The sequence below is a fragment of the Pristis pectinata genome, chromosome 3 (genome assembly GCF_009764475.1).
Source record: "Pristis pectinata isolate sPriPec2 chromosome 3, sPriPec2.1.pri, whole genome shotgun sequence".
Classification (NCBI taxonomy): Eukaryota; Metazoa; Chordata; class Chondrichthyes; order Rhinopristiformes; family Pristidae; genus Pristis; species Pristis pectinata.
In genome coordinates, this window is record NC_067407.1 from 18,382,305 (window position 1) to 18,526,483 (window position 144,179).

The 144,179-nt window shown below is 40.6% G+C and overlaps 1 protein-coding gene across 4 annotated transcripts; it reads left to right on the plus strand.

Moving 5' to 3' along the window:
- Nucleotides 1-17,872: 17,872 nt before the first annotated feature.
- LOC127568229 (phospholipid phosphatase-related protein type 4-like) lies at nt 17,873-88,037 on the plus strand. Of its 4 annotated transcripts, XM_052011739.1 has the most exons (9): nt 17,873-17,935; nt 19,520-19,774; nt 19,886-20,055; nt 51,878-52,063; nt 61,076-61,205; nt 67,833-68,028; nt 77,823-77,880; nt 81,450-81,623; nt 84,842-88,037. In XM_052011739.1, the coding sequence occupies exons 3-9, from the start codon at nt 19,981-19,983 to the stop codon at nt 86,180-86,182; spliced, it is 2,160 nt and encodes a 719-aa protein (XP_051867699.1). In that variant the 5' UTR covers nt 17,873-17,935; nt 19,520-19,774; nt 19,886-19,980; the 3' UTR covers nt 86,183-88,037. The 4 variants fall into 4 exon arrangements, with proteins under 4 accessions (XP_051867699.1, XP_051867697.1, XP_051867700.1 ...); XM_052011737.1 differs by lacking the exon at nt 19,886-20,055; XM_052011740.1 differs by lacking the exon at nt 19,886-20,055 and having other exon boundaries at nt 67,923-68,028.
- The last annotated feature ends 56,142 nt before the right edge of the window (nt 88,038-144,179 follow it).

Genomic DNA, 144,179 nt, shown 5'->3' on the forward strand with positions numbered 1-144,179 from the left:
CCCATAATAAACCAGAAAACTGAGAACACACACCGCTGCAAGTTTTTCAGATTAACAAATTTAGATTATGACACCATATAACCCAAGTTAATTATCACATTTATATCACCAGTCACCTTTAATACATCTTTAATTGTTTTTAAACATAATATATTCAATAGAAGAATTCACATAGTACAGAATAACCAACATTGAACCAAACACGCAGCTTTTGGAAAAGTGTGAGATGAAACTGATTGCAGGTAACTAAAACATTACAAATTTGAGAAAGTTCCAAAGATCTTATGTCCAATACGCTAGTAAGATCATATTTATGGACAATCTTTGTATGATTATATTTACATGTATGACCAGAAATCTTTGGAGTTGAGAAGAATGAGGGGTGATCCTAAGGGGACATAACAGGGTAGATGCTGAGATGTTTCCACCTATGGGGAAATCTCAAAAGTAGGTACATAGTTACAAGATTTGGAGGCAGAAATTTAAAACCGAGATACGTTGGAACTTCTCCTTGCAGAGGGTGGTGAATCCCTGGAATTCTTTACCCCAGAGGGAAGTGGAGGCTAGATCACTGGGGTTATTTAAAGAAGGAGCAGATATATCTTTGAAAGTTCAGGGAATTGAGGGCTATGGGAAACACGCACAGAAGAGGATATATAGCCAGGGGCAGATCAACCAAGATCATATGAATAGTAGGGGAGTGTGAGGGGCTGAGTGGCTGACTCCTGTTCCTATTCTCTCATGTTCTAAATCACACTTTCCCATATAATAATAATAGTGACTGCCCATTATATGAATAACCTTGTGACAGTGCTGATGTCACTTTCTGAATAAGTTAGTGCTGTGTAGACCTATTTGTGAAAAACTTGGGAGACTCATAAGTCACAGTGGAACTCTGAAAAGAAAGCCACCTTTGCAAATGCATGTTCAATAAATGTGGAAAATACTCTGTAATAAATAAATTATACCTTCTCTTTTCAAGCCACCAACCAATATTACAAAGCTTCGCTTTATAGATAATGCATGGGGTAGATGCAGTACTGAGATGTGAGGATAATTAAACTGAACAAAATGGCAAGGAAATAATGCACACCTCTGGCTATTTATAGAAAGGAATATTATTTCAGTGACAAAAGACAATTTAAATAGTCTCATAAATTTCTTATATAAACCTCGGGAACATACTAGAAAAAATGCAGTAACGTGTGTGTGTTGGTTTAGTTAATAATCATGCAGATAGCAAATTATTTAAAGTCTCAAGAGTAGAACTCATGAATGCTGATTCACATGAGCTGTGGAATCTCTGGATTTTAGACTTACAAAAGCAGTTGAATAGTATTTCGTCCTTCCCTCTGAGGGACTTTGCTTTCTTAAGCTTCAGCAGGAAGGAGAAATTAAACCAGGGATGATCTGAAATCCCAGATATGCCCTGTGCTGTATTGAATCACCAAGTGGAGAAGCCTCAGGGTGCTCGGAGGTTGTAGTGAGGGGAAAAGACAAGCCCGACCTGGATCTGTTTTACTAACACAACACCATCTTGATCAGAGATGGTTTATTTCTGGAACCTGATCCTTTTCCTTTGGTTAGTTTACCAAGACCTGGGAGATTTTACCTGGACTTGCTACTTTAGTGCTCTGCCTTTGACCATAGACCTTTTATTTCCGGACTCTGCTTTTAGGCAGAAAAGTCACCACACTCTGGTTGCTCTGAATATTTGGAATTCAAAGGCAACAATCCAGATAGTCCACACCATCTTACATTTAAATACTACCCTTGTGATTGCAGCTGACTGCTCATTACAACTTCGTGTGGGCAAGAGTGCAGAGGTTATAGGGGCCTGTGCAGTAACAAGTGGGAGAAGAGCAGAAAATAAGAGTGCAGAGAGTTAGTGCTGGGTGCTGAGTGGGGAGATGGCTTTACAAGGAGGAGGAAGCTTATAAGGAACAGCATTACAACTGGGTGCAGAATAAATCCATGTTAGGGAAGACAATAGCAAAGTGGTTAAATTACTGGATTACCAATCCGGAGTCCTACATTAAAAATCTGGAGCCATGAATTTAAGTGTTACAAAAGTATTTGGGAATATGAATTTAAATTGTGCTAATTAAGTAAACTGGATTTTTTTTAATATCTTGAACCAATAAAGGTGCTAATGGTACTGCTGTATTATTGTAAATAATCCATCTGGTTCAATAATAACTCCTGGCGAAGGAAATTTACCACGTTTATTTGGTCTAAATGTGACTTCAAATACACAACAATGTGGTTGACTCTTAACTTCCTGCTGGTATGGTCTAGCAAGCCTCTCAGATGAAGCTACTATTACCTCAGATCAGAATCATATAGAGATAAATCATAGAGTCATAGAAGCAAGTAGCATTGAAACAAGCTTTTCAGCCCACTGATCCATGCTGATCATCAAACACCCATTCATATGAATCTCAAACTTACCCTATTTTTATTCTCCCAACATCCCCATCACTCTCCCTAAATTCTACCATTTACCTACATGCTAGAGGCAATTTAAAGTAGCAAATTAACCTACCAACCCACGTCTTTGGGATGTGGGAGGGAACCGGAGGATCTGAGGAAACTCATGTGGTCACTGGAAGGATGTGTAAAACTCCACACAGTCTGCACTGGAGGCTGTCTCTTACATTATGGGACTAACTTCAACTCAAGAACAGCAATGAGTCAAGAGGATGGTCCTTTTCAAGGACAATTAAGAAAAGGCAATAAATATTGACTATTCTCATGGTTCCTGTATTTGCAAATGAATAAAGTAAATAATTCAATATAACTTGCATCCAATAAATTTTCCATATGCAACTGTGGTAAGAATGTATGCCACTCAACTCAGATAAAATACTTCCATTCTTGCATCTCTTACACTAGCCTAAAATGAAAGCAATAATAACAAAATCAATGGCTCAGTAGTTTGTGCTCAATGATATGTGCCTGTGTGATACTATGTGTCTATATGATGCTATCTGAACTCTGGTCAGACCACACTTGGAGTATTGTGTTCAGTTCTGGTCGCCTCATTATAGAAAGGATGTGGAAGCTTTAGAGAGGGTGCAGAGGAGATTTACTAGGATGTTGCCTGGATTGGAGAACATGTCTTATGAGAATAGGTTGAGTGAGCTAGGGCTTTTCTCTTTGGAGAGGAGGAGGATGAGAGGTGACTGGATAGAGGTGTACAAGATGATAAGAGGCATAGATCCAGTGGACAGTCAGAGACTTTTTCCCAGGGCGACAATGGCATAACATGAGGGGACATAATTTTTAGGTGATTGGAGGAAGGTATAAGGGAGATGTCAGGGATAAGTTTTTTACACAGAGAGTGGTGTGTGCGTGGAATGCACTGCTGGCAGAGGTTGTGGGGCAGATACATTAGGGATATTTAAGTGACTCTTAGATAGACACATAAATTTAAATTTTAAATTTTAAATTAAATTAAATTTTATTTACAGCACGGTAACAGGCCCTTCCGGCCCAACGAGTCCGCGCCGCCCATTTTAAACCCATATTAACCTTCCCGTACGTCTTTAGAATGTGGGAGGAAACCCACGCAGACACGGGAGAACGTACAAACTCCTTACAGACAGCGACAGGAATCGAACCCCGATCGCTGGCGCTCTAATAGCGTCGTGCTAACTGCTACGTTATGTAGCATATATAACTATACTTCTATATAGAAAAATAGGGGGCTATGTGGGAGGGAAGGGTTAGGTAGATCTTAGAGCAGGATGGGTGGCACGGTAGTGTAGCGGTTAGCGCGATGCTATTACAGCGCCAGCGATCTGGTTTCGATTCCCGTCGCTGTCTGTAAGGAGCTTGTACGTTCTCCCGTGTCTGCGTGGGTTTCCACCAGGTGCTCCGGTTTCCTCCTACATGCTAAAGACATATGGGTAGGTTAATTTGGGGTTTAAAATGGGCAGCGGGGACTCGTTGGGCCGGAAGGGCCTGCTACCACGCTGTAAATAAAACTTTTAAAAAAATGTCAGCACAACATTGTGGGCCGAAGGGCCTGTACTGTGCTGTAGTGTTGTATGTTCTATGTTCTATCTGCCCATGATGCTGCTGCAAGCAAGTTTATTATTGCACCTGTGCATACATGTACTTGTGCATATGACAATAAACTCGACTTTGACTCAAGTTGCATAGGTAACAGGGTTAATGTGTTTTTAAGAAAATTTATACTGAAATTAGACTTTTGCATTAATTTCAGATCCAGACTGTAAAACTCATTTGTTGTAATTGGAATTTGTGATGCAGTAATGTGTAAGTGCTGAACAGAGGAGTTGGATCTGAGCACTTATTTGGTGCCCACAACCTTCCTGATTAATTCTGATGAGTCCTGAAGAAGTAGTCACATTAATATTTGGCCTTTTCATTCTCAGAATGTTGTCAGTTCAATGAATATTGCTGAGATGTGGATGAGGAGGGACAAAGGGGGCTAAAAAGGTGAAGGAATTTGAACCCAAGAGGGAGAATATTATATTTTAGGTATTGGAAACTCGGGGCTAACGTAAGCCAGAGTGCAGTGGTGACTGGGAGCTAACATAATGCAAAGTGCAGAGCTTTGGATGAGAAACAGAAGATGGGAGGCAGGCCGAATGAAGATTGGAATAGTGAAAGTTAAAGTGACAATGGCATGAATGAACATTTTGGCCGCTGAAGCAGGTGAGAGAGAGCATATGAAATGGGAGGGAAATTTCAAGATCTTAGTGATATTTAAGCCTGGACCACAGCTTGGATGGAATGGAATGACAAGTTTGTAAACAGTCTAGGTCAAACTAAAATGGTGGACGAAAATGGAGATTGGAAACAGTATATGGAGTTGTTGGGGCCAGACAATAAATCAGAATCAGAATCAGTTTTATTATCACTGACAAATAAGTCATGAAATCTGTTGCTTTGGAGCAGCAGTACAGTGCAAAGACATAAAATTACTACCAATTACAAAATAAGTCATGCAAAAAAAAAGGAAATAATGAAGTAGAGTTCATGGGTTCATGGACCATCAGAAGTATGATGGAAGAGGGGAAGAAGCTATTCCTAAGTCATTGAGTGTGGGTCTTCAGGCTCCTGCATCTTTTCCGTGATGGTAGTAATGAGAAGGGGGCATGTCCTGGATGGTGAATGACTTTAGTGATGGATGCTGCCTTCTTGAGGCACCACCTCTTGAAGATGTCCTTGATGGTGGGGAGAGTTGTGCCCATGATGGAGCTGGCTGAGTCTACAACCCTCTGCATCCCCATGTGATCCTGTGCATTGGAGCCTCCATAGCAAGCAGTGACGCACAGTCAATGTACAGTCAGAATGCTCTCCACTGTACATCTATAGAAATGTGCAAGAGCCTTTGGTGACATACCAAATCTCCTCAAATTCCTAACAAAGTAGAGCTGTTGGCGTGCCTTCTTCTTGATTGTATCAATGTGTTGGGTCCAGGATAGATCTTCTAAAATGTTGACGCCCAGGAACTTGAAGTTGCTCACCCTTTCCACCACTGACCCCTCAATGAGGACTGGTGTGTGTTATCCTGACTTCCTCTTCCTGAAGTCCACAATCAGTTCCTTAGTCTTGCTGACATTGAGTGCGAGGTTGTTGTTGCGACACCACTCAACCAGCTGATCTATCTCAGTCCTATGTGCCTACTCGTCGCATCTGAGGTGTCATCACCAGTGAGATAGGAAAGGTACCGGCATTAGGTTCCTCAATCTCCAACAGGAACAAATTGCGACTCAGCCAGTTGATGGACAGCAAGTGTGACAAAGGTGAAAGATAAAGTGGCAAAATAAACTTATATTATATACACTTACTGCTCGCCTTTGTTATTGAGGGACAGAACTTAGATGAGGAAGAGGGGAGGGGCAGGAATAGATCATCGTGGGGCTCACTAAGTAAGAGCATTGAGGGAGAAAAGAAGCCATTGCTGGAGAACATCCGGCAGTGATTCTACAGATATAAGCAGAACCAATTAAGAACAGTTTCATTGAGCTAGAGAGGTGATTGTGGAGAGGAGAGTGTGATTGACAACTCCAAAGGCAGCAGAGAGACTGAGGAAAATAAGGAACTAATACAGAGAATGCTGGCATTTTGTGGTGAAAGAGAAGGAATAGTACAGTTTATCATGCTGACAGCTGCACACAAACTTTTCGAAGTTTTTGACCAGCAGTTTATAGTTCCTTAAGATTACTTCCAGCATGGTGCTCTCCACAGGGGCTTTGGTAATCAGCAAAAGCAGGAGGGGAATTCTTCAACCTATTGGAATAAAGAATCCTCACAGACACACACAGTCTAAACCAACAAGTACAGACAAGGAATCAAAAATTTGATTAATTTATTGGAAAATTATATATAGAAAACAAAACATGGTGAAGAAAAAAAGGAACGGTCTTAATCCTAAGAAGGAGAGAGATACAAGGTACTAGAAAAGTTTTTAAAAATAGCTTTTAATAAAGACTCATAAAATTATATTTTGAGGGTCAGAGTTTGTTTTGTGGTAATTATGGTGAAGTTTGTTGTTCAAGCTTCATTTACACCTGAATGCACCAGACCTAGCTTTTCCTGGCATGTTATTACATAAGCAATAGATAAATAATGCATCATATCCTTACATGGATTTCATAGGTGTGGTACTGTTGTAAGGCGGCTTACTGAGGAACAGAGCAACTTCTGGATTTTGATGTGGGAAGCAAAACTTGATGTCCAATTTACTGTATCATAATAGTGATACTGTCAATCTAAATCACTCTCATTTATGACTGATTAGAGCTGTATCATTGTTGGATCATTGATGTAAAACACAGAGGGGAATTTAAAATATGAACTTGTGTTAAACATGGCTATAAATTAGATGCCACAGCCAAGAAAACTCACCAGCACCTCTACTTCCTCAGGAGGCTAAAGAAATTTGGTTTGTTCCCTTTGACTCTCACCAACTTTTACTGATGCACCATAGAAAGCATCCTATCTGGATGTATCACGGCTTGGTACGGCAACTGCTCTGTCCAGGACCACAAGAAACTGCAGATAGTTGTGGACACAGCCCAGTGCACCACGGACACCAGCCTCCCCTCCTTGGTCTCTGTCTTTACCTCTCGTTGTCTTGGTGTAGCAGCCAGCATAATCAAAGACCCCACCCACCAGGGACATTCTCCCTTCTCCCATTGGGTAGAAGATACAGGTACCTGAGGGCATGTACCACCAGACTTAAGGACAGCTTCTACCCCACCGTGATAAGACTATTGAATGGTTCCCTTATACAGAGATGGACTATGACCTCACGATCTACCTTGTTGTGACCTTGCACCTTATTGCACTGTGCTTTCTCTGTAGCTGTGACACTTCACTCTGTACTGTTACTGTTTTTACCTGTACTACATCAATGCACTTTGTACTAACTCAATGTAATTGCACTGTGTAATGAATTGACCTGTACGATCGGTTTGTAAGACAAGCTTTTCACTGTACCTCAGTACAAGTGACAATAATAAACCAATACCAAACCAATACCAATACTATAAATTTGTGAGATGACAATAGAATGGAATAAAATAAGAGCTGAAAATAGAATGGTAGGGAGAAAGAAAGAAGGCAGGAATTTTGAAGATAAGTAATACAGTTAAATTCTGTTAATTTGGCACACTGAGGACTTTGGTGATGCTGGACTAGCAGATTTTCTCGACTATTGGATGGTATACTCAAACACACTTTTAATTCACTTATTTTTAGATATAACACAGTAGAATAATAAAGTTTATAGGGAGTGCAGGAAACAAGATCCTGGAAAGTTTTAAGGGAGGCTGGGGAAGAGAACCAGGTGAGTTCCAAGGAAGTTCCAAGGGGTTCTGGTGTGATAAAGGGAGCACAGGAATTAGCCGAACCAATAGGATTTTCAAATAGTTGGATAGCAGATTATTGGAGGTTCACTATAATGGCAATTTAAATGAATGAAGACAGTACCAGAGGATCTGGATTATGTATGTCTTACATAAATTAGGCATACCGTTGCTGTTTTATTACTGTTCAAGAAATAATTTCGAATACCAATTTACAAATTAGACTGAACGTTCTGAAAACGCATCTGATTAAATTCCATTTATTTTTATTTACTTTCATCTTCTGTTGAAAGATCATTGCATTAATATGTTAAATTTGTTTCTCACTTCACAAATGCTGCCTGGCATACTGATCATTTCCACCATTCTCTGCTTCTATTTTCACATCAGTATGGTTCACCAACATCTGTGATCATTGACTAATAGGAAATGCCGTACTAATTAAATCCATCTAGACTTATCTATCGAACAATCATTCGATACAAAGTCAATCCTGCATTTTATGTAGCTTGTAACAACGTCAGTTTGCTTCAAAGGTAAAAATTGCAATGGACAATAAGCTTCATTGCATTACAGGTGGTCCAAGTCCATAGTATAGTTTATTACCTGTTCACACAAGGAATTTGTAACAATAGGGCCACATGCTGAGCTTAATATCACAACTAATCTAAGTTCTCAGTCTGGTCTCTGAAATACAATCCAAGGGGTAAAAAAAGAGCTTTGCGGAAGAAGTAGAAAAGTTGACCAGAGACTTCAAAAGCTGGAAAAAGAGTTTAATATGGACATAGAAAAATATATAAAGATGGAAAGGTCGAAATTACTCTGCTGGCATTAACAGAGAGATAGTCATTTTTGTTTGATGATCTTTAAATACTTTGAAAGCTTTATTCCAAGTAAATTAGTTAACATCTAACTTATAAAAGCAGCTATCTTACCACTGTAAAATATTTGTGCGCTCTTATTTTTGAAGGCACACCAGAAGTATTTTGTCTTCATGGAATTGGTTTCAGCATTGAGAATGAACTGGTCTTAGTGACTACCTCTGTGGGATAAATGAATGCCTTGTGACCCTTTGGCTCAGTCTATCTTCAGTACATATACCCCTAGAGGCAATGGATGAGGCCAAAAAGAATTCTACTCCAAATTTGAGCAGTCCTTGACTGAGTTCCAAGCTGCTTGTCCATAGCAATTCCAATATCAGAGATGTGAAAGACATCCTCTTTCAAGCCATCCTCAAAGCAATTCATCCTCAACCCCAAAGTATTGTCTAACAATCGGAAGAAGAAGGCTATTACTAACGGCTATTTCTAGCCCAGCCTTACCTCCATTCTTTGCTATGACATTTATCTGTATTCATTAAAGTTAGGAACTTATCATTTGTTGTATTGAATGTGTGTGTACAAACACACAGTATTGTGTGGATTTTATAGATATATAAAATAATCTGCAGTTACGAATAGATTAAAAATCTCCAACCATCCTATGAAGAACTCATCTGAATACATGCTCTGACCAAGTATTTGAGCAAAAGATAGATTTCCAATCAACACACATGAAAGAATATACGTATCTAACCAAAGCATACTTGAAGTAATATTCCCAATATACTGAAGGAGCATGGAACATTTTCTATTTTTTGTGCAACTTTTAAGTTTCCAATATCTGCAGGATAGTAAAAGGAAGTGAATTATTTAGAATCATTTAAGAATAAGTTAACGACCAAGATCAATCAAATGAAAAGTAGTGAGCTTGGCAACTGGAACAACGTTATCTGACAGCAGGAATCCTGCAAGAGAATGAAGCAATACTTGTAGCTAGATGAAACAATATGATCACATAATGGGAGCCATGTAGGTGTCTTAGTTACTGTAACATTATAACCACTTTTTTGATTAGTTGCATCTTTCAGAGAAACCTCACCCTTTGTTTCAGTACCTATGGGTCAGTATGTCTCCAATCTTCTTGAAAGTTGGCAATTCCTTTCAAACCTATTCTTTTACTTAACTGGTGGAACCAAACCAGCCTTTTGCACAGCTAAGCGCCACACCAGGAATAAGCGCATTATACCATTGGACTCTTCATGATGTCCAACAGGAAAGGTTATACCAGCTCAGATTACCCAGTAGAAAGAGACTGGGGAATCTTTATCTCATTTATTCATTCTTTGGGATGTGGACATCACCAGCAAGGCCAACATTTATTGCCTACCCTTACTCATCCTTGACAAGATGATGGTGGGCCACTTTCATGAATTACTACAGTTTATGTTGGAAAAGGAGTTTCAGGATTTAAGCTCAGTGGCCTTGAGGCAATGCAGTTTTATTTTGGGTCAGAATGGTGTGCAACTTGGACAGCAAACTGCAAGTACTGGCGTTCTCTTGTGCCTTGGTCTCTTGTTCTTCCTGGTGGTAGAGATCATGGGCTTGGGAGGTACTGTTGGAGCCACTGTGGTGTATTTTGTAGATGGTGCATATGGCAACCATGATGCATTATTCATAGCATGAATGCTTATGGTGGTGGATGGGGGTGAAAATCACTGGGTGATCTTGCATGGCATTGAGCTTTTTGACAGTTGTTGGAGCTACATCCATTCAGCTAAATGGGCTGTATTGCACCACACTCTTGACTTTTGGCTTGAGGATGATGGAAAGACTTTGGGATGTGAGAAGTGAGTTGCTCACCACAGAAGACTCAATCTCCAATCTGCTCTTGTAGCTCAGTATTTATAGAGTCATAGCTCATTATTTATAGAGGAGTCATAGCATCATACAATATGGAAACATATCCTTCAGTCCACTGACTCTATGTTGACCATCAAGCACTCATTTACAGTAATGCTATATTTTATACTCCCCACATTGCCATCAACTCTCTCCAGATTCCACCACTCACTCACACTCTAGGGACAATTTACAATTGTCAGTTAACCTACCTACCCATACGTCATTGGTATGTGAGAGGAAACCGCAGCACCCAGTGGAAACTCATGCAGTTACATGGAGAATGTGTAAACTCCATGCAGACTGCACCAGAGGTCAGGATTGAATCCAGTTGCTAGAGCTGGAGGCAGTGGCTCTAGTTGCTGCACCACTGCACTGCCCAAGGGGAGAAAATATGAGCCTGGTTCAGTTGAGTTTCTGGGCAATGATGCTGCCCAGGATGTTAATGGTATAGGAAAGGATGTTAGTCCATTAGTAGGAGAGTCTAGGATCTGAGGGCACAGCCTCAGAATAAAGCCATGTCCCTTTAAAACTGAGATGAGGAGGAATTTCTTCAGCTAGAAGGTGGGAAATCTGTGAAATTTGTTGCCACAGAGGGCTATGGAGGCCAAGTCATTGGGTGTATTTAAGGCTGAGATTGATGGATTCTTGATTGGTAAGAAGGTTAAGGATTATAGGGAGAAGACAGGAGAATGGGGTTAAAAAATATCAGCCTTGATTGAATGGCAGAGCAGACTCAATGGGCTGAATAGCTTAATTCTGCTCTTATGTCTTATGGTTTTACAGTCTTAATGACAGGAATGTCACTGAATATAAAGAGCAGGTAAGACTTCTTTTTCTTGGAGATGGTCATTGCCTGGCACTACTGTGGCACAAATGTTACTTGCCACTTAATAGTCAATGCCTAAATGTTGTCTAAATCTTGTTGAACACAGGCGTAGACAATATCATTTTCTGAGGAGTTGTGAATGGAATTGAACATTGTGTAATAGAACCATAAAACCATAGAACCATACAGCACAAAACAGGCCCTTCGGCCCACCATGTTGTGCCGTCTATCAAACCACCCTCACACTACCTAACCCCTTCCTCCCGCATATCCCCCCATCCCAAACTCCTCCATGTGCCTATCCAACAAGCTCTTGAACCTGTTCAATGTATCTGCCTCCACCACTACCCCAGGCAGTGCATTCCATGCACCAACAACTCTCTGGGTGAAAAACCTCCCCCTGACATCTTCCCTGAACCTCCCACCCATAACCTTAAAGCCATGACCTCTCGTCTTGAGCATTGGTGCTCTGGGAAGGAGGCGCTGACTGTCTACTCTATCTATTCCTCTCAGTATTTTATATACCTCTATCATGTCTCCTCTCATCCTCCTCCTTTCCAGTGAATAAAGCCCTAGCACCTTAAGCCTCTCCTCATATTCAATACTCTCCAATCCAGGCAGCATCCTGGTAAATCTCCTCTGCACCCTGTCCAACGCCTCCACATCCTTCCTATAATGAGGCGACCAGAGCTGAACACAGTACTCTAAGTGTGGCCTAACTAGAGTTTTGTAAAGCTGCATCATCACCTCGCGGCTCTTAAACTCAATCCCGCGACTTATGAAAGCCAACATCCCATTGGCCTTCTTAACTGCTCTTTCCACCTGTGAGGCAACTTTCAATGAACTGTGAATATGAACCCTCAGATCCCTCTGCTTCTCCACACTGCCAAGTACCTTGCCATTCACCCAGTACTCTGCCCTGGAGTTTGTCCTTCCAAAGTGTACCACCTCACACTTCTCCGGATTGAACTCCATCTGCCACTTGTCAGCCCAGCTCTGCATCCTATCAATATCCCTCTGTAAGCTCCGACAGCCCTCCACACTATCCACAACACCGCCTATCTTAGTGTTGTCCGCAAACTTACTAACCCAGCCCTCCACCCCCTCATCTAAGTCATCTATAAATATCACAAAAAGTAGATGTCCCAGAACCGATCCCTGGGGGACACCACTAGTCACTGCCTTCCAATCCAAGGGCACTCCTTCCACCACAACCCTCTGCTTTCTACACGCAAGCCAATTTCTAATCCACACAGCCAAGCTTCCTTGGATCCCTTGGCCTCTGACCTTCTGAAGAAGCCTACCATGAGGAACCTTATCAAACGCCTTATTAAAATCCATGTAAACCACATCCACCGCACTGCCCTCATTAATCTTCCTGGTCACCTCCTCAAAGAACTCTATCAGGCTTGTGAGGCAAGATCTTCCCTTCACAAAGCCATGCTGGCTGTCCCTAATCAGTCCATGATTCTCAAGGTGTTCATAAATCCTATCCCCTAGAATCCTTTCTAACAGCTTACCCACCACAGACATGAGACTTACCGATCTATAATTCCCTGGCCTATCCCTATTACCTTTTTTGAACAAGGGGACAACATTCGCAACCCTCCAATCCTCCGGCACCATCCCCGTGGACAATGAGGACTCAAAGATCCTTACTAGCGGTTCAACAATCTCCTCCCTAGCCTCTTGAAGCAGCCTGGGGAAAATCCTGTCAGGCCCCGGAGATTTATCTGTCTTAATATTATTTAACAACTTCAACACATCCTCTCTCTTGATATCTACAACCTCGAGAACATTACCCCTATCAGCACTCCCTTCCGCATCATCAAGACCCCTCTCCCTGGTGAATACCGAAGAGAAGTACTCATTGAGAACTTCTCCCACTTCCGCCGCCTCCACTCAAATTCTCCCACCTTTGTCCTTAATCAGACCTACCTTTACCCTAGCCATCCTCCTACCCTTCACGTACTTGAAAAAGGCCTTGGGATTTTCCTTAACCCTACTAACCAAAGCCTTTTCATGTCCCCTTCTAGCTCTCCTCAGCCCTTTCTTAAGTTCCTTCCTCACTACCCTATATTCCTCATGGGCCCTGTCTGAACCTTGCTGCTTATACCTCACGTATGCTACCTTCTTCTCCCTAACAAATCGTTCCACCTCTCTCGTCACCCACGGTTCCTTCACCCTGCCATTCCTTCTCTGCCTCACCGTGACATATTTATCCCTAACATCCTGCATAAGATTCCTGAACATCGACCACATCTCCATGGTACATTTTCCTTCAAAAAGGACATCCCAATTTACACTCCCAAGTTCTCTCCTTATAGCCTCGTAGTTCGCCCTTCCCCAATTGAAAAACCTCTTGTCCTCTCTGCACCTGTCCCTGTCCATGACAATTTTAAAGGTTATGGAGCAATGGTCACTGTCCCCCAAATGCTCACCCACCAATAGATCCTTCACCTGTCCCGGTTCATTTCCTAAAACTAGATCTAATATGGCATTCCCTCTAGTCGGCCTGTCAACATACTGCGTCAGGAATCCCTCCTGGACACATTTAACAAATTCCGTCCCATCTAAACCTTTGGCACTAAGCAGGTTCCAGTCTATATTTGGGAAGTTGAAGTCTCCCATTATAACAACCCTGTTATTTTTGCTTCTCTCCAAACACTGCCTGCCAATCTGCTCCTCTATATCTCTACCGCTACCGGGGGGCCTATAGAATACTCCTAGTAGAGTAACTGCTCCTTTCTTGTTCCTTAATTCCACCCATATGGACTCTAGAGATGATCCTTCTACAATCATCCCCACTTCTGACCTCACAATGAACGAAAGGTCTTTGATGAAGCATATGTAGATGGTTGGGCCAAGGAGGAACTCCTGCTGTGATATACTGGGCTGGGATGATTGACCTCCAACAATCACAACAATCTTCCTTTATGTGAGGAATGACACCAACCACTGCAGCATTTCCTATTGCTGTCTATTGACTTCAGTTCTGCCTCCTGAACCGATCCAGTGATTTATTCAAAATAATGGGAAGACATGACTGCAGAGAGAATTGTAAATACATGATCATTTCCTCTTTATTTTGGTTTAATTTGGTTTGATTTAAATAAAATTAATTGCTTTTAATTGTATTTTTCCAGCATTTTAATTTTCATTTTTACTAGTATTTTTATTTTAATGCAACCTGAGTATTTTCCAATGTTTGTCAGTACCAAAGACATTCATTAAAATTCAATTTAAAGATGAGCTTTGACAGCTAGCCAGTTTGAGGGTGGGGGTCTCAAAAGCTGTCAAGACAATCTGGATTCAGAGTGTTTAAGTGTGCTTGGAGAGGCTTGCATGGTTCACTGCTCAGCAAAAAAATTCACCCAGCCCCCCACTCCAGGGCCCCATGTGTATTTCCACAAAAGACTAGCCCATAGGCACTGGGCAGTTGGCTGTTGCCTATCCTGTCCTATGTCAAGAGCTTGAGTACAACTGCCAGTCAATACTTTAGCCTTGAAGCTCAAACCCACGAACAGCAGCTGAGTGTCTTGAAATGGATTACAGTAAATGCTTTGTAACTGCCTGCTTTTGATCAAGTCTTCATTGGTTATCTAATATCGGTCAAAAAAGTAATAAACAAGTGACATTTTAACAATGAAAATATCATGTAAGTACAGGTGTTCTGCTTTGCCCAACTTGTGAACGTTGTGTGAAGGGAAGTCAAAATAATTCTATGTACTTTCAGTTATCACATTTGGAATGAGCTGCCAGAAATAGTGGTTGAGGTGGACACATTAGTAACATTTGCAAGCCATCTGGATAAGTACATAGATAGGAAAGGTTTTGAGGGATATGGGCCAAATGATGGCGGATGGGACTAGCTCACTGGGCAACACAGTCAGCATGGATGAGTTGCGCCGAAGGGCCTGTTTCCATGCTGTATGACTCTATGACTCTATGACACTGCTGTGGCAAATTAATGTGCAATACTCATTAATATTTATTAAATCAAATGATGCCAACATCATGCAGAGACTCAAATTACTTGTATCATTTAGTGAGAATAGCTAAGTTATATGCTCAGGTGGTATGAAAATATTTCCAGTGCAAATTCCACCTTTTAGACAGCGGGGTATTGAGTTCAAGAGCTGCAAGGTAATGTTGCAGCTCTATAGAACTCTGGTCAGACCACATTTGGAGTATTGTGTTCAGTTCTGTTTGCCTCATTATAGGAAGGATGTGGAAGCTTTAGAGAGGGTGCAGAGGAGATTTACCAGGATGTTGCCTGGATTGGAGAGCATGTCTTATTAGGATAGGTTGAGTGAACAAGGGCTTTTCTCTTTGGAGCAAAGGAGGATGAGAGGTGACTTGATAGAGGTGTACAAGATGATAAGAGGCATAGATTGAGTGGACAGTCAGAGACTTTTTGCCAGGGTGAAAATAGCTAACAGGAGGGGGCATAATTTTAAGGTGACTGGAGGATGGTATAAGGGGGATGTCAGAGGTAAGTTTGTTACACAGAGAGAAGTGGGTGCATGGAACGCACTGCTGGCAGAGGTTGTGGGGGCAGATACATTAAGGATATTTAAGAGACTCTTAGATAGTCACATGAATGATAGAGAAATAGAGGGCTATGTGGGAGGAAAGGGTTAGATAGATCTTAAAGCAGGATAAAATGTCGGCGCAACATTGTGGGCCAAAGGGCCCGTACTGTGCTGTAATGTTCTATGTTCTAACTCATTTTTCCCGATAATATTATTGGCACTCGCCAAACTTCTGAAACAAAAAAAAATTCTCCAATAAAAATCAACAGAATGCCCGCCACAAAAGTTTCCAACCCAAAAGCCTTCCTCTTGCCTGGATGAGTGCAGTTCCAATCACATTGAAAAAGCATGACATCATCTGGAACCAAGCTGCCCGCTTAATTTCTGATTCACTAGCCTAATAATTTATCCCCTCCACTGCCATTGCACAATGGCTAAAGTGTACACCACCTATGAAATGCACTGCAATTACACCTTGAGGCTACAGGATCTCCCAAACCCATGACCTCCATCACCAGGAAGGACAAGGGCAGCAGATTTATAAAGCACCACCACCTGCAGGTCCCCTTCAAAGTGACACACCATCCTGACTTGGAAATATAACGCTTATCCTTCATTGTCACTGCGTCTAAATCCTGGAATTTCCCTACCCAACAACATTATAGGAATACCTTCTCCAGAAGGAACTGGAGTGATTCAAGAGGGTGGTTCACCGTCACCTTCTCAAGAGCCATCGGGAATGGGTAATAATTGGGGCATTGCCAACGACGGTCACCACTCCTTCAAAAATGAATAAAAAATGCGATACTTTAGAATTAACGATGTGGTCGGCAGCATTTAAATGAGAAACAGTAGAATGGAAAGGTCATGTTCCAAGTTCTGAATTTGCAGAATTTCGGATGTATCAAAAATAGATCGCGATAACAACAGATCGGATCATGTGCTCTGCAAGAGTTTTCTTGAAAAGAAAATATAGCAGGCAACTTTCCGTGAGAGAAAGTAGATTGCGACGTTAAAAGGAGATTCAGTGCTTGGGAGTTTCGATTAGGTTTTTTGGCAATGACGATAAGAACTAGAAATACGGAAGTAAATAAAGCGAGTGTGAAGTTAAGGGACATAAACACCAGCTGGTACAGTGGGTAGGGTAGTATCAGCAAGAACATGTAAAATGCTGCAACGCCTTATCACCGCTTCGCAGCGAAGTGCATCACCAGAAGGATTCATATGCAACATCACCTAAGAAACAACGCCGAGTTAATCTACCTCAGGTGTGTAGACGTTCACTTTCAGAGGGGAAAATCATGCTCTCGTTAAGGCGACGATTATATTTCTCATGAGAAAATATTAAATCTTTATGAACCTCATTAACCTTGACAGCCGAGAGAGAAGTAGACTGGGGCATAAGATTTCGTAGCACCTCAAGAAAGCCTTCTTGAAAGTCTTAACGATGCTCACCCAACAGAAACTACCCAAAGAGGCCAGAAATCGATAAAAAAATATTTTTTATTCGTTTATGATAATCTTTCCACTGCCGACTTCCCTTTCAGGAAGACTTTTCTAGAGCTTTATATTTTATATTATTATCTGTCACTATGATACCCAATGTCTCAAACAATTTGTAGCTATGAATAGTATAATGATCAAACCAGAGCAAACGTTATTCAGTCAGATATCAAATATGTCCGCTTAGTTTAGTTCTGGAAGGAATATTGTCAATGTGCAAGGTTAAGTCTCGCGGAAACAAACCTTTAATAATCTATCGGGTCCCGCCAGCCGGAACCAATCGCACAACCTGATATCTGAAGTGCTTCAAAAATAGTACGAGTTCTATTTGCAGACTTAGACACGTGAATAATGGGGGGCATGTGGTTTTCAAAGCCTGTGTATTGGGACTTTAAAAAGACAATCTCCCAATACCAACACGACTCATCGTAGTTGGGAGTCGAATCTAGGAAGATTTATAGATCACAGACGTAAGGAATGCCCTGCTTTGTTCTTGCACATGTAAGTCATTTTTATTAACGAATTCCTATAAAATTTGATGCACTTGTATTTTATGAAGTACTTTTGTTTTCGTTATGTTTATGGGGCAACACAGTTCGTTGTGCCCTTCCAGATAAGGGCGGATTAGTTTCAGTAAGTGTATTCCTACTGTGGGTGCATAGACAATTTGGATAAGGATCCATTAGATGTTCCAGTGAAAAAAGAATAGTCATTTAAGATTTCGATGGAAAAACCTTATTAAAGAATGGCCATGCACTCTTGACATAACGACCAGGAGACCTTATTCCTGGCTGTGACTATCTCTCATACCTTAGCAGCAGTAAATATGGCTTTGGCTTCCACGCATTGAACCTTCAGACAAGCGCATAGCATTGCTGATGTGAGGGATGTTTCAGTATTTGCCCAAACAAGCAATGGAAATGATTGAGTTTCGAGTTTAAGTAGTTCGTCTCGCCACCAATGGAATATGAAGAAGTGGCGACGCCATCCTACTCGCCAAGTATGGAGTTCTGTTCAATGGGTAGAATGGATGCATGCCAACATTAAATGCGTTAAACGCATTAACATCCCACGCCATTGTATAGGCAGCGAATGGTTGGGGTCTGGCGTGCACTGCCAGCGGTAGTAGAGGGAGCAAAGGGGAGGCGAATATGGTTTATGGAAAGAACTCGAGGGGCGAAGGGGAGAAGGCGGGGAAGCGGGACCAGCTGGATTGCTCTTCCAAACAGCTGGTACGAAGTCGACGGGCCGAACAGCCACTTTCTGTTGAAACGCGTTTCTATGATTTGCCCTTATCCGCTGAAATAATTGTTTAATCGAATTAAACGAATTCAACAACTCGTTTAATCGAAGCCCGAGAGTGTTAACACATGCGGTGGCAGTAAATGAACGATAAAATTACACCGGCAGTCCAGGAAACTTGATTTTGATTAGGACACGATCACACAAATGGTACTTTGGGAAAGATTTGATTTGAACATGTCTGGAGGATACAGCGAGAGCATTTACTACATCGGAGCGCGGGTGTAATTGGTATCTGGTAACACGTGGGAGCGAACTATTTGCGGGGCTGTGTTGCCCTCTTGCTAAACCCGAATAATGGTTTGTCTTTGCCTGACCGTATGATGAGTCAAGATGCCAGGGCTAGTGAAAATGTTCACACCTTGTTTGAGAACGCTGGCGTGAAGCGTCTCGGGATACTGTGACCGCAGTTTGGGGGATTTTTTTGGCATTGAGAAGGCGGTGATACAGCGCTGTCTCAGCCCTGGTCTCTGTGTGATGTGATGTTTCGTGCCTTTAAAATCTGTCACGGTGGTAATATGCCATTATTATGGAACCGTTTAGTGACGCGCCGGCGGTGTGTGTGCCAAACCCTGGGATTTAATATGCACGTTTAAATAACTGGAGCAGATTAACGCTGCAGGGGAGAAACACACACACGCATACACACACAAGCACACACACCAATAAGGCAGAAATGGGACAAACCAGAGAAACGTGGCGTTGTGCGGACAGGCTCCTTTGACTGTTGTGTGGCCACCTACAATTTATTGCATTGTGTTGTTTGCGCCTCTTTCCGCACAGCCTGAATATACGGGCACTTGGTTTACGGAGAAACAGCGAGGTTTGTCGAGACACGGGCGGCGCTGGGGACTGTAAGCGGCGAGCAGCCTGTCGAGATTGTGCAGCCGAGATCGGGAGGTCGGACCAATCCATTGCACTAATCGGCGACGGCGTGTGGCACAGGTCTGCAAACCGGACATGTCTTCTAAAGAAAGGCAGAAAGCCAGGCTGACCAAGGAGAGCGTTACCCTGTTGCCTTGCTTTTATTTCGTGGAGGTAAGTCGACGCTGGCTAGGCAGCCGCAGGTAAGAAACGTTGGACCTAACGGTTCATCGATGCCAAGATTGTGAACTTACAATTAGTGAAATTCCCAGCTTGTCATTTCAGGGATACGTGTCCTCGGCTCTCTTCGCCCCCCAAACCCCCTCCACCATTAGTAAAGCAAGAGACGACCATTGGTACTTAACATTAGACCATCGCGCATGGAACTCGCGTCCACAGTGACAGCGATTTCATCAAACAGGCATCGATCCAAAGTGGCTGAGCCTCCAGTGAAGGTAACATCTGGTGCAATATTTTCAGCGTTCCCTTTCCAGTTGTTAACATAAGTGATTTGATTAATGCATACACAATTGTAAGCATTTGCATGTGGGCGCAGGATTTGCCCACTGAATGACTTTATTTATCAAAGCTGCAATGGCGAGCTATTCCCCTTTATATAATTTACATAAATTGAAATAGCAGCATTTCTGGGTAGTTTTTATAATCATCCGCCGCGAGTGTCCTGCTGTTACACATAATAAAACAAGCTGCCTCTCGAAATCAGGCAGTGAAGAAGATATTGGAGACCAACCTGAAGCCTTGCAGGGTGTGAAGGGATGTCTGGGCAACTGCTCTAGAATGAGCAAATTGTTCTAATGTACAGAATCAGAATCAGGTTTATTATCAGTGACATATGTCGTGAAATTTATTCTTTTGTGGCAGCAGTACAGTGAAAGACATAAGGACATAGCAATTACTATAAGTTACATAAATAAATAAATAGTGCAAAAGAGGAATGACGAGGTTACTCATGGGTTCATGGAGTTAATGATGCAAACCATTCTTAGGTGTAACATTTAACATTTTGCAGTGAAACTGAGCTCTGTCATCATAAATTGCTGGATGTTTTGAAGCTTTATGCCATTATTTTTAGCAAAGGCAAAGAAAATGCTATCTTCCCATTTCCATGGTCTGACGTGGAATTGCTGGATTTACCCCAGTAACAGAACTGAATAAATAAATACAGGATTTGTGGCCCTGACATGCCATTCGACATTGGAGCACCCAGAAAAGGAAGCATTGATACTGTGAAATGTCACTCCCCCAGGTAGTAACTTGTTCCTAGATTTTTAAAGAAAATCTTAGAATGAAAATAAAAAAAAATGAAAATGCTAGAAATTGAGATAAAAACAGAAAATGCTGGAAATACTCAGGTGAGGCAACATTCGTGGAAAGAGAAAAAGAATTAATGTTTCAGGTCAAAGATTCTCCATCAAAAATCCAAACCTTTGACAAAAGGTCCTTGAATTGAAACATTAATTCTGTTTCCCTTCCCACAGATACCGCCTGACCTCTTGAGTGTTTCCAGCTTTTTCTGTATACATCTTCAAATGTTTTTCTCACCTTTCTCTCTCTTGTTCTCTCTCTTAATCCACTTCTTTTTTTCTCGTTATTTCTATTTCTATAGCTGATTTGCTTACATTCATGCAATTGCATCTGTCATTTGCTATGTTCTCTCTATATTCTTAAATTTCATTGGTTATGGAGAGGGATCATTGGACAGACATTGGACATAAAATGCTCATTGACCTTACAATTCACTTATCACAACACATTCCTAATAATTTGAGGTGCAAACATAATTCAACATTAATGGCAGGGAAATAGCAAGAATGTTATATTTTCTCTAAATGAATATCATGAGAGTTATTGGTCCAACAGTTTTGCAGCTATTCTTGTAAAATACTCAGTGAGTGCGCATTTGTATGCAAGGACTTTACAGGCTCTGACAAGAGTACTTACCGTAATTATCTCATTCCAGTTAGAAAAACATGTTTGTCTTTTATCATATGTTTAAAAAAAAGGATTAGAACCAAAATGTCTTCCCTCCTACATAACAATTGCATTGAAGATTAGTACCTGACACAGGTAGGGCAAAAATAATCTTCTTGTTTGTAGGGAAGAGGTGGACCAGACTATCAGTGCCGCTAGTGTATAAAGGTGCCAGCAATATTTGTTGAATATTGTACATTAATATTCATTCCACAGTAACAGGAAAGTACCTTGGTATAAAATTCCATATCCCCTTATTTCACTTACAGTTGTAAAGCATGGTGTAGGCCATTGTTTTTCCAAGAGAATTATTCTAGATTCTTCTAGTCATTTTATTTCCAGTCACACGCAATTTACTCTTAGAAGAGACTTTCATTGCCTGATTTCTGCTGGTGGAGTGCACCTTATGCTTTCCATAAATGCTAAATTTGGCATTGTATATTGGGTTTGATTATCTCTGAATGAACTCCAGTAACTCCCTCTGGGAGGTTTGAGTGCTTTATACATTTGATGGATTTGACATCTTCAGAAAATCTCTTGGATGTTCCACGGCCAGGCTAAAATCTACCTTGAATTTCTTGTACAGTTGGTAGAGCAAGATGGCTGCAATGATTTTATTTGTAGGTGATAGAAACAAAATCCCGTATGGCTCTCCTAATTTGAGTGATCACACTTAGGGTCTTAGCAGTGCACAATGTTGGTGTCTTTGAAAAAGCTTTGAACTCTTCACCATCTACAACAGTGGTATTGCATATGCCAAGTTGGTTTAAATAAATTTGACATTGGATGGTTGTCTGATTTGGTTACCGAGTACTTGGCATAGATGGCAACTCATTTGCCCATCATCTTAAGCTACCTGTAAGATGTTCAGCAGTGTAGGGGAGGGATTTTATGCCATCAGTGCACCCACATCATCAACAAATCGGACTCATCCACTGTGTCAGCAGGAGATTCTATCCATGGAGTTAGCAATCCCACTCTGCATTGATCTGATGCTGCAAACCTGCTTTTGCTAAATGATTAATGGGTGTCCTGGATCCGTCAACACCCCCACGCAGTTATAGTGTTTTGTAATCTCCAACATCCTTCCTGTTTACAAATTCTTACATTTATAACTGTGAAGAGAAGATTTTGCCCTTGTTCTCACACAAGAAAATGCACAGCTCTCTCCTCAATAAGACAATTACTGTTCCTATGAAGAGCTAAGAGGTTGAGGTAAATGCATTTCTGTCACAATGAACTCAGACCAATAGCTTCAGGGCAGGGATACTATCAAGCCCCTCAACAGGCAGATTTTCCAGTGTTCTGACTTCAGTTCAAATAACAAGGTAATTCTCTAGTCATAGTTCACACAACTAAATGCAATGGTTATATGGTGTTTTTTTTTCTCCTCAGCCCCTGTTGGAGCTACAGAATTAACATTTGCTTTCCATTCCCCTCTCCTTATTTCCTTGTAGCCCTGCAACTTATTCTCTCTCATCTGCCTTCGACATGGTCCCACATGGTAGGCTGATCTGGAAGGTTAGCTCCCATGGAATCCAGGGAGAACTAGTTAGGTAGATTCAAAATTGGCTCAGAGGTAGGAAGCAGAGGGTGGTGGTTGAAGGTTGTTTCTTGGAATAGAGGCCAGTGACCAGTGGTGTGCCACAGGGATCGGCGTTGGGACCCTTGTTATTCATTATTTATGTTAATGATTTGGATGCGAATGCACAAGTCTTGATCAGTAAGTTAGTGGATGACACAAAATTTGGAGGTGTTGTTAATAGTGAAGAAGGTTGTCATAGATTACAGGGGTATCTTGGTCAGTTAGGGGAGTGGGCCGATGAGTGGCAGATGGATTTCAATACAGATAAGTGTGAGGTGATGCATTTTGGAAAGTCAAACTAGCATAGGACTTAAACTATGTATGGTAGGGCACTAGGGAGTATAATGGAACAGAGGGACGTCAGAGTACAAGTGCATAGCTCATTGAAAGTGGCATCACAGGTAGACACGGTGGTGAAAAAGGCATTTAGCATGCTGGCCTTCATCATTCAGGGCATTGAGTATGGGAGTTGGGACATTACATTGCAGTTGTATAAGTCATTGGTGAGGCCGCACTTTGAGTACTATGTATAGTTTTGGTCACCCTGTTATAGGAAACATGAGCTTAAACTGGAAAGAGTGCAGAAAAAATTAACTGGGATGTTTCCAGGACTAGAAGGGCTGAGTTCTAGGGAGAGATTGGCCAGGGTAGGTCTTTATTCCTTGGAGGGTAGGAGAATGAGGGGTGGTCTTATAGAAGTTCATAAAATTGTGAGGAGCATAGATAAGGTGGATGGTAACAGTCTTTTCTCCGGAGTAGGGGAGTCCATAATTAGGGGACATAGATTTAGGGTAGGAGGGAATAGATTTAAAAAGGACTTGAGGGGCAACTTTTTTATGCAGAGGGTGGTGAATACATGGAATGAGCTGCCAGAGGAACTGGTTGAGGCAGGTACAATAGTATAATTTAAGAAGCACTTGGATAGGTACATGCAGGGGTGGGGTTAAAGGGATATGGGCTGAACACAGGAAATTGGGACGAGATGGGCAGGCACCTTGGTCGGCATAGACTCATTGGGCCGGAGGGCCTGGATCTGTGCTGTATTGCTCTATGACTCTGACTCTATGCCATCAACTCCCCTATGAATTTGTTTCTGCACTTACCTACAATAAGGGATAATTAAGTTAATAGGCCATCTTTGAGATGTTGGAGGAAACCAAACACCCACATAATCACAGGGAGAACATGAATACTCCACATCGACAGTATTCTAGATCAGGATCGAACCATGCCTTGTAGTTACAAGGCAGCAGTGCTAACTACTGTGCCACGATTGGTGCAAGCAAGTTGTGTGAAGAAACTTGAGTAAATCATCATTTGACGTTCATTTATGATTCAGGAACCACATTGAGAGCTGAAACTTAGCATGTGATAGCCTCCTGGAGGTAGTCTTTTTAATTCTATTACTATTTTTCATAGAATCATGGGCTTTTGTGTGCTTCTGATACATGGCCTCGAGGTTCTCAATACCATCGTGAATGTTCCTTCTCCAGTTTGAACAGTTGTGGATTAGAGGTTATTAATGGTTAATGGGGATGTTGCATTTCTTCAGAAGACATTCTTGAATCTTTTCCTCTGTCCCCCTGATAATCTCCTCTCACAAAAGAGCTCACAATAGATTTGGGAGTCTGGTGTCCAGTATACAAACAGCATGGCCTGCCAGATGTAGCTGCCTAAAAGTAACTAGGATCTTAATCCTGGGGATGTTGGTCTGGGAGAGGACATTGATATTGGTTCACTTACTCTTCTAGTGAAACAGCACTGATGTTATTTTTCTAGTGCCATGAGGTGCCTGTTGCAGGTAATCCAGGTCTCAGAAGAAAATAGGAGCACCGGGATCATTGCTACCCTGTAGACTATGAGTTTTGTGCCAAATCTGAGGTCTTCACCTTTAAATATACTTTTCCTCAATTGAATGGAAGCATATTGAAGACAATGATGAATATTATCATTGATGTCTGCCTTCACCAAGAAGTAGCTCATGAGGTATGGGAAGTAGTTCATGTTTTCAGGGTATTGCCATGAACCTTTATTGTTGGCAAGCAGGTTGGTACAGGATCTTAGTCTTGTGGATATGGAACAGTTTTCTATTAGTTCTGAAGATTGGCTCCACTCCCAGGGGAAGTTTGCTGGAAGTGAGCAGCAACATGGTGGTGAGAAAGAATAAGAAAAGTGTTGGGGCAAAGACATAGCTTTGTTTGACACTGAGATTGGTTGTGCTGTAGCCCCATTGTTAGTATCACAGGTTGCAGGCTGTCATTGGAGCAAATGTAAGATGAAGATGCACTTCTGTGGGTGGCTGAAGTTGTGCAGGATTTTCCACAATCCTGACTAATGGAATCAAAGGCTTTGGTATGTTCAGTGAAGGCCATGTGCAGTGGCTGGTGTCCCCTTTCCCTCAATGTCAACAAAACAAAAGAGCTGGTCATTGACTTCAGGAAAGGGGGCAGTGTACATGCACCTGTCTACATCAATGGTGCTGAGGTCGAGAGGGTTGAGAGCTTCAAGTTCCTGGGAGTGAACATCACCAACAGCCTGTACTGGACAAATCATGTAGATGCCATGGCCAAAAAAGCTCACCAGTGCCTTTACTTCCTCAGGAGGCTAAAGAAATTTGGTTTGTCCCCTTTGACTCTCACCAACTTTTATCGATACACCATAGAAAGCATCCTATCTGGATGTATCACGGCTTGGTACGGCAACTGCTCTGCCCAGGACCGCAAGAAGCTGCAGAGAGTTGTGGACACAGCCTAGGGCATCGTGGACACCAGCCTCCCCTCCTTGGATTCTGTCTTTACCTCTCATTGTCTTGGTGTAGCAGCCAGCATAATCAAAGACCTCACCCACCTGGGACATTCTCTCTTCTCTCCTCTTCCATTGGGTAGAAGATACAGGTACCTGAGGGCATGTACCACCAGACTTAAGGACAGCTTCTACCCCACTGTGATAAGACTATTGAACGGTTCCCTTATACAATGAGATGGACTATGACCTCACGATCTATCTTGTTGTGACCTTGCACCTTATTGCACTGCACTTTCTCTGCAGCTGTGACACTTTACTTAGTACTGTTATTGTTTTTACCTGTACTACTTCAATGCACTCTGTACTAACTCAATGTAACTGCACTGTGTAATAAATTGACTTATACGATCGGTTTGCAAGACAAGCTTTTCACTGCACCTCAGTACAAGTGACAATAATAAACCAATACCAATACCCTTCCATTTTCTTGGCGCTGTGTGCAGTGAAGCCAAAAATATGACACTATTTTGAAAACTGTGCATCATATCAATAGATATTAACATATAAATATGGTACTCATATACGTAGTGTAGTGGTTAGCATAACGCTATTACTGTGCCAGCAACCCGGGTCCAATTCTGAACTCTGTAAGGATTTTGTACATTCTCCCCATGTCTACATGGGTTTCCTCTGGGTGCTCTGGTTTCCTCCCACATTCCAAAGATGTATGGGTTAGGAAGTTGTGGACATGCTATGTTGGTGCTGGAAGCGTGGCGACACTTGCAGGCTGCGCCCAGAACACTCTACACAAAAGATGTATTTCACTGTGTGTTTTGATGTACATGTGACTACTAAAGATATCTTATCTTACTCCAGATAACTAACGTTTTGCAAAACTTTAGCCCAGTTTGAATATCATCATCAGTGTATAGGTATCCTAGAATTTCATATGAAGTTTGAAAGGAAAGATCTGTTTAAAAATTATAAACACCTTCTCATTTTCTGTCCTTTTATATTTCTTGTCCTACATTAACTGTAGTTATGCCTTTTATGGTTGTATCCTGGTACTATAGGAATAGGAGAAGGTCATTTGTTTCCCTTTTATGTGGGTCATGGGCATCACTAACAATACTTGCATTTTTTGCCTGATGAATTTCCCCTGAGAAATTGACAGTGAGCTCCCTTCTTCATCTGCTGCAGCCTGTATGTTCAGGGTACTCCCACAGTAATGTTCAGTAGGAAGTTCAAGGATTTTGACCCAGTGGCAACAAATGACCAACCATGTATTTCCCAGTCAGGTTGATGTATTACATGGAGGGGAGAGTGTTATACGGTTCTTTCAATCAACAATCTAGGGTTCAAATTTGTTCATGGTAAATGTAGACAATGCCACCAGGTACTGTCATCAGGTTTCTAGTTTCTGGTGACCTTCCACTACACCTGCTGCCCTTATTCTGCCAGGCAGTGCAAGTCACAGGTTAAGAAGTGGTGTCAAAGAAGCTTTACTGAACAGCTGCATTGATTTTTGCAGATGGTATATATTGTATTAATGTTGCACTATTGGAGGGAGTAAATGTTTAAGGTGGTGGATGGGATGTGAATTAAGCAGGCTGCTTTGTTCTGGCTGATGTTGACCTGGACCTGTGCTTGGAGCTACAATGATCCAGTCTAATGGGGGATATTCCAGCACAATACTGATTTGTGCTTTGTGGATGGTGGAAGGACTTTGAGGGTTCAGGAGGTGAGTCACTCCACCACTTAAACATCTTGGCACTGATTTGTTCTTATGGTAAGAATATATATGTATTCAGTTAATGGTAGCCATCAGGTTGTTGACGGGGGACAATCACCATGGGGTACAGCCACACAGGACTGTTTGACCTCTTAATCAGATCACAACGGACTTAAGCCCTAGAATCTTTCTGCTTTTGCTTCAATTCTCTTGATACCTTTCCTCAATAAAAATCTATTAACCTCAATTTTTTAAAAAATTTCAATTAAACCGGCAACCACAGGCTTTAGGGAAGGGAGTTCTAGATTTGCACCGCACTTCGAAAAAGTGCTGAAATGATTTTTTTGCCTGAGTAGCCCAGCTCTAATTTTATGTTTATTCCCTCTTGACCTCTCTTCACAGGAAATAATTTTTTCTGTATCTCTGCTATCAAAAGATTTCAAACACATCAGTATGGACAGACAGATGGACAGGCGGGGGAGGAGGGATATAGACCAAGTACAGGCAGATGCGATTAGTTTAAGTTGGCATCATGGTCTGCATGGACATTGCGGCTGAAGAGTCTGTTCCTGTGCTGTACCATTCTATGCTCTACATACATCAGTTCTGTAGACCTTCTGACAAATCTCAGGATATCAGGGGCAGGACTGGCTTAACTCTGTTGGCCATGAGCCCTGTGTGATCTACAAAAGATGCAGATTTACTTTGACTCTCACACTTGATCTCCCTTTCCTAACCAAAGGCCCTGAAGTAGTTATAGCCATAAACATTTGTGTCCATCTTTCATAGATATACTTGTCTGCAATTATCTAATAAATTTCTGCCTTTGCCACAGTAACAAAACAGCCGTTAACAAAATTAGTAGTAATATCCATGTGTTGCCGTAATGGCAATTCATCCCTCCTTGTTGCACTCAACCTTCTTGTAACATGTATGGTTGACCACAGCATCATCATCCAATACATCTCCCTCCTCATTTAGCTGGCTGGGAATACCCTCTGCAGGTTTCATTCTTACCTATCCAGTCATAGCTAGAGAGTCATCAGTATTGCCTTCTCCTAACTGCACTACTGTCCCCCAAGAATCTATCATTTTCACCTTGTTCTCGTCTGCATGTTGTCCCATCACATCATTTAAGAACACAGCTTCAGTTACCAAATTTATGCTGATGATAACTGTTTCTACCTCAGCATCACCTTTCTTGATTTGTCCACTGATTCTAGATTGCCATACTGCATGTCTGACATCCAGTCCTGGATGAAATCTTGCCCAGATAAATGTCCAGATAGCCGAAGCCATTGCTTGCTGTCTCCATCAGAAATTACATTTTCTAGCCACTGACTCCATCTCTCTTTCTGGCAAGTCCATTGAAACTGATCTGGACTTTTCAGAAAGGATGGGATATGACACCCCGAGATGTTACAAATCTAGATAGCATTAAACTATCTATTACCATCTCTGCCACATTTCCTTTCTCTACTTCTGCCTTAACTCATCTATTGCTGGAAACCATCATCCATGCCTTTGTTCCCTGGACTTCATTGACTATTCCAGTAAATTCTCCCATTCTATTCCAAGTAAACTTGATATCATTAAAAGGTTGCTAATATTACAGGCAATGAGTTTGAAGTCATAACCATTATCTGCTAAAAAAGAGCTTTTCTTCTCATTGGTTACCATTTTCATTTTTTAAAGTCTTACCAATTCTCGTTACGGTCCAGCCTGTGGAAGTCACCTTGTCCCTCTCATCAGAGGATATGTTTTCTCAGCCTTTCAAATGCATTCATTTTTATATGTACCTTTTCCGGTTCTTTTCCCACCATCTCCAGATGTATGTGTGTGTCAACTGTCTTTTTGCTCCAGTCCACTTTTACTGATGAATTCTAAATTGCAGTATTTAGCAGGGAATGTGCTCTTCTCTCTTTTACACTCTTGAAGGATAAATAACTTGTTGCAAGTCATAGTGGGCGAGCTATCAAAGCAACAGATTAATGTTGATTTAAGTTAAATTAGAGAATTATATATAATTTACAGCAATAAACTGGTCAACTGGTTCAAGTCAGTGTTTATACTCCACATGAGCTACATAAAACCCAATCAAGCATAGTCTTGTTACAATTGGTGATTAGTCTAGCCCCTGTTCATTTATGTATACATATAATGTATAGTTCTGCCGTGAAACATGGATAAAAAGAAATTACACTGTTGGCTTCTTGAAATTCTCCATTGTGGAATCATGCGTTGAACAGCAACAAGAGAATCATTGTGACATCAATTAAAGTTAAATGACTGGTACATTAAAAGAATTCAATATTCTTAAATAAATCCCATTCTTTTAATATTTTATGGATTTAGTTGGAGCATTTAAGGAACATGCTGAAAGTTCTTAAAATACTAAATTCACACCCTCAGATTAAAAATAATCAAGTGCATGATAGCAAATAACATCTTTAATCTTCAGAGGTAATGAGCATTAATACCAGCTGAAATTTTGTACATTGTATTGGGAGTTTTCAGAATGAAGAAATAACCCTGGAAAAAAGAGATATATTTATTGTTGTAAACAATGACAAACAATCATGCATGTGTTATTTAGTGATGATCAGTGACATGTATGAAGAACCATGCAAATAGGATTTGATAAAGGTATCTTAAAATAGTGCCAATAACTTTGATTGTGCTGCACCAGTTATATATCACATCAATATACTCTGAGCTCATAGCTAGATTTCACATACAAGCATATGGTGCCAGTTTTCTCCTTCCCACTTCCCACTTTATGAATGCTGTGGTGTGTTAATTGTTTCTTGAAATAATGAAACATATATGATGTAATAAAATTTTAACCATGGTAATATCCAAGTTGGAACCAAAAATATGGTAATATGTCAACATGATGTAGAGCAGCAAAAGCTGTTCAATGGTAGATGCCAAGCTAGGATTTCTCAAAATCAATCAGAATATTAATCTGTGGATTTACATGATCCTGGAGAAAACTACTATAACCCACATCAAGAAACTATAGTATGAAGGTGCTTCCGTCTGGGTTTGTAAAAAAAAAAGATAAAATTATTTATAGATGAACATTAAACAATTGCATTCTGTCAAGGCATTCTCTGGGGACAATTATAGTAACTTCAACTATCCTTGAAATATACCATGACCCAATTCAAAGAGGACACCAGGGATACCTATAAAGCAGTATTCCATTGGTATATGGAACATTCATTAACTTATAAATGGTAGGAGACAATTTTTCATTTAAAAGAAATTAATGTAGTTACCTATAATCTAAAAGTTAAATATTCTATCTCTACCACTAAAATGTACAAAAATTAGAGAGAATGAAACATTTGCTTAAAATGATTTTCACAATCATAATTCACTACAAGAGTTACAGTAATTCAGGCATGATTTGGCCAAATTAAGTAAAATGTTGCTAAGTAAAATGTTATATTGATTTGTTTTGCAGTTTTGTGTCTGTTCTTCTATCATTGCTGCACTGTAAGTTTGTCTGATCTTTCAAATTCAATGCTATTACTGATTATAGTTGGTGCACACGGGCTCCCTTGTCACTACAGATTTATTGATGGAGTCAGTCACAATGGGGATGATTTTCATATTGTGCCCTGTTGTATAAACGGTGGACAGAGTATATGCAGTGGTCACCAGTAATCAGCAGTGAACTTGAATGATTTTAGTCCTGGGATCTTGTTGTAATGTGGTTGTGAGTTGATAATGGAATGTCATCCAGTCAGAAGCTTAAAGATCTGGAGGCAAGAGCTCGAATCTTCGTGAAAGGTTTGTAGCAATATCAAGAATTATAAGAAGCAGATAGTTCAGCATGAAAATGACATTTGACTCTTAACTACATCATTTAGCTCTGACTTGTCGATCAGTGGTTTTCAACACATCTTTCATTTGACAACTACTAAAAAATTTTGGATGGAGAAGGGGATTGCTTTGGAAATGTCTAAACATGGGCTGCAGAGGCAGCTGTATGGAGGTAGTGGCAGAAGTGGGGAAGAGAAAGAGGCAACAGTCAGTTTGGGGGGGAAGGGTGGTGGGGAGTAGCCTGTGGTAACAACTGGGTGGAGGTAGGAAAGAGTTTGGTAGATTGAAGTTACTGGCAACAAGGACTGTGGGACGGGGATGAGGTGGTGGACACCATAGATATATGGTTTGCTGAGAACCACTGATGTATACATGCGTGACTCCTGCTGGTTGGTCAAACTGGAAATCAGTCCAGATGAGAATGATACAAGCGGTTGGCATGGCTACATGATTCTTGATTTGTAGGTGGACTAAAGCCCCAGTTTTTAAGAATTGTCTCCACTATCTCAAAACCTGTTACCCTGGCTGATCAATTTTATCATTGGATCAATTACAACAAGGCTTTCATGAGAGCTCTTTAAAAACATCAGATCAGATATTTTTATTAGTCACATGTATATCGGAACACACAGTGAAATGCATCTTTTGCATAGAGTATTCTGGGGGCAGCCCGCAAGTGTGGCCATGCTTCTGGCGCCGACATAACATGCCCACAACTTCCTAACCCGTACGTCTTTGGAATGTGGGAGGAAACCAGAGCACCCAAAAGAAACCCATGCAGACACGGGGAGAACGTACAAACTCCTTACAGACAGTGGCCAGAATTGAACCCGGGTCGCTGGCGCTGTGAAGCATTACACCAACTGCTACACTACTGTGCCTGTGATCCACGGTTATAATTAGACAGAGAGGTGTTCCATTATATAATACAGAAATATTTTTGCTGTTTCTAAATGAAATATATATTGTTCACTGCAATGAATGCATTCATTGATAAATTGTTCCATTTTCATTAATGCTGTCATTTAACTCCCATTAGGCACTTGCAGTCACGATAACTCAGGAAGGCTGTATAAATTAGGAACTGAGCATTGCAGAACACCTGCAGAAAAGATAAGGTGGGGGGGGGGGGAATGAATAAAACAGTGGTGAAGCATGTTGACATTGGAGGTAGCAACATATTGATGGAAAACGTAACTCAGCCAGCAGAAATGATGAAAAAAAAATCAATAATTGTTGGTAATCTTCAGACTGCCTCATAAAGGAAGGGCAATGCAGGAAGAAATATGCAAATAAATTAAAGAAGTGAGAAGAAAATAGAGTATTCATCCTTCAGGGGGGCCATAGCTCTGTGGTTAAGTTATTGACCTTCTGGTCAAAGGCTTGAATCATTGATTCAAAGGCATGAGTTCAAATCCCTGTGTAGCAGTTGGGGAATTCAACTTAAATTGGTTTGGAACTATACAGCATGTACAGTAATAAAGACCATGAAAAACCTGGATTTGTCATTAAAAATCCATCTGGTTGACTTCAGAAGAGGAACTTTGCCAGTTTGGCCTTTCTGTGACTGTTAATTCCTCTTTGAAATGGCTACTCATTTCAGGAGTTAATTAGGGATAGACAACAAATGTTGGACCTTACCAATTATTGTCATAGGTAAGGGCCAACATTTATTGTTTATCCCTAATTGATTCCTGAATGAATTTTTTTTAAAAATCCCAGAAGAAGATAGCAAACCGAATATTCCCTGTAATATGTAGGTGACTAGAGATCTAAAATTGTGGTTAAACTGGGTTTAACCTGACTGTGGATGTCCTGAGCCCAGCAAGTATTTGTGGTTGTTCACACTTGATCGTTACCATGAGGATAGCAGTTTTGTGCATGGTGTTCACATACTGGTGAGTCACCCTAACAATGATGGGCTTGGACATGCTGGCAGTACACAGCTCAACCTAAACTCAGATGCCAGAGTTCAATTTAAGTGCAAGCATCCTCTCGGATTGTGTAAGTTAGCCAGCCTCTATAGACAACTCTCTTAAAACAGTACGTAAACAGCCTGACAAAAGCCTTTAGATCTAATGATGAACCATTGTAGATAAGGGAAGTAAAAGCAGAGAAATCTTAAGGCAACATTGATCATAATATGACAATAATGGAGAAGGACTTCAATGTTATGAAGACCAAAATAACAGCTTGGGGGGAAATGGACGCAATACTGGGAGTGATGTAGCAACTTTTAAATAGTTATTCCATAGATTTAATTAAAAAAAATCCATTCTGCTGAAGCAAAACAATTTAAATGTTAATGAATACTGTGGATGAATAAAGTGGTGATGCAGGACAGAGGATAAGGGGGCTAAGGAAGAAGACACACATTGAGGATATGGACAACCAAACCAGAGGGAATACAAAGATAATTTTTTTTAAAAATTAAGAAAGCAAAGAGGAGCTATGAAATTTAGTCATGGGCCATGAGTTAACGTAACAAATTATTCTACAGCAATGTAAATTAAAACAACGAAAGTCAGACTAAGAAAATGGTCCCCAAGCAATAGACTGGGTAAAATCATACACAGAGATATTAAATAATTACTTTGGTTCAATATTTATCAGAGGCTTGGGATGAATAGACATGGCATCACATGAGATATATCCACATATAAACGAAAACAGAAGCAGTGAGACCCTTGATCTGAGGCAATTACTGAACATACTAGAAGAATCAAGGGAAAAGAATGGTTGATTGATGGTTGGCCCAGACTTGAGGGGATGAAGGGCCTGTTTCTGCACTATATCTCTCTATGAAAGAAAAGTATTTTTAAATGTGTTTAATTATGAATTAGCATAAATTGTAGTAGTAGAGGGCTGGCAGATAACTAACATAATACTTAGAAAGGGGGATGGAAGATGTTCAGTGAGCTGTAGATCAGTGAGAGAACTTGATTGCTTTATAGTGTATTCCCTGCTTGTTCATCTTGAAAATAGAAGTTACAGGGTTGGGAAATGCTGTTCTGATGCCTTGGTGAGTTATTAAGTGCACTTAGTAGATGTTACATTCTGGTGGAGCGAGTGGATCCTTAAAGTGGTGGATGGAGTGCCAGACAAGTGGACTGACCTACCTCGGATGCAGTCGAGATTCTTGATTGCTGTTAGAAGTGCTATCATGAATGTAAATGGAGAGTATTCCATCATTCTGCTGCCTCAAGCCTTACAGATGGTCAGGAAGGAAGTCACTCACTGCAGAGTACCTAGTCTATGGGTAAACCTTGCATTCAAATTATTGATATGGCTGGTCCAGTTATGTTTCTGGTCAGTGATGACAATCAAAATGTTGATGGTAGATGATGGGGGAGAAAGAAATTTCAGAATTCAAATACTCAATCACTTCAAGTAGCCAAATGGAGTAACACAACAGGTCTGTGTGTATCTTTAGAGGGATAGAACTAAAGAATGGAGAAGTTGTACTTAACTCATATTGAATGTATTTGGTTGGTTAGAATGTGCAAACTTGTCATCATTGGTTGGGGCATTGAGTATAAATGTCGGAAAGTCATGTGGCAGCTTAGGTCATATATGGAGTACTGTGTGAAGTTCTAGTCATCATATTACAGGAAGGATGCAGAGGCTTTGGAGAGGGTGCAGAAGTGGTTCACTAGGGTGCTGCCTGGATTAGAGAGTATTAGCTATAAGGAGTGGTTGGACAAATTCGAACTGTTTTCTCTGGAGAATTGGAGGCTGAGGGGCGACCTGATGGAAGTTTATGAAATTATGAGAGGCATAGATAGGGTAGATACTCTGAAATTTTATCCCCAGGGTGGAAATGTCAAATACTAGAGGGTATAGCTTTAAGGTGAGAGGGGGAAAGTTTAAAGGAGATGTGCATGGCCAGTATTTTTACATAGAGGGTGGTAGGTGCCTGGAACGCACTGCCAGGTGAGGCAGTGGAATCAGATACGATAGCAACATTTACAAGACATTTAGACCGGCACATGAACAGGCAGGAAATGGAGGGATACAGACCATGAGTAGGCAGATGTGCAGTTTATATTGCCATCATGGTCAGTATCATGGTCAGTATTGTGGGCTGAAGGGCCTGTGCTGTGCTGTTCGATGTTATATGTTTTTGTTCTAGTAACCATTACTATATTATGAAAAGGATATTGAAGCACAGGATAGGTTGTAAAAGTATAGCTTTACAGGAAAGATATTTTGGGTGGGCCACTTCTCTGAGGGATAGCCCACTTAAGATCTTTAAACTTCTGGGGGCTTAGATTGAGTAAACATAAAGATAGTGATTCCATCTATGGGGAAGAGCAAAGGTAGAAACCATCAACTTAAGGTAGTCTGCAAGAAATCAATAAAGGATAGTCAGCCAGAAAACACTTTATCTAGAGAATGGATGGAATGCGGAAATCCTTTCCTCAACAAGTAGTTGAAATGAATTGTGCAAATGCACTTACAGGGAAGCATGATGTTCTTAGGAACAAGAAGGAATTATAGGGTTATCCTGATCAAGTTACGTTACGAACTACAAGTGGAACATAGGGGTGTGCATATGTTGTGACCAGCAGAGGCATAGGGTGCATTGAAAAGGGGGAAAATTTAAATTTCTGCACACAATCATGTGGGGAATGAATAGTGGAATAGATTGGTTGGGCTAAGTGCCCTGTTTATGTGCAGTATATAATAGAAGAATATAGAAAATAGAAGCAGGAGTAAACAATATTGCCCCTCAAGCTTGTTCCATCATTCAGTTAGATAATGGTTGACCCCTTCCTTCAAATATGTTTTCTCAATTGACTCTCCTCTCCCCTGATTCTCTTAATGTGCAAAAATCTACCCATCTCAGCCTTGAGTGCACTCAATGACTGAGCACCCACAGCACTTTCAAGTTAAAAAAAATCTAAAAATGTACAGCCCCCTGCTAAAGAAATGTCTTCTCTTAGTTCCAACTGGCTGGCTCCTTGTCATGAGATTATACTCCAAGCTTTAGACTCGTTTATGTCAGGTAATTCCATGTAATAAAATCACTATGGTGCCCAATAAATAAATCCATAATGAATTTGATCTCCAATCTTGTTTCTACTGTTTTGTAACAATTCTCTAATAGGTACCAATAGTTCCTTCCCAGTCACTGTCTCAATGTTCCTACAAATCACTGGTAACTGTATGTTTTAGTTCCTAGGTCATCTCTACATGCAGCCTGACTGCACGTTCCTCAGTGTCCATCAGACCATGGCCTCCACACACCAGGATCCTTGAACAGTCAGAGGTTCATTAGATTACTTGTTAAAATAATCTAGCAATTTAATGGCATGATGCTTCATTTTCTGAAGGATGAAGAATATTTCATTGAATTGGCACACAGCTTTTAGTTTTATCGATGTGCTTGTTGTGTTTCTCAGTTCTCCCTTATCATTCTGGTTTTTGCTTTCTGGCCCGTTGCCTGGTGGGATTAGTTCATGTATGTGGAAACTCTGTTCCAGTGTGTTTTATAAGGATGTAGGAAGTAGATGTATGGGTAGGCCATTCAGCTCCCATGCCTGCTCTGCCATTCAATAAAATCAGAGCTGATCTTTTACTTCAGTATCACTTTCCTGCACCAAATGTTCGTTAATTCCCTTCAAATCCAAGAATCTATGCCTTTCTGTCTTAAATAAAGAATGGGTAAAGAAATGTCTTCTCATCTCAAACCTAACCCCTCAGCATGAGACTGTGACCACTGGCTTTAGAGCACCAACCAGAGGATACATCATCTCTGTATCTAGTGTGCCATCCCCAGAACAGTTATGCATGTTTCAATGTGATCACCTCTCATTCTCCTCACAGGACAATCCACCCATCTCGAAGGCACTCCACTGATCATAACCTCCCAACCTGAAAATGATCCCTCTTCGCCGTTCTGGCTGTATCCACCCACTCCCCACACATTTCACTCATTGGCTTTCTTCCCCTCACCCATCTTGTTTTGCTTTCATCTGCCTTTCACTCTCCTCTAATGGCTCCCATTATCACCTTCTTTACTATCAGTAGCCTTTGTTTTCCCATTTATCTCCTCTAGCAGCTGTCTCCACCCTTGCCCTCCCCTATCCCCTCCTGTCTCCACCTTCTCTTTGTCTACCTCCATCTGACATCCAACTTCCCAACTCCATCCCTCCCCTTTCCCTACCTGGCTCGATCTGCCCATCATCCAACATTTCCCCCCCCCCCCTTCCTCTTGTCAGTTCACCAGTCACCTGTGGCTTCTGTCTCACCACTCCTCCTCTCCATTTTATGTTGTCTCCCCTCTCTACTCTTGGTCCTGATGCAGAGTTTGGACCTGAAATATCGACAGCTTCTTTCCCCCCATGGATGCTGCTCGACCCACTGAGTCCCTCCAGCAGATTGTTTGTGGCTCCAGATTCCAGCATCTGCAGTCTCTTGTGTCTCTGAAAATGACCTGTCTATTCCTACTCTCTGCTTTCTGTCCATTAACCAATTCTCAACCCATGCCACTATATTACCCACAGCACCATGTGCTGTAGTTTTCTTTAATAATCTGTCATGTGACACTATCAATGACGTCTGAAAGCACAAATAGACCTCATCTGCTGAATAATGAGGTTACATTTGCTGTCTTCCGATTTGTGGGAACCATTCTAGAGTCTTTAGGAGTTGACAACCCAATGGATCTGCTGTCTCTATCTGCATCTTCTTCAAAACCTTGGGATTCAGATCACAGGGTACTGGGAATTTACCTACTTTCAATCCCATTAACTTTTTACCAATGCTAATCTCTTTCAGCTCCTTATTCACTCTTTACTTGATATTCTCCAATAGTTCTGGAAATTTCTTTTCATTCTTTAGTAAAGACAGACACAAAATATTTGTTTAATTTTTGAGGCACTTCCTTATTTCCCCAATGGAATTTCTCATCTCTCAGTCTGTAAGGGACTCACATTGACATTTGCTAATCTTTTCCTCTTTACATATTTACAGAAACTTTTATGGTTTGGTTTTATATTTCGTGCTAGATTACTCTCACCCTTTAATTTCCCCTTCCCTATCAGTATTTTGATTCTCCTTTGGCAAATTCTTTCTCAAATGTTCATCCAGTTTCCTTTTCTTAGAGGAAGTTTTGTGACTTTAGGGTTGGAAGGTTTTCAAGCCCCATTGAGGAGATTTGAGAAATTAATATCGACTGGCACCTTTGTGCAGTGCTGAGGTCAAAACTTAGCATTGGAATTGTGCTCCTTCAGAGAAGAAGTTAAACCAAATTGATTGGTTATGATGCTATTTCAAGAAGAGCTGGGGATTTAGAGTTGTAGAGTCATGAAATCATACAGCATCGAAACAGACCCTTTGGCCCAAGTCCACATCAACCATCAAGTACCCATTTGCACCAATCCTATATATTTTCCCCACATTCCTATCAACTCTGCCCAGATTCTACCACTTACCTGCACACCCATGGTAATTTACAATGGCAAATTAACCTGACACCCACAAATCTTCTGGGAATGGGAGGAAATCAAAGCACCCAGAGAACATGTACATGGTCACAGGGAGAATGTGCAATCTCCACTCAGACAGCGTTAGTGTCCTGCCCAATCCCTTAACCAATGCCAAAGGTGATGGATTAACCAGTCACTATCTCTTTGTTGCAGTTTGCAAATTAGTTGCCATGTTTACAGTGCCTTTGTTGGGTGCTCTGGGCTTCTACAGTCACTGCTTGGTTATCCATTTGTTCACCCTCTTATATTGGGTGTATTTAAAAAAAAAGAAATTATTGCTAGATCAAAGCCTCCTGGACCCAATGGGCAAGACCCTGCCTGGATATTGTAATGTAGTTGCATAGGTGAGCCATATCCCAGATTTGAGGTTAGTCACAGCTGTAAGGATTTTTCATTGCTTCTGAATGTCCCTGATCTCCAGAAGTAATGAGAAGCTAAGTAAAAATAGAAGAATCACAATAAAACCATGAGAAAACACTTTAAATCAATTAGAATTAATTATGGAATGTAACTTACCTTAGTCTTACTTTTCTGCCCTGTAGCCACAATTTCACCATTTAGTTGAATAGACTCATGTATCCACATATAGTGGCAGATTCGCTGGTATTAATCTGTCAGCAAGTTATGAACTGCTGCATTCAAACACACATGCAGCAAAATCCCAGATTTGCTGTAGAAACAGATGACTACTGGCAGTGTGTTGAAAAATTGCTAGAGAAAAGAAAAGCAAAATCTGGGGCATTATAACCAGGACTGGACTTCAAAAGTTTCTGATTGCCCTTAAGACAGTTCAGGATGATTAGGAATAATGAAATCCATATTGTTTACTCTCATATTTAAGGTCCCTTAACACAAAAAAAGGATATACCTGGCATAGAGGGAGTATAGAGAAGGTTCACCAGACTCATTCCTGGACTGATGGGGATATTGTATGAGCAGAGATTCGGCTAACTATTTCTATATTCACTTGAGTTTCCCTCGGCTGGAGGAGTCCAAAATAAGGGATCATAGTCTTGGGTTATGGGATAAGACATTTAGGACTAAGATAAGGAGAAATTTCTTCGCCTGGAGGGTCTTAAACCTGTCAATTTGCTTACCACAGAAGGCAGTGAAGATCAAGCCACTGACTTTACTTAAGAAGGAGAGTGTTAGATTTCAAGACACAAGGGGTAGGGGGGAAGAGAGAGAGAGAGAAAATAATAATGAGACATAAGATCAGCTGTGATCGTATTGATTGGCAGAGCAGACTCGAACGGCTTAACGGGCAACCCCTGTTCCCATTTTCCAATGTTTCTATGTTATGTTTGGTGAAGAGCATTAAGAAATCAGAGCAATCTCTTATGCTAGTGCAATAGGATCTTACATGCTGAAAGAAGTGGCAGTAAGTTGGTTTACTGCCTCATTCAAATACAATGCTCCCATATTACTGCACCAGAGAGATCATTTTGTGTCCAAACCTTTGGAGGGGGATTTGAACTCAAAAACTTCACAATCAGAGGCAGGAATATAATGAAATGAATGACAATTCACAGTTAAAAGAAACTTTTAAACAGAAGTTCTTTTTTTCCAACTTACAATATAAAAACATATGCCAGGGCAATGAAGAGAAGCCTGAATGATGCTAGTAAGTGCATCTTCATTTCTATCTTTCCATTACTTTGCAACAAATAATGGATGGTAAATTTTGGTCAATGGTCTATTTATATCCAGACCTAGAATTAAGAACAAAACTACAAATTTGAATTATTCAATTAGCTTTACAAAAATTTCATTTCCTAGTTTACTTACATAATTCCCATTGTGACCAGTTAATTAAATATTGTTAAGCCATATACTAATTCTGTCATAAGGGATTAAGAGCCTAATGTAAATACCATTACACATAAGAGTTTTCATAATCACTTATCAGAGCAATGTAATCTTGTCCAAATAGAATTAAGAAGCTCAGAAGCAGTTTTTATAACTATTATTTAGCTTGGTGATAGGAGGCAGAAGATAGCAGTGGATGGGTGTTTCTCTGACTGGAAATCTGTAACAAGTGGTCAGTGCTGGGACCATTGTTGATTGTAACAGATGTATAAATGACTTGGATGAGACTGTAGGGGTTCTGATTACTAAATTTGCAGATGACATGAAAATTGGTGGAGCCATAGATAACAAAGAAAGTTGTCTAGGGACACAGTGGACATACTGTAAATTGGCTGTAAAGTTGGGTGGAGTAATGGCAGATGGAAGTTAATCCAGACAAGTGTGAGGTAATGCATTTCAGGAGGTCAAATTCTGGTTGCACCAGTGGAATAAATGACAGGAACCTCAGGGGTTTTTATGTACAGAGGGACCTTGGGGGGCAAGTCGATAGCTCCCTGAAAGTGGCGACTCTTGTTAGAGAAAAGGGCCTTTGGTGTGCTAACCTTCATAGGCTGAGGCATTGAGCATAAGAGTTGGGATGTCATATTGTAAGTGTACATAACATTGGTTAGAACTGTGTACAGTTCCGGTCACCACACAACAGGAAAGATGTGGTGGCAGTAGAGAGAATGCAGAAGAAAGTGGTTGCCTGAACTGGAGGTCTGCAGTTATAAGGACAGATTGGATTGGCTGGGTTGATTCTTACTGGAATGCAGGAGACAGAGGGATGACATTAAGGAGGTTTATAAAATAATGAGGGGCATAGATTAGATGGATAGTCAGAATCCTTTTCCCAGGGCAGAGGAGTCCAGAACTAGAGAGCACAGGTTGAAGGTGAGAGGAGAGAAATTTAAAGAAGAGCTGACGGGTAGATTTTTCACAGCGAGAGTGTTGAATATTTGGAACAGGAGGAGGTCGTGGAGGCAGATACAAGTACAACATTTAAAAGACATTTGGACAGATACTTGGGTAGGAAAATAGTAGAGGGATACGGGTCTAATGCAGGCCAATGTGGATTAGTGTTGATAGGCATCACAGTCAGCATAGATGAGGTGAGCCGTTTCTGTGCTGTATATTTCTATGCTTCTATATAAAATTTATCAGGACCTAGATATCACTGAGTTGTCACAGAGGCTAAAAATGTTGTGAACTTTATTTCTCAACTGTAGAAAATTCTATGTTTTGCATTGTAAGAATTAATCTAAATTTAACAGGCAAAGCTTGAATGTTTATTTTAACCATGAACACACTCCAAACCAGAATGTAAGCTTAGTTTTGACATTTTTAAGGAATGTCTTGTCAGAGTTTTGCCTTCTGTTGCTGTCAATTTGAGCTTGCCAGCAATTGCTGTGAGATACTCTTATGCAATCAAAGTTTATAAAAATCTATCAGGGAAGAAGGAGTTTAATTGAGGGATATTAACAGAAGTATGTATTTTGCAGCCCTATAAGGTGCTTGTGTTAAATTGCACCATGGCAACTGTGGGCACTAGAAACAGCAGAAAGTCCTGGGCATGCATGGTTGCTAAGGGAACCTAAACAGTCAATCAGAATTCATTCGAGGTAGGCTAAAGGATTTCTCCTTCAGTTTGGCCATCTTCAGGATGAGCTATCAAGGGTGGAAAAGAGTGTATCTGATTTCTACCTCAGGTGATGAGCTCCTTTCCATTCTGAAATTATCTCTTCCATTGATGCATGGACCCATATGAAGCCTAGGGAGGAATGTCAAATGAACTAAACCCAGGAGGACTCATCAGATTTAGCAGAATAGTCATGGGGCAGGTACAAAGAAAATCAGAAAAGCTCCTTATTCTTGTTTGCTTATTTAATTCTTAATGTTTCCAAACCAATTCACTATTACAAACCTAACACTGCTCTCTCACAGTCACTGTTCTATTATCATGGTACTTCAATTGTAAATTGCTGAGTACATTAATTCTGTTAGAGTAAGCATATAAGTAAGAAAACATTTTTTGTATCAGTTTTAAAATATTTTTGTTGTTTATTAAAATGTGAAATTTAACATTTTAAGTTCTAAAAGGGTTTGAGCCACTTTTTTCCATTAATCAGCTTCTTCTGAAAATTAATAACCTTTTAGTTCTTGATTTGTTTCATTTTTGTTATATCATTTCCATCAACGTATGTTGAATATACAAATGGTGAAGTTTATTGAGTAATTTATATACTTCTCACGCAAAAGTGCCAGGCAATGGCCATCAACAACAAGAGAGGTTTAACCACCTACCTTTAACATTTAGTGACATTGTCGTTACTGAGTTTGCAAAGGTAGTTAGGCTGTAAAGTAAAATGTCGTACAACATAGAAACAGGCCTTTCAGCCTTCTGAGTCTGCATAGACCTTCAAGTATTTACATTAGTCCCATAATAACCCTATCTTATTCTCCCAATATTCCCATCAACCGAATGCTGGTCTCTTTCAAAAACTATTAAACAGTATATCATTTAAACATGAATAAAAATGAATAAACTAATATATGTTTGTGTTCAAGGTAATGAATGTAAATTACATGAATAGCAATGAAATAAAAGGATAGGGGGATTGAAAAGGAAAGTGGACTCGAGTTAGAGGATTGAACTCGATTCTGTAAAATGACATTGCAGGCTCAAGGGGATGAATAGGCTCCTTCTGCTCCTTATATAAAACTGGAAATTAGATAAGCTCCTGCAAACAAGCTGAGGCAATGCATTCAATGCTATTGACAAGCCGGCAATTTGAGAACAAGATGAGAAACAGAAAGGGACCATTCAGCTTCACATATTTGGTCCATTTTAGCCTGGTAGCAACCAAAGCACTGAACTGAGACATGCCAAAGTTGCTCCTAGCCCCTAGATGACCTGTAAATTCCTCCTCACAAACATTTGGGGGCTGGTGCCTATACTAGGGAAGATGTCCCATAAACTAGTCAAGCAACATCCTGACATATTTGTACTCATAGAATGGTACCTAATGAACAATATGCCAGGTTCTTCCATCAAAATCCTTGGGGGCTGCTTGTCTCACTGATGGGATGGACCGGCCTGAGGTGGTAGCACAATGGGATACAAGGGAGGACCAAAGATCTGAAATGAGAGTGACTACTCTTGACATCAAGGCAGCATTTAATTGCGTATTTGATCTATGGTGAAACTGAAGCCAATGGACATCAATGGGAAAGCAGTCAAGTTGTTGGAGTCATAAAGGAGATGGTTGTGGTTGATGGAAGTCAAACATCCCAGCCCCAGGGCTTCTCTGTTGGAACTCCTTAGGGCAGTGCCTTAAGCCCAAACATCTTTAGCTACTTCATCAACAACATTCCTTACATCATAAAGTCAGAACTGTGGATGTTGGCTGATGATTGCACAATGTTCAATTCCATTTGCAATTCCTTGGGAAACCACAAGCAGCAAAACTTAGGCAACATTCAGGAATGGGCCAATAAATGTGAAGTAACATTCACATGCAAAAGTGCCAGGCAATGGCCATCTCCAGCGAGAGACGTTTAACCACCTACCTTTAACATTCAGTCACATCGCCGTTACTGAGTCTGCCACCATCAATATCTGGTGGTCACCATGGACCAGAAACTCAAAAGGACCAGCTGCATAAAGGCAGGTCAGAGTCTGTGCATTCTTTAGTGACTAACTCACCTCCTGACTTGCCAAGGCCTTTCCATCATCTACAAGGCACAAGTCAGCAGTGTGATGGATGATCCACATCCTTCAAAATCTCCATTTTCCTTGATGAGTTCATCACAAACAACTTTCAAGAAGCTTGACACCATCAAGGACAAAGTAGCCTGCTTGAATGTTACCCTATCAACCAGTTTAAACATTCATTCTCTCCACCACTAGTCCACCAGTGGCTGCAGTGTGTGACATTTACAAAATGCACCGCAGTTCCTTACCCAGGCTATCCTGCCAACACCTCCCAAATCCAACTTCTACAACCATGAAGGGCATAGGCAGCAGGTACATGGGAAGACCACTACCTACAGATTCTTCTCCAAGTCACACATTATAATGACTTGGAAATATATTGCTGACCCTACTTTACCCCTGAGTCTAAAACCTGGAACTCCCTGCCCAACCGCATTGTGGGAGAACCTTCATTAGAAGGACAGCAGTAGTTTAAGAAGGCCACTCACCACCCCTTTCTCAAGGATGATTAGGGAAGGATAATAAATTCCAGTCTTGTCAGTGATGCCCAGATCCCAAAAATGAATTAAAAATTACTCTCCATTTTTAAAGAACCTTATCCTTGTTTTGAACTCCCCTCCAAGACACTGCAGAAGCTTTCCCCTGCAACTCCATCATTGCTCCTCCTCCTTTATCTCTAAACCCCCACACTATCTCTGAACCTCATCCATCCCTTGAAGCATTGTAGTGATCTGCCCTCTTCCACTTGTTCTATGCTGATTTTAATTACTCTACATCGCAGCTGTGCGTTGGAGTGACTCTCTCACCCTTCTCCATAAATATGGTTCTTAAAACCACCGCTTCTGTCTGCCTGACTGGGGTCTCTTTCTGTAGCTGAGTTTCAAATATTGTTAAAGTTCATTTGTTAGCATGCCTTGTGCAAATATAATACATTTGACTCCATCATCCTACACTGTCTTTTGTTGGAACAGCCTGTTGATTTGAATTGTTTTTTTCACTGAACAGACCTGCAATAATTTCTCATTGGGTGAACAGTCTTCGCAGAACACAAGTATTACTGATGTTGACAAATCCATTCCAATTTTATGATGTACCCTCACTTTTGAAGCTAAATCAATCACCTGCTTGGACCCACACAGCTAAATGCAATTACTCAGTAGGGAACTGCAAATCTATAAGTGAAAATGCCTTTTACCCTTACAGTGTAAGCATGGGTGGTCAGCACTGCATTCAATCTTTCTTGACAGTGTTATTGACTTTGTTTCCTCACTGCAGAAGTAAATATGCCTTTCAATTGGCTACTGTCCTCAATTTTGTCTTTATCATCTGCAGGCTATGGTTTGATTATCAGAGTAAATGATGCCCCTTTTGCTGGTGGCTGCAAGGCCACTGATGAAAATGAGAAAGAAAACTGGCACAGTTCTCTGATGGAATTATGCGTAGCTGTTGCGATAAGGAGCAAAGAACATGTTTAAAACGACTTGGTGATTCTCATCCTTTGATTGTCTCACTCCATCCATAATAACAGACTACCTTCTCAATTACGTGGAAAAAAAGAACATCGTCTCTACAATTCCCAAAATTCCCAGTGAGCTTTCACCTTAATTTCCTTCTGGATAACAGGACAACAACTTCAATGTTGAGCAATGAGGTTAAATTGCTCTGTATTGACTGATGGCTATTGAAGTTAACTGGTGATCAGATTGCGTTTTTTTTCTCTCACCCTCTGATATAATAAATAAACACAAAAAGCTAGAAATATTCAGGTTGGCATTTCAGGTTATCGACCTCCCATCAGAAGTGGAAAAAAATTAAAGATAGTGTATTTGTAAGGGGGTTGATGGGAGGAGGGAGAAGAGAGAATGTCCGGGATGGCTGGGGTCTTTGATTATGCTGGCTGCTTTGCCAGGGCAGCAGGAAGTATAGACAGAGTCCATGGAGGGGAGGCTGCTTTCTGTGATGTGCTGAGCTGCATCCACAACTCTCTGCAATTCCTAGCAGGCTTGGGCAGAGCAGTTGCCGTACTCAAGCTGTGATGCATCCAGATAGGATGCTTTCTGTGGTTCACCTATAGAAATTGGTGAGGGTTAATAGGGACGTGTTGAATTTCTTTAGCCTCCTGAGGAAGTGGAGGTGCTGATGCTCTTTCTGGGGAAGGGGAAGCATGGGCCCTCTCAGTGACCATCTATAAAATGCAAGATCACGCACAGATTTATCCCATAGTATTTAGGATATGTACATATATCCCTCTAAGAGTCAGTAAGTTCCTGAATACACCCCTGGTTAGAGGCGGAACAAGATTTAAGATGCAGAGACAGTGGTGGAAGAGGAAGAAAGGATAAAAGGGATGTTTTAATGCCTGTAGATTCCCTGAGCATTGAAATAATTGGCAGTAGGAGTTATGGACCATTGTTGCTTGAAAAACCTAAGGGAGAAGAAGAAATTTGTCAGTCTGTTCCTCACCAAGGGTTCATTGTCATCTGTCCAAAATACAAGGAATGAAACTCATAGCAAACCATTCTTTGAAAACTCTGCAGTTGCTTATAATACCTTGTCTGGGCATCGTCAATATGAGAAATATGTGACTCTGTTCCACTGAAGGAAATTAAAATGACCAGGTTGAAATTAGCTTCCCTGCTTATGGTGTTAATTAAATACTGAGGTGGTTATGATGTTGGCAAAGAAAAAATATTCAGTAAGGATGCAGTTGTTCCATTGTTCCATAAATGAGTTCAGTGTTGCTGCTGGTGAATGATGTGGAGCTTCCCTGACAACTACTGTTAGCTTGTTAGATTTGTTCTCATTGGAAAACTGCTGAAAAACTTTGAAACATTGCATCATTGCGTATTTCATTCTCCTTTGCTAGAATTCCAAATCTTCAAACCTTGGATGAGTCAATGAAACATTTTATCAAAAAAAGTCTCAAACTGACTAAAATAATTACTTCACATAGAATTTTCTAAACCAAACTACAAAGCATATTTTTTAATGTTAGATTGTTGATTGCTTTTGCTTCAGCTTCAAAGAATCAATGCACAAAGTTAGCCAATCAGCCCATCCTATCGATCCTGTACTAACTTCTCAGCTGCAACTATTCTGACTTTCTATGCACTCTATGCTTCCTTTTCAAATACTTAACCAGCTCTATTTTAAATGTGTCAGAGCCTCAACACATGTGCAGTAAAACATTTGACCTTCTATAATTCTCAGTGTGGAAAAAAATTCTTCGAATTTCTCCTTCAATAATCCATGGTCTATGTTCTCTGCTTTATTGAAAAAGCTCCCAATTTTTAAAATAATTTTAACTTGCCTTTCCTGGACTTATTCTAGAAAATCTCTGCTATATCTTTTCCATAGTATAACTATTCTGCTGACAATGGAATGGCCTGATGAGCATGATTATTGCTGGTAAACCAGAAAAATCAAAAGGACAAACTCCTACAATGGATCACTGAAGTTATTCGGAGTTTGACAAAGAAAAAGATGATGATACCAGTCTGCAGTTTCAAAAAGTTGCATTCTTGTTTTGATTTTAATGCTTCCTCCATATATCTGATAGTCACATTTATTTAGATGTATTATAGTGGGAACTTATTCAGATATATTATGTAACTAGTACATTACTTTTCAATAGACCAGGGTCCAAATAATATTCCGGTAGACATAATATTCATTGTGAAAGAGAAATCACATCCATGGTTCTGTCGAGACAAAAATGATCTCATTTACAATGCTCCTATATCGTTGGCAAAGGTATGTGCAAGGTTCAGGTACATTGCAGTGTGAATGTGGAGCCTGCATTATGATCAGAGAATGGATGTGTATTTTTCACTGGCAGAATAGGGTTTTATAAATGATTTCAATCAATACTTTTTTGTTTAGTGGTCTTAATCTAAAAGTACATTTTAAAAGACATTACACAAATCTATGTTGCAGAAAGGCTGAATGGCAGAGTCCTAAAGTCTAGCTGAGATTTCAAATGATAGCTTTGCCTCAATGCACTGAAAATGAGGTAGATGTGCTCAGCAGTTACATAGACAATAGTATGTCTATAAAGATATCCTAAAAGTATAAACAGTTATAAAAAACACAATCAAAACCAGGAACATATGAATTCAGATCAAAAGTAAGCCACTCAACCCCTCGAGCCAGCGTCACCATTCAGTAAGATCATGACTAATCAGATTGTAAACTCAATCTGCATTTTGGTCTACCCATGGCAACCTTTCACCCCATTGCTTATCAACAATTTATATACCTCTGCCTTAAAAATATCCAAAGACTTTGCTTCCATTGCCCTTTGAGGAAGAGAGTTCCAAAGATTTTGGAATTTTTAAACAGTGATCCCTAGTTTATCCCACAAGAGGAAACATCTTCTGCACGTCCACCCTGTCAAGACCCCTCAAGTTCTTAAATTTTCAATCAAATCCCCTCTCACTCTTCTAAACTCCAGTGGATGCTAGCCTAACCTGTCCAACCTTTCCTCATAAGACAACCTGCCAAAAATTAAAATTAAACCAATAATTTTAATTTTTGGCCTGTACTAGAAAGTATTAGTGGATAATTATGATGACACTTGGAAAAATCATTAGGGAATTCCGATATGGCTTTTAAAAGAGGATGCCCCATCTTGCCAACTTGATCAAACATTTTGAAGAAGTTATAAAGTTGGTGGCTGTCAGAACTCCAGATGAAGTTGATGGCTGTCAGAATTCCTGTTGACAGGCTGACTAGAGGAAATGCCATATTAGATCTAGTTTTAGGTAATGAACCGGGTCAGGTGACAGATCTATCGGTGGGTGAGCATTTGGGACAGCGACCACTGCTCCATAACCTTTAGAATTGTCATGGACAGGGATAGGAGCAAAGAGGACGGGAAGATATTCAATTGGGGAAAGGCAAATTATGAGGCTATAAGGAGAAAACTTGAGAGTGTAAATTGGGATGACATTTTTGAAGGGAAATGTACGATAGAGATGTGGTCGATGTTCAGGGATCTCTTGCAGGATGTTAAGGATGAATTTGTCCCGGTGAGGCAGAGAAGGAATGGCAGGGTGAAGGAACCATGGGTGACAAGAGAGGTGGAACAACTAGTTAGGAAGAAGAAGGCAGCATACATAAGGTGTAAGCAGCAAGGATCAGACAGGGCTTGTGAGGAATACAGAGTGGCAAGGAGGGAACTTAAGAAGGGGCTGAGGAGAGCGAGAAGAGGACATGAAAAGGCTTTGGTGGGTAGGGTTAAGGAGAATCCCAAGGCTTTTTACTCGTATGTGAAGAGCAGAAGGATTGCTATAGTAAAGGTAGGTCCAATTAAAGACAAAGGTGGGAAGATGTGCCTGGAAGCTGTGGAAGTGGGTGAGGTTCTCAATAAATATTTCTCTTCAGTATTCACCAAGGAGAGGGGTCTTGATGACGCTGAGGACAGTGTTGGTAAGGGTAATGTTCTAGAGTATGTAGATATCAAGAGAGAGGATGTGTTGGAGCTGTTAGAAAATATTAGGACAGATAAGTCCCCGGGGCCTGATGGAATATTCCCCAGGTTGCTTCGTGAGGCTAGGGAGGAGATTGCTGAACCATTGGCTGGGACCTTTGAGTCCTTGTTGTCCATGGGGATGGTACCGGAGGATTGGAGGGTGGCAAATGTTGTCCCCTTATTCAAAAAAGGTAGTAGGGATAGTCCAGGGAATTACAGACCAGTGAGCCTTACGTCTGTGGTGGGTAAGCTGCTAGAAAGGATTCTAAGAGACAGGATCTATAATCATTTAGAGAATCATGGACTCATTAGGGACAGCCAGCATGGATTTGTGAAGGGAAGATCTTGCCTCACTAGCCTGATAGGGTTCTTTGAGGAGGTGACCAGGAAGATTGATGAGAGTAGTGCAGTAGATGTGGTTTACATGGATTTTAGTAAGGCGTTTGACAAGGTTCCGCATGGTAGGCTTCTTCAGAAGGTCAGAGGCCAAGGGATCCAGGGAGGCTTGGCAGTATGGATTCAGAATTGGCTTGCCTATAGAAAGCAGAGGGTTGTGGTGGAGGGAGTGCATTCAGATTGGAGGGCTGTGACTAGTGGTGCCCCACAGGGATCGGTTCTGGGACCTCTACTTTTTGTGATATTTATTAATGACTTAGATGAGGGGGTGGAAGGGTGGGTTAGCAAGTTTGCAGATGACACAAATATTGGTAGTGTTGTGGATAGTGTGGAGGGCTGTCGAAGCTTACAGAGGCATATAGATAGGATGCAGAACTGGGCTGACAAGTGGCAGATGGAGTTCAATCCGGAGAAGTGTGAGGTGGTACACTTTGGAAGGACAAACTCCAAGGTGGAATACAAGGTAAATGGCAGGATTCTGGGCAGTGTAGGGGAGCAGAGGGATCTGGGGGTTCATACCCACAGATCACTGAAAGTTGCCACACAAGTGGATAGGGTAGTTAAGAAAGCTTATGGGATGTTAGCTTTCATAAATTGTGGGATCGAGTTTAAGAGCCACGAAGTAATGATGCAGCTTTACAAAACTCTGACTAGACCACACTTAGAGTACTGTGTCCAGTTCTGGCCGCCTCATTATAGGAAGGTTGTGGAGATGTTGGAGAGGGTGCAGAGGAGATTTACCAGGATGCTGCCTGGATTAGAGAGTATGGATTATGAGGAGAGACTAATGGAGCCAGGGGTTTACTCATTGGAGAGAAGGAGGATGAGGGGAAACATGATAGAGGTATACCAAATATTATGAGGAATAGATAGCGTGGACAGCCAGCACCTCTTTCCCAGGGCACCAATGCTCAATACAAGAGGGCATGACTTTAAGGTAATGGGCGGGAGGTTCAAGGGAGATGTCAGAAGGAGGTTTTTCACCCAGAGAGTTGGTTGGTGCATGGAATGCGCTGCCTGGGGTAGTGGTAGAGGCTGATACGTTGGTCAAGTTCAAGGGATTGTTAGATAAGCATATGGAGGAATTTAAGATAGAGGGATATGTGGGAGGAAGGGGTTAGGTACTTAGGAGTGGTTTGAAGGTTGGCACAACATGGTGGGCTGAAGGGCCTGTATTGTGCTATATTGTTCTATGGTTCTATGGTTCTATAATATACTGTGCAGAGCATCACATTCTATGTTCATCTTAAGTTATTAATATAAAATACAATTAGTACTTATATACTTTATGTAATGGCATTTTATGATATATTTATTAAATTCTTGATCCTTGATGAGTCCTGATGATGGCAAATAACTAAACCCAAATGTGAATTATTTAGCTTGTAATATTTCAATAGCTTCAGTTTTTTTCCAAAGTTGCTCGGTATATACTTGGTATCTTCTCTCATTTCCTTTCCTCAGCTGCCGATACTGGCCTCCTCAATTGTCAGTCTATATTTCCTGGAGCTTACAGATGTCTTCAAGCCAGTTCGCTCGGGCTTCAACTGCCATGATAGGACACTCAGCATGCCGTATATTGAACCCTCTCAGGAAATCATCCCCTTCCTAATGTTGCTTAGCTTGGCATTTGCTGGACCTGCAGCTATGGTTCGTACTTCTTGAGATTGTAAGAAATGCATTTTTGATTTGAAATGTTATATTTAATATAAGATTGATTCTTAGAGACCTTTCCAATTCCCTTTCCATTTAATTGTTAATTAAGACAAAGTCTTTGAGACTGCATGCAATTCCTTGTTTTTCTCTGAGCTTGACCTATAGTTTTGCTGCACATGAGACTGCGATTTCGTGCATGAACATTCAAAAGGTTAGTTCTTAATTAAAACAATATTGAACGATTGGTAGAAGCATCGTTCTTCTATGCCTTCTTCAGAGGCTGGTTTTAAGATTGCACTAGATGTATGCTAGTTACATAAATAGGTCCCGTCGGTGGGCTGCTGGCATAGGCATTCATTTTTTTCATGGCATCAGATGTGCAGTTACATCTCATTCTTGCAGAAATAGCATTGCATATCCACTTAAACAACTATTCCTTGTTGTGCTGGATGCACTATTCCCGTACAGTGTCTCTGTATCAGCAGAATTACAGAGGACTGGTTTTCCACATTCATTTCCTTGAGACTAGAGCTTTGACTTCCTGGCATATTTAATATTGACCCATATTTTAAAACGTCTTTATTGGTGCAAAAGGCCATTAAGATCCACATTTGACTGTCCTTCTATCTTCATTGAAGAACTGATGATCGACGTTGAGATTTCCTCTCATATAGAACATAGAACAATACAGCACTGGATAGGCCACTCTTCCCACGATGTTGTGCCAATCTTGATGCCAATTTATACTAAATGTCCTTCTCCTGTGTATCATCCATATCCCTCCATTCCCTTCATATTCATGAGTCTATCTAAAAGCCTCTTAAACTCCACCAAATTACCCCGATAACCTATTTCAGGCACCTACTGCTGTCTGCATAAAAAAAACTTACCCCTCATTTCGCTTTTAAACCTCCCCCATCTAACCTTAAAAGCATGTCCTCTGGTGTTTGACACTTCTACCCTGGGGAAAAAATGTTGACTGTCTACCCTATCTATGCCTCTCATAATTTTAAAATCTTCTATCAGGTCTCCCCTCAGCCTCCGATGTTCTAGGGAGAACAACCTAAGTTTGTCCAACCTTTCCTTATAGCTCATACCCTCTAATCCAGGCAGTATTTTGGTAAACCTCTTCTGCATCCTTTCTACAGTCTTCACATCCTTCCTATAATGGGGCAACCAGAACTGCATGCAATACTCCAAGTGTGGTCTGACTGAAATTTTTATATAGCTGCAGCATGACTTCCTTACTCTTATACTCACTCTATAACACCCCTACCAATGAAGGCAACCATGCCATCTGCCTTCTTTACCACCTTATCCACTTGCGTAGCCACTTTCAATGAACTATGGACCTGGATCCCAAGATCCCTCTGTACCTCAATGCTTTTAAGGGGCCTATCATTAACTGTATACTTTCTTCTTTCATTTAAGCTCCCAAAGTGCAACACCTCACACTTGCTCGCATTAAACTCCATCTGCCACTTTTCTGCCCATATCTGTAACTGTTCTATATCCCTCTGTATTCTTTGATAGTCCTTTACACTGTCCACAGCTTCACCAATCTTGATGTCATCTGCAAACTTGCTAATCCACTCATCTACATTGTCATCCAAATCATTGATATATATCAGAAACAACAGATGCCCCTGCACTCATCCTGAGTCTGGCCTGCTTCATTGTTGGTTTTTCATTGCAGCTGTTAGCACAGTTACTACAGGTTAGCAGAGAGGCAGGTTTTCGCAGCTGACCAAAAAACATATTGGGGAAAGGAATGCATTCATTTCAGATCCAAATATCACCTGGTCATCAGGTATAGGACAGGTAAAAGTATAGTCGAGTTCATTTTAGTCTGTTACTATATTGTGATTGAATCCAAATCTTAAAAGAATGCCATCCCCTGGGATTAGGGGAAAACACACTTTTAACATTAGGATTTTTTCCTATTTTCCATATCAACTATGGTATGACATTGCTCAGTTGAGAAAATTGACATCAAGGATTGTAGCAGCCTGATCTATGTCTAATTTCTCCCCCAGAAATCACATTCCACATCACAGTGGCTCTGAATGTTCTCAAGGACTTTTTTCCTGTCCAGCCATAAAGTGGTTCAGGAGAATCTACCAATCTGTAGCTTCCTGCCAATTCTAGGAATTTCCAGTGCCCCTGTAGAAGATGGGTTCTTAGCTTGGCTCTCACAAGCTGGCACTCTGCACCCCAGGAAGCTCCATTTTCCTTGCATAAGCTCAGTCTAAACTAATTAATGTCATTTTTTTGAAAGATCAGAGAATGGTGGACTACAGGGAATTGACACAGAAGATGAGGTCTAGGACAAATAAACCATCATCATATTGAATGACGGGGCAGGCCTGTGATCCTGATCACATTTTCTTATGTTCATCTCATGTTCTTAAGTAAAGTGAGGGGTTTAATATCGAGGCCTGCAAATTCTGTCTGAAAATGTCCCTTTTGGAAAACCACAGCAAACAATATGTTTTTGGTATCTATGATGTATGTTTTGGGTATTGTTTATCATGCATGCAATATTTTTATCTATAGTTGATTTGATCTGAAAATTAATTAAATGATCAGTAATTCAGTGTGCATATGGTATACTTTGGGAAATTGTAGTTTGGACCTCAGTGTACACATGAAGACTGCTGGGTACACAGCAGTCACATCAATCAGCATGCAGTACGTACCTGTAATATTGTAGTGCTTTGGAAATGGTGTGGGTCTTGTATGTAGGAAAGGTGAATTGCTAGGACTTGGGAACCAAACAATCAACAAGCACCATCTTCAAAAAGATAGCACAAAGAAAGAAAGAAAATCTATCATAGATATCTCGAAATCCAGTTCACGGAAGTTATATGTTTATGGACTGTGAGTTAATATACCAAGTGCCAAAGAGATCTGATTGCAGTGATGAATTGCGATAAGAGAAGTCAAAATTCCCCACACACTTTACATCAGATGTACAACTGAGCGCTTGAAACAGTCCATCGAATTTAATTTAGTGAAAATTAGGGTTGTTTACATGGTCAAAGACTGGATTATATTGGATTGTAAAGGAAATTAAATTCACAGCTTGGAGCTGTAATATTTACTTCCCAGCAAAATCACTGTAGACAAAGTTACTGCAGGCCGTTACAACTCATTTAAAATGGCTGCTTCTTTACAGCAAATTGAAATGAACCAAAGCCTTTTAGATACCTTACAATGCTAAAGGCTTTGGTCACTTTAATAACTGATAATGTAAACTGAATTAAGTCTTTATAATAACATAATAACACAAATTGATGTAAGTACTTTTCCAAGGGCAATTAAAATACATCATATGGTCTAAAAGCAGTATCAGAAAGCACAATATTTTTGTTTGCCGCACCATTTGGTCTTATATAAAAAAGCACAAATCTTTACATGGAACAACAGTGGTGCATTTCCTTATATTAGGTATGGGTCCTCCAAGCCTGTGACATATGGAGGCTGTTGTGCAGGCCATTTACATAAGGGCATGTCATTCATTCTTTGAATGAAAGCCCCACAAACAGGGAGTCTGGGGAATGCATCATCTGTCATGGACATCTTCCTTTAAGTGACTTTCTAGGTGTTGACAGTCACTCTTCTTGACTTGCCTCCAAATGCTGTCAAGGCCTCCGTTGTCTTCCCTCACCAAGCTTTGCCCTTTCTCCACTGCTCGATTGCCTGTCAGTACACACATGACCCCCATTCACCTCTCTAATTAACCCTCCAATTGCCTCTTAGCTTGACCCCTGAATGATACAGTGCCTAATTCACATCACCACCAACCATCCTCATTACCTCTCTGTCAATTGCCACACCAGATCCTCCCTGAAGTACATGCCAATCTTGTCTCTATCCACAATGAAGCCTCTACTCCTATTCCCCTATTTTGTATCAAATTCCCAATTTTCCCTATCCACTCACTTTCTAGCACCTGTGATCCACAACCTAATTCCCCGCATTGGTTCCACAATAGCACCAGCCAGTGGTCCAAAAGTCATTACATTGAACATGGGGTCCTCACACAAAAATGGTGCAGGCTTCCCACAAGGACACAACCTTGAAGGCTTTTGCAGGCAGCTACACAATTTCAAGCCTATTATTTTATAATGACACATTATTACTTTTCTTATGTTGAACCACTCAAAAGCTTACTCAAACTCTTTCCTCCAAAATTAAAGTTCCGTACACTAGTTATACATAAAAACATGTCCTTTGGGAATCAGGTCAGAGATTGTACAGCTCATATATTCCAAAACTTATGGGAGAAGGCAAAAAATTAGGACTGAATTTGATTAGTCATGGAGGAACTTAAATATGCTGCAGACAATATTCACCAGAAGAACAGAGAAGACAAAATTGCCAAATAGTTCAATAATTGGGTCCAAGCAGCCATGGAAACTTGCCTTTATAGGCAGAGGCATAGAGTATAATATCAAAAAGGTCATACTAGAACCGAATTGTGGTGTACGCTCTGGTCAACACATTATAGTAAGAATGTGATAGCACTATAGAAACTGTGGAGGTGTTTAATGGGATGTTTCCAGAACTGTTTTAACTTTAGTTTTGAAGAGATACTGTTCTGGCTTGGTTTATCGTTTTTTGGAACAAAAGAGGTTGAGGGGAATTTTAATCAAAGTGCATAAAATGCTTGAAGGTGGAGACTAGGTAACCCAGAAGAGCCAATTTTTCTTAGATAGTGGACAATAACTAATTAAGGTACTTGGATGAATGATCGGAGGGCAGTTCTTCATTGTTCTTCATTCACAAGCTGATGAAAGTCTGGAATGACGTCAGAGACAGCAACCATCATCACCTTTGAAAAGTATCTGGATGAGAACTTGAAGAACTGTAACCTAAAGGCCATGAGCTGGGACGTGTGAGATCAGCCTAAATAGGTCTTTTCTTAGCTAGTATGGACACAATTGGCTGAATGGATTCCTGGGCTATAAATTTACACAAATCTGTAATTGGATTCTTCAGCAGGGGTCCTTTGAGAATGTGCCCCTCCTGCTGTAAAGCTTAGCATTGTGTAGGTTTCTCTTTGACATGCATCATCACAAAACTATTGTGCAGATTTTGCTGGTAAGTGCTAGCAGTTCCACACAAAACTGATAGCATTTACCCATGTAACTGCCAGTAAGTTTGGCACCCTGAATTTATTGATAACTGGTGCTGCATCATTCACTACACTACAAAAGCTGGACTGCTCAGAGTCCAGCAAGGAGTGGCAACTCACTGAAGTAAGGGTGCAAGTATGTTGCCTATCTGCCCTTCATCTCTGTGTCAGGTAGGAGAGTCACATCTGGGTAGATAATCACAGCCGGGGGAGTACATTCCTTTCCAGATTTAAGATTCAGTTACTGATGCAGTTACATTGGGATGTTCGTTAAAAACTGGCATGTATGTGACATGCATGTCTCCTGTACTCATAACTCTGTCTTCTTTCAGCTGGCTTGCATTTCATTCTCATATCATCCTGTGATCTCTAGCCTCTATCTAAGTCCACAGCTGAGGCTGCTAATGGTCATGTAAACTATTCTATACCTCAGAATGGATGTCCGTTGTGCTTAACATTTTGGGTGGACTTTGCACCAGTTCCTAAAAAAAATTAGAATTGACTTAGAGCTTAAATAATGCTCCCCATTATCCATAAATTGTTAAAACAAGGTGGTAGCAAGGATGGATATTGAGATATCTATAGGAAATAACATAGTAAGTATTCATTATTTTTGTGGTTTAAATTTTAGTCCTTTGACCTCATGGGGAGAATATACCAATAATCTACACTTGCTGCATTTGTGACTCTGCTGATGGTTCAGATTTGGGGAAAATTCCATCCCATGCCTGGCCAAATTGCAAAGGGGAATACAAAGAGGAAGACTGCAAGCTTCTTACACAAACTAATTGGCTGCTCTTACTTCTACTTCAATCAATCCATCGCCAGATCTTAACTTCTTTGCTCATCCACGCAATGTAATAGTTGTCCACAAATTCAAATTAACGAAAAACAGTGCTAATTATCTTTTGTTCTTATTCCCCTGTATAACTGGGCCACACTAATATGAAGGTAGCTATCCTTTAGTTAAGAAGATAAGTTTTAATTGAAAATTCTTACCAGTTCTCCTGCTCCATTAACTCATCAATAATATGGAAAATGAATCTTTGCTCTGTCACAGTGGCAGACCTCCGTCCCAATGTTAATATATATTCATATATTTATATCCCTTCCCAACCACTAGTGTTGTTCTATAGCTCCAAAATTTGTTCTAAAATTAGGGCGACTCTATTGCGTTCATTGGGGGGGGGGGGAGGAGGGGGCGGGTGGTGGTGGTGGTGGTGGTGTTGGTGGTTGGATATATTGGCCTGACAACATCTGCAGAAGTGATCACCAGCAAAGTAAATTTGGAAGAAGTTGGAAGCTGGCCAGGTACAGTCAGGCCCTTTACAAAATGCACATGCTGGCCTCAAGACCCTGGTTGTAACCTGCTTCTGTGTTTGAGGCCCACAGCACTTACTGGCCTTATCTGCTCAGTACAATTTCACACAAGAAATATCAAAACCAGTGTTACATCTCATTTGATGTCATGCCCAGCAACCTCCTTGTGTATGCCTATCATACACAAGAAGATTGCTACCAGCGCACAGATAATTTTTTTTCAAAAAATTGCATTGTATAGTGCACGAAAATGTTACATTTAGCATTAGAATTTCTGCGCCATTTTTCTTTAGTATTGTGAGCTACATTTTTCTTTTATTAACTCTAGTTAAATCTCCCAATGCAAGAACATCAGCAATATTAAACTGGAACTTAGCCAGCCTTGAGTTAGGATCTAAAGCTAAAGCATAGCTGTTTCTGCAGTGCTTTCAACCATAAAACGCAAATAACAAGGTTTTAGATGATTTCTATTGAAAGCTTAAGGGATGGCATTTTACTTGAGTGAAGTTACATAAATGTCATTGTCCTTGTTAGTATTTAAATTACACGGTGGGTAGATTCCTGCATTGTAAGTCATAACGTTTTATGGAAAGGCAGTCAGTCAACCCCATACATTCAGCCAATTGCATTTTGACTGTAAATAAACTACTTAAGTCTCTTTTTTCATGTGTTCCTCACACCACATTCTGCTATTGCTAAGAATTGATAAGGTTATTGCTACAATAGTTGAATTTTGTTATTTAGTTCATACTAAGCACTGTTTACTCTTTCGTTTTATACTGAAATGCACTAATTCTATTCAAGTTCCTTTAGAGCTTGAGGGATAGACCTCTACATTGAGAGTTCAGGGACTATGCATTCAATGCTATCATCTGTTCAGTCTAATTCCATGCAGGTAATGTCAAAATAAGTTTGGGCAGCAGCAATATTACCAAGTAGTCCTGACTATCAGTAGTTTTAGGCCATGAACACTTCTACACTTATAGTATGAGAGGGGAAGCTTTCATTGCTTTAGCCTGGTAGAATATTGAACTAAATGTACTGACGTATGCATCTGCAATCCTAGGAATGGGAACTTAAATTGGTTAAATGCTAGCATAGACTTAGAGAACTTCCAGTGGATTCATTTCTTCCTGGATGAGCTTAGTGGACGTGGGGATAGAGCTGGAGATTCTGGAATTCTGTGTTATATCTCAAGGCATGTCTTCTGATACTGTTGGGTGTTGAGAAAAGAAATATTAATCAGCATTACATACAAAAATCTGGTGGTGACAGGTTATGTAACTGGTAATAACAGCATTATAAAACCAATTTTAATGCTTATACTGCACCCGTATTATTTGTGTTGCTTCAGGGAAATGACTCTTCAGGTACCTTTATCCACCCACCATAATAGTGAGAAAATTGCTTTTCCTTTCCCTGTGGCTCTTTCTTCCACAGCTCACATTATTTTCTCTATTATGATGTGCATTTTTCTTACTTTGATTAACCACTGGCAAATTTTACAAGAAAATATTCTGCAAAATTCTCTTTGGGTTCCTAATGAACCTTGTGGATACTAATGTCAAATCAGGATCTTCAATGTACGTTACAGGCCAGAAGCAATCAGCAAATGGTATCTCCACCTGCAAAGCAAATGACTACAGTTGCTGGCAACCTGAAATAAAAATAGAAAATGCTGGTGATAATCCTAAACTGTCAGTAGTTTTACGCTTTGGATTTGTCTACAATTCTTTTCTCAGAGGGAAGACTTTAATTGCTTTAGTCTCGGCTAGTGAATGATAAGTCATTTTCACATGTAGCCACAGCTCTTTTAAGAAGGGAATTGAGGTTCTGCTTTTCAGTTCCCGTGTTTTTATATAGTGTTGAAAAATGTGCATTTGTAAGATCACAGATAGCAAAGTTGAATGATAAAAATGAAGAACATAATCACAATTAAAATCAAGTTTTAACCTTGTAACTGTGCTGGGAAGTTGAGAAGAAGAGTAGGCCTTTCAGCTCCTCAAGTCTATTTTGTCATTCAGTGACTAATTTGTGATCTAATTCTGTTCATCTGGCTTTTCCCTTAACATCTTTGGTTAGCCAGATGTACCATTGTCTTATCATTAACTGCCATTTCTGAAGGGTCAGTGAGATTATATACAGAATAGCTGTGTCACAAATCAGGGAAGAAACCTAATGAGCTGAAGCGTCAAAGATCAGATAAGGTACTTATCTGAATCAGCAACCTCAATTGTAAATGCATACATCAGGCAAGTTCATGAACAAGCTCTTCATGGAATTAAGTGGTTGGCTAACACTGTTTGACATGGCTCACATGTGGTTGCTTGATGAGGTTTTCTAAAGTGCCCAATATCTTGAGAAAAATCAAATCTTACAGGAAAGGAGAGGTGAAACTGAAGTTGAGTAAAACTCTTTTTATATATAATATGACAATGAAACATTGTTTTGAGAACTTATGGGGAACATTTCTCAAGCATTTTCAATTTAAATATGCAATCTGATGACATGTGTAATAGACCTAATGATTCTTCTTGTCATTGCAGATTATGATAGGGGAAGGTATTCTTTACTGTTGTCTGACAAAAAGAAGAAATGGAATAGCACCGGAGGCGAACATCAATGCTGGAGGCTGTAACTTCAACTCATTCCTCCGACGTGCTGTCAGATTTGTTGGTGGGTTCAAATACTGGTTATAGCATTTAGGTTCAAATATCACTGAATAATCTGAAGATCACCTGGAGATACAGAGTTCTGTTTACATCTTTGCTGCAATAGAAGTTCTGTTAGATTTGTGTTTGCCAACTGATTGAATTCAGGAAAGGATTCCATTGATGCTCAAACTCTACAAGCAGTAATATGTTTGGATTTGGCTAGCGATTAGATGCATTAGCCTAGAAATTGGATTCATTTGCACCTATTTTTCATGTGTAAATTGTGCACAAATCCAATCATTTCTGGGTGAAATTATACACATGGGGAATATGGCCTGGGCACATCTGTGTGCAATTCACCTTGGTGTGCCTGACAATTGTGGTGTTACAAGCTGTGCACTGTAGATTTACTGCATTGTGGCATAAATTGGAGCTTTCGCTTGCAACTGATGCCTTTTGTTGAACACTTAGTAAAAATCTAGGGGCATGATCAGTAATTAAAGGAAAAACAAAGGACTGCAGATGCTGGAATCCAGATGAAAACCACTATGATGCCAGAGGAACTCAGCAGGCCAGGCAGCATCCATGGAGAAAAGCAGGTGGTCAATGTTTCGGGTCAGGACCCTTCCTCAGGACTGAAGATAGGAAAAAGGGAAGCCCAATATATAGGAGGGGAAAAACAGAGCAGTGATTGGTGGACAAAAGAGGGGAGGCAGGGTGAGCACAAGGTGGTGATAGGTAGATGTAGGTAAGAGATAGTGATAGGCAGGTGTGGGGGAGGAGTGGAGAGCAGATCCACCAGGGGATGGGTCAAAGTAAGGAAGAAAAGGGGAGTAGAAAAAAGAGAGATAGGCTAGGAGAGGGAAGGAAAGAAGAGGCATGGATGGGGGGCGGTGGTGTCAGGGAGGGGGTTGTGGGGACATTAAAGTCTCCCACTTTAGGTAATCCCCACACACCCCCGACACTCCCTCCCAACCATGCCTCTCCTTTTCTTCCCTCTCCCAGCCTATCTCTCTTTTTTCTACCCCCCTTTTTCTCTCCTTACCTTTGACCCATCCCCTGGTGGATCTGCTCTCCCCTCCTCCCCCGCACCTGCCTATCACTATCTCTTACCTGCATCTACCTATCACCACCTTGTGCTCACCCCACCTCCCCTCTTTTGTCCACCTATCATTCCTCTGCTTTTCCCTCCTGTATATTGGGCTTTCCCTTTTCCTATCTTCAGTCCTGAGGAAGGGGTCCTGACCCGAAACATTGACCGCCTTCTTCTTTTCTCCACGGGTGCTGCCTGGCCTGCTGAGTTCCTCCAGCATCATCGTGTTTTTCATCAGTAATTAAAAGATCTGTGTTTTGATATTAATGTCTTGCACACAGCATCTGCCAGCATCAGTTTTCATTGCTATGGATAATGGAAGCACCACTGGTTCCCCCATCACTGTTTGCAGCCTTTTTCTACAAATTCCATCAGAGCTAGATGCAAGTGACATGAGTCTCTTGTGGCACAGTACTCAGGGCAGACAGTCACGTATGTGTTGACAACACACACAAGAGATTTCTGTGGCCCTTCTCCCATGTATTTCCCTTACCTCCGTGGTAGGTTTTCATGCAAAAGGTTCTGTGTCTGCCATGTGGGATTACCTTAAGGTTCAAACCTCTTCCCAGTGGTTAGTGTAGAGTGGAGTGATAGTTGTGAATTTTTCAAATGGTTTCAGATGGAAACTGTGCAGGTCCCATCATAGAATATACTTTTGCGTGCAAACTGCAATTTCATGAATATTTTCAGGGGATCTGACTGGGTTATAGTGCCATGTGCAGTATACGTTCCATGTGCATGAAGAGGATGAAATCTAATCTCTCGGCAGCTATGTTTTCAAAGTAACCCACAACTGGTCAATTTAGGTGACATTGAGAAATAGCTGCTTGGCTTCTGATGAGTTATTTTAATATGATTTGATTCATCTTTCGCAGAGGATTATGCCAGCAGGCTGCTTGGCAGCATGGCTCAATCTGAGGGTCAGGCCTCATTTACATAAGTCCAGTGGGCAATGACTGTCATCCGATGACCTGAGGGACCACCCACCATTTCTACGTCTCCCCCCTTTGACCCAGCTGACCCAGCCACTGTGTGCATGTCTCACGCTCTGCGAGTTTCACCCCAATGCTTCTATTGATGTCTTTTCTTGCTCCATCATTTATGCTTTTGATCCTCTTTCCCTGTACCCTCTTGGCAGATTTCCTTGCTGCCTAAGCACAGGCTTGTGAATTCTTGTGGACTGTGAAAACTGTTCCAAGTTAAAATCTTGCTGGGCAGACTGCTATACATTTAAATCTGAAAGATGCATAATAATGCCCCAGTTCTGTCAAAATAGCAACATGTAAAACCTCTAAGTTATATATTTTACAACAAAAATAAATCAATTTTAAAATGAATGTTTATTATAATTTATCAATGGGCACGTGTTTATATCAGTGTTATAAGACAATATTGGAAACACTAATGGGAAATTTGTCCTCAGTCACTGGGGTTAAATGTGCAGTATTGCCAAAATTTTAGGAGGGCTCCTTGGACAGGGGTTAGTATATTGGGCCAGATCTCCTGAAACACCAGTAATCCGTTATCATTTCCATCACCTTTCACTGCCTTGCCAAAACCGCATCAAGTATCTTGAATACACTGAAGACCATGTAATCAATGTAACCAGTTATCGCATATGCTGATCAAGTCCATGTAAGGTGTGTGTGTGTGTGTGTGTGTGTGTGTGTGTGTGTGTGTGTGTGTGTGTGTGTGTGTGTGTGTGTGTGTGTGTGTGTGCGTGTGTGTGTGTGCGTGTGTGTGTGTGCGCGCTCTTACATTGACAGATATAATGTTTAAATTAGCATAACAGTAAATGCATGGCACTTTAAAAGTGCAAAAAAAAGCAGGAGTCACCATGGTTCTTCTATTAAGGCAATTAGCACCCATTACTCTCCTTCACTGGAATTGTCATCAAGCTAAAACACTATCCCAGCAACAGCAACCTTTTTAAGCGTGATCAATTTATGGAAACATTGGAAACAATTTTGCTTTTCAGCCTTCTCTGATTTTCAGTTTTAATCAGTTCACGCGATCAGATATTAAGTGTTTCTGAGATTTTCCTTTCTCTTGATTCTTTTCCCCTCCCGAACATGTCACTGAGGCATGTATCCAATGTTCATCAGCCCTCCAGCACCTCAGTAGATTCAAAATTCTTCATGTACGAGAGCGAACAGAATTTGGAGATGGCCTGAGCTCCATCCTATCCTATCCTATCCTATCCTATCCTATCCTATCCTATCCTATCCTATCCTATCCTATCCTATCCTACCCAGCAGGGGTTATACTATAGGGGCCAGGGGAAAAAAATAAAAGCTGCCTAATTACTTTTCTCTTTGAAGTGTGGGAGTGTTGTGGCTAATAAAAAAAAAGACCTTGTTATAGTGCCTTAATCTTAGTTTATATCAGCTAATTTAGCATTATCTAGGGAATGAATATGAATTTTGGCTCTAAGATTAGGTGATCCAGGGAGTCCATTACCTTTTAGGACACATCTCTTTGGTGGGTTTAATTGCTGATTACCTTCTTTGTATTGGTATTGGTTTATTATTGTCACTTGTCCCAAGTATAGTGAAAAACTTATCTTGTATACCATTCGTACAGATCAATTCATTACACAGCGCAGATACATTGAATTAGTACAGAGGGCATTGAGGTAGTACAGGTAAAAACAATAACAGAGTACAGAGTAAAGTGTCACAGTTACAGGGAAATGCATTGCAGGTAGACAATAAGGTGCAAGGTCAAACAAGGTAGATTGTGAGGTCAAGAGTCCATCTCATTATATAAGGGAACCATTCAATAGTCTTATCACAGTGGGATAGAAGCTGTCCTTGAGCCTGGTGGTATGTGCCCTCAGGCTCCTGTATCTTCTGCCTGATGGGAGAGGAGAGAAGAGAGAATGACCTGGATGGGTGGGGTCTTTGATTATCCTGGCTGCTTCACCAAGGCAGTGAGAGGTATAGACAGAGTCTGGTATCTGTGGGGGAGGCTGGTATCTGTGATGTGTTGGGCTGTGTCCACAACTCTCTACAGTTTCTTTGCAGTTCTGGGCAGAGCAGTTCCCGTACCAATCCATGATGCATCCAGATGGGATGCTTTTAAACTGAGAGACTTCATCCCTTCCTGGGCTTTCACTGATCCAGAGATCTCACACTATCTACGCCCCAGTTGTGGGTTGCCAGTGGCAGAGGCCATCAACTGATGCAAGATCCCACTTGGATACTGAGCCCCAGAATGAAGAACCAGCAGCATTATTGTCCAGCAATATCAGAATTTCACTAGTTTGGGGAGATGCACACTCCCACAGAGCCACCAGCTTCCTGACACAAAATGCCAGTAAGTGCTGGCAATTACTGCCATGGCTACTGGTAGCCCATCATACAACCTGGAATGTTAGCTTGGATAGGGGATTAGTTAAAGGTGGAAAAACAGGGAGTAGAAATAAATGGGTTCAGCCTGGCACACTGTTACAGCTGGAGTGTTACAGGTACCAGCCCTAGATCCTCAGTTACTCACGATTCAGATTAATGACTTAGATGAAACGATAGAGTCTAATGCTTCCAGATTTGATGATGATATAAAGCTGGGTGGGAAAGGGAGGGATGAGGTAGAGGTCACTTGGACAGGTCAAACAATTGGTCAAGTTGGGAGCTGGCATATATTATAGGGAAGTGAGAGATTGTTCACTTTTATATAAAACAACACAGAATAGTTTGTTTTTTAACAGTGAAAAACTATTACTGTTGGTATATACAATGATACCAGCACGCTGGCTCATGAAATGCAGAAAGTAAATGTACAGATATAGCAAGGAATTAGGAAAGCAAATATATATATTTGTTCATGTAAGTTGAACTAAAAACAGTTTTTACTAAGAGTGAACAGAGCTTTGGAATTTTGGGTACAAATTCCATCTCCATACCTAAAAATGAATATGTTTGTCTTGAAGACAGTGCATCATGAATTCAGTAGATTGCTTCCAAGGCTGTAGGGATTGTCCACAAAGAGAGGTCGAGGGAGAATCTCTACTCACTGGAGTTTAGAAAAATAAGAGGTAATATCATTGAGACTTAAAAGATACAACATTGCAAATCTTAGGAATTCTCTACAGAGAGCTGTGAATGCCCAGTTACCGAATATATGCAAAGATGGGATCTATTAATCTGATGGACGCTAAGGTGTTCGGAAAACAAAGTGGCCTTGAGGCAAAGAATCGGCCATGATCATAAGAATAGTGGAGCAGGCTCAACGGGTTCTATGGCCAACATGTGTCCAGTTTCATTAAAGTCAATAGAACCAAATTTTGGAAGCAGACTAAATCACATAGCACAGCTATATTTCCATTTAATGCAAATGACTGAGGACAAATTTCTACCCCTAATTGAGAATTTAGGAAGCATTCTTCAGGACTAGGTATAACAATTTTAATTATTATAGCGTTACAGAAAATACTTTAAAATCTATTTTGGTGGAGCAGTTGGTATTTCATATTTGGAAACATTTCCTTTAACAAACGTAGATTTTAGAGCGCAATTCAAATATTCTAAAAGCACTTCTTGTAAGTAAAACTTTTCATGCAATGAAAATACATGTTGTTTAAATCTGCTGCACTAAAGCATTATAATATGTCCAGCACCTGGATTGAGTGTGACAACACCAGGATTTACGGAGATCACAACTTTTGCTGATTGTTCTTTGAAATTTTTCTCAGTTCAATGTACATGATTATAAACACCATCTGAACTGTGTAAATCATTTACAACATTTTAAACAGGAAAATGTAAGGGCATTGGTTATATTCTTCTTGTGATTATCACAATGTTAAAGATTAATTAATGCAAATAATTTACACTATTCATTTGGGCTCAAATCCAATTTAGTTTTGCTTTTTGCAGTTTCTTTCAATGAAAAGTTATTTGTCATACATATATGATGTTTAAAGTCCTATTTCCATTTTACTAAGCATATTTTGCTTTGCAGAGAGATGGTTGGCTCAAAGTATCGTGCTTTGTCCCATAGACTTCTTTGAATCAGTGCTTAGTGGGGAAAATTTGTGTGCCAAAATGACATATATAGATTAGATGTAAATAAATAAAAGTAAAATTGTTTCAGTTCTTTAGTTGTGTTTCTTAGGGAAAACATTACTTTTTGCTTTAATTCAGTAAAAAATATAAATGTGGATAATAAGTAAAAGTAAATCTTTGTCTTCTTTGTGTATGATATAATTTAAACTCTTTAGCTGAGTTTATATGGAATGTCACAATTCCAATTATTACTTTTAATGAGAAGAATCTTAAAGGAAACTTTATTTAGTTCAACACAAAAATGTTTCAGTAAAATTATACAAGTGGAAATATATATTCTACTTTGCACCATTTATTATCAACTCAAATTCTCTCTGGTTTATTGATTGGGCTAATAATGTTCGTTAATGGTATTTCTGTAGCTTTGATATTTTTGGCATTAATTCACTGCTATTTGGAATAAAGACTCGTGTACCATATGATTTTGAATTAGCAACTGGAGATAAAAATGCTCATGCTAATTATTTTTGATTTCTCTTGAGTGTTCTAGGAGTTCATGTGTTTGGCCTTTGTGCCACTGCTCTCGTCACTGATATTATTCAGCTGTCAACTGGGTACCATGCCCCATATTTTCTTACAGTGTGTAAGCCTAATTATACATCGCTAAATACCTCCTGTGAAGAAAATCCATATGTTGTGGAGGATATCTGCACAGGATCTGATCCTTCTATCATTAACGCTGGCAGGTTAGACTTTACATTTTATTTTATCTATCAAGAAGCTGCTTATTTTCTCTGTACTTGATTTGGGAATATGTTTAATTAAGGCATCACTGGTTTGCATCATTTCAAAAAATGATGCACAAGAATAAGGCATCTTTCACTTTCTACTTATTAAAATATTAAAGCACACTCAGATAAGCTCATTGCTGAGCTTTCTATAATGAAAAATAGCCTCAACCTTCTCTCAGGAGAGCAGCTCAAGTGTAATGAGAAATTCTCCAATGTTCTGTTTCAATAGTTCTAACTCAATTAGATAAATTCACATCAGATGTATTTTTAGTTTTGGGGACCTGTTGTCCATAAAGTCGGTGGTAAGGAAGGCAAATGCAATCTTAGCAGTCATTTCGAGAGGACTAGAATATTAAAGCAAGGATATAATGCTGAGGCTTTATAAGGCATTAGTCAGACCACATTTGAAGTATTGTGAGCAGCTTTGGACCCCATATCTAAGGAAGGATGTGCTGGCATTGGAGAGGGCCCAGAGGAGCTTTACAAGAATGATCCTGGGAAAGAAAGGGTTTAACATATGAGGAGCATTTGATGGCTCTGGGCCTATATTCGCTGGAGTTTAGAAGGATGAGGGAGGATCTCATTGAAACCTACCGAATATTGAAAGACCTGGATAGAATGGATGTAGAGAAGATGTTTCAGTCGTGGGAGAGTCCAGGACAAGAGGGCACAGCTTCAGAATAGAAGGACATCCCTTTGGAACAGAGATGAGAAGGAATTTCTACAGACAGAGGGCAGTGAATCTGTGGAATTCATTGCCACAGACGGCTGTGGAGGCCAAGTCATTGGGTATATTTAAAGAAGTGGTTAATATGTTCTTGATTAGTAAGGGTATCAAAGGTTACGGGGAGAAGGCAGGAGAATGGGATTGAGAGGGAAAAATAAATCAGCCATGTTCGAATGGCGGAGCAGACTTGATGGGCCGAAAGGCTTAATCCTGCTTCTATATCTTATGGTCTTATTGTCTTATAAAACAATCAGAAGATTTTCTTTGCTCTGGACTGCAATGAAACCTGCAGCAGTGGTAGTAAGGGTGGATTTCCAGAAAAACTGTAAATGTTAGACATCCAGATATTCATTTTTATTCATCTCTCTTGTCTTGAGAAAGGAAAATCAATGTAATTGTCAAGTTAGTCTTGAAAAATCTTTATTATACGTCAAGTATTTATCACGGAAAGTTCAAATGCAAGTTGTGATCCTCACTGAGCTAAAGGGATAGATTGCCCTTCCACCAAGTGTACAAAGTGAACAATTCTCCAGGGAGAATGTTTTATACAACATGTTGAAAACCATTGTGCATAAGGTTAAATTGTAGTATTAGGAACAACCACATCTGATTTTATTAAGATGTGTCCCAGGTGATTCCACTAACATAAGCTAGCTGGCATTATGAAGAAGATACCTGTAGAAAAACTGTTACCAGTTCCTGACACCAAAGATCAAAAAAAGTGGTGCAGAACTTTGTTCTTATTCACTAATGATTGAGGAGTGCACAATATTAAGTGTACCTTCCTCTACACAATCATTTTCACTGACTTAATAGATTGGAATGTGCGGAGGTGATGACCATAGGTGGACTAGATTCATGCATATGTTCAAGGCAAACAAGAAATGATAAACTTATTTAACAATAGCTTGAAATCATTTCAATAGAGCTTGATTTTTCCTTGCCACAGGCAGTAAGAATTTAGCAATGACTCTAACTGTCACTGGCAAATTTCCTTTTACACTTGCAACATTAGTCATAATTAGTGATAGCAATGCAGTCACGAACTTAAGAAAAAATCTTCCTGCCAACTATTTAATTGCAGTTCAAATTTTAATTATCAAAACTGAAAAGAAGAAAAAGTTTGACTTAGTGTTCATCTGTTGCCATTAAGTCTGAAACTGAGTAATGTTAACAATTACATGCACCACAACTACTGAAGAAAATTATGATTTCACTGCAGCAACATTCATTCATTTCTAAATATGAAATGTCTGAGTAATTGTTTCAATCAATTCTTTTAGACAGTGACCAACTATCATTAGTATTATTTCTGTAAATTATTGGGGTGGCTAGATTATGACTGGATGAAATTATAGTTATTAATACTGATAAAGTTTTGTTTCTGATTGACTGCCTGCTGTATTCAGGATGCCAAGTGTGGAGTTGGAATGTACTCCCTTGAATCCTTCCTCCTGCAGGGCAGGGCTTCTGCTTTGCTGAAGTCCTGATGCAGGGTTTCGACCTGAAACATCAACAATTCCTTCCCCTCCCCCACAGTTGCTGCTTGACCTGCTGAGTTCTTCCAGCAAATTGTTAGTCAACAGTGGTATTTGACTGTCCATTATTGCTGGCCAATTCTACAACCAACATTCTTAATTCAACCCTTATTGATGTTCACTGTGCAAATTATGCTACTTATTGTCCCCTATAATGTTCCAAAGTGAGGACACTGGGAAGAACATTATTTCCACCATGAGGTAGAGACAGTGGATAGATTCTTGCTCCACAGGATGGTAGAAACTTACTCTGATCAGATGTTATTTACTCGTCCTACTGCACATGTTTGTCCTTAAATGTTAAAGACCAGTGGTATCAATAATCATGTGAGTTTATTCAATGGTAACCAAGTTATCCAAAGGAGTTTAATACCTGATTCTATCACCATCTAATGGTGAGTTCACTCATCTCAGCTGATGAGCCATTTGTAAGTGCAACAGTGGGTTCCAATATCTCCAGGTTAGAGAGAGTTAAGACAAAAAGTTGGCCCTCCCTCAGCCGTCTGGAGGCTGGTACCTCTCAACTTGCTCAGATATACCAGGTGCCACTGAACCAGTGGTGGAACAATTCCTGGTTCACAGAATGCACACTGTTCTGGCTCAGCAACCCTTGGCATTTGATGTCATAGAGCTTGTTGTAAAATCCCAACAATTACAGAGACTTGGCATGACCAGATGTCAATGGTTTTTGAGCAGTGTGGGGAGAACATTATAGTTGGAGAGTGACAGAACCTGTGAGAATCTTGGTTTGACATTGAACAAATCTGATCCGATCTGTCTAGTCATAATTAAAATCTAAAAAGCAACTGCATTTTGTTTCCATTAAACATGAACAACACCAAGAATCACCCTTCATTGGTCATATTTTAATTCTTTTCACTCTCTGCATTTATTTTTGTACTTCTTAAAAAATAGACACAGATTCTGCCTGTGAGTACTGTGAAGGGGAAGAGAGCAGATTGGCATGCTAATCTAAGAAATGGAATGTCATGCTGGTACATTGGGAGGTGCTCTGTAATTAGCAATAGGACATGGTTGTTGCTGTCTGGAGGGAGCTGCTCACTTTGTTCCTATCTGAGGAATGATTGTTTCAAAATAGACACAGTCCTGTTTTCCATCATGCTTTTTCGATAATAACATACACCTTTATTGCACCTTTAATACTGCAATTATCCCAAGACATGATAGAAACAGTCACTTAGCAAAATAAGACAGATTAGATAGGGCACATGAAAATCTGGTAAAAGACAGATTTTAAATAACAATTAAATGCAAAGGTTAATAAGGCAAGAGTGTAAGCAATGTAACAGAAAAGGGCATTGGCAGTTACGGGACAGATATAAGTTGTATAAATTGGAAGAGACAGAATAGGCCAGTTTGACACAAAGAATATTGGGAATGAGGCTCTGGAGAGAGGAGAACATAGAATAACTTCTAAAAATTCATTAAGGAAAGCTTGGCCAGAGCAAAACATTAACCAAGGTTTGGCCAGGGCAACTCATTAACCCAAGCTTAGTTGGAGCAACTAACACAAGCTCGGCTGGTGGAATTTGTTTTGTTACTAAGCACAATTATAAGCTTGGCACAAGACTTGTAAGTTAGATTTGAATGGCAGAGATTCAGACGAGCAGAGAATTTTGAAAAAGGAAGGATGGGAGGTGGCAAAGAGATCATGACTCTTCCTAACAAGCACAGATTATTCACCGATACAGAAATATTTTAAGAAATATTTTGTAGAAATGGTCAGAAATGGGGCCATAAAACAATAGGCTAGGTCAATGACCTTCCTCCCACAATTCGCTTTAAATTCTCTGAGGGAGAAATTTGTCTTTGGTCACTGGGACTATATTGGTAATTGGTAATTGTTACGTGGTTTGGCTGAAAGTCGTACTTGTGTCCAATCAGGAAAGGGTGGAAATAAATGCAAGCTATGCCAGACGGTCTCATGCACACAGTGCTAGTGACCAAAAATGTATTTCCCTCTCCACATAATAAAGATTTGTCTCTGATCTAGCTGCTGGCTGTTGTCACAAGAGATAAATTGGCCTTTTCGTATAATTTATATAAAACTGCAACAATCCCCCTCATCTCACCAATATTTGTAATAACATTGTTCACTCTAATTCAATGGCAGCTGAAAATACATTTAATTAACGCTGCTGTGATCATTACTATCACTGAGAGTGTTAGAAAATGAAACTGGTAGAAGATCAACCATAATTGATGGCAAAGAGGCTAGCAGGACCAAAGAGACTATTCATTCTCCTATTTCTTATGTTGTCATGTTCCTATGACTCAATTATTTCAGAATTTTTTAAATTTATTTAACCTGCCAAATGATTGACTATTGATATTGAGCTCTCCAGTTTCATTTTTCCTGCACTATCCCTATATCTCTTGAATCCCTTAATATCTAGAAATCTAACAATATCTGATTTGAATGAACTCAATGGCTGGTCCTTACCAGCACCCTGGTAGAGAATGCCAAAGATTCACCACTCTTTGAGTGAAGCAAATTCTCTTCATCTCAGTCCTAAATGGTGTACCACTTATTCTGAGACTGTGACCATTGGTTTTAGATTCTGTAGCCATCGAAACAGGATTTTGTCGAGCCCTGTATGAATTTCAGTGGTTTCAATGAGATGTCCTCTCATTCCTCTAAGTTCTAGAGAATATGGACTTGGTCTACTCAATCTATCCTCATATGGCAAACTCACCATGCCAGAATCAGTCTGGTAAATCTTTCCTCACTGCCTCTGTGACATGTATATCCTTTTTGCTTAGGTAAGGGAATCAAAACTGTTTACAATATTCCAAGTGCAGTTTCAACATGACCTTTTCATAATTGTAGTAAGATATCTTTATTCCTGTATTCAAATTTTCATGTAATAAAAGCTTACATATCACTTGCCATCCTAATCACTTGTTACACCTGCATGTCAGCTGTCAGTGACTTGTATACAAGAACACCCAGGTATTTTTGAACATCAACATGGCCCATTTAAAAAAAATGTGTTCTCTTCACCAAAGTGGATAAAATCACATTTTTCCATATTATATTGCATTTGGCATGTTCTTGCCCACTCACTCAACTTGTCTATATTCCCTGCAAGTTCTTTGCATCCTCCACTCTATTCACAATTCTACCTAGAGTCATAGAGGCATAGATTTGTGCAATCAGCAAAATTGAAAATATTAAATTTGGTCCTGTGGCCAAATCATTCAGATAAATTGTTAAATTGTTAATAGCTACAGGATGTTATATCCCCATTCCTCCAATGGCAATTTCGCTACCATTGGCTCAGTATTTATACTCTTACTGAATGGTCATGAGATCAAACACATAGTCTGTGCAGAGCTGGAAGCATGATCAGAGATGCTATATTGGTAAGTTGGTAAATTGGTTTATTATTGTCGCATGTACTGAGGTACAGGGATAAACTTTGTTTTGCATGTCATCCATACAAATTATTTCATCACATCAGTGCATTGAGGTAGTACAAGGTAAAATTAATAACATAATGCAGAATAAAGTGTTACAGTTACAGAGAAAGTGCAGTGCAGGCAGACAATCTGATGCAAGGCCATGATGAGGTAGATTGTGAGATCAAGAGTCCATCATATCGTACAAGAAGTCTGTTCAATAGTCTTATAACAGTGTGATAAAAACAGTCCTTGACCCTGGTGATACATACTTTCAGGCTTTTGTTATCTTCTGCCTGATGGGAGGGGGGAGAAGAGAGAATGTCCGGGGTGGGAGGGGTCTTTCATCATGTTGGCTGCTTTACTGAGGCAGCGGGAAGTGTAGAGAGAGTCCATGGAAGGGAGGCTGGTTTTTGTGATGTGCTGAGCTGCGTCCACAACTCTCTGCTGTTTCTTACAGTCTCGGGCAGGGCAGTTACTATATCAAGCTGTGATGCATCTGGATAGGATGCTTTCTATTGTGCATCAGTAAAAATTGGTGAGGGTCAACGGGGGCATGCCAAATTTCTTTAGCCTCCTGAAGAAGTAGAGGTGCTAGTGAGCTTTCTTGACCATTACCAATTTAACAATTTACAAGAAAGAGCCGGTGAGTTGCTACCTTGTACTGATGCACTCCTTCTGGTGTTGGCCCTCCCACACAACTACTGGCCAAGGAATTCCAGGATTTAGGCACAGTAATGTTGATGGAACAAAGATATATATTTATGTGATTAACAGAGGGAGTTGCATTGCAGTGTTCCTAAATTTTTGGGTTGCAGTGGCCTTGACAAGCTCTTGTGGATTGTTACCATTTTGTAGATGGTATACATTGCAAGGACAGTATATCAGTGGTAGAGAGTTTATTGACTACTGCAAATTGGTACTGGAAGTATTTATTGTTACTATAGGTGGGTGGCAGGATAATCAGAGGGTGTTACTAAGCATGTGAGAGAGAATAGGTTACAGGGAAATAAGTGGAGGAATGGGATTGATGGGATTTTTGTGAGAGCTGGCATAGACTCAAATAGCCAAATGGCCTCCTTCTGTGCTGTAAGGAAAAATATGTGATCATCGTTGTGCATTGTTGAAAATCTCCAGTAAGGGAAAAATGGATGATTCCTCATGATTGGTATCTCTTTCCTTGGTTAATGCAGAATATTTGAACTTAAACAAGACTGGCTTGCTAAATAAGAACTTAGGCATTTTAAGACAAGAACAGTTTTTCATTGATTCAACATCTGAGGACTTTGGAGTCTGTAAAGGAACAGATGACAGCCACAGCATCCCCAAAGTAATCACTCTGCCTCTGAATGAAATGGGAACAGAACTCTGCACACTTTAGTATTCTATGGTTTGATTAGATTAACATATTGAAAGAATATTCAAATGTCAGGTTCTCTTGATAGGTTGGCAAAATGTTCTTTCTTGCTTATGTCATTAAAGGAAAGATTTACAGATTAGTTTGAGTGGCATGAATAACAGTTTCCTTTTAAAGTGATATTATTTTTACAATTATTATGTCCACATATTCTTTCAACTGGATTTTGCTGTGTGACATTTCATTGCAGTGTAGGATTATGATACCTTTTAGCATTGACCTTTTAGAATATTGCAGTTGAAAAATATTGGCAATTGTTCAAAATTCAATATTTAGTATAGGCAGGTAGAAGGTTCAATAATGCTAACATGTTTGTGTCTAATAGAAATAACTGCTGAAATATACAGAAAATCAGTAGATCATGGAACCAGATATTATCTAAAATGAAATTAAAAGCCAGGCTTTAGTATTTACATTGCTGTAAGAAGAAGGAAGCCAATGAATTCAACAATAAAAGTGTGATTGAAAATGTCTTAACCTTAAATCATTATTTTGTTTCCTGGTAGAGATTTATTCAATGTCACATTAATTGCTAAAAAAGATTTAACGTTATGAGAAATATGTGTTGTCTTTCAAGTAATGATCAATAAAATCTACCTGTAATAGGAAAATATTAACAGCATGTTTTGTAAGTCATATTATATTTCTCATTTTCCAAAAAAATAATTAATTGTTGCAACAAATGATAGGATTATTGTCATCCATAGATCAGTAATTTATATCTAACAAAAACATTACTTCATTTATTTCATATGTTCTTTAGAAATATAAACTTTTGTCTGCAGAAAATAATGTATGCCTTTTTAGTTAGAAGAAATGCTAGTAAATATTACAAAAAATGTATACAGATACCTATTATAAAATGTATATATGCCAATACATCAAATTAATATAAGGTAAACGCTGTAAAAAAAAAACTTTATTAAGTTTTTAACTGGCATTCTATACAAAGATTAAGTAATTGTCTTTCCTTAGCCTACACCTTAGTGAAATGTTGGGACCACATTGGGCAAATGTAGGATAGCTACAAAATGAACCTATAAAGGAAGAATAAATTGTTTGAATCACTTTAGCTTTTGGATTGAAACTATTCTACCATAAAGTCATAGAAACACACAGCACAGAAACAGGCCCTTTGGCCCACCATGTCCATGTCACCCATTGTACCTATCTGCACTAATTCCATTTATCCATATTAGGTCCATATCCTTTTATGCCTTGGTGATTCAAGTACTTGTTTAAATGCTTTTTAAAAGAAATCTTAGTAATAGATAGAAAGAGTTTCTGTTGGTATATCAAAGAAAAACCAAAGCGAGTGTTGATCCTATGGAAAATGAGTCTGAGGAAGTTAATGGAAAACAAGGAAATGGCAGGTGAATTAAACAAGTATATTGTATCATTCTTACTACTGTACAGATGATGCTAGTAATCTAGAAATAGTTGTTAATTGGGAAATGGAACCAATGGAGTGGGGAGGAACTCAGGAAATCTGTAACCACAAGGGAAGTGGTACTAATTAATTGTTGAGGCTGACAGGTCTCAGGAAATGGAGAGTAGGTATAAATTGCTCTTTTTCTGGTTGTCAAGATGCAACAACTGATATGTCACAGGGATCTGTGCAGGGTCCTCAACTTTTTATAATTCATACAAGTGACTTGAATGAAGGCACTGAAGAGAATTAGCCTGGTGACACAAAGATCAACGGGAAAGTAAGGTGTAAAGAAGACATAAGTGACAAAGGGATATAGAGAGGTTAACTGAGTCAGCAGAGATCTGGCAAATGGAGTAGAATGTGAAATTGTCCATTTGGCAGAAAAATTAAAAAAAAACAAGCATATTATCTAAATGGTGAGAGATTACAATGCTGTGAAAAGCAGAGGAAGCTGCATGTTTTAATGTATGATTCTCAAAAGGCTAGTTTACAGATACAGCGTGTAATTAGGTAAATTATCAGAATGTTGTTGTTTATTGCTCAGGAAATTGATTATAGAAGTAGGGAGAATCTGATTCAATAACACTGGGCATAAATGAGATCGCATGTAGAGTACTGTGTACAGTATTGGTTTCATGATTCAGGAGGACATTAATGCATTGGAAGCAATTCAGAAGGATTTTATGAGACTGAGTGGGTGGGTTACTTTATGAGGAAGGTTTGGACAAGTTTTGTTTGTGCCTGTTGGAGTTTAGAAGAGGGAGAGGAGACTCAGCTGAAACATATAAGATCCTGATGGGTCTTGACAAGGTGAATGTGGAGAGGATGTCTCTTGTGGGAAAACCTAGAACTGGGGGTCACTGTTTAATCACTATTCACTGTTGAATAGTCGCTCATTTAACATAGAGATGAGGCAAAGTTTTTCTCTCAAAGAACTGCAAGTCATTTGAACGCTCCTCCTCAATGGACATTGAAAGCAGAGTCTTTGAAGCAGAGGTAGTTAAGTTCTTGATAAACACAAGGGTGAAGGTTATGGTGATGGATAGAAATTCAAAGTCAAACTTACATCAGATTAGCCATGATCTTATTAAATGGCAAAGCAGGCTTGAGGGGGTGAGTGACCCACTCCTGTTGCTAAATCATAAGCATGTTCATATGTAAGCATGTAAAACATCACCAGTATAACCAAGTTGTTTTCTTTTCTCTTTGCAGAAAGTCCTTTCCATCACAACATGCCACACTTGCAGCCTTTGCAGCTGTATATGTTTCAGTAAGTAATCAGTGCTGCCTGGTATGATTCACAACAAAATAAATGTGAGCTAATTATAATTTGTGAATAAGATCTTAATCTGCTTGTGAAAATTAGTTGTTACCCTCATTTGTAGATTGCTGTGTAAATTGAAAGGATTTCAATCCAAGTATGCAAAATTGATGGGCAGGCAATGAATAAGTAGTTCACCTCCCTGTCACATGATATGATGTTGGAATCATCATGATGAAACACCTCATCCATCTCCCAACTGATCACACTCACTCCCCACCATAGCTCTGTAATCTCCTATGAAGGGTTAAGTAAAATATTAGGCCCAATAAAAATGCTCTATGAAAATTCTCCTTGAACTCTGCAGATGATAGAAACCAACAGTTCACATTGACAAAGTACTATCTTGAAAGACACCTACCTTCTGTGCACTGCAATCTCTTCCCCCTCAAGACTGGCCCAACTCCAACCTGAAAGAATACAGAGAGTTGGCATCTACCAGACCAGCTGACAATGTTCTCACTAGTCCAAGGGAAAGAACTACTCATTAGCAAGTATATTCCTTTTCGTACATTGTTGAAACTCACGTCCCTTCATTCGCCACATCAGTACTTCTGCTGTTTATTATGGAATGATATTTATATCTATTATAGAATTATAGAATGATGCAATAAGAAAGAGGCAATTTGATTCATCATGGCAGCAAGACCTTGACAATATTCAGGCAGAGGCTAATAAACGCCATGCTCTGACCAAAGATATTCTAAATGTCTTCCCTTGATATTCAAAGTCATTACCAACTCCAAGTCACCACCCCACCACCCCCCCCCCCCCCCCCCCCCCCACCTTCCATTCATATCCTGGGATTACCATTAACCTAACACCCAGCTGGACCAATCACATAAATACTGTGGCCAGAAGAGCAGATCAGAGATTGGGTATCTTGTGGAAAGTGAATTACCTCCTTTCCACCATCTATAAGGCATGAGTCAGGACTGTGATGGAAAACTCCACACTTGCCAACACTCCCCACAACACTCAAAAAGATCAACTCTGCTGGGGACAAAGCAGCCTAGTTGGCTGATAACCCACCCAGCACTCTAAACACTTACACCCTCCACCACTAGGGGCTAATGACCGTAGTTTGTGTCATCTACCTTCATCCTATAGAACCTCCCAAACCCACAACTTCCACCATCAAGAAAGGCAAGGGCATTAGGCACATGGGAATGCCAGCATGTTCATGTTCCCCTCTAGGTTGCATACTGTCTTCATTTGGAAATGTATTGCCATTCCTTCATCTTTGTTGGAACTCCCTAAATAATAATAATAGGGGAAAACCTTCAGCAGAAGGATTAGAGTAGTTCAAGCAGGTGGTTCTCAAGAGCAATTAGAGATGGCAACAAATGCTGTCCTTGCAGTGATGGCAACATTCCAAAAAATGGAACAATTAGTTAGTCCCACTCCTCTGCTCTTTACCAATCACTCTGCAACATCTTCTGTTCAGGTGCTAAACCATTTCCCTTCTGAAAATTAATGTGGAATACCATCATGATGCATTAAGACAAATCCTCGCCTCACTTCCAATTGCCCTTTGGTAACCAAGACTGCTGCCAATGAAAACAGTTTATCCTTATTCACTCTATCAGAACCTTTAATAATTTGGAACACCTCTATTAAATCTCCTCTTAACTTGTCTGCTCTTTAATTATACTATTTGTGCTCATGAGATTTAAGCAACACTGTGCTCTGAACGACAACTGGCAAGAGGCAAGAAAGCTACGGTATTTAAGCAACATAACATTGATTTTAAGATCCTTGTATATTTTGCCCAAGTATATTTAATCATTCAATGTCAACTTACATTAGTTTTTTTAACATTGTAGAACTGTGCAATTGGTCTATGGCCTTGAGCCCTGAAGTTATAGTTAGGGTGCATAAATATATGAACATTTGTTTCTGTCTGAAATTTCAGGGATGAAACCAGTCTAAAACAAAAGGTCCCAAACTTCCCAGTGGAACAATTGGGATAGTAGGGTATTTTTACAATATTAGCATGTATCAATCAAAAAATTGCCATGGACACTTAGAAAAGAAAAGTCACTGGACAAGTAATCACATGTTTAACATAAGATTTTATGAACTTTATGGCTACAGTCACTTTGTGATTAAGTTATTGGGCTAGTTTCCAGATGCCTGGACATAGGCTCATGCGCAATTTACCTGGTTTTACAGGTACAGAAGATGGATGCCATTAATGTATTAATAATATAGTTTGAGTAATAGAAATGAATGCTAAATAGCAACAGTGAAGGAACAGGAAGGGGTGTAGATGTATTTTGGTTGTGGATATGTAAGTTGCAAAGACAAAAGAGGAATCAAATTTGATTCTAAGTTTTTGCAAAGAAACATTGAGTAAAAAAACAATAAAATAAAGTTGAATATATAGAAGTTTAATTGCCCAGAGTTAGATCAGATGAATTCTGCAATTTCCATGATAAGAAGAGCATAGAGCTATGGAAAGAATCAGAATCAGGTTTATTATCACTGACATTTGTCGTGAAATTTGTTGTTTTGCAGCAGCAGTACAATGCAAGACATAAAGACATAAAATTACTATAAGTTACAAAAATAAATAAATGGTGCAGAAGAGGAATAGTGAGGTAGTGTTCATGGACCGTTCAGAAATCTGGTGGCGGAGAGGAAGAAGCTATTCCTGTCACCTATGGTGAAAGTCTGCAGATTTTGAATGGAACTGATGAGCTTAATAATATCATCTTCAATTATTTATGAAATTATCAAAATAAGTAAAGCTTTGAGAGGGTACATAATACAAGACTGGTTCTGTCTAGCTGTGAATTGATAATAAATGGATGCAGATTTAGGATTATCATTAAAATGATAACATATGTTACAACATGAGGGAACACATGCAACAAATTTACTTCATCAAATGTTGGCAATTGAGCCAGAAGCTATTTGAAAGGGCATCAGATACATATTTGAAAATGATGAACATTAAAATGAGGCAAGGTCATGACAATAAAAGCCCATAATAGCAAAACCAGCTGTAGTTGGCTGCATGGATTCCTTCAGTGCTGTAAATTTGTGCCTCTTGTATTATATGCAGTGTAATGGGACTGTTTGGCTGTTAAAATAAATGCTAATAATTTATATATCTAATTGTAGATAAGATATTTATTTATTAGTCACCTGTACATTGAAACACACAGAGAAATACATCTTTTTGCATTACTGAGAATGTGCTGGGGGCAGCCCGCAAGTGTCGCCACTCTTCCAGCACCAACATACCATGCCCACAACTTCTAACCTGTACGCCTTTGGGATGTGGGAGGAAACCGGAGAACCTGGAGGAAACGCACACAGACACAGGGAGAACATAAAAACTCCTTACAGACAGCGCTGGGAATTGAACCCGGGTCACTGGCGCTGCAATAGCGTTACACTAACCGCTACGATTATGTGGGAATAAGTAATTCTAGTTGAGAACAGAATATTGTTTGTTCAGTTATTTTCATAGTTGAATTAGTCCTTCTGTTTTCTTGTTTATCATTTAGATGTATTTTAATGCAACACTGACTGATTCTTCCAAACTCCTCAAGCCACTCCTGGTCTTCACATTTATCATATGTGCAGTCATCTCTGGTTTAACACGTATTATCCAGTACAAGAACCATCCAATAGATGTTTACTGTGGATTCATGATCGGAGGAGGAATTGCTGTCTATTTGGTAAGTGACTCATCTTACAGAAAGTTATGAAGATGAAATTTCTATTACTCTGAACAAGTTTTTTACTCAGAAGGCTGAGAATCTACTCATGTGGCTGAAAAAGCTGAAATTAAAACAGACAATGCTGGTAACACCTCCGGTAAGAGAAATAGAATTAACAATCCAGGTTGCAAACTCATTGTCAGAACCGATTATGAAGTTGTTGTGTAAAGATATATAATTACTGACACAAAATGTTCTGCCATTGATCACACAGATCTGCTTGTCTCAACATACACACCAAACAGGGGTGTACCTGGATCTGCCAATGCCCACTTGCTGCATGAAACTGTTCCTGTTCTAGATGGTACTCAGCTCTTGTAACATAATGTCCTCAAAAAGTACTGTCCATGGATAGGTGGGAGAAAATTTTCATCACTGCAACAGCCATCTGTGATTATCAAAACTCTAAAGAACTTTGAATGAATATTTAAATATTTAAAAATAAAACTATTTGAAATTCTGAAAAATATAAAAAATCAACCAAATCCAACCAATTATCGCATAACCTAATTGATAATCTATTAATGATATTATGCTCAAACCTTATAATATTAATGTTAAGGTATTAGGTCTATGTCTAATACTAAATTTAGGTAAATTAGTTGAATTATATACCCAGGAAATTTAGCCTTGGTCAATAGAACTAAGTGCACCATGTAGCAGAAGCATCATGTTGTAGTCTGAAAATCAAAGAAAAAACTGCAAATGATAGAAATCTGAAATAAACTTAGATGGTCAGGCAGTATCTGTGGAAAGAAAAACAGTCGATGTTTTGACATTCTGGCAAAGGGTCACGTACCCGAAATATTGACTGTTTCTCTTTCCATCGATACTGCCTGACCTACTGAGTTTTTCCAGTATTTTCTGTTTTTACTCCACATTGCAGTCTGCCTCTCAACTTCTACTCCATTGAAACTGATGTCCTGAATTTCTGAGATTGTTTCTTTCTAGAGAGCACATTGAACATTATGATCAGGGTTGAATTTCTATGTATGTGCCTTTAAAATGAGAATTAGCACACTTGGCAAGGCCTGTATAACAATATTCATAATTCTAACAGTTATAGCTAACATTTTATTTGTTAAATAGAGATTGATACATGGTGTTTTTGTTCCAAATTGTTGGCACACAAACTTCTTATTAAAGGATTTGTAATTTATTGAGTGACTCATAAATGCTTTAGCAAGATATTTAACACTTCAGCCAGGCAGTCTGCTGTGTGTTATAATATCCTGGCTGACATTTTATGGGCTAGTTCATCCAGCTCCATCACACTCAACTTTGGAGAGATAGATCTGCCTTTCTGAGGCAGTATTATTGTTCGAAAAGCTGCTATAAAATCCATCATGCTTACTGGTGTATTTTACTAGAATGAGATTCAAAGAAAAGTAATGAAAATTAAGGCTTCACTGAAACCAATGTGTTCTCACATGCCCTGGAATATTCACCAATGTCTGCTTAGTAATCAAGGATTAAAACTGTTTATTGATTTTCCAAGCGCTTCAAATGAAAATGACATGCCTTCCTATAGTTTCTGATGTCTCCGAATGATACTTGGTGAGGCATGGAGAAAATCTCCTTAAGCCTGTGAACATCACCATCATAAAATGCTTATGATACAAATCCAGATAAAGCTTTAATGTATATTCCAATTGGACACAAGGTTGGTTGAGCAAACAGCAGCTCAGCAATTCCTTTTAACCTAGGGCTTGACCTACTTTTCCAGGCATCACGTGGTACATGGAACAAAACAGGATCTTTGGTATATCTGCTGTTCATCTGGCTCAGAGGGAGCAGGAGAGAGGCAGGATTGGCAGACAGGCACCAGTTTCAGAACGCATGAAAATGATTTTCTTCCTACCAAAAGGAACAACTTGATGAACATTGCACTTAAATTGAAAACAAGATACAATTAAGCAATAACGTGCAAATAAAATGCTACAATATGTTAAAAGAAAAATTGCACAGTGAGTTGATGTCATCTGGAATGAAATTGCCCAAGGAAAGGATAGTGGATGCAAATTCTGTGTAACTGTCAAATTAGCTGTTTACTTCATTAGCAAGAATTCACTGGGGTGTGGGAAAAGATGTTTTTGGTACCTCAAGTGAATTGTACTTTAGAATTAAAAATTACCTTTCATGATCTCAGCTTGTACCCAAGCATTTTTCAGACAATGAAGTATTTACTGTATGAACTTTATCACTGTGGTCCAACAGAGGCACATTGGGCCAATGGTCACATTTGGTGCTTTTGTTACTTTGAGACTTGACTATTTATAAGATAAGAGTCTTTATTAGTCACATGTACATCAAAACACACAGTGAAATGCATCTTTTGTGTAGAGTGCTCTGGGGGCAACCCACAAGTGTCGCCACGCTTCCGGCACCAACATAGCATGCCCACAACTTCCTAACCCATACGTCTTTGGAATGTGGGAGGAAACCAGAGCACCTGGAGGAAACCCACACAGACACAGGGAGAACGTACAAACTCCTTACAGACAGCAGCCAAAATTGAACCCGGGTCGCTGGCGCTGTAATAGTGTTACGCTGACCACTTATTGCACACTTGACTAACTTTCAGTCATACAGTCTCCGTAGATTTACATTCATCCAATTCTCTGCTCTCTATATTCTAACTTGAACTAATTCACTCATCACCCCGACTCCCTGACCCATGTTTGTTCATGTGCCAATTTTACAATTATCCCCTTTTACAATTCCCTCTGTATTCTCACACCTCCCTCTTGTTGTCATCTTTTCCAGCTCTCCAACATTAAGAGAATTATGCTTCCATTTGAGTCTTCTTTCACATCACCAATTACTGTGAATTCACCAGATATGGTTATGCTTCAGTTAACTTGGCCCAAGGATCTGTAATTCATTCTCCACATCTCTCTCCCTGTCCACTCTCTTCCATTTTGATACTCTTTAAAATCTACATTAACTGTCCTACCTTTTCCTTTGAAGCTCCTAGGGATGTTTTACTATGGTAAAGCCACACAAGTAAAATAATATAATATTACTTATATTATATGACTTCATTAATTAAATGAGCCTGAATTTCAGAAGCAAGATAGGATGTGTAGTTGCTTCTATGTAGAACATTTAACACTATTGACTGGATTTGAATTCCTTGACAATGTTTTAATGTGTATTTTGTGTTTTACACCTAGGGTCTTTATGCTGTAAGCAATTTCCAGCCTAGCGATGATGGCTTAGCCCACCAAACCTATCACAGAGAACCTCTGAGATCACTGACAGACCTCAGCCAGGAAAGCAGCAGACAACTCCAAGGAAAAACTCCCAGCAGCATTGATGGAATTTCAACACACCATTCTGAAAATATTCTGAACCGAAACCACAGGGAGTCTAGCTCCCTTACCAACCTGAAGAGAACAAGTGCAGATGTTGAGATCATTACTCCTCGCAGTCCAATGGCAAAGGAGAACATGGTGACCTTCAGTAATACACTGCCTCGTGTCAATACATCATCAATGGACGAGGCTGCAAGAAGAAATGCATCAATTCATGCATCTATGGACTCTGCCCGTTCTAAACAGCTCCTGTCACAGTGGAAGTCCAAGAATGAAAGTCGGAAACTGTCCCTGCAAGTGATGGAGACAGAGACTGGTCACTCGCCACCAAAGTGCATGGAGATGAGATCCAGTTCAGAGCCAGCGGGAGTAGGGCTCAATGGAGACCAACAATCCCAACTCAATCAGTACTTGAAGATCCAAGCTGGTACCATTCCAGGGAGTAACAACACCAGTAACATTAGTGCAGGAGCACGAGTCTGCATGCAGTCACGGCCTGGCTCTTCGCAACTTGTCCACATACCTGAAGAAACGCAAGAGAACATAAGTACTTCTCCAAAAGCCAGTTCAGCTAGATCAAAGTGGCTGAAAGTAGCTGAGAAGAGTGGAGTTGGCAGGGCAAGCACCCAGCCAAGAATTATGCAAGTTATTGCTATGTCCAAGCAGCAAGGAATGTTACAGAGCAGTCCGAAAAGTACAGATGGTAGTACGGTAAGCTGCACGGGATCTATAAGGTACAAAGCCCTAACCGACCATGAGCCTACTAATATTGTAAGGGTGGAAGCTCACCCAGAGAACAACAGACCCTTGGTGCAAGTACCATCGGGCAGTGAGGAAAGTGGATCATGGAAGTGGAAGTCCAGTGAGAAGAGCAGTCTCCGCCAAGCATTTGAGTTAAATGATCTTAATAGGGACTCTGAAAGCAGTGATTCACTAAAAGATAGCTACGCCTCATCTGATAGGAAGAAAACCAATCCAGACACTGGCGAGCACCATCACCATGGAATCACCACCATCAGGGTAACACCAGTGGAAGGAAGTGAAGCTGCCTCTGAGACGCACTCAGTGTCCTCCAGTCGGGACTCAACCCTCAGGCGGAAAGCTAACATCATTTTAATACCTGAAAGAGGAAACAGCCCAGAAAGCACAAGGAACATCTTCTACAAGGGAACATCACCCACTAGAGCTTATAAGGAATGAATCCTTACCCTGGAAGCCTGCTGAAAGACAATCCTTTCAAAAGAGATGAAGAATATCTGTACTTTCTGGTAATAAATTCAGCCATTTTAATGTGCCATTCAGCTGTAAAATTAATTAAAACATTACCAATAGTTAAACATGTTTGCATGAATAAGATATTTTTACATCCTAATCAAAAGCACATTGACAAAGCCTGAGCCTTGTGGATAAAAAGTACTTGCTATGTTGCTATTTCAATAAACTGTGAATGCATTTTTTCCTATATTGAACATCATTCGTATATTGAGCAATTGATATACTTTCAGTTAGCTTTTACTGTACAGCCATATTCTGTAATGGACAATTTAGAATTTCTCTCCTGACTACTGCTCTAGATGGTACTTGCATATCTAACAGTTAAGATGAATTTTGTCACCTTTTATGTGTAAAAATGTTATTGGGGTTGCAATGATTACTTGGTCAACAGTGAGTTACAGTTTTAATTCCAGAGGTATCTTCAAAAGGATCAGTTAGATGATAAAACCATGTAGCCTTTATGGAAATTGCACACAAAGTGTATTCAAATACACACAAATATACACCACATATATTACAAATAATAGATTTTCTCAGAATGTAAAATGGACAGTAATTGATTACTGACAGTGATTTATATCATAGATTTTTATACTTATTGTAGCCTTAGCATATTGATACATGCCTTTGAAGAAGATGTTTTTTAAGTAATTATAGACTGCATTTTTTTTGTAAGCTTACATAGCTAGTACTTCAAAACTATTAAAATATATATAAAATATGCCTTTAATTATATGGTACAGGCTTTGTACCAAGGTCTTTTTACATTAATTAATGAATGAAAATGTCCAATACAACCATGTTTGATTAACTTTTCCTCCCCCAAGTGGTGTATAAACCTATACAATCCTACTGATTTGCTACAGGAAAGTGTTTTGTTATTTATTACTAGATCCATATTGATAGAAACATGTGCAGCCTTTACTAGGTATTTGTTGTTTTGGATACAGCTTATATATATATATATATATAGGAACTCAACAATCAGAAGCCTTCAAACAAGAGTTAAAATATTATGATATCAATATTGTCCTTTAGTATCTTTGTTGAACTTTTGTTAGAATAATGACTTTTCTTAAGGAATCATCATATTTCAAAGAGCCAATGGCTTGAATGATTCCAGTGGATAAAGTGAAAATTTTCTTCTTATTGCATTATGATATAATTATGTTTATTACAGTTGTTATTTACAATGGTTAGAGAAAGTGTACTGTTCCTGTTACTGTAGGAGTGGCTTTGGACAATGGGGAAAAAATCCAAGCAACTGCATGTATTTTTTATTATAGTACCACCTGTAAAAATTAAACTTTATTTTCATTGCAACCAGTACATTAAATATTTATTATGGAATTATTTAACAAGTGATATTATTTTTTGTCATTGTATATAATTATTAGTTGGTAAAAACTGTGATACCTTGTTGAAGGTTGTTCACTTGCCCAGTAAAATTATACTTAAGTGGTTTGTATGTTAAAAAAAACCATTTAGCCAAGGTATGCACAGATGTATATAGTTGCCTATGTGTTTAAAATGTTCTGTTAACTATTTTTTCATAAAGTGTTTTAAAAACAGGCACTTGCTCAGTAAGTGAACACAAAACATAACTTTGTGCAAGTTCCTAAGTTGTGCTATACAAGAGTCTTGTGGAAACTGACCAAGGTTGGGGCTGATTTCTGTAAAAATAAATCAGTGGCACTACTATCATGTGTGAGATTTCAGCCACACTTTACCTTTCAAGAAGTATGTTGCTTATTTACAAAATAAATGTTTCTTAATTGAAGTGGATGCAGTTTTTTTTCATTGGAGGACAAAAGTAGAAACTTAAATATAATTTATTTTTTCTACTGAATGACACAGAGTAAAAACAATTCCATCAAAATGCAAGACAACCAAAATATTCCTTGACCTCTGCATTAATCCAAACAATGCTTTGATATTTAAAAATTTTAAATGGTAATGCTTTATATTATCACATATTTTCTTAGAAGAAAGTAAAACAGAAGTGCTCAAACCATTAAAGCTCACAGAACATGGTGAAGGCATTTATCCCATCATGAATATCAAAATCAAAATCAAAATCAAAATCAAAATCACACAGGTGGATAGGGTAGTTAAGAAAGCTTATGGGATGTTAGTTTTCATAAATCGTGGGATTGAGTTTAAGAGCCGTGAAGTAATGATGCAGCTTTTCAAAACTCTGGTTAGACCACACTTAGAGTACTGTGTCCAGTTCTGGTCACCTCATTATAGGAAGGATGTGGAGGCGTTGGAGAGGGTGCAGAGGAGATTTACCAGGATGCTGCCTGGATTAGGGAGTATGGATTATGAGGAGAGACTAAAGGAGCTAGGGCTTTACCCATTGGAGAGAAGGAGGATGAGGGGAGACATGATAGCCGTATACAAAATATTAAGAGGAATAGATAGAGTGGACAGCCAGCGCCTCCTTCCCAGGGCACCAATGCTCACTACAAGAGGGCATGGCTTTAAAGTAATGGGTGGGAAGTTCAAGGGAGATGTCAGAGGGAGGTTTTTCACCCAGAGAATGGTTGGTGCATGGAATGCGCTGCCTGGCATGGTGGTGGAGGCTGATACGTTGGTCAAGTTCAAGAGATTGTTAGATAAGCATATGGAGGAATTTAAGATAGAAGGATATGTGGGAGGAAGGGGTTAGATAGCCTTAGGAGTGGTTTGAAGGTCGGCACAACATGGTGGGCCGAAGGGCTTGTATTGTGCTGTATTATTCTATGGTTCTATGGAACATGATTGGTTTTTGTCAGAGGAATCCAAAAAAATCAGTTTTTATATCACTTCAAAAACTACCATTGTTTCTGCATCAATAAATCTCTGCAGCAAAATATTCCATTGGTTCCAGCTGACCACACATAGATCGTTCTGCCAATATCTCTTGACACCTTTATACTTTAATTGAGACTCCTCAATTACTCTGTTGAATGTCCAATCCTTGGTATATTTTCATCACTGTTTCCAATTTGTTCTCTCTTTTAGACATTGTGATGAAATTGGCTTCTTACTGCTTTATTAAAACACATATTCAGCAAACATCAACACAAGTTTTTCAGCTGTTCAAGAACAAATATTTTTCTTTTCAGGACAGGTAGCAGCTGTCAATATACAGCAGTCTGTCAAAGTTGTCCATGCACAACAAGAAAAGTGAAAAAAAAAGAATTCTGTGGGATAGAAAATGTTCAGAATAACAAAAGGCATAATAACCACATTTGGGCAGATGTAGTTTTTGATCCCAGTAAAACAGTTTCCCACCAGTTGCCTTGTGATCACTGCAACTTTGTAGAATAACACATAAGTATCAGGCTGTAAATGCAGTTAGACATTGTGATTTATCTGGATGAAGCTCACGTTCTATTTAACATGCTAATTCAAGCTGCATTAACTGAGTGCCACTTTTGAATCTTCTCCCTTATTAGCAGGAAGAACCTAAATTGGACACTGGTTACAGATTGTTGGTTGTATGGGTTACATAGACTCAGACGGTGTTGATGTAAATTCATCAAATTATCTTACTAGACAGGAAGTCAGCATAGCTGCAATCCACTTCAGATTCAAGAATACAGGTTTAGATAAATCAAAATTAATATTCAAAGACCTACAAAATCAGTTTTATTTGTTAGAGCCTAGTGATGGAAGGCACAGCAAGATTCAACCTCAGAGCCCTAAGGAGATGACATTCACCACCTTAAATACCCTCACAAACACAACTCGTACAATGAAAACTAATTTCTGCAAAAAGAACATATACAAATAGACCATTTTTTTAACATCAGAAACTCATTCAGCACTGGAATCTTGAAATGACCATTGCCCACAATAACGATAATAATGTGGACATGGTTGATACGAGGGGAGGGCTGACAACTCATTGTCCAGGGTATAGAAGCTTTAGTCATGGGTAGAGTTGTGGAGGGCAGCTGGGGGGAGCATGTAAAAGAAGAGGAGATGTTGCAGTATTAATTAAGGAGACCATCACTGCAGGAGGAAGTCATAGAAGTTTCTTCAAGTGAGGCCCTTGGTTAGAGCTGAGAAATAAAAAAAGAGGGTGATCACTTTGCTGGAGTAATTGGAATTGGAACTGGTTTATTATTGTCACTTGTACTGAGGTACAATGAAAAACATACCACTCATACAGATCAATTCATTACACCGTGCCTTGAGGTAGTACAAGGTAAAACAATACAGAATGCAGAATAAAGTGTAACAGGTATAGAGAAAGTGCAGTGTAGGAAGACAATAAGGTGCTAGGTCATAACGAGGTAAATTGTGAGGTCAAGAATCCATCATATCGTACTAGGGAACCATTCATTAGTCTTATAACAGCGGGATAGAAGATGTCCTTGAGCCTGGTGGTACATGCTTTCAGGCTTTTGTATCTTCTGCCCATTGGGAGAGGGGAGAAGAGAAAATGTCTGGGATGGGTGGGATCTTTGATTATGTTGGCTGCTTCACCAAGGCAGTGAGAAGTATAGACATGGAGGGGAGGCTGATTTCTGTGATGTGCTGAGCTGTGTTCACAACTCTCTGCAGTTTCTTGTGGTCCCGGGCAGAGCAGTTGCCATACCAAGCCATGATGCATTTGGATAGGGTGCTTTCTATGGTGCATCGATAAAAATTGGTGAGTGTCAAAAGGGATATGCCAAATTTCTTTAGCCTATTGAGAAAGTAGAGGTGCTGGTGAGCTTTCTTCGCCATGGCATCTACTGGTTGGATTAGGACAGGCTATTGGTGATGTTCACTCCTAGGAACTTGAAGCTCTCAATTTTCTCAACCTCAGCACTGTTGATGTAGACAGGAGCATGTACACCGCCCCCCTTCCTGAAGTAAATGACCAGCTCTTTTGACATTGAAGGAAAGGTTGTTGTCACGGTAATATGACATACCTCCCGAAAATCAGCAGAAGATAGAGGAATGGATATGTAGGCAATTCACATAGAGGTCTAAGAGCATTAGTGCTATAGTAGTAGGGGATTTTAATTTCCCCATTATTAACCAGGATGGCCTGAGCGTGAATGACATGGAGGGATGGAATATTTAAAATGCATCCAGGAGAGCTTTATGAGTCAATCAAGAAGGGAGACTATTGGACCTAATCTTAGGGAATGATTTCAGGCAAGTAGTTTAAATGTCTGTGGGTGAGCATTTTGGAGAATGTTACCATAACTCTGTAAGTTTCAAAGTAGTCATGGAAAAGAAAAGGGTGGTTTGAAATGTAAGGTCCTGAACTGGGGAATGGTTAATTTAATATCATAAGAGTGGATCAAGCAAACGTAGATTGGAATTAACTACTTGTGAAAGTCTTTTAAAAGTGAAATACTGAGAGTTCAGGGCTAATGTGTTCCTGTGAACTGTGTACAGGAAATCCTGAATATCAAAGGTTAATTGAGATGTTGAGGGATTGATGAAGAAGAAATGGTTAGTATAAAGTACTGAAAACAGGTAAGGTCCTTCAGGAGAATGGGATGTGTATGGGGGTACTTAAAAATAAATTAGGAGGGCAACGAGGGGTCACAAAGTATCACTGGCAGAGAATATTAATGAAAAATCCCGAAGCATTTCATGTATATTAAGAGCAAGAGGGAACCAGGGAAAGATTAGGGCAATTAGGGACCAAAGGGGCAAGCTGTGGGTGAAGCCAGAGGATGTGGGCAGATACCTGAGAAGGTGGTGGAGGTAGATACTCTCATAACATTTAATAAGTATCTGCATGAACATGAATCACCAAGTGCTTGTAAATGGGATTAATATAGGTGGGTACTTGATGGACATGGTAGGTTGAAGGGCCTGTTTCTGTGCTCTATGACTTTATGACTCTCCATGACACCATAACTCCAGTCTCCAGATCAGTGGATTCTCCTTGGAGTCCTGGTAACTTTCATTACAATCCAAAGGGATTGGTGGAGGCAGGGATTCTCACAACAGTTGAGATGTGTCTAAATGAAAACTTGTGTAGCCAAAGCAAAGAAAGCTATGGACCAAGAGCTGGTAAATGGGATTAGCAAAACATGACATATGGTGGGTTGGTGTGGGCCTGGTGGGATGGGAAGCTAGGGTGCTTTTATGACTCTATGAAATATCTGATATTTATTGGCTGAGGAGGCACAGAATCATAATGACTATAAATCAGCTAGCAACAGGAAATCAATCTATGTTTGGTCTAGTATAAGGCCGTGATTTTAAGGTGTTATAGGAGAATTTAAAAGTTGTTATATTTGCCTTGGAAAATAAACAGTCCTAATCAACATCAGCTGCATAATTGCAAATCAAAGCACTTAGAAGTCCAGTGGAGTAATGAACACACAGACTGTTTTTTTTCTCTCAAGTATTGTCACCCTCTAGACTAATGCCAATAGCTACCAGACTGAGTTCTGAATTGTCCTGATAAATGATACTTAAGAATCCCTAGCAACACACACAAAATACTGGAGAAACTCAACAGGTCAGGCAGCATCTGTGGAGAGAAATAAACAGTCGATGTTTCAGGCCGAGACCCTTCATCAGGACTGGAAAGGAAGAGGGGAGAAGCCAGAATAAGAAGGTTGGGGGATGGGGAGGAACACACGCTGGCAGGGGATAGGTGAGTTCAGATGATGGGTGAGTCCAGGTGAGAGGGGGAAGATAGGAGGGTGGGGGAGAGGGAGATGTAAGAAGCTGAGAGGTGGTAGGTAGAAGAGGCAAAGGGCTGAAGAAGAAGGAATATGGTAGGAGTGGGCAGTGGACCATGGAATAAAGGGAAGGAAGTGGGGAATAGATGGGCAGGTCATGAGGGTGGGGGAAGAGGAAAGAGAAGGGGGGAGGGGACCACAGGAATGAGAGAAGACGAAGGAGGGGGAAGAAAGGGAAGAAGAGGGGAGAAGTTACTGGAGGCTAGAGAGAGCGATGTTGAGGCCGTCAGGTTGGAATCCCTAGGATTTATATACCCACATATATATTTATTTTTGAAAAGAAAGTGACCAAGAAGACAGTTATATTTAATTTTGGATTATGAAGCTTAAAGTTTTGATAGAAACAGATGGAAAGATAAAGTACTATAAACAATAATAATGTTTCTCGTTTCAGCTCCTTAGTTTCTGCGTCATTCTGAAAAGTATTTACTTTGAATGCAGCCTTACATCAGATGTAATTGTGTCCTTACATCTCAACTGCAATCCATGGTGGTTGCCCAGGATGACAGGCTTAGTAGCCCTTGATATGTAATTTTAATGTTATTGCCGGGAGTACCAGAGACTGGAAATGATGTGTTATGACATTTTGTCATTAATACAGTCATCACCCAACCATGAGAACCTGACTGTGGCAACTGGAACCCTTTTACTGACCTATATTAGACAAATAAGGCACAAACTAGAGAGGTTTGTGTATCCTGGCATGAAATGTAAACTGTGCTTGTGAGATTTAAAGTTGTCTAAATGTATAATATTGCAGAAAAACATGGCATGGTAACTACTGGCCAGAATCATTTTTTAGGTTGTTAAACCGAATGTTAACAAAACGTACACTTCTACATGTTGTTAAGTATATTTGGAAACATGAGTATGCTGCTCATGTTGCCATTATTTTTTATGTTATTGTTTAACTTGATTTACCAAAAAGATCTAACAAAAAATAGGACTACTGCACCCCCATAGGAGTGGCGCAGTGAGACCTTGTGGAATGGTGGCACTGCAGGTAGTGCAGCTGCCTCACAGTTCCAGCCTGGGTTTAAACCTGACCTCTGGTGTTATCTGTGTAGAATTTGCACATTCTCCCTGTGACAATGTGGGTTTTCCCCTGTGCACTCTGGTTTTCTTCAGCATCCCAAAGACATGCTTATCAGTCAGTTAATTGGCTACTGTGTAGGCAACTGGTAGGAGATTTGGGAGTGGGCGGCGTTAATAGGCATGTGTGAGAGAATGGGTGACAGGGAAATAAGTGAGGGGATGGGATTGCTCTGAGGTCTAGCATAGACTTGATGGGCTAAATGGAAATGTCATAAAGAAATATAAGGAATAAATATGAAATAATCTGAATATTGTTAAATGATGTGCAATAGAAGTAAATGGTCCATAGTGGAATTAGCGAATCATTCTTCACATATTGGAACAGTCATGCTAAATACCATAGCTGGTGTTAACTGTTACTAATTGTTGGTGTCACTACATTCAGAATGCTCTGCACAATTCTGTTAGTTGCGGTACAAAACAGATATTGAAGCAAAGAAAAGAGCAACCACAATGCATCACTTTATGATGAGTGACTGCCTTGAATTGGACACTGAAGTGGGAAAGGGAAAGGGGGTGTGATTGCTTTATGTTCGAGTTGTGTGGTTGATGTACCCTAATACAAGATGTTTGCCCTGCTGCGTCGCACCAGAAGACAAGAATGGTTGTTAAATCCAAACCTAATTTACGAAACATCAGTTCAACAAACGAGTGGTCAGTCTGTGGAATGGGCTCCCAAGAGAGAGGATGGAAGCAGATGGTGTTGATTCATTCAAACGCAAATTAGAAGGGTTCCCTTTGAAAAATAATATTCAGTGCCTGAATAATTAAGAGGGATGCCATGTATGTGTGCAGCACATCTAACAGAAAGGACATTGGCTCCTTGGATTAAGGAAGATCTTGGTTTTTAATTCCCATGCTTATTTTCAAATCCCTCATGGAATCACTCTTCCCTTTCTCTGTAACCTTACAACCCTATATGATATTACGAAGCAGTGTTAAATTTTGTCTGATAATGTTCTTCCAATGTCCCTTGGAACATATTGCTGTCTTAAAGCCATGGTACAAATAAAAATTGTGGATGTTATCATCATAGTAGGCTGGTAAAGAGGATCTCATAGGACTAGTAACCAAGTGGACTGAAAATCTCCTTCTATTCCTTCTATTTTCCTATGACTTCATTTATGCTTGTGAAGCTATGGTTTCAAAGACCACTTAGGATTTTCTTTGCCACATATCTGGATGTGTCAGTCAACAACTCTATTTCAGCGATGTGTGACTGCCATGAAGCTGATGGAAAACCAAAACAGACTATAGCATTCCTTTGTCTAAGATATCCCATGCTACAAACTAGTCAGATGTATTTATGCAAGTGAAATGAAAAACACTAGGTGTGAATGTAGCACACCAAGATTATGAACATTGGTTTATTTTTAGATAGTTACAGGAAGAAACTAGGAATTGTGGCAAGCGGATAAAGTTTGTGGTAAGAACAGAAGAAAATGGCTTCACTGTTCCCAGTATCCATTTGGAAGATATTTATCTTCGTCCATTACTGGATATCAGATGACATTGAGATAGAGCAAAAAACAAACTGCTGGAAGAACTCAATGGATCAGGCAGCATCTGTAGAGGGAAATGGCCAGTCGACATTTTGGGTCAAGACCCTTCATCTGGACCCAATTAGAGTCCAGATGAAGGGTCTCGACCTGAAACATTGATTGTCTAAATTCCTCTGCAGATGCTTACTGACCTGCTGATTTCCTCCAGCAGTTTGTTTTTTCACTCCAGTATCTGCAGTCTCCTGCATCACTTGCAGAGAAATGGAGTTGACTGCCATCAGTGTACAAGTGAAAACCTGTGCCGTAGTTTGAGATGATCATGGTGAGACCGAGCATGGGAGGGAACCACACAGTGAACACAGAACCTTGGGAACACCAGAGGTATGTGTGCAGGAAGAGAAGTAAGCAATAGTGAGTGTCTGGCTACAACAGGATAAATAAAGAATGGAACCAGCATGATGTGGTTCCACCCAGCTGGCTGGTTGTGGAGAGCCTTTGGCAGAGGATAGTATAATCAACTACATTATAAACTGCCCACAGATTGAGACAAACAAGGAGGGTTAGAATACTTTCATCACATCACCAAGATTGTTCTTAGTGAATTCAACAAGAGTCATTTTGGTACAGTCACAGGAGTGGAAATCCAACCTACGATTCAGTCAAGGAGTTCCAGTAAAAACATTCTGGATTTGAGAATCTGGAACAGATTGAAGAAATTTAGATAAGAAAAGGAGGTTGGAGGTGAGACAGAGATTTATGGAATGTGAGTAAATAACAAAAACACAACAATACCTCCACTGATGGTAGCGATGAGAAGATCAGAAGAGTTTTTCATCTATTCACAGGATGTAGATACAGTATCACGGGCAAGGCAGTACGTATTACCCATAACACCTGAATTCAGTTGTTTTTGTGTTATTTCAGAGGGAATAAATTTAAAGTAATTTTAAGATGGACTAAAGAGAGGCTGAGGAAAGAGCTGTTGGACATGTGTGAGAAAGAATAAGTGGCAAGAGTACAAGGAAATAAGGGGAGTGGGACAATGGGAGCTGGCAAGAACCAGGCGATCAATTTGCCTCCTGCTATGTTGCTATAAGTCAAGTCAAGTAGATCTTATTGTCATATGCACAAACATGGTGAGGTACAGATACAATGAAAAACTTGTTTGCAGCAGCATCACAGGCACATAGATTCAGACAACACACAGAACATAAATTATACATGAAAGTGAAGAAAAAGACTGTGCAAAACAAGACATTAGTGCAAAGAAACACACAATCAAAGATAAGTCCATGGTAATGCAAGAGGTGGTCTGTAGTGTTCTGTTGCTGAGGTAGGATTACCGTTGTCCGGGTCAGTTCAAGAACCTGATGGTTGTAGATTGTAAAGTTGCATGGATCTGGAACTCACAGTATCAAAAGGTGGTTGAGGTTGAAATCCTCGTCACTCTTAGGAAGTACCTTGATGAGCATCTGAGGTACTGTAAACCATTGAGGCACATACCAACATCTAGGAAGTAGATGAATATCAATTGGTCTTTTTTTAGTCAGCTTGGATGGGCAACAATACCTGCTCCTGTGCCATGATTTTAGGTATTCCTATTCCATGAAATGTATAGAAGTGCACAAAAGGACGTTAAAAAAGACAGTTGAAGGTAGAGCTGAAATGAGGGTGCACATTTGTCCAAAAAGCCGTAAACAGGACAATTAAAATTCAGGATTTTGTTGTTTTACATAACTGCTCAATTAGATTTGCTGGGGCAAAGTTTACATTTAAATACGTTGTACATTAATGCTGGCACTGAACCTTGAAATAAATCTCTTAATGACTGACAGAGATTTATTGCTGATGTTGAACTTGTGTTTTCTGTGGGGATTCTGCTCAGGTGTTTGGAGTTACAGATCAATGGCCTATGGTAATGAAAATGGTGTAATTGAATTTCATACAAGAGGATATTTTATTTTAGTGCCTCATTATAAATGACAGACCCAGAATGGAAGGAAGAATGGCAATTCAGCAGATATTGGGGAGAATGAATCCCAGGCATGGTGCAGGTTGTTTTGCAGTAATTCTCCCAAACTAAGTGGCAAAGCCTTTAGCTCACCTTAGGGAGAATAAATGGTAAATTTAATCTTTTGCAGATCACAAATAAATGCATTTGTTCCCATATTGCATAATTCACTTATGTAAATTATACTTCTGTTTATTATGACCCTTTAACTGAAAAATTTAAATATTCTCAGAATATAAATAAAAGTGTACTTATTTTATTTCATTTTATTCATTAAGGTATTATATCAATAAGGTTTAGAACACAAAGTGCAGACAAACATTTATATAGTTTTATCATGTTCTTAGGATTTTCTAATGCAGCAGGTCGATTACATCTGAAATGCACTTACTGTCATTATGTAGATAGGACTTGAATTTTTTTATTTTTATCTGATAAAACCCTAAAAGGCACTTCCAATTTGCAAATTATTTTCTTCAGACTGATGAGACTGTCACTGCAGTAAATGTTGACCATACAGAATTTATGTTTTTATTCACTTTCCTTTAAGAAGGTTGTGTGTGGGATTTTTTTTCCATCCAAGTGAAAAGACAGTGGAGGTCTTAGCCTAGCATCCCAACCAGAAGAAAGACTTTATCAAGCATTTCTCTTGTTTCCAGTTTCAAGGACCATCCCCAGAAGTGAACCTGACAGCACAATGTCCGGCCAATACAACAAATTGAATTGAGGAGACAAATAGGACTGAGGCTGCTGCAATCTAGAAGAAAAAACAACAAGATGCTGGAGGAACTCAGCAAGTCAGGCAGCATCTGTGAAGAAAAGCAGACAGTCAGCGTTTCAGGCCAGGGTCCTGAAGAAGGGTCCTGACCCAAAATGTTGACCATCTGCTTTTCTCCACAGATGCTGCCTGACCTGCTGAGTTCCTCCAACATCTTGTTGTTTTTTTCAAATTGAATTGAAGATTACAAGATTAAGATCTTCATTCTCCTCTCCCAATTGATTCAGGATTTTTAACTTTGTTTCCACAATGCCAATGTCCCTGAGTTATTTTAAGTTAGGAATTCCAAGGGCTCCCAAGCCTGGGCAGGGACAACATGCCTCTGGGGAATTGTTCTGGCTCAGCACCCAGGTAAGGGAGGGAAACTTGAAAATCCATTTTGTGGATTTTCTCCCGATCTACTCCTTATCTAAATATCTGTGACTATTCTTAGGCCCTCTATCACAACGTTAATGATTTCAAATTCTTCAGTCCCAACCTTTTATCAACTTGAATTTGAAGTATTTCTCCACCTCCGTATCTTGCTAGGAATATCTCCTTCTCTCTGGCTGATTACCCAATTCCCATTCACCACCATCCTCCTCCACCACCTAGCTGAATTTTTTGTCACCTTGAACAGGCTTGCTTTCAATTCTGCTCACCTCCTCCAGATAAACTATGTCACCATGGAAACCCATATGGATCTCAGCTATGACTTCCTTCTTGTAGGAAGTGCAGATAATTCTTTCTTAAAATCCCCAACCCCCACAGCTGCAACCACCATCTATCTACCTGCTTTCTCCCTCACCCAACCCCACTCCCACCACCATACTCCAGCTTCTAGCTCTGTTGTTTCTTGATTCGTGTCACTTTTTGTCCTCATTTCTTTGTCATCCATTTCTCCCTTTCACATTCCTCAATCTCTTCTTAGATTTTTCTTCTCTCTGGTGGTGGGCTTTCCACAGCTGTAAATTAAAGGCACATTAACACCCACAGTTGAGGGTCTGAAAGCTATTCTCTTACCATGACTAATGCAACCACCACACCACTACTCTTTCCTGCTGGTTGTCACTCCTTTATCTTTGGACTAGTTTCAGGTCTAACAACCTATATCCCTCCATAGTTGCCGCCTGACCTGCTGTGTTCCTCCAGCATGTTGTGTGTGTTTCGCCAGATTCCAGCATCTGCAGAATCTCTTTTGTCTTAGTTTCAGGTCTGTTGCATTTGTAGTGTGTGTGCTCATTTTGTTTTTTCAAACCATTTTCCTCATCTTCTGCCTTTTCCAACTTCAGACCTTTGGTCCAAATGTCAATCATCGCATCCTCCTACAGATGTTGAGGCATTTTAGACAGGACATTAACATTTAAAATAATGCATTGCCTGTCACATAAGTATATAATCCTGATCCTCTGACATCACCAGCAGTTGTTCATATTATTATTGACTACAAATTAAGGAACCTTTGAAAGTCCAGGTAGTGGACTGTATTTCAAACGTGTTCTGCTGATAGCTTCATCTCTGTTATTTGCCTGTGCAAGCAGCAACATAAAATAGTCTGCAGACATTGATGACAAGAATGGAATATGCTTGCTAGGTATAGTGGCAGGACAATGATCTAGTGCAAAGGAAAAAGAGAACAGTGATGATGACAGGCAGTTGATGGACTCGAGATGTACAAGCAGACTCAGCCATTCACCTTTTTATGAAACGGGTTGTCAATGTCCCAGGGTAGGAACAGGTTTTCTTGATGATTAGTCCAGACACACATGAGACATTGGTGAGTTAGAGAAACAAAGGACAGCAGATGCTGGAATATCTAGATGAAAAACACTGTGATGCTGGAGGAACTCAGCAGGCCAGGCAGCATCCGTGGAGAAATGCAGGCAGTTAACATTTCAGGTAAGGACCCTTCTTCAGGACTATGAGTGTCAGTGGGTTTGTAGAAGATGTCGGTGAATAAGTAATCTCCTGAGATGGAGATGAAAAGATCGAGGAAGGAGAGAGATGTGTCAGAGAGGGGGAGAAGAAGAGGGCGGTAGTGATAGGTGATTCCATAGAAAGGGGGGCAGACTGGAGGTTCTGTGGAAGTGAAAGAGACACCCAGATAGTATGTTGCCTCCCGGGTCCCAGGGTCAGGGACATCTCAGATCGGGTCCACAGCATTCTGAGGGGGGAGGGTGAACAGCCAGAGGTCGTGGTACATATTGGTACCAATGACATAGGTAGGAAAAGAGATGGGGTTCTGAAAAGGGAATATAGGGAGCTAGGTAGAAAGATGAAAAGCAGGACCTCAAGGGTAGTAATCTCTGGATTGCTGCCTGTGCCACACACCAGTGAGGGTAAGAATAGGATGATTTGGCAGATGAAGGAGTGGCTGAGAAATTGGTGCAGGGCGCAGAGTATCAGATTTGTTGATGATTGGGATCTCTTCTGGGGAAGGTATGACTTGTACAAAAGGGACAGGTTACACCTGAACTGGAGAGGGACCAATATTCTTGCTGGCAGGTTTGCTAGAACTGTTGGGGAGGGTTCAAATAGTTTGGCGGGAGGATGGGAACCAGAGTGATAGGTTAGAGGTTGGTTCATTTGGTGTACAAGTAGATGCAGTGTGTAGAAAGACTGTGAAGAAGGATAGGCATTTGAAAGGGCAAAATTGAAGTCAGCTGAATGGGCTGAAGTGTGTCTACTTTAATGCGAGAAGTATCAGGAACAAGGGTGATGAACTTAGAGCGTGGGTAAGTACGTGCAACTATGACGTGGTGGCCATTACAGAGACTTGGCTGTCACAAGGGCAAGAATGGCTGCTGGATATTTTGGGATTTAGATTTTTCAAAAGGGACAGGGGCAGAGGTAAAAGAGGTGGGGGAGTGGCTTTGCTGATCAGGGACAGTATCACAGCTGTTGAAAGGGTGGATGTCCTGGAGGGATCGTCCACTGAGTCAGTGTAGGTGGAAGTCAGAATCAGGAAGGGAGCGATCACTCTATTGGGAGTATTGTACAGACCCCCCCCCCCCCCCCCCAATAGCAGCAGAGTCACTGAGGTGCAGATTGGGAGGCAGATTTTGGAGAGGTGCAAAAATAACAGGGTTGTTGCCATGGGTGATTTCAACTTCCCTAATCTTGATTGGCACCTCCTTACTGTGAAGGGGATAGATGGGGCAGAGTTTGTTAGGTGTGTCCAGGAAGGATTCCTGACACAGTATGTGGACAGGCCGACTAGAGAGGCCATACTGGACCTGGTGCTAGGCAATGAGCGTAATCAGGTTTCAGATCTCTTAGTGGGAGAGCATTTTGTAGATAGTGACCATAATTCCTTGACCTTTACCATAGCCTTGGAGAGGGATAGGAGCAGACAATATGGGAAAGTATTTAATTGGGGGAGGGGGAATTATGATGCTATTAGGCAGGAACTTGGGAGCGTAAATTGGGAACAGATGTTCTTGGGGAAGTACACAGCGGAAATGTGGAGGTTGTTTAAGGAATACTTGGATGGGGCTCTGGATAAGTTTGTCCCACTGAGGCAGTGTAAGGATGGTAGAATTGGGCAGTCCTAGGTTGTGGGACTATCATGTTGGTAGCTGTGTGGGGGAGATTTCCTGAGGTGATGAGGTCAGTGATGGTGTGGGAGATAATGTCCTGGTGTCCTTGGTGGGTCATGGTTCAGGGATAGGTAGGCGGAAGTGTCCGAGAGTTGGTGTCCGTCCTCTGCAAGGTAGAGGTCAGTACGCTGGACTACCAGGCACCACCTTGGTTTAACGACAATGTCAGGGTTGGTGTGGAGGGAGTGGAGAGCAGAGCATTCGGAAGGGATGAGGTTGGAGTGGGTGATGGAAGCAGAAAAGTCAAGACGGCTGATGTTGCGCCGACAGTCGGCTATGAATAGGTCCAGACCCGGTGGCGGAGTCCAGGTGGAATAAGAGGGCTGGAGGAGGGAAAATGGGTCACCAGAAGGGGGAGAAGCCTTCTGAAGGGGGAGGAGGGGGAGTTGATGGGTGCCATGAACTAATAATGAAAACTAGATGAGTAGTCAATCACATTAAAAGATTCTCAGAGACAGGAAAACAGGAAATAAAAAGCACAATTTTCAATGAATTGCATAAATATTTTATGCAGTAACAAATTTACAACAGTCAATCACATTAAAGGATTCTCAGAGACAACAAAACAGGAAATAATGAGCAAATTTTTAATTAATTGCATAAATATTTAACACAGTACCAGATATATGATTAAGGCAGAAGCCGAAATATCTCAATTCGATCTTTTAAAACATAACAAAAAATGACAGCTCAATTTGTTGAACTCCTGACTTTGTTAGTGATCACCTCCATGGTCTCCTGTATGCTGGGGAGTGGCTTTCAAGCCTAGAACTTGGTGTGGGGGAAGAGGTAAACTTGGATCCTGAGACCAGCAGGTGGTAGTTGCAAAATGGGGGTGGTAGGGTGTGTGGATAGGGAAGATTGGGGCTTAGTGTTGAGAAGTTTGGGATTAAAGTACAGCTTTTTATTGATGGGCATTCTGTAGTGGGGGGGTGGGGCAGATTGAAAGATATTGGGCGAAGGAATAGGGAGTGGTGGATGCCTCTGTGCAATGAGGTGAGTCCAAGAGTAAAGGTAGGGAATTCACTTACCTGGCAGCTGTTCCAGTCCAGCACTGTGCTAGCATGACCATGTTGCGTCTTGAGAACCCAGTGAAGGATGATCCCGGGACAACATGTTCCAAGTCTCTGTGGGATGCTCAAAAAGGAGCCTTGTGTGGGGAATGACATCATCCTATTTACAGATGAAGCATAAATAACATCAAATCCATAAGATGCAATAACCCTAGAGAGTGCCAGATCACATGGAAGGTCCTAAAAATGATTGTTATTATACGTCATTCTGTAAAGCAAAACTCACATTTTGAATGCACAACCTTGATAAAATACTGTCATGCAATTGAATTTCCAGGCACATAAGCTGAGCTTCACCCTTACTCTCAATGCTGTATCTGCATTTCTCTTCTTCTGAATTCTGATTCCCCACCCCTCCCCCTTGACACCGGTCCCATTTCTGCTCCTCCCCACTACAATTTGTGGCAAAAAATAAATTGGTGGAAGAACTTAAGAGGGCAAGCAGCATCTGTGGAGGCAAAGGGATGGTCAACATTTCAGGTTGAGACCCTGTGCCAGGACTGACAGTGTAATGGGAAGGTAACCAGTATATATACGTGAGAGGGAGGGGTAAGACAGAGCCTGATAGGTGATAGATGGAACCAGATGATGGACAGATAGAGCCAGATGAGGAAGGAAGAGGGGGTGTGTTGTGCATTGTGACAGAAGCTGGGAGGGCAATAGGTGGAAATGGATAAGCGGAGGTGGGGGAGGAGATTAGGCAGATGGAACTGAGTAGGAGAGAGGGTAGAAAGAGGGGCTGGTAGGTGATAGGTGGAACCAGATAAGGGATGGGTGACAGATAGATAGACCAAGTTAGGGGCAGGGGGTGGGGGTGGGGAGGGAATAGGAAAAGTGAACTAAGGTAGAAGAAACCCAGGCGGATGTGATTGTGGTTGATGGGCAGGTGGAACCAGGTGGGGTAGAGTAATGAGTCTTGTTAGTGATTGGCGGAAGGGTGGAATAGATGAACAAAGGGATAGAGAACCTGGGTGGACCGGTGGGAGTGGGAATGGAATACTGGGAGTGTGTTACCTGGAATCGGAATATTCAACATTAATACCATTGGGTTTTGTCTACCTGGGTAGAATATGAAGTGCTGATCTTCTAGTTTGCATTTGGCCTCACTGTGGAAGTGGACAAAGCTGAAGACAGACAGGTCGGTGTGGGAGTTGGAAGGGGAGTTGCAATGACAATCTCGGCGGAAGTAACTATGACTCTCTTGTGGTGGAGCCAGATGGCTCTCGAGGTGTGTTGTGTCCATAGATTCCTCACTGAGGGAGTACCCCTGGCTCCTATGGTTTCAACCCTGGTTCCCGCCGCCAGGACCTGGGCGTGTTCCCCAGGACCACTTGAGTTGAGTCTGTTACACTGTAGCTGTGCTGTTCTTGTAGGGTCTCTGCAGGACAACGAGTCACGCCTCCCCGCTGGTCCCGCTGGAAACACCACGACTGGTGGCCAAAGCGACTTCCTCCACGAACCCTACACGGAGGTGGTGTCGGCCACACCCTCCTAACAAAAACCATCCTTACAAAGGGCTCCTGCGTGGGTGTAGGAGCTTGAGGTGGATTTGGTGTAAGTAAATCAGCCAAGGTACGGTAACGGTAAATCCTGACTGTAGTGCTTTTTCCACTCCCAGTTGGGCAGATAACCGGGGAAAGAACTGCCCCGTCGGTCGTTGCAACGGCACCGTCACTAAATGCATAGTTGCACTGGTACCAGTGCTTGGCCAGCATTGATGAAAGTTCTCCTCTTTAAGATCATGGCCTGGGCGGTTTTAACCAAGGCTCTCTTGAGGGGACCTCGTGTGGTTTTTTTTCGAGGGAGTTGAGTCTGGGATTCCTCCTGAGACATCACACGGGTCTCAGTTTAAATCCTGGTGTCCGCCGCCAGGGCCTTCGACGTTTCGACAAGGACACTTGAGTTGAGTCTGGTTACAGAGGGGGATCCGACGAACAATTCTAACTGATGTGTTCTTAGTATTTCAGGTTGGCACGGCAACCTGGAAGAATGGGAGCACGAGACAAACCTTACTGATGGAAGAGACCTGTCGTGTGCGATGGTGAGACATCTGAAGCCATCAGACACATGGCGGAGATCTTCTTCCAAGACCACGATGAAGGGTGTTTCTCCGAAGATCCGATGACTCTGCTGGAGGTGATGTTTTCAACGGAGAGGACTGACGGAATTCACCATGAATATCGATCCCGGGAGTGCTGGAGCGGTTCCGAATATCGAACAGAGACTTTGACATTTAATGACTTTATTCATTGTATATATGTATGCAATGACCGCTGCGTTGGCATTGTTGTTATCTGTGAACCTGTATTGTTGAACAATAAAGGCCTTGTGCTCTGTGCCCCCTGTGCCCCCAGGCCATGGTAGAGAGGGTGTTGCGAGGGTGGTCTTATGTTCAATTGCTCATGTTCACTCGGTGCTTGAACGATCCTGGTCATAACATCCGACCGCTTGATGCTTCACAACCCTGCCGGGTCCCAGATTAAGATCTTTCTGGACCCATGATTCTGTTATACCATCCGGCGGCCTGTTCCCTTATAGTGAGGTGGGGATCCGACCTCGGTTTCAGAAAATCATGTGGACGCAACACGATAATCTGCGAAAAGTGCACTTAACCAGTCTTCTGGGCTGGTGTGTATCAAATGGCCATTGTGGACAGTGAGCAGGTGCTCTGCAATTTGTGGCAAACCTGACCCCCCACAAGCACAAACTCTTGGGCTCCACAAGTCATAGATCATTGAAGTCTGTGGATCTTGTACAATACTGTTTTGATGCGCATTTTACAGTCTAATGTATGGCAAAATATTAATTTGAGGGAATTGCAATACACATAAACAAAATTATCTTTTTTTAGGGACAGAGAGTTTGGTAAGTGATTATAATGGCTCAGAAACTTCATGGAACAAAGTATAACACTTTTAGAGGAAAATAACCAGCAAATACATGATGTTCTCATCACCAAAAGATTTTCTTTGATTACACTGGAAAAGACTTTCAGAGGAAAACATTCTCTCACTAAACATCAAGTCTGGAATACCTACTTTCATGGTTTAATGGCAATGAGTGCTAATAATTTCACCTTCATCACAGTTGCACTATCCAGGACGTAGGATCTTCCCATAATGCTGCTTCATTTACAAACTAATGAAGACAGGCTTAAAAATTCCCAATTGTTAATAATTTTATTTATTTCTGAAGAATAAAGATATAAATTCCACTACATAGTTAATAAATGTAGTGAGTACTGCATTTTCCTAAGAAAGTTCTGAAATATTTCTGGGCACATATTGATTTCATAACTGCATTGATCAAACCCATGTTCTTCATTCAAAACATTCAAGACATTTGGTTGACCTGATTTGCGGTCAGAGAAGTCAAGGACATTTAATAGTGTTTGGGAAATAACTTAAAGGAGCAGGACTGAATCTTACAGCATGATTGTGTATTGGTTTTTAAGCTATGTCGTACTAATTGAAGTAAGAAAGGTTACTAATCATCGTGTTTCTGAAGTAATCCTGTGGAAATGACAACATTGCATGAAATATAACATGTTCCATTGTTGCTGATTGAAAATCCCAGAACTCCTCAGGTTCTGCAGGAATACCTGCACCATGATTTAAAGAAGAAGGCTGAACAACACATTAGTGTGTGTAAAGAAGTGTGACATCACAGGATTACACGTTTGATTATACATATATGCATTGTTGAGTGTATGGGTCCAATCTGATATGAACCAGAGGAAAAGATTCAAGGATGCACTCAAAGCCTCCTTGAGACAAATGCAACATCTCCATTGACACCTGGGAGTCTCTGGCCTTTGACAGCTCAAAACAGAAAAGGAGTATTTGGGGTGATATTTAGAACCTCAAAGCCATGTATTGGGAGCACAGGGAGTAGACAGCCTAGAGTCATAGTCATAGAATTATACAGTACAGAGACAGGTTCTTCAGCCCAGCTTATCCATGCAATCCAAGATGTCTTCCTGAGCTAGTTCCATTTGCCTGCATTTGACCCATATCCCTCTATACCTTTCCTATCCATGTACCCATCCAAATGCCTCTTAAATGTTGTAATTGTACCCGTCTCTACCACTTCCTCTGGCAGCTTGTTCCATATAGCCACCACCCTCTGTGTGAAAAAACTCTCAAACTACGCCCATGCCTACCCTTTCAGTTACCTCCTGTCCCTCTATGGAAGAGTCTGTGGTTCTCACATTGGTTTTATTAGCCAGATCAGAACTCACAAATCTGGAGTGGAAGCAAGTCATCCTCAATGCAGAAGAGTTACCTAATAAGAAAAATAGAATGCGAGATTGTAGTGTTAACGCTACAAAAGGACATACAGTAGGAGCAAGAGTGAGAGCTCCAGTGGGAAGCCTGAGTCATTGGAACAGAACATAGAATATAGAACAGTACAGCACAATACAGGCCCTTTGGCCCACAATGTTGTGCTGACCTTTAAACCTCGCCTAAGACTATCTAACCCCTTCCTCCCACATATCTTTCTATTTTAATTTCCTCCATATGCTTATCTAGTAATCTCTTGAATTTGACCAATGTACCTTCCTCCACCACCACCCCAGGCAGCGCATTCCATGCACCAACCATTCTCTGGGTAAAAAACATCCCTCTGATATCTCCCTTGAACTTCCCACCCATTACTTTAAAGCCATGCCCTCTTGTAGTGAGCATTGGTGCCCTGGGAAGGAGGCGCTGGCTGTCCACTCTATCTATTCCTCTTAATATTTTGTATACATCTATCATGTCTCCTCTCATCCTCCTTCTCTCCAAAGAGTAAAGCCCTAGCTCCATTAGTCTCTCCTCATAATCCATACTCTCTAAACCAGGCAGCATCCTGGTAAATCTCCTCTGCACCCTTTCCAACATCTCCACATCCTTCCTATAATGAGGTGACCAGAACTGGACATAGTACTCTAAGTGTGGTCTAACCAGAGTTTTGTAGAGCTGCATCATTACCTCGCGGCTCTTAAATTCGATCCCTCAACTTATGAAAGCTAACACCCCATAAGCTTTCTTAACTAGCCTATCCACCTGTGAGGCAACTTTCAGGGATCTGTGGATATGGACCCCCAGATCCCTCTGCTCCTCCACACTACCCAGAATCCTGCCATTAACTTTGTACTCTGCCTTGGAGTTTGTCCTTCCAAAGTGTACCACCTCACACTTCTCTGGATTGAACTCCATCTGCCACTTCTCAGCCCAGCTCTACATCCTATCAATGTCCTTCTGCAACCTTCGACAATCCTCTACACTATCCACAACACCACCAACCTTTGTGTCATCTGCAAACTTGCCAATCCGCCCTTCTACTCCCTCATTCAAGTCATTAATAAAAATCACGAAAAGCAGAGGTCCCAGAACTGATCCTTGTGGGATACCGCTAGTCACAGCCCTCCAATCTGGATGGACTCCCTCCACCACAACCTTCTGCTTTCTACAGGCAAGCCAATTCTGAATCCACACGGCCAAGCCTCCCTGGATCCCATGGCCTCTGACCTTCTGAAGAAGCCTACTATGTGGAACCTTGTCAAATGCCTTACTAAAATCCACGTAGACCACATCTACTGCACTACCCTCATCGATCTGCCTGGTCACCTCCTCAAAGAACCCTATCAAGCTTGTGAGACATGATCTGCCCTTCACAAAGGCATGCTGGCTGTCCCTGATCAGACCATGATTCTCTAAATGCCCATAGATCCTATCTCTAAGAATCCTTTCCAACAGCTTACTCACCACAGACATAAGGCTCACTGGTCTATAATTCCCTGGACTATCCCTACTACCTTTTTTGAATAAGGGGACAACATTTGCCACCCCCCAATCCTCTGGTACCATTCCCTTGGACAACGAGGACTCAAAGGTCCTAGCCAAAGGCTCAGCATTCTCCTCCCTTGCTTCGCGAAGCAGCTTGGGGAATATTCTGTCAGGCCCCAGGGACTTACCTGTCCTAATATTTCCTAACATCTCCAACATATCCTCTCTCCTGATATCAACATGCTCTAGAGCATTAACCTTACCAACACTGTCCTCCAAGTTTAGATTATAGTGAGAATGGTGAGAAAATCTGTATCTGATGTGCTAGGGGGCATCCCTCAGAAGGCATACAACCTCAGTATATAAGGCAAAATTGTGGATTGCAAGCCAGAATATGGGTTCTCTATGTTAAGGAAAGTACTTACAATAGAGAGCCACAGAGGAGAGATCTGTACTAAACTGTAGCTGATAAGCAGCAAGAAGAGAAATGTCTGAACAGCATCAATGCCGCTTGCATACATAGTGGAAAGTGCAGCAGTTTTATAATTAAACTGGAAGTTGATGATCATGATATCAATATAAACATCAATACAGCTGTTGACTACTTGATAATTGGCAGAATTATGTACATTAAAAAGTTCAGCAAAATCATTAACAAAAAGCATGCTGAATCTACAGATGCCTTCTGGTAAGATACTGAAAACTCTTTGTCAGACTCAATATGTATTTCCTCATAATGATCAAAAATCGAAACTACCAAACATAGGGGATAATTACACAGACCACTCTCTTGGGAAAGACTTGATCAAAGAATTAAAATGTGGAATAGAAGAATGTGTTTCATGTGAGGATTTTGCAATCCATCTGGATAAGCTTTTGGAGCAATATGCTGATATGTTCAAAGGTGCATAAACTGATATTATGGAACACAAGGCTCACATGTGCATTAAGTCAGACGTCAAACCAATTTATGCTAGGCTTGGACCAGTAATGTACTAATTGAAGGCTGAAGTAAAGAAGGATTTGAACAAACTTGAACAATACTGAATTAGCACTGGACCATTGTCCTTTACCAAGTTGGAATTGTAATTCATTGGCAGTGCAGGTAGTCCTCCTGCTTCACAGCTTCAACAATTCTGGATTCAATCCCAATTTCGGATGCTGTTTGTGTGGGTTTCCTCTGGGTAATCGGATTTTCTCCCACATCCTAAAGATATACTGGTTGGTTAATAGGCCACTATAATTTCCCCTCATGAAGGTAAGTGGAGGACAATCAGGATGTAACGTTGGGCATATGGGAGAGAAGAGATTGCAGAGAAATAAGAGGGATTGCTCTGCAAGGAGCTGGCATAGGCCCAATAGGCTCAAAGGCCCCTTTGTGTAAATAAATAATTAAGTAACAAACACATGCACAATTAAATAAGGATAAAGAAAACCAACTATATTCCAAGTTGCATCATGACATGATGATATTACTTAAAGTATTTCAGGCCATTATGGACAAGATGTCAAAGGGAGTCCAACATTATCAATGCAACCAAGGTGATGTTTTAGTCACAGCTAACACAGACAGAGAAAATCTTTGAATGCTTACAGACATATTCTCAAAGCTTTATGAGCATCATGTTAAGCTCCACAAGAGAAGAGTTTATGTTCTTTTTGTGAAGAAAGAAGTAGTTTGTTTGGCCTGAGGGTGAATGCAAGTGGTCTACAATCAGTCAAGGTGAAGGTTGAGCTCATTGCTAAGGTTTGAGAATGTGAGAATGTTACTGAACTTGGATCTGTCATAAGTGTGTTCAATTCGACCTTGCACCAGTATTGATACTGCTGAATCAGCAGCTGAAGAAGAATAAACAAGCATCGGGGGGGGGGGGGGGGGGGGGGGGGGGGGGGGGGGGGGGGGGGGGGGGGGGGGGGGGGGGGGGGGGGGGGGGGGGGGGGGGGGGGGGGGGGGGGGGGGGGGGGGGAGGGGGGGGGGGGGGGGGGGGGGGGGGGGGGGAGGTGTGTGGATCTAACAGCATAATCTGTATGATCTCTGCAGCAAAGTCCCAGCAGTAAGTTGCTCCTGGTTTCACTCTTCATTATTTAACTGGTGGTCCCTCCATTTATGGAGTTAGGGTAGTCAGAAGCCAAATTATGGACAGTGGCCAGATAAAGATTTTTGCCATTGCACTGCATACACAAATGAAGGGAGAGAGGAACTATGCTCAACTGGAAAAGGAGGGGTTGGCATTTTTGGCATCCACCATTACTTGGTAGCTTGACCAATCATATTGGTCACTATTCATGCACACTCGTTGGCCATTCTGGAGCCAAAGTCCTACAGTGGTGGCCTCAGGAAAGCAGTGCTGGGCCATCCTCCTGACCCAATATGATTCTGATATTGAACACTGAGCATTAAACAGAATGCTGCAGGGATGCATTATCAAGATTGTCTTACATAGACAATGCAATTTTCACCTTCAGGCAGGGTGTGATGTTTTCCCTGTAACAGCAGTGGCAATGACAAAATTGAGACAAGGATCCAATACCAAAGCATGACTGTGAATGTACTTTGAGTGCCCAAACTGATTAGCCAAACATTTTGATGAGATTATAAACCAGATGTTATGAACTGTCCACACACCAGGGCTGCATCAAACTGAGCAGTTACACAGAATAGGTACACCCAAAAACAACAAAGCAAGCTACGGACCAGCTGCTGATAAATGAGAACAATATAGATAGGTATTTGATGGTGGTCATAGATATGGTGGGCTGAAGGGTTGTTCCTGTGTTTTATGACACTCAGACTCTATGGAAGAGCACTTGGGCATTGTTAGCATGGAAGCAAAAGTTCACAGCTTCGTCTATTGGCCTGGCATAGACAAAGATCTGGAACAGTTAACCAACAAGTCCACTATTTATCAAGACTGTAGATCAAAGTTACTGAGAATGATATTCCAAATGTGCAATCTGGGCAATTAGTCCATACCATGAAAGAGATATTAGAGCAGCAACTCAAGCAAGGCCATTCTGATGTTCTTATGGAGCATCAATTTGCAAGCTTACTTCTGAGCTACTTATCAATGTTGCACCCCATGGCAGGACAGAGTCCTGCAGAAATGCTGATTCACAGACAGGTCAGAGTCTGCTTCATCCAACTGTGAAAGGATAGTGGGAGAAAGTTGGTTGAAACAAAGCAACTAATATAAAAATGTTAATGAAGGAAATTCAACCTGAAATGTTAACTCTGTTTCTCTTTCCATGGATGCTGCCTGACCTGCTGAGTGCTTCCAGTTTTTTTTCTGTTTTTATTTCAAATTTCCAGCATCTGATTTTTTTTTTAATTTTCAAACAATACAACAGATGCTTTATAGGGAAAAGGTTCAAATTACATGATAAGGTTCATGTTTTCAGATCACCATATAGGTCAGAAACCGACAGCAAGAATTCATTTTACTGAGAATGAATGACTATCAAAGGGCGCAGGTGGCCATAAAGACAACTCTGGAGCCTTTACACATAAACACTGAGCAAGCTTCAAACCCCAATATGCCTTTAGGAGCGTACAGTACATATGAGTGAAACTAAAGGTTAAAGGGAAACGTGCTAAAGGGAATAGCAGGTTACTACATTGTAGAGCATCTGAAGATACAATAAGCTAATACAGGGACAGTGAAGTGTATTGCTTTAGTTCTATTCCACCTGGGTGGGTTCAAGTTAAATTCATAAATTATAATATTGGAGGAATGGTCATCAGTGTACAATACTAGATGAGAACTTCAGAAAAGTTCACATTGTTCATTTAATCTCATTACAAGATACCCAAAAGAACAGTAAGTTTGTTGTGTGCCTGGAACATGCTACCAGAGGAGGTGGTAGAAGTAGAAAGCAATATTGAAGAGGCATTTAGACAGACACATGAACAGGCAGGGAATAGAGGGATACAGACCGTGTGCAGGCAGATGGGATCAGATGGGTATTATGTTCAACACAGATATGGTGGGCCAAAGGCCCATACCTGTGCTGTACTGTTCCATGTTATATGTTCTAAATCAATAAATACTTGTTGAAGTCTCTTGCAGCCGTGTCCCTTGAATTGGAATGTATCCCTTGTAACTCCCTGTAGTTTCATGTGGTTTGAGATGTAATTGAAGGGCAAAGTGCCTAATATACTTCTCCCAGGAGCTCAGTATTGGAATAAAATCAAATGTCCATGGTTCACAGGTGCATGGATGGAAGTCTAGAAATTGCCAACGATTACACTTGTAATTTCAGCCGATTTACCAACATTGTCTTGCAAAATTCAGGCCAGCAGTTTTGTAATATTAGAATCATTTGCAGGATTGGGTATGGGGAAAGGGTATAAAATCTATTTTACTTAGAGAAGTCACATTTTACATTATGTAGCAGTGGTAAATGTGAAAGATTATGGCACTGATAAATGAAAATCAATGAAACTAAAGATTAAAGATTGAATAAACAATAATGAATTTGAGTCATTTTTTAATATATATGTTTGTAATTGACTACATTTTGAACCAAGGTTTGTATCCTTTCCTCCACAAGAGAAACATTTAGTAGCAGACTAATATTGCCTAGCAGGTTATTTCTGGAAAATGGCATTAAGTGCACCAACCAGGAACAGCTATCTCATCTCTGAAACTTGGTTTCATTGACTTCAATTGCACAGCAATTATTATGTGACCAGTTTAGCAGTACCAACTGAAGATGCATTTCTAAGCACTGTGCTGTTGCATATTTTCCAAAAACTGAAAAATCAGGAAATAGGACAATATTGCAGAATTGAATCCACCTTTTCATGTTCTGAAATGGAATGGAATTTTAATGTAGTGAGGAGCAGGTAAATCTGGATGCAGGAGATGTGCATCTGTGAGATATTCTATCTGGAAGCCTAGATATTAGCAGAAATGTCTCATCATTCCAGTTGATTTTAATATAACTATTACATGAGACTAGAAATATATAGCTCACTTTAAATATCACAGTACTTTACAGTTAATGTCCCCTAGGGAGGCATTAACCGTTTAAATAAAGTGACTTTAGTGGCAAGTGATTTAATTTTAGGATGTGACATAGAAGGATAAATGCTCTAGCAGCACAGTCTCCATCTAAGTCACATGAGCTTTTGGTTAAATTACAATTTCAGCTTTGAGCAGCCAGAAATATTTCTCTTTGACAACATGATCAATATAATGATATTAATGTAGGAAAACAAAAATATGATTACACAATTACAGAATTATAGAAGTTCGCAGAGCAGAACAAGACTTTCCAATTCATCCCTTCTTTGCTGGCTAGCTACAAGAATCTAATGGCTTCCGTTATTCTCATAAACTACACTATTCAATATTTTCTACTTCCATAGTAAAAAGAGTAATGGATTTTGCTTCTAACATTGCTTCTGGTCTCTGGCACCCCATGTTGTGAAAATAAATCTACCAGACTCTACCTTCATTCTTTGAATGATGTTGTTTAAATGATGCTCTCTAAATTCTAACTTTCCAACTGTAAGAAGTAGTTTCCCCCCCCAATTTTAGAAAATAGGAAATAAAAGCAGAAAAACAGGAGTGGGCCATATTTTCCCTCCAGCCTGTTCCACCTTTCAATAAGATCATGGTTGATCCTCAGTGGAACTCTTGCTCAACGCCAGTTCCTCATTGGAAATGAGATTTTGCCATGGGTAACTTCATCACCAGGGTGGGAAGGGGTGAATCTTTCCGGCAAGGTGTGATCAACAAAGGAATAGGGAAGAATAACTCCAATGGGTTTCTTCCCTTAGCTGAATGATTGGAACAGGACACCATCATAAGAAAGACTTCAACACCCCCGGTCCCAACACTATGTTATCATCAAAGTGATTGGCTAAAAAGATGTCCACATTACCCACATCATAACAGGTACTGATAACTGCTGGACTGAACACTACTTAATCAAGTTGATTATATTGATCAACCCGATCCAAAAACGTCAATGCAGCCTTGAAGGAACACTTCAAAAATCTTCCTAACTATGATTCTGAGCTTGCTGTGAGCACTATGACTCCAACCCACAGCTGCCTTGCTAGGCCAATTTTGCTGCCACTCATGGCTGATGATGTTGAATAGGCCATCTCCTGACTTAAAAAAATAACAAGACCCTGAGAGCAGTTGGCATCCTTGTGGAAATCCTAAAATTCAGCATTGTCAGGAGTCTTAGGCTTGAAAATGCAACCTCATTGTCCACATTTGAGAAAAGGATGTACCAGGGGATCTTGAAGTTGCCATAATAGGATCCATCTTCAAGAAAGGAGACAAGTTCCACCATTCAAACTACAGATGGGTCTCCCTGTTGTCTGCTGCAGGAAAAGTCATCACCAGGGTCTGCTCCCAGTGACTGAAGAACTGCTCCCTGAATTGTAGCATGTAGAACATAGAACAGAACAGCACAGGAACAGGCCCTTCGGCCCATGGTGTTTGTGCTGAACATAACACCAAATTAAACTAAAACTTTTCTGCCTGTACATGATCCATATTCCTCCATTCCCTGCATATTCATGTGTCTATCCAACAGCATCATTATCATATCTGCTTCCACCACTCCCCCTGGCAGCCTGTTCTAGGCACCTACCGTTGTATAAAAAATTTACCCTGCACATCTCCTTTAAACTTTCTCCTTCACACCTTAAAACCTTGACCTATAAGAATCATGTTTACCATGTATGTAGCAAGATTATTTTCCAGGAATAGCTTCTGATTCTGAATTTTGATGCAGCACAAAAATTATACAATAACCATCTTTCTTATTTCAAATGTGAGGAACTTTCAGCTTCAGTTTATTTAAATGACATAATGATTGAATTTATTTTCCATTCAAAAGACTGAATTATTTGTTTTAAATTGCAGTAATGAATGTTGATATCATCAGTAAGCAACTCTATTACCATTTGAAGTAAGTATCAGGATATAATATATGGTTTATAACCATTCATGGTTATAAAAAGAAATAAAACTGAAATTTATAACCATGATAATCCAGAAAGTGACCTTTTGAACAGGTTATAAAATATTAATTTCATGAATCAATATAAGTGGATATGAAGCTGCTTTAAATCCTTACTCAATTTGAACTTTCGTTTTATACAACTCCAGAAATGTATGAGATAGAGCACTTTGTGGGATGTTCCCAGTTTTAATCCTTCATCTACTGGAAAGAGAGGGGCTAAATTCATAGCCCCAACAACAGATAGCCCTGTACAATTAATCAGTGATTTGATTACAAACCAGTCAGCAAGCCAACTTCATCCATTCAGCCATATTATTGATTAGCTGGGGACATCAGCAGGGAACCAATATCCCGAGTGGCCAATTCTAGCTAAGGCCTGCCTGCATTAGTTGAAACTGGACTGCATCTCTTAAAGATGACTGAAGCAAGTACTGGCAGTACTGCAGGAAGTGGATTGGAAATATTGAATACTGGCACAACATGGGAGAGTTCCCAAGGTTTCAGACACAATGGAAGACACCTGGCGGGAGAGCTACAAAGTAGGAGATATGTCCAATATTCATAGGTTGCTAGAAAACTCTTAAAATACATGCTTGGAAGATATCGAGAGCATAGGGAGGTGGATGTCATTGTTAGGAGTTAAGATCTAAAGCTGTGGATTCAGTCTCCCAATTAAGATTAATGACATGAAATGGCTGATCGGAATCAGTGATGCAATATCCCACCCTCTGCATCACCTGCCTCAGACCATTCAACTGTGGCCAACAATCTCTATCAATTACATATGTAGCATGGCGTGCATGCTCACGGTCATACAGGATGCAACTCACTGACACACTCTTTTGAAGGGCAAGGTGTTGCATAGAATTGGAATTAACTAGAGGACAGGGCAGTGATGACAAAGATGCAGCATAGGGTGGCACGGTAGCGTAGCGGTTAGTGCGACGCTATTACAGTGCCAGCGATCGGGGTTCGATTCCCGTCGCTGTCTGTAAGGAGTTTGTACGTTCTCTCGTGTTTGTGTGGGTTTCCTCCGGGTGCTCCGGTTTCCTCCCACATTGCAAAGACGTACGGGTAGGTTAATTTGGGTTTAAAATGGGTGGCGTGGACTTGTTGGGCCGGAAGGGCCTGTTACCACGCTGTAAATAAAATTTAAAAAAAATAAATAATCTTTATAATTTTAATATAATTGGAAGGGATTCTTAGAGATAGGATCTATGGGCATTTAGAGAATCATGGTCTGATCAGGGACAGCCAGCATGCCTTTGTGAAGGGAAGATCATGTCTCACAAGCTTGATAGGGTTCTTTGAGGAGGTGACCAGGCAGATCGATGAGGGTAGTGCAGTAGATGTGGTCTACGTGGATTTTAGTAAGGCATTTGACAAGGTTCCACATGGTAGGTTTCTTCAGAAGGTCAGAGGGCATGGGATCCAGGGAGGCTTGACCGTGTGGATTCAGAATTGGCTTGCCTGCAGAAAGCAGAGGGTTGTAGTGGAGGGAGTGCATTCAGATTGGAGGGCTGTGACTAACGGTGTCCCACAGGGATTGGTTCTGGGACCTCTACTTCTTGTGATTTTTATTAATGACTTGGATGAGTGGGTAGAAGGGTGGGTTGGCAAGTCTGCAGATGACACAAGGTTGGTGGTGTTGTGGATAGTGTGGAGGACTGTCAAAGATTACAGAGAGACATTGATAGGATGCAGAGCTAGGCTGAGAAGTGACAGATGGAGTTCAATCCGGAGAATCTGAGGGTTCATATCCACAGATCCCTGAAAGTTGCCTCACAGGTGGATAGAGTAGTTAAGAAAGCTTATGGGATGTTAGCATTCAGAAGTTGTGGGATCGAGTTTAAGAGCCACGAGGTAATGATGCAAAACTCTACAAAACTCTGCTTAGACCACACTTATAGAGTACTGTGTCCAGTTCTGGTCGCCTCATTATAGGTAGGATGTGGAAGCGTTGGAAAGGGTGCAGAGGAGATTTACCAGGATGCTGCCTGGTTTAGAGAGTATGGATTATGAGGAGAAACTAATGGAGCTAGGGCTTTATTCTTTGGAGAGAAGGAGGATGAGAGGAGACATGATAGAGGTATACAAAATATTAAGAGGAATAGATAGAGTAGACAGCCGGCGCCTCTTTCCCAAGGCACCAATGCTCACTACAAGAGGGCATGGCTTTAAAGTAATGAGTGGGAAGTTCAAGGGAGATATCAGAGGGATGTTTTTTACCCAGAGAGTGGTTGGGGCATGGAATGCGCTGCCTGGGGTGGTGGTGGAGGCAGGCACATTGGTCAGATTCAAGAGATTGTTAGATAAGCATATGGAGGAATTTAAAATATGTGGGAGGAAGGGGTTAGATAGTCTTGGGTGAGGTTTAAAGGTCGGCACAACATTGTGGGCTGAAGGACCTGTATTGTGCTGTACTGTTCTATGATTCTATGATAATCATATGTTTTTATACTCACAGCCACCAACTCAGGTATCAACAATCCAGTTAGTTTAGAGTGGAACATAGAGCTAGCTTCTTTACACCATGACACACTGGGGATATATATGTTTGTGCCAATCAGAGGGGTATCTTGGTGCAATTCTGATGGAAGAGATTCAGATGAAGGCAGATAGATGTGCAAATTTCCCTGCACAGGTGCTGCCTGACCTGCTGAGTTCCTCCAGTGTCTTGTTTGTTGTATAAATTAGAATGTCTGGTGCTTTGGGAAGCCTGTCAAAAAAGGTACATTCAATGTCAAGAAACATGGGGACACCCAGCAGCAAATTGCCACATCTCTTTGACAGGTATGCTCTCACTAAATCCCTGTATAATTGTAATAAGACTCAAAACCTATTGCATTACAGGCTAACCTACTATTTGCCTTCCTGACTACTTTGTTAGGAGTTTCAGGAGATTTCATATGTCACCAAAGACTTACAAATTTCTACGGATGTACGGTGGAGAGCATTCTGACTGGTTGCATCACCGCCTGGTATGGAGGCTCCAATGCACGGGATCGCAAGAGGATGCAAAGTGGTTGCAGACTCAGCAAGCTCCATCACGGGCACAACTCTCCCCACCATCGAGGACATCTTTGAGAGCGGTGCCTCAGGAATGTGTGCACATTAAACTTTGCTTCTGAAATTAAGTTTCATTGATCTTATTGGAATTCAACCTCAGAAGTGGAGTTCAATGCACATATGTTACTACATCACTTATTTAGTATGTTTTACAGAGGTGGAATTTCGCCAATATTTAATTATCAATAATTGTATATAAATAAAGTGCTCGTTTAGGCATTTAATTGGGGAAAGAAACCAAGCATGGGTAGCAATCAGGTGTTTAGATGTCAATGAGGTATAATCCTAAGGCTTAGAAACTAACAGAAGGGAGTGTAAAGTGAAGTGGTCAGAAGCAGTGAGATGGTGGACAAGTGGAGACGAGTAGTCATAGAAGAGTCATAGGAAGTCCAAATTGGAAACTGTTTTTCCATGCTGCAGGTCTTCCCATATAGACTCCTGTGGCATCAAGACCATCAGTTCTGTTGCAATGATAAAACCTATTTGCTTGGAGAAGATAGTGCCAGCAATTATTCACGCAAAATAATGTGAAAAGTGACAATAATAATGTGAATAATTAAGTACTAAATTTCAACACATTACACAAAGGACCACTGACATTTATTATCTGGTGACACTCAACCTGAGTTTAGCATCACATCACTAAATTCAACCTTTTAACACAATGCAGAGATTCAAATGGAAGATTACCTTGCAATGCAGACATTCAAAAGGAGCCTGAACATCAGATTTATTAATGGATTATCAAGAGTGAAAGAACCCTCTCTGATATGATTACACAGGTTGGTTAAAGAAATCTATCAGGACAAGAGAAAGTAATTGCACATAAGAAATATGCCCCTCATTTCTGTTGCTCCTTTTAGAAAGATCTCGGTTGAACTTTTACATCAGTACTACCTGCCTACACTAACCCCATATTCCTTGATTCCCTTATCATACCAAAATTAATTAATTTCTGCCTTGAATATTCTCAGTGGCTGATCCTCCACAGCCCTCCAGGAAGAGAATTCCAAAGACTCACTATTATCTGGTGAACATTTCTTCTCATCACTGTCTTCAGTGATCCACCCTCTTCACAAGACTGGTTCTAGACACTCCAGCCAGAGGAACCATCATCCCTCAATCTATCCTGTCAAGTCCTATAATGATATTACATATATATCAATGAAATCATCTCATTTTTCTGAACTCATGAGACCATATGCTTAATCTCTCCTTATTCAACAAACTCACAGTGTCAGGATTCAAAATGATAAACTTTTGCTGCTCTTCCAGAATCAGAATCAGGTTTATTATCACTGTCTTATATGATGTGAAATTTGTTATTTTGCAGCAGCAGTACAGTGCAAAGACATAAAAAAAACTATAAATTACAAAATAAATAAATAGTGCAAAAGAAAAGGAACAATGAGATAGTGTTCATGGTTTCATGGACCGTTCAGAAATCTGATAACAGAGGGGGAGAAGCTGCTTCTGATTCATTGAGTGTGGGTCTTCAGGCTCCTGTATCCCCTCCCTGAGAGTAGTAACAAGAAGGGGGCATGTCCTAGATGGTGAGGGTCCTTGAAGCTGGATGCCACCTTCTTGAGGCAATGCCTCCTGAAGATATCCTCAATGGTGAGGAAGGTTGTGTCCATGATGGAGCTGGATGAGTCTATGACCCTCTGCAGCCTCTGGCGATCCTATGCACAGGAGCCTCCATACCAGGCGATGATGCAACCAGTCAGAATGCTCTCCACCGTACATTTGCAGAAATTTGCACGTCTTTGGTGACACACCAAATCTCCTCAAACTCCTAATGAAGTAGAGCCACTGGTGTGCCTTCTTTGTGATTGAATCAACCTGTTGGGCACAGGATAGATCCTCTGAGATGTTGACACCCAGGAGTATAAAGCTGCTCACCCTTTCCACCACTGACCCCTCAATGAGGACTGGTGTGTGTTCTCCTGACTTCCCCTTCCTGAAGTCCACAATCAATTCCTTAGTCTTGCTGACGTTGAGTGTGAGGTTGTTGTTGTGATCCCACTTAACCAGTTGATCTATCTCACTGTTGTATGCCTCCTCATTGCCATCTGAGATTTTACCAACACCAGTGGTGTCATCTGTGAATTTATAAATGGCGTTCCTCTATAGCAAGTGTAGCCTTCTTTAGATAGGATGACCCAACCTGTACACAAAGTTTCAGGTGAGATCCTTCAAGGGCTCTGTGTAATTGTAGTATTCATCTTTATTCTTGTACTCAGATATTCCTGTAATAAAGACAAGCATTCTCAATTGTAATGTTTATTTAAGCATGGAAGATTTTGTATTCTCTGCAACAAAAATAGAAAATGCTGGAAACACTCAACACGTGTGGTAAGAAAAACATTTCAGGTTGAAAACTGTTATCAGAATTTGTCAGAGAGAAAATTAGTTAATTTTAAGTTGTAGAGAAGAGTAGGGGAGATGTGCCTCCTTGCCTTCTCTAGATCTGCAATATGTGGTTTGTATCGTAGTTCTGATTGGAAAGCAGAGTCAAGTGGTATGCCTACCTCTCAAGCAATGTAACAGTTTCACAATCAATTTGCACAAGATCTTAGAGACACAACATATAAATAATTTAATGTTTGTGGAGATGTACTTGGAGTAAGTCTGAGGAACTTTGTAGTACAGCCTCAGGCAAGTGTCTATCCATTGCATGTACTTAACTTTGCATTCACAGCAATGGGTCATCACAATTTTCAGCGGAAGGAAGAGTGTTCTATTGTGCTGCAAACTGCCTGAACTCTTAGAGGACAGCTCATCCAAGAGTATTTTATAGGAACTGGTCCTCCTATCCCCAATGCACCACACCTCTTACAATCCATTTCAGCAATTACCTTCATCCAATTTTGACTCCAGTCCCTCATTTGAATCATAAAAGGCCTAGGAAGCCATTTGATTCTAATGAAAGGTTATCAACTTGAATGGTAGATCTATTTTGCTGTCTCCTCAGATACTGTCTGACTAGCTGAACATTTCCAGCATTTTCTGCCTTTATTTCAGATTTACAGCATCTTCAGTTTTTTGCTCATTCATTTTCCAAAATCTGAATTCTTTCAGTGTAAGTGATCAGCCCCATCTACAGAACTACTTCGATAAAGTAAGTGAAAATTCTTAAAAACACTAGAAAACTGTAAACAAAAATTAATAAATGTAGCTTAATTTAATCAGTTCAAAAATATAAAATAACCTTAGACTTAGCCTAGCAACATTTCCTTTCCACTGAAATGAATGGAGTCCAAAACTTGCACCATCCTTGTTGAACTTCATAAGGTAGAACAGTGGTGTGTTGCTTGGAAATTGCCACATTTCTGCATTTGTGCCGTGTCTCCAAGTTCTTCACAGTTACAGAGGAAAATGTCAAGAGTTCCATGTTGTGCTACAAACATTTTTCTGTAAAATAAGAACCATTTATAAACACAAATATTTGACTTCGTAATGGATGCCTTGAATACTTGGTTATTTCTGTTTGTGCTTCTATGATAAAGTCAAAGTCAAGTTTATTGTCATATGCACAAGTACATGTATGCACAGGTGCAATGACAAACTTACTTGCAACAACATCACAGGCACATAGCATCATATGAAGTGTATTCCCAGTGGTTACAGACAAGGAGACCAAGCCTGTTAAACTTCCACTGTATACACATCAGATGGTCACAGTGAACTACACCAAGGAATCCTGGTTCTTAAGAAACTACAGACATTAGCATCTTCCTATGGGCCAGAGAACTTGGCCTAGCCAGCTGTGTCACTCCCCCAGGAGCACTGATAGATTGGGTGATGAAGGAGCAGGTATGCTGTCAGTATTGATTTAGGGTAAGTGACGAGTTGTTAACTGGGTTTATACTTTAGCATTCCTTCAGTTCTGTGTAAAAGCAGAGTGATGTGGTTGTCAAGAAACCCCTATGAACAATGGGATCCAAAGCCATATGGCAACTTTCGCTAGTTCCCATGCATCCTTGAGAAATTCCATGGAAATAATCAGAGCTTAGCCTACGTTTAGTAGAATGATCTCCATGGTTAGTAGACTGTCCCTGTGAATTTTCCAGTGTATCTCCTTTGATCTTCATTGGTAATCTCAAACATTGCGCCTGACTTATCTGCAGTTGACCTAATAATCTGGACATAATCCAACCCTTCAGTGACTTGCCATCTGTCTCTCCGCTGTTGCCCCTGCTTGCTTGTAAATTACCTCTCCTCCAGCCCACGCCGTGATATGTAATGTGCAAGTACAGTGTACAGGAGTCAAAGAAGGCTAGACCAAGAAAGGCTGACAGGTTCCCTTCCCTGAAGGACATTAGTGCACCAATTGATCAAGATGAAATCGACAAATCAGTCATGAGTGAAGCTCCCAAATATACTGGAATTTATATATTGAAACATACTGAAATTAAGAGACTGTAATGATTACGTGTAACCACATAACATAAAAGTGTGTATCCAGGGAAGCTATCTAAGTGCAATTTCCAATGAGAAAAAGAGCTCAATGTGAATCTCATGAAGCTTATTTTCAGCCAAGTACTCTGAAAAGCCAGATGTGACCAGCTGTCAATCAACATCTAGTCTCCTTGATTTAGAGTTTCATTTCTGATAGGCACAATGTGAAAGGTACATTTATGTTTGAAGTGAGAGCTATGGGTGACAATTGATTGCATTCAGGGAGTAATACTGAATGAGTGATCTCTCATTCAGAGAGTAATACAGAACACAGCAAAGAACTCACAGAGGGAAGTAAAATCATTATACATTCATTGTGAACCATGAACATATGCTGAGCTCTTTACCATTATGTTTATTGTATTATTTCAGAGCCTTCAACGTGTTGGCGATCTAAGGACTTGTGAGCTGAACTAATCATAGACCACTAACTGAACCTTCTGCTTTGGCAGGGCTATAAAACAGGTAAACTTGAATCAAGTGCCTATTTAACATTCTACTAGATTTTCTAGTCAAATATCATTCATTTTACAACTCATTGGGAATTACATTCTGAATGTGGAAGGGATTTTTTTTGTGAATGAAGTTCAGAAGGTTCTATTGGTAGCAAATATATTTTGTTGAGGTAGATATTATCGTTACATTATTTGATGTAAAGCTGGAACAAGTCTCACTATTTCCATTCAAACAGACACAAAACAAAAAGTATATAATCAGTCTATCCTTCAGGACCTGCAGGAGCTAATTTTCCTTTGTAGCATCATAGAGTCATAGTATTGTTACAGTACAGGAGAAGGCCACTTGATCCATCAAGTATGTACTGCACCTTAGATGACCCTACAATCTTTCCATTCTTTCTTTGAATTTATGAAATAAGCCATCATTGCAAGCTCTCACTGGCCACTTTATAATTGTAAGGTTATTTCATTCTGCATGGCGAATTCATTTCATACAATTTAAATGTTACATCAATTACAGGGAAGCAAAGGTTAGAGGAGCTGGAAGGCTTAGGAATCCCCAAGCAGTTAAAATCATCCATCTTCGTACGGCTCCTCTGGTGCCAGTCCTGCCTGCAACCTGGTACTTGGTTAGACCTCTGGCACCTTGTTCCATATACCCACCAAATTCTGTGTTAAAAGCTTGGCACTCAGGTCCTTTTTAAGTGATTCCCCTCTCACCTTAAATCTATGTCCTCTAGTTTTAGACTCCCCTACCCTGTGAAAAAGACCATAAATACCCACCTGAGCTATGCCTCTCATGATATACTTCTATAAGGTCAGCCTCAGTCTCCTAAGCTCCAGGGTAAAAAGACCCAGCCTAGCCAAACTCTCCTGATAGCTCAAACCCTCCAGTCCCAGTAACATCCTCATGAATCTTTTTTTGCACCCTTACCAGCTTAATGACATCCTTACAAGGTCTCCGCAGTTTCTGATGAGTTGCATCTCACTTGGAGAATTCTGATCTTGCCTCAAAGCTTCTCCACTCTGCAGATGTTAAGTGATCAGGAGATTGAAGACTTTAGATCAGAGTTTTGCATCGATGATGGTGAATCACCATTGCAGCTAATGCAGCTGATTTCAAAGCACATATAAAATTATAAATTGGACTGACATGCAGTTGGTAAGGTAATGCATTGACGGGCTAACCTTTCTAACCTGTGAAGTTTATACTCGTTCAAGGATGAGGAATCCCTCATGGAACTCAAGTGTATTTCAATCTAAGCCATTGTTCCAAATGAAAGCACACCATGGGAAAGAACTGATAATTCCTCAGTGGTAGAAGCATTTCAAATTGGGTAATGATCACTGTAATATCACGCTTTCCTGCACAAGCAGTCACTTCTGCCCACTGCTCTCTCAACTATTCTTGTTGCTTACGATCCTGCACATAAAGGAGGGCTCCAATGGAATAGGCAATGTGGAGCAGATGTTTCATTTCACCATGCGACAACCTACCTCATATTTCACAGCCTTTCATGGGAATCAGTTTCTAGGAAGTTGCCATTGTAAGTATTGTAAAAGCAGACTAAGGTAGAGTGGAGAAATCATAAGATAGTGATCAATCACAGATTGTAGGTTATAAACAACAATTGCTAGAATAAAATGGCAGCCATGACATCCATCAAATTACTTCATGACCATGTGTTGCTCTGTGCTTAGGCCATCACACTTAATATAAAAGTCTCCCTGACTGACCAGCAGCAATCAATGTTTTTCTCAATGGTGATGATGTGAAATCCATGACATTAGCTCCCTTTCCAGGTGAGTCTTGGCATGCTAAACAGCAAACCCAGCAGCTGCCACACCGATGTGACTTATGTATTCCAGCTGAATGAATGGGATTAATATGGATGGGAGCTCATTGGTCAGTGCAGATGTGGTGGGCCAAATGGCCTGTTTCCATGCTGTATGACTTTGACTCTATCCAAGTATCTGCTCTAGACCATTACAAAGGTGATCTAGTAATCACAAAGAAACGTTTTTTAAGACAACCCAGCAGGTTTCATGCATCCTCTACTTGTGAGGTGGTAGGCACCTTGGTGGCCTCCCTGCCCTTGAGGAGGAGAATCAGTTGAATTGGCTCCCTCCTTTGCAATTGACCTCTCTTGCTGCTTTAGTTTAAATGGAGGAGATTAAGAACATTGAGTCACCTTTTCAAAATGTTCTCTATCTGGAGGGTTGGCCTCTAAATTGGGGGTGGGTGGAGATGGCAGAGAGGATGGGGCATGTGGATGAAGTAACATTTTGTATCATTTAACAATTTATGTGTGAGTGTCTTTGTGTGGTTGTGCGTGTGCATGTGCATGCGTGTACGTGTGCGCGTGTGCTGGTTTGGATGAGTGTAATTGAAAACAATATTTTTTTCTAGTCTGCAGCTCACTTCCTATATTGCATCATTGTGTGGGATTCTCACTCCTGGACAGGAGCCAGGACACATTTTAGCATCTCTATCTGGGCATAAAACACTCTAACTCTGTTGCACATTTGTTTCTGGCTACTTTTGTGATATTTCCACAAGGGACCCAACCTGCCAGTGGCACCAAATGCAGGAGTACCTCTGTGACCCAAAACAGGTGCAATCTAAGTTCTAAGCACCAGCTGCAAGATAAATGCATATCTTGCTGCAACAAAAAAAAATTCTTAGCTTCAGAGGAGGTTAGTATCTCTCATCTGTTGCAATAAAGAATTAAATTTCAAATCGATTCACTTTATAAGTTATCTGCCAGTACATCCTAAGAAACAGGGGCCGTGCCAAAACTATTCAGCACCAGCCATGGAAGCAGGTTGGCTCAGCACTAAACCACATGCTGAGCATAAACAAGAAACAGGTTAAATTCATAGAATCCATTTGAAAGGCTCAAAGAGAGTGAAATGAATTGATCTATAAACATAGATGGGAGCAGAATATCAGTAGACAGCTACTTCATTGTGGTATATATTTAATTAATTAATGGATTAAAGTTAAATAGAGTTGAGTCAAAGTATTAAAGTATTAAAGCAATGAAATTAACTGTATGTAATGTGGTGAATGTTTTGACCATGTTTTACTAACTGGGTCAGAGAAATAATGCTGGAGATAGTGGGCTAGATTGCATTGATCTAGCCGGGGGTGAAATGCCAGCGAGCTCGGTGGTCAGATACACTTCATACCTGGCCCCTCTCACCTTTGCACCAGAAACATCTTAGATCTGCATTAAATTATGTGAATGAGGACAGTGATCTGTATGGAAAGGATAAATGATACTGAATGGTTTTTTTTCACTTTGAATCAATATTTTAATGACTTTAAAAATATTTGAATATGTTTTTAAAAACTTAAATTTAATGTTTTCATAGAAGGAGGCCATTTAGCCCAGCAAGTCTATGCCAGCTCACAAAGCAACATCATTACCCAGTAATTTTCCCTGTAATCTCTTCTACCCACATCCATAGAGGCACAGAGAAACCACACAGAAACAGGCCCTTCAAGCCCCATGTGTTCATGCTATCCATCAAGAATCCATTTAAACACAGATTATTCTGTCCCATGTTCCCGTCAATTCCCCACAGATTCTACTACTACTTATACACTAGGGACATTTCACAGCAGCCAATTAAACCACTAGCCCAAGCATTTTTGGGGTGTGGGAGGAAACCAGAGCACCCAAATGAAAGATGACAAACACTATGATGCTGGAGGAACTCAGCAGGCCAGGCAGCATCTGTGAAGAAATGCAAGCAGTCAATGTTTCAGGTCAGGACCCTTCTTCAGGACTGAAGATAGGAAAAGGGGAAGCCCAATATATAGGAGGGAAAAGCAGAGCAGTGATAGGTGGACAAAAGAGGGGAAAGGAAAGCCTAGGAAAGGAAGCCACCCAAAGGAAAGACCTGCAGTCACAGGGAGAACATGCAAACTCCACATAGACAGTGCCGGAGATCAGGATTGAATCGGATTGTTGGAGCTGAGAGGCAACTGCTCTAAAAGCTGTCCCAAGTTGCATATATTCTTGACTTTTTTTTTAATTTTAAGATTTGGAATTGGTTTATTATTGTTGCATGTACCGACGTACAGTGAAAAACTTGTCTTGCATACCATTCATACAGATCAATTCATTACACAGTGCATTGAGGTAGTAAAAGATAAAGCAATAACAGAATGCAGAATAAAGTGTCACAGCTACCGAGAAAGTGCAGTGTAGGTAGACAATAATAAGGTGCAAGGTCATAATGAGGTAGATTGTGAGGTCAAGAGTCCATCTTGTCATACTAGGGAACCGTTCAATAGTCTTACAACAGCAGGTAGAAGCTGTCCTTGAGCCTGGTGGTATGTGCTTTCAGGGTTTTGTATCTTCTGCCCGATGGGAAGGCGGAGAAGAGAGAATGTCTGGGGTGGGTGGGGTTTTTGATTATACTGGCTGCTTTACCAAGGTAGTGAGAAGTATAGACAGAGTCCATGGAGGGGAGGTTGGTTTCTGTGATGTGCTGAGCTGTGTCCACAACCCTCTGCTTTTTGCGGTCCCGGGCAGACCAGTTGCCATACCAAGCTGTGATGCATCCAGATAGGATGCTTTCTATGGCGTAGAGATAAAAATTGGTGAGGGTCAAAGGGGATGTGCCAAATTTCTTTCACCTCCTGAGGAAGTAGAGATGCTGGTGAGTTTTTTTGGCCATGATGTCTACGTGGTTGGACCAGGACAGGCTATTGGTGATGTTCACTCCTCAGAACTTGAAGCTCTCAACCCTCTTGACCTCAGCACTGTTGATGTAGACAAGACCATGTGCACTGCCCCCCTTCCTGAAGTCAATGACCAGCTCTTTTGACATTGAGGGAAAGGTTGTTGTCCTGACACCATGTCACTAAGCTCCCTATTTCCTTTCTATACTCTGGCTCGTCGTTACTTGAGGTACAGCCCGTATGGTGGTATCATCTGCAAACTTGTTGATAGAGCAGAATCTGGCCAGGCAGTCATGAGTGTATAAGGAATGGAGTAAGGGATTGAGGACACAGCTTTGTGGGGCACCAGTATTGAGAATAAATGTGGCAGATGTGTTGCTGCCCATCCTTACTGATTTGGTCTATTGGTCAGCACATCAAGGATTGAGTTGCAAATGGAGGTGTTGGGTCACAGGTCTTAGAATTTGGTGATGAGTTTGCTTGGAATTATAGTATTGAAGGTGGAGCTATAGTCAATAAACAATAATCTAACGTAGGTGTCTTTACTGTCCAGATGCTCCAGCGATGAGTGTAGGACCAAGGACTTGGCGTCCACTGTAGACCTGTTTCGGCAGTCAGCAATTGACAGTGTGTCGAGGCTTTCCGGGAGGCTGGAGTTGATGCCTGCCATGACCAGTCTCTTGTAGCAATCATGATGGTGGATGTCAGAGCCACCGGGCAGTAGTCATTAAGGCACGTTACCTTGTTTTTCTTAGGTACCTGGATGATAGTGGTTGACTTGATCCAGATAGATAGTGGTCTCAGCAAACGACTAGATACTTGCCTCAAGAAACTAATTTTTAACTTTTAAGTTATTTATACATATTTCAATTGCTTATAAATGCCTTTGACAATCAATTCACTCGAAAAGCATGGATTTCATGTAGTCTACGTGAACTCCAGTAAGGCCTTTGGCAAGATCCCACATGAGAGACTGGTAGGAGCCCATGGGATCCAGGGCAAGTTGGCAAACTTGATCTGAAATTGGCTTGGTGATAGGTGGAAGAGGGTGTGTTCAAAGGTTCTTTGTGCTATACACATGTGTAATGTGAAATATATATCATTGAATTAGATGTGAATGTAGGAGGTAAGATTACTATGTTTGCAGATAACACAAAAACTGATGATGTTGATCATGAGGACAATAGTTCTCAGTTACACAATGATATTGGTGGGATGGGCAGAGCATTAGCAGATGGAATTTAATCCTGAAGAATGTGAGGTGGTGCATTTTGGGAGGACTAATAAGGCTAGGATGTACACAACAAGTGGTAAGGCTACTGGAAGTAGTGAGGAAGAGAGGGACATTGGGGTAGATGTCCAAAGATCCCTGAAGGCAACAGTAAAGTAAAATAAGGTAGTTTAGAAGGCATACAGGATGCGTACCTTCTTTAGCCGGGGCACAGAATATAAGAACAGGGAGACAATGGCAAAATTTTATAAAACATTAGTTAGGCACAAGTGGAGTACTGTGTGCAGTCCTGGCCACCATGCTATAGCAAACATGTAATTGCACTGGTGCTGATTTACAAGTTGGGCAGGACCTAAGTTTTTGCTGCTTGAGGCCTAGTTGCTCATCATGGACCACTCCACCTCATCAAGAGGCTGTAGTTAGTGTGGTCTTGAAGACATTGGGAGCCTCTGAGGCTGAAAAATTCAGTACAACTGTGGGCATCCTGTGGGAGACAAGGACGTGTCGACTACAGTTTGGCTCAATGCCAGACATATTTTTACAGGCAATTCCGAGGCATATCAATATTTTTTGCTGAATCCTGAAACATAATGGATTGTGTTTCTGATGATTATATGATAATGTTCAAAATCATACATTCTTTTTAATTCTGTTAGGGTTGATATTAATCATGTAGACAATCACTAGTCAGATATTATTTACAGAAAATAACAGGAGTGTTGAATATCTCCAGCTCAAGATCAGAGGGGACGAGGTCTACTGATTTGTCACTGGATTGACCTGAGAGCAGCTCCATTCTATCAAATGCTCTCAGAAGCATTGCAAAATTCAATTCCACCTCTTCATTTCACTGAATACTGCCAAATCACACCTTCAGGTAAACATTGTCAATGGCTTTCTCCGGCAGATGCATTCGCAAGGCTCTCGGATGACAACAGTCTGTCCAGAAGCATAACAATACATAATCAGTAGTGACTCTATTTGCTTATTCAGTGCACAGCTGCACTTCTACTGGTAAAAGGCATTGGCAAAGCCCTGCATCCATTTCCAGTGTATGTGCACTCTCTAGTACATATTATCACAGATCGTCAATCTCCTAACTTCCATTCGACCGTGACTTTTCTGTGGAGGGTGATAAAGCTCTGATCAGCACTTATTCATCTAAAACTGTCACATGGACGTCATCCTAGAATAGACTACCACAATACTGGTCTTAATTTTATGGCTGCATTTTGTGACTTCCCTATTCCCAGCTAGGTTGGAGATGATTGGTTAATTCCCTTGTCAAGGTTGCTGTCAAGCTTGAGAATGACTTTGTGAAGAATTTACATGTAACGCCGCATTTTTCTGGAAAATTAACTATTCATCCATGCAAACTATTTATTAAAGATGACTTATGCTCTTTATAATTTTAAAAATAGTTTCGGTGATCTAAAATTTGAGCTATTACAGATCTAAATACATTGTCAAAATATCAAAACCTAAGGGGAAAAGAACTAAAATGGTTCTCAATTAATTCCCTTACTGTGGCTGACTGCTTATTTGAAAACCCAATTTTCTCCCCTCATCTCTGTTCTTCTGAAGCTGAACCTTATAATTCCATACACATTCTCCAACATCAGAAGCTCTCCAGAGCAGAACTGAAATACATGAGATCTGCCATCGTTACTTGATCTGACCCTTCGCCAAGTAGTGGATTTTGAACTACTCCCTGCTGTGGCCCAGTAATTAGGGGCAGGAAAGGATGGGCAATAAACATGGACCTCGCCAGTGATGCCCATGTTCTGTTAATGAAAAACCTGTGTTCACCCTGTTGAGGAAATGCAGAAAATTAAACGCTAACTTCAGAACTAGAATAAGGAAATGACATTAATGTGTTTGTGGTTTGGTGAAAGAAAAACCCTTCAGTTGTTTCATCTCTGCTGTAGGGAGAATTCAGATATAATTTAACTGAACCAATTTTTCCTGCTTCTTTTGAATTGGGAGGAGGGAAATAACTGATTGAAGTTCTCGTTATTTTGACAGGGATCTGAATATCCTTAGATTTCTTACGAAACGATATAAAGTGCAAAATTATGTCCAGTAACAATTTAGAATAAAAATGTAGCTGTGTTTAAAAAAACACTGATTTATTTGTGCAGTGTCTTCATAAATTTGTTAGTATGTTAATGTCAGTGCATTTGAACTATGTTTAATCAGGGTATTAAATTGTTACAAAGTCGCTGTCCAGAATATTGAGGTCAATTAGACAAGTTGGTAATCAGAGGCTTGAAGAAGATGTGAAGAATTATATCTTACTGAGTTCCCAAACCTAGCCTCACTGCAGAAATGTTCAGATACCTTGCTCAGGAAGGAAGGAAATTAGACAGGGTCGTGACTGATTACTCTATGTTTCCTGCTGTTTGAGGAAAAGCAGTATCAACAATGGCCTGGGAGTAGCCAGCTTTCTTAAATCCCTCAGTTGTCTGTTATTTTACATGCTGCATAATACTGAAAGCACAATTATACTTGAAGAAAAAATGAGAAGAGAAAAGTGCAAAATGTGCTGTAAAGAAGAAAGAGGCAATCGATTGAAATCAGATTAATGTATTCCTTTCTTTGAACAAAACACTCAGGATGTCTCAACAGAACAAGCAATTGACATTTTGAATCATTGAAGCTGAATACAACATTGCAGGCTGAAAATTAGTTTGAAAGAAACCACTTTCTTTGCAACATCATGCTGTAAAGATCAGTAAAATATAAATACATTTTTCACAACTATGTTTTTCTTCAGTCTCAGTTCATTGAACAATGCATCTTACATCAGTTCCAAACTTGGAGTTATAGAAACACCTTCTGTTGTTTCCCATAGCAACTAAAAGTAATATAATTCATTTGCTTTAGTTTGGTCAGATCCAGTGCCCTCACGTTGCGTAACCATGGTAACCATTAAAGCTATAAGCTAGATCAATCGACTTCAGTAGAATTACTCAGAAATTTACATGACCTTTCAGTGCTATTATCTCCCACTTTTTCTTCCCAGAGCATTTAAGCTTAAAATAAAACACTTGAATGTGGAGCTATTTTGTAACTGCAGTAGAGGTGTCCCAATAATCTCCCAATTTCAGTGAAATATTCCTTATTATGTTATCATTTTGACATACATTTAGTTGTATACATTTTTCATCCATTTACGTTTTGCAATTCCATATATTTTAGTCTCTCACTACCCTTTCCAATGACATGGAATTTTTACATCAGAGGCAATGATGGTGATTTACTTCCTAGCATCTGGAAAGCTGCTTTACTGTTGGTAATGATAAGTGTTGCAAATTAAATTCATGTTGGAGGCACTAGAGGTGATGGGTCGTTATTTTACTCCCTCTCCTAGCACTCTATATCGGCATTACTGTCAGTACCTCCAACCTATTTCTCAATGGCATCAGTGACTACAGGATAGCTTCTCCCCCATCTCATCCTCAAAAAGGGAACTAAATGGTTTCAAACTCCCTGCATGAGGGATTTACCTGGATGACCAGATCACACATCTGTTACCAATTACACCCAAATATTATCCATTGAAATCAATGATATGGAAGTTGGACTCCAGCAGTCTATTACTACTTTATTACTGCCTTTAACTAGCACTTAAATTCAGTTAAAGATCTGTATCAATACACTGAATAACCTGCCAGTTCTGGTAGTTAAATTGTAAACTAAATTTCATTTTACGGTTCTGTTATAATTATTGGTCTTATTTGCCAAATAGGCAAAAATCTCAGACTGAATTTAAAACTGAGAGTCTACCTGCTTTCTGCTGTAGAATGAGTAAGGTCATTACAATCCCAGTCCATATCTGGGACTAAAGTCTTAGGCAAAATAATTAGATTTAAGGGTTGAGTTAAAGAAGGAAAGCACGTTTGAGAGATGAAGTTTAGAAAGAGAATTCTAGAGCTTATGACATGGCAATTGAAACCAAGTCACCAAAGGTGAGCCAATTGAAACTGGAACTGGGGACACTTGAAAGGCCAGAATTAGAGAAATACAGGTACCTTGGAGAATTGTAGGGATTGAGGAGGTTACAATCAATGTGAAGAGCAAGGCCATAGATTGGGTTCAAAAGAAGGGGTATTTCTAACATTGAGATGTTGCTTTATAGGAAGCCAGTATGGGTCAGTGAGCAGAGATTTGTTGGGTGAATGAGACTTGGTGTGAGTTACTGGTGATTTGGGTGGCCTTAAGGTAATAGTGGGAAGAATGAGGAAGGCTGGCCAGGTGTGCTTTAGAAAAGTCAAGTTTACAGGTAACAATTGTATGGTTCAAGGTTTCAGCAGCAGATGAGCTAAGACCAAGACCTTTGCGGGGATGTAGGTAGGTAGGGATTGTATGAAGATGTGGTCAGAGCTTCTCTCAGACACATGATGAATATAAGCCGGGAAGTGTGAATTGGAATATATTGAGAAAAGGAAATCATTTTTAAAAAAAAGGAATACTTCCAAAAATCTCAAGCAAATGCTGGAAACAAATAAAATTAAAATTTTCAGTGCTCATGAGCTTACTTAGCACCAGTTGAAACTTATCAACTATTAAAATCTCACCACATCTGAATGCACAAGCTCCATTTTTTCCAGAAGTTTTTGTGGGTAAATAATTGGGTAAGTTAATACTGCGTCACATGACATACATGGCTTTTAATACAAGGCTATTGGCAAGGTAGCTGGGCAGCACAATCTGTGGATAACTTCGACTGAAACTTTCTAATTTCAGCTTTTAATGATGTCCGCATGTGGACTCCAGATGTTACTGTCTGATTAACTCCATAACAAGAGTAAGCTCTGCTAGCCTCACTTATTCTTGATCTTTGCCTTTTGACTCAAACTGCAATACAGACACTTGTGTTTGACTTTCCCTCTTGCCACTTACAAGTAATGAATGCTCTATGTGCCTTACCGTGAAAGAGTAACACTGAAAGCAGATCCGAAGGCAGGTGAAGGCAACTTACACAAGCAAAGACATCAGTTAAGTTCCAGGCAATCTGTTGGAGGGTGGAGGAGTCGTGCTATCAAGATCCCCTTGGAGTTAAGGGCACATTCATCCTCCTTTTAGATTTATGAGTAATTTCTTCAGATAAAAAGTGCCCTTTCCTGTGTTACCGGTACCAGAAATGTTAAAATTGAGTGGGGTCAGACCTTTTTTAGAAGTATTATTCTCCATATTTATTTATTTAGGAACTCAATCCTTCTGAGTAGCTCTTACCTTGAACAGAAAGAAGTACCCATGAATTTAGCAATAGAATCAGCAGCTACACTGATCTGAGTCCACATTAGCTCTGCCAAATTGATATTATGCACCCATTTTATCCCTGACAAAAAAGAACATTTTTCAATTTCTACTTCCATATGTTGGCAGTACATTTAATATTTCATGCTCTAAGACTGCACCACTTATGTTGTTTGTTTACAGTATAGTGTGGAAGGCAGACTTAGGCTGCAGTGAGATATCGATGTGTTGGTGAAATGGGCTGAAAAATAGCAGATGAAGTTTAATCCAGAGAAATGTGAGGTGATGTGTTTTGGGAGTACTGATGAGGCTAGAATATATATGATGAATGTTGAGGGAGTGTTGAGGAACAGAGGGATCTTGGAGTACAAGTCGACAGATCCTTGAAGGTGGCAACACAGGTAGGTAATGTTACAAAGGTATGTGGGATATTTGCCTTGATTAGTTGGGGCATTGAATTCAGAAGTTGAGAGGTTATGCTCCAACTTAGTTAAACTTTGGTCAGACCTCAGCTGGAGTACTGTGGGCAATTCTGGTCACTATGCTATAGGAAGGATGTGATTGCTCTGGAGAATGTGCAGAGGCGATTGGTACTGAGGATGCTGCCTGGGATGGAGCAGTTCAATTACAAGGAGAGAATAGAGACGCAAGGTCTGTTCTACCTGGAGCGGAGGAGGTTAAATATGGACATGATTAAGGCATATAAGATTATGAGAAGTATAGATAGGGTAGACTGCAGGAAACTATTCCTCATTTCAGATAGATTTAGAGTAAGAGTTAAGAATTTAGAGGGGATCTGAGGGGGTCCTTCCTTGTTCCAAGCCTATTCCAGCACACCCTCCAACTCTTTCTCCACCGCATCGATAACTGCAGTGCTGCTTCCTCTACTTGTGCAGAACTGTTACTTCCTCAAAGAATTCCAACAGATTTGTCAAGCAAGATCTCCCCTTAAGGAAACCAATGCTGACTTCCGCCTATTTTTTGCTTCCAAGTACCCCAAAACCTCATCCTTAATAATCACTGAAGTCAGGCTAACTGGCCTATAATTTCCTGTTTTTTGCCTCCCTCAATTCTTAAAGATTGGAGTGACATTTGGCGATCTTCCAGTCCTCTGGAACCATTCCTGAATCTAATGATTCTTGAAAGATCATTACTAATGCCTCCACTAAACTATTCCCCTGACACTACTATCCCCAATTACAAATACATTTCTCTTCTCTCCCGCCCTCTTGAATGGCTCCCTGAACTATGGTGCCACAGTTGGGTTGTTCATCCTTCCATCAGCCCCCACACTCACCGTCTGGTGGAGCACCTGCACTCTGTCTGCAATGTCCATCTGGAGCTTCCTGTTCGCTGTCAGTTTAGCTCTCCTTCCCACTCCCACCTGTCTGTCCTCAGCCTTCTGCATTGCTCTGGAAAGGCCAAACGCAAATTTGAAGAACAACATCTCATATTCCGTTTGGGTAGCTTACAACCCAAAAGTATGATCATTGAATTTTCCAATTTCAGGTAACCCACACCACTAGTGCTCTCCTTCCACACACGCTCACCTATCTACCTCGCTTTCTTCTTCCTTTGTTCACCTTTCCCACCCCTCCTTCCCACCTGGTTCCATCTGCCCATCAACCCTTCCCCATGTGGTTCCACCTGTCACCTACAGGCCTCTTCCCACCACACTTTGTACTGCTATGTACCGGTGATCTTTCCTGTTCCTTCTGAGTCCTGACTTACATCGTTTACCTCCACCCATGCTGCCTGACCTACTGAGTTCTTCCAGTGTCCTGTTTTGTCATTCCAAATTCCAGCATCTGCAGTCTCTTTTGTCTTTTGAGTATACTCACTGGATTAGAAGAATGAGAGGTGGTCTTATTGGAATATAAGATTCTTAAGGGGCTTGACAGCATACAATCTAAGACGGTGTTTCCACTAATGGGAGAGTGCAGGACTAAAAAGCATACTCTCAGAATAAGGTGGAACCCATTTAAGACTGGGATGAAAAGAATTTCATCTCACAAAGGACTGTGAGTCTTTGAAATTCCTTGCCACAGAAAGCTGTGAAGGCTGAAGCCTTGAATATATTCAAAGCTGTGAGAGATTTTTAATCAATGAGAGAATTGAGTGTTAAGGGGAATGTAGACTTGAGGAAAGTTGGATCAGCCATGGCCATATTGAATAGCAGATCAGGATCAATGGGCCAAATGGCCTACTCTTGTTCATAGTTCTTGTGGTCTAACTACAGTGCCACACTTCTTGATCTTTTACCAGGTATAATGTAGGCCATTATAAGTCATTTGTAACTTCCTATTGCAGTAGAATTATGCAGTGGTCCTGTATCCTGCAGTGGCTCATTCCCAGTAAGCCATTCACCTGGGTATTTGATTCTAAAGATAAAGACATGACAATTTGAAAGATTCTTTTCAGATGGGAGTTGTGTGACACCAATAAAGAAATTAATGAATTAAGAAGATTAAAAAGTTGCTTTGCTGTGAAAATAACAATTATTCTTGCCCTACTTACTGTGACACTGACCTTGCTCTTATTTCGGTTAGTGCTGTGCTGTACAATGTACAAGAACTTTAATAAATCAACAATCTGCAATTGGTACTTGAACTACTCTTAAAATTCGAGAGACTTGACAAAATAGCACCTTACCAACACAACAATACAATAAAGAGTATTGCATGCACTGTGCAGGGAACTGCCCAGCCATGGAAGCAGTTACTCTCTCATACCTAATTACAATAAAATGTGTGCATCTGTTGAAGAAAGTGCTTAGCAATGTGACAGTTTCCAGAGAGAAAACGAGGCTTTAAATGACAAATTCTTCAAGGCTATGCCCTGCATCTCAATGAATCTGGAAAAACACGTAAAGCCATATTGGTCAAGTCTGCACCAATATATTACATCAGAGACAGGAGTAGTATAGATGGTCCCTTGCCTTTGATTCCCCTATAGCTCAAAAATTCATCCAAGCCTTGCATATTGCTCAGTGATCCAAACTCCATAGATCACCTGGATAGGAAATTTCAAGGATTTACAAGGCAGTGAGAGAAGAAGTCTCTCATCAACCTGGTTTTTAAATAGGTGACTGCTTATTCGGAAACTAGTTCTAGCTTTCCCAACTGGGGGAAACATTCTCTCAACATCAACCTCTCAAGCTCCTTCAGAATCATATACATTTCAACCAGATCACCTTTCACTCTTTTACACTCCAAGAGTCATGGATTCAACCTTGCCTGCATCCCAGGAATTAACGTAACCATCCTTCTTTGATAAAGTAACCAATGCAAGACACTCCCATATCCTGATGCCAACCAGTGTCTCCACCCCCTTTCATTATCCTTACCCTTCCCTGGGACCTAACTAGTGCCAAAGATGTATCTACTTCAAGAGGTTATCTGTTTCTGCAGGCCTTATTGGACAGGGCCCAAGGCCTGGCCTTAAATTGTCTTCTAGCCTCCTGGCAGATGAAATCAAATTGCTTGTCATTGATAATATTCCCAAAAGCACATACCTATGTTGTTACTTTAATTTTTATTCTCAGGATTCAGGCTTCATTAGCATGGCCACTACTAATTATCCATCCTCAATGGCCTTGAGAAGATGGAACTGGTGATTCTTGAACCACTGTCATGACCATGAAGAAGCCATTTCCATCGTGATGCTTTGTACAGCAGAATTTTGACACAACCTTGATTAAATTAAAGTAGAGATCAGAATCAGAATCAGGTTTATTACCACTGACGTGTGTAGTGAAATTTATTGTGTTGCGGCAGCAGTACAGTGCAAGACATAAGGACAAGTTACAAAGATAAATAAATAGTGCGAAAGAGGAATAACGAGGTAGTGTTCATGGGTTCATGGACCATTCAAAAATCTGACAGTGGAGGGGAAGAAGCTGTTCCTGAAACGTGGAGTCTTCAGGCTCCTGTACCTCCTCCCCAATGGTAGTAATGTGAAGGAGGTATGTCTTGGGTGGTGAGGGTCCTTAATGATGGATGCCGCCTTCTTGAGGCACCACCCTCTTGAACCTGTCCTCGATGGCGGGGAGCGTTGTGCTCGTGATAGAGTTGGCTGAGTCTACAACCCTCTGCAGCCTCTTTCGATCCAGCACATTGGAGCCTCCATACCGGGCGGTGATGCAACCAGTCAGAATGCTCTCCACCATACATCTGTAGAAATTTGCAAGAGTCTTTGGTGACCTACCAAATCTCTTCAAACTCCAAATGAAGTAGGGCTGCTGGCATGCCTTCCTCATGATTGCATCAATGTGTTGGGCCCAAGGTAGGTCCTCTGAGCTGTTGACGCCCAGCGACTTGAAGCTTCTCATCTTTTCCACCGCTGATCCTCAATGAAAACTGGTGTGTGTTCTCCCAACTTCCTCTTCCTGAAGTCCACAATCAATTCCTTGGTCTTGCTGACGTTGAGTGCCAGGTTGTTGTTGTGACACCGCTCAACCAGCCGAGCTACCTCACTCCTGTGCACCTCCTCATCACCATCTGAGATTCTGCCAACAACAGTGGTGTAATCAGCAAATTGATAGATGGCGTTTGAGCTGTGCTTAGCCACAGAGTCGTGAGTGTAGAGAGAATAGAGCAGTGGGCTGAGCACACATTCTTGAGGTGCGCCTGTGTTGATTGTCAGTGAGGAGGAGACGTTACTACCGATCCACTCTGACTGTGGTCTCCCGATAAGGAAGTCGAGGATCCAGTTGCAGAAGGAGGTAATGAGGCCCAGGATTTGAATCTTGTTGATCTACTATGATCTAATTGAATAGCTGAACAGGTGTAAGGAATAATATTACTGTTGGAGGAATTTGTGTGTTTAACCTGTACCCCGAATCTGGTTCTCACGTGGGGCCCAGTCGTCCTCTCAATTATGGCTCAGATCAGGACAGCACACAAAGAAAGTCTCTTGTACAGCAGTGGTGAGTTTCTTGAACAAGTCGGTTTATTCAGGCCTGTTACAGTGTACACTGGGGAGCACTTTGAGTGAGAGCTCAGAGATACTCCACTGATTCAAAAGATTTCCAGCAATTTATAGTACTTGTTTTACAATAGTTACATGCAGATTTCACAATTTCATCAATAACCCACTTCTCTTTGTAGTATTTGATCTTTGTTTTATCTTTGCAAGTGTTACCTCTAACAGCCTGACAAATGGGACTTAGTTTCCTTTGCCAGACAGCAGATTCCCCCATTCTCCCTGAAATTAGGTGCTTTGGTTTATGGTCTTGACCTTCTGTCATGACTCAGCTTATTTCACGATCAGTTGTCCTACACTTAAACTGTTTTTTAACCTCCATTTGTTTTTTTCTGATCCAGCCAGCTATGTTCAAACACTTCCCTGCTCTTAGTAGTAGCCTGTTTCTTCTAAGTGACCTTTAAGCCATCTCCATTATTGGACCATTTTCTCATAATCCCTTTCTAATTTATATGACACTGAAGTTGACCATATTACAAACTTTCCCAATTTTCTTATAATTCCTAAGATTCCTTCTTAAATCCCCAGGGCCTGACAAGATGTTCCCTTGGACCTTGCGTGTAGAAATTGCAGTAGCCCTGTCAGAGATATTTAAAACGCCCTTAGCCACGGGTGAGGTGCTAGAGCACTGGGGGATAGCTAATGTTGTTCCGTTGTTCAAGAAAGGCTCTAAGAATAAGCTGGAAAAGATAAGCTGGTGAGCCTGACGTCAGTCATGGGTAAATTATTTGGAAGGTATTCTGAGGGACAGGATATATAATTATTAGGATAGATGGGGCCTGATTAGGAATAGTCAACACGGCTTTGTGCGTGATAGGTCATGTCTAACGAATCATATAGAGTTCTTCAAGGAGGTTACCAAGAAGGTCAATGAGGGAAAGGCATTAGATGTTGTCTATATGGACTTTAGCAAAGCCTTTGACAAAATCCTGCATGGGAGGCTGGTCCAGAAGGTTAAGTTGCTTGGCATTCAGAATGAAGTAGTTAATTGAATTCAGCATTGACTTAGCGAGAGAAGCCAGGGAGTGGTAGTAGATGGTTGTCTCTCTGACTGGAGGCCTATGACTAGTGGTGTGCCACATGGATCGGTGCTGGGGCGTAGTGGACAGTGAGGAAGGCTATCAAAGCTTGCAGAGTGACCTTGATCAGTTAGGAAATGGGATGAAAAATGGCTGATGGAATTTAATGCAGACAAGTGTGAGGTGTTGCACTTTTGGAGGATAAACCAGGGTAGGACTTACACAGTGAATGGTAGGGCACTGAGTGTGCAGCAGAACAGAGGGGTCTGGGAATACAGGTCCATAGTTCTTTGAAAGTGGCATCACAAGTAGATAAGGTCATAAAGATAACTTCTGGCACTTTGGCCTTCATAAATCAGGGCATTGAATACAGGAGTTGGGATGTTATGTTGAAGTTGTACAAAACATTGGTGAGGCCAAACTTGGAGTACTGTGTGCACTTCTGGTCACCTACCTACAGGAAAGATATCAATAAGCTTGAAAGAGTGCAGAGAAAATTTACACGGATGTTGCCGAGACTTGAAGACCTGAGTTATAGGGAAAGGTTGAATAGGTTAGGACTTTATTCCCTGGAGCGCAGGAGAATGAGGGGAGATCTTATTGAGGTATACAAAATTATGAGTAGTATAGATAGGGTGAATGCATCCAGGCTTTTTCCTCTCAGGTTGGGTGAGGGTAGAACTAGAGGACATAGGTTTAGGGTGAAAGGTGAAATATTTAAGGGGAATCTGAGGGGAAACTTCTTCACTCAGAGGGTGGTGTGAGTGTGGAATGAGCTGCCAGTGGAAGTGGTAGATGCAGGTTCAATTGTAACATTTAAGAGAAGTTTGGATGGGTACATGGATGGGAGGGATCTGGAGGAATATGGTCCAGGTGCAGGTAAATGGGACCCCATGGACTAGATGGGCTGAAGGGCCTGTTTCTGTGCTGTAGTGCTCTACGGCTCTATTTCATTGAATAGTTGAGCCCTCCCAAAGGATAAATGGTCTTTTCATGTTCCTATTCCTTATGTTCCCCTGATAGAGAATCTGGCAGTAGTTTTGGGGTGCAGTTGCCATATTCTGCAGAAACTGGCAAAGCGTCATCACTAATGTGCTTCTCACTCTATTATGGCCTGAGGGCAAGGAGAGAGAACAGAGCAGCAAATAGCTTACCTCTTTGAGGCCTCAATAACAATGTCTGGCTTGTAGCCAGGTTCCTGATGATGGGTGGTAGGTGAGGCAGGTGCAAGTTTGATAGGTGAACGAGGTTGGTGGAGGCAGCATTGATTGCTTCTGCTGATTCCAGTCTGAACTATCCAAAAATAGGCACATTTCTTCCGTGCCTTTTAAGGTTAACTTCTTGATATCTTACTCCATCCCCACAATTAACAATCACACTACCATTTCCCAGATCTTCCACCCATGCTGCTTCTGGAATATGTTCCTACTCATCCTGCATTCTTTCTCTCCCTTTGCTCCCTGGCTGCACGCTGGCTTTGCAGGCTTTCATACATAATTGGGTCCAGCCCTTACTATTAAGACCGGTCATTCCCCCAAGGAAAACAAGTGATAAAAGGCACAATGTACTCCATTTCAGTAGGAAGGTTGGCAAACCTGTGCTTCTGGGTTTCCCCATCCAGGTACCCCCATCCCTTCTTTCAACCACTGCTCCAATCCAAGATTTGAAGAATTTAGCTGAATGAGGCCTTTGAAAGTTGTCATGTCCAACATGTTCCTGATCATTGCATGGAAGTTTTGTTTTAAGAAACCTTTCATTGGATACCCTTTTTAGATCCAGTGTAAACTATTTCCTGTTTTCTGTGAATGATGGGCCCATTGTCTTCACTCTGCAATTTCTACCTTCTGTTCGTAAATATATTTGACATCAAAAATTATAAACGTCTTTACTCATGCCACTACCTTCTCATCATTTTACGACAATACATAAATTATAATTGAAATTTAATGTTTATTTCTTCCAGTAAATGAGAACCTTGAGAATCCAGGGTGTGTCAGAGGGTGGGAAGGGAATTCACTTCTACAATTCAGCATTCATTTTTACAACCACTGTAGTGAAAGCCTCCATAATACAGATTGGTGGGGGCAGTACACATCTAGGGTACACACTTTTGTAGACCAAACATGAACACACTATGGCATAGAAGAATAAATCTCTGAGATTGTATAAAGGTACATTTGCTGCTGCGGCAGAAGTAAATTATTGTTTGCTATCTTTTTAAAGTGATTTTCCCTTTGTCAAAGAGGGGATTGATAATCTTTTTTCTTGTCATTCGTTATGGCAAATTGTGTTGGTGCACTAATCAAACAAATTCACACTCCTGATAAAAGCGAGGAAACTGAAAATGGAGGAAACCTAAAATTAAAAAATTCACGAGGAATGCAGGATCCCAGAATAAGCAAATCAGCAATTGTAGAGAAAAATGTGTTAACATTTTAGACAAGCTTTGTGTTTCCTTCTTTTTTTTTTGACCCTGATTCTATTAAGATGCCCATTTCCTCTGTGGTTTTCAGTTTTGAATGAACATTTTCTGAAACGTGAATCCCTCCTCTCAGCTGCCTTTCTTCAGGGCCTTTTTATTTAGTAGACCTCATTTTATTCGTGTTGCGGACAACTGAAATCTAGAACATTGAACATAGAACACTACGGCACAGTACAGGCCCTTCAGCCCACAATGTTGTGCCGACATCTTATCCTGCTCTAATATCTATCTAACCCTTCCCTCCCAAATGTTAGCCCTTTCCTCCCATTTCTCTATCATTCATGTGGCTAGCTAAGAGTCTCTTAAATGTCACTAATGTATCTGTCCCCACAACCTCTGCCGACAGTGCGTTCCAGGCACCCACCACTCTCTGTGTAAAAAAATACCTCTGACATCCCCCCAATACCTTCCTCCCATCACCATAAAATTGTGCCCCCTCATGTTAGCCATTTTCACCCTGGGACTGTCAACTCGATCTATGTCTCTTATCATCTTTTACACCGCTATCAAGTCACCTCTCATCCTCCTTCTCTCCAAAGAGGAAAGCCCTAACTCACTCAACCTATCCTCATAAGAAATGCTCTCCAATCCAGGCAGCATCCTGGTAAATCTCCTCTGCACCTTCTCTCAAGTTTCCACATCTTTCCTTTAATGAGGCGACCAGAACTGAACACAATCCTCCAAGTGTGGTCTAACTAGAGTTCAATGGAGCTGCAACATCACCTCGCAGTGCTTGAACTCAATACCCCGACTAATGAAGGCCAACACACCATG

Coding starts and splice junctions, on each gene's coding strand:
- LOC127568229 (XM_052011737.1), top strand. CDS start 19,697: ATGTCTTCTAAAGAAAGGCAGAAAGCCAGGCTGACCAAGGAGAGCGTT. Junction 77,881..81,449: donor TTGCAGCTGTATATGTTTCA/GTAAGTAATCAG, acceptor TTTATCATTTAG/ATGTATTTTAATGCAACACT. Junction 81,624..84,841: donor GAGGAATTGCTGTCTATTTG/GTAAGTGACTCA, acceptor TTTTACACCTAG/GGTCTTTATGCTGTAAGCAA.